This window comes from Dermacentor variabilis, chromosome 4 (assembly GCF_050947875.1).
Source record: "Dermacentor variabilis isolate Ectoservices chromosome 4, ASM5094787v1, whole genome shotgun sequence".
Taxonomy (NCBI): domain Eukaryota; kingdom Metazoa; phylum Arthropoda; class Arachnida; order Ixodida; family Ixodidae; genus Dermacentor; species Dermacentor variabilis.
In genome coordinates, this window is record NC_134571.1 from 32,113,402 (window position 1) to 32,256,708 (window position 143,307).

The window sequence follows — 143,307 nt, forward strand, 5'->3', positions numbered from 1 at the left end:
GTTTTCCTCTAGTTAAAGGCAAAGGTTGTTTAGAATTTCTCACTGCTGAGCTTGATGGTACCAGATTTTGTTACCACTCGTACAATGTTCAACAACTAAGCCGCCAGATTACTATACAACTTGAAGAATCATCTTAAGTACAATTTGTTGATGCCATAAGAACACCGCTCCTGAATCGCATGTTCCTTCTTTGCTGATCAAGTCATCTGTACAAGCAATTGAACGTTTAGGTGGGAACCTTATATCAGGAGCTCCTATCCAAATACATATCACAACGGAACAGTTTTTCTTGAACGAAAAAACCAGTCAAAAACACAAAGGACACAAGGAGAGGTTCACACCACGACTGGAACTGGTGGTTCACACCACACCAGTCGTTGTGGTGTGAACCTCTCCTCTTGTCCTTTGTGTTTTTTACTGTTTTTTTCATTCAAGTATTTATTTATTTATTTGTAAAATACCTTACAAGGCCCCTACATGGGTATTGAGTAAGGGGGGCATACAATCAAGTACATACAATAACAGTAGTAACAATCAAGTACATACAGTAACAATAAAAAAAAACAGCTACATAAAGCTGCATATGAGTACAATAAAAAGGAACTCTATAAGTTTGTTACAAACGTATAACAGTGCAAGAAAAAGGTAGAAAAAGTAACACGGAACAGTGAGTGTGATATTAATGGTTAATAAGGGTTAAGCGAGTTCAGTGAGTGCTTGAATTTTTCGCGGTCAGTTTCCGCAACTATGTTGTCGGGAAGGTTGTTCCAGAGCCGAATGGCACGTGGGATTGCCGACCAGCTAAAAGCCTCTGTTTTGCCATGGATGCGCGTGACGCTATGATGATTGTATAATCTGTGCGACGCGTGCGACGAAGTTTCTAGGTGTAGGTAACGTTTGTTAGTGTGGTGGGCGTATTTATGAAATAATGACAAAGGGGTCATTATTTCTGTACCAACTGTACCAACTGTATCTCTGTATCTGTATCTGTATTCTGTATCTGTACCAACTGGCTCAGATTTCAACCCTTCTGCAGTTTTTCTTGGCATTCACTGCACGGAATTTGATGAAGTTCACTGCATTTAAAAGAAAAATCCATATCTATTAACTGTATGAAGCATATTTTACCTACATATTGTTAAGGGCCCCGTGTTGCAAAAAAATCTGGTGTCGACGTACAGTGCCGTAGCTAGTGTTGGCGTCCCATGCACGAAAATTGCTGTATATATGCTCTACAGTACTAAAGTTCTTCTATCAATTTCCATATCAAAGGCTTCGCCATACGTTCCCAATGGGTGCCCTCGCACATAGGTATCATAGGCAATGAGATGGCAGACAGCCTCACCCATAGAGCGTTGTCTGGGAATCCATTGAGAAAAGTGCCTCAAGAGGACAACAGACTCTTCAGAGAAGTGGTGTAGTGCCACTTCAGTTCTTTGTGGAGCTCACCTCACAAGTCATGTGTAACCAAGAGCCTCAAAAGAAACCAAGCTACTTTACTGCTCCGCACTCGCACAGGCTCTGCTCATACCCCTACGTGGATGTATAAGACTGGCCTGGCATTGTCTCCATTATGTTCAACGTATGGTGTGTGCGGTGACATGGAACATTACCTTATGTGCTGTACTCTGTATAACGCGGAAAGGAGCGTGTTATTCGGGTCCCTCAAGAAGACAGGAGTTCCTCACAGTTCTCTTCAGGACACTGTCTTCCCATGCGGGAACCAGTTGTGTAGGAAGGAGGTTTCTCGCCTTCCTTTAAATTACCTGCAGGACACGGATTTGGCCTCCACATGGTGACCTTAGGAGTGACTATTTGTAAGTGTGAGGTCTTAAGTCTGATTTATGTTATTTATTTATTTCAAGTGCTACAGTGGAGCAATTGCTGGCAGCAAGTGCAAGGCTAATCCCACCAGTAGCCTACAACCACTCAACTCAACTTCTCCTATCACTAAACTTGCTCATACCTTGCCTTACATTCTTTACAAAGTTATTTCTCTGAATTTTGACAATGACAGCCCACAAAAAAATCTCATGAAACAAAACGCTGACAGCACATGCCTTTTATGCTTTTACGTACATAGCATTTGCTGTCAGCGTTTCTGGGTAAACATTATGGTTACATAAATGTGAGAAGCAGTCAGGGATCTTTGAATACTATTGTGTTCCACTCTTAAAGGCGAAGCTTAAGTATCCCCCAAATTTTTTATTTAGGCCATCATCTTTTAAAACAAAAATTGCTGAAACTCAGTTCTGTAAGCATGTAACTAAAGACACCACATTTTGTAAACAACACTTAAGATATCTAAAGCACACAAAATTGATGTGTTATACACCTCTCTCAAATATGCCAGTAATTTCTGAGTAGGGTTATTGCAACCCTCGTGAGCACTGCTACAATTTCTTCTACGCTGTAAACTCGTGTATCAAATTTGTTCTCTTTAGATGTTCTAACAAATGCAATTTACAAAACTGCGGTATCTGTGAAGTTACAGACTTGCAAACTTCATGTTGCAATATTTTTTTTTAGAACTTGCCAGTTTGTGGAAAGTTTCGCAAAAGATTTGACATGTTAAATATGTCTACTGGCTACAGATCCTAGAATTTGTCTATCAAATGCAACAAATTTAATTTCAATTGGTCCAGCAGTTGTCTCAATAGAGCATTTCTGCATTTTACATGTATTTGAATGGAGTTGGCCCAAGCTAAATCTTCCTCAAGATGCATTACGCAATTGCTGAGAGTTGCATAATGTGATTGAAAAAATTGACACCACGTTGCCATATGGCATGGCTGGCTTTTTTAGCAGTCAAAAGAGGCAAAGCATGTGCATGAGAGAGAGAGACAGAGAAAATGTGCATAGTTGAAAATTCAGTGGTGCACATTGTGTAGTGGTGTGTTCAAGCTGGGCATGTAATCTTTGCCACATCCAACATGTTAGAAGGTTCCCCAGCATAAATGTCGAATATGGCCATTGTAGATCACTTACAGACGTGTGGGCAAAGTTGAAAGCTTTGCACAGCCTACGTAGTGAAAAGAGAGATGTTCACTTCAGTCTACAAGTACCACAATATAACAGCTTCTTTTTATTGAAATTGGTGCTTTGTATGTAACCGACACTTCTACGTACGTGATTTTTAATTTAGCGGTACACATAATAAAAATTAACAATTTCAATTGAGCAAGGCTGAGACTTGCAAAATATGCAATTTCTATTGTAATTCGTTCCCAAGAGAGGAGGAACACAATATCAATCAATACGTCAACACAATGCATGTCGTGTTTTCCTGCGAAACTTATCAGCTTATTAACATTTGGCTCCTAGAACTGGCCTAGACTGATCTAACCAACATTAAACATCTCCCCTCGGAATGCAAGTCTTGACGTGAAAGGCTGTGATGGGCACGTGAGCATCAACCATCCATTTAACTCCTTTGCTGGCTTCTTAATGCAGTGCTCAGAATTTTCTGTTGCCACAGATGATTTCTTGCCAAATGCTTCTTGAAGAGTTTGCTGTAAGAGGCCTTCAGGTTGTGCAGCCACGTCACTAGAAGCGCTGCTTTCAGTCATATTTGTGTCGCCTATTATCACTTCCTCCTCTTCTCCCGGGGCAAGCCTAACTTCTTTTACTTCTGCTTTCCAGCCTGCTGTTACATTCATGCCAGCACTGGTACGTGTGTCAGGGCCGTCACTGCCGCTGCTGCTAAGGGTTGCTTCACTTGAGCTGTTTTGAACACGTTGTTCCTTTTTCTGCTCACTAAACTCTGATGCATTGGCATCATTTTTGTCACCATCAGATTTAGCAAAATCTACAACTGCACCATCACCTACTGTAGTTGAAGCCCAAGTCTCTGTCTGAACTGCTTCTTGAGACCCTTTGCCAACATCTTGTGATGTGGAAACATGTTTTGAAGAATTGAGTTCAGTAGGTTCCTCAGTAGGCTGAGCATCATCAGGTTCACTGTCATCGTCCTCTGCAGAAGGGTGGCGTGAAGTGTACTCATCAATTTCGTCATCAAACTCCTCCTCATCTAGAGCAACGTCGTCAATGCTTTCTTCTTCAGAGGGGTCAATGCTTGTCTCTGTTGAAATGGCTCCTTGTGACAGTTCTGGATGCAGTTCACTAGCATGACTTGTTTCAGCTGCATTATATTTTGTTGAATGCAGAGACCCTGCAGCTGCATCCTGTGTCAAGTTTCTTGCCTCACTATCAAGGTCACTTGGAGAACGATTCTCATTTGATGAGATTCCTGGCTCAGCAACTGGTGCTTCGCCATTGCTCTCTACAGCCCTGTTATGACCACCAGCACTCGATAAGTTGGGCTGATAGCTACCTCTAGCCTCACCTGTCTCTGAGTTTGCCACGTCATTATTAGTTTCTCCAACTTCACCTAGGAAACCAAACATGCGGGCATCATCATCGTTATCACTGGATCTGCCCTCTTGCACAGCTTCTTTAATATTGACTTCAACAGCGCCTTCCTCTGTATTTTCTTGTACAGCCTTCTCGGAAGAAATCAGATTGGTGAAAAATAATGCAGGATCCTGAGCTGGAAAGCTTGAAGGAGCCGAGGGGGCTGAGGACTCATTTTTGTCAGCACATTTGGGTTCATCAGAATCGTCAGTGTCATCTGTATCACCAATGTTTTCTATGACCCGCAAAGGCTTGATGAAGTCATCTCTAGACTCGTCTACGAGCAATTTGCTCAAATCAAATTCTTTTGCAAAATTTCGAAGTGCTTGGTCCTCTGAAGCCTTGTCTGCACTGCAACAATGTACTGCCGCCACGTCCACAGGGTGGGCCTCAGTGTTGAACACGTAAGCCCCTGTGTCTATGATGCACTCTCCGGACGATGTGTGTATGATGTCAGCAGAACTGCCATTGTTGTGGATGAAATGATCAGGAGTGAAGAGGAGGTAAAGATACTTGGTCGTTTCAGCTAAAAAGAAGGATTCCATCCGGTCTTCAAGGGTGTGGTCTCCAACCTTCTTTATCTAAAGAAAAGAAAATAGAGGAGATATTACTTCATCTTTATTGATACAATATTTGTCAGAAAGCACAATAAGATATATAAATGCTATGAATGACAAGCTATGAACACAGACAGATATCAGGTATAATGTCAAAACAACTAAAGCAGTTCGAAAACAATAGTATTATCTCGCAATTTTATAGTTGAGGAAGCTAGAATGAACAAATAAATAAATATAGTACACTAGTACATTTGAATGTGACACTAGAGACGAATACTTACCCAAACTATTGTTCTGGACACATTGCAATAATATATGTTTTACACCAAAGGATGGCTCTGCTGTGCAGAAAACTGCAACTGAAGGAGCTGCACTTTTCTTTTACAATTTATGTTGCAGAAAATGAACAGGATGATATATCTCACCATATTATTACCACCAAGTTGAGAAAGAGCTACACCATGTGTGGGAAATGGAGAAACTGCATCAGATAATGCATCAGGTGTGGTGACAAGAAAACTAAAGCTCTTTGCATAGAATTGATTGAAAGTACTTGCAATGGCATGTTCAAATATCTGGTACACACACTGCCAGCGCTCTTGTTCATCAAATGCCACTTAAAGTACATGCTGATGAATTTCAAAGCACAGATACCACACTTCAGTGAAGACTTCAAGTCTGCTGTGGACATGGTATTTTCACACCTTTTAGTATGCACTTAAAATAATGACAGCTGTAGCCTCCAAGATGTTGGATGACGTATCTGCATCTTTCTTTACCTAATTGCCTGCATTATCAAACATACAACACACAAGATGCTTCATACAAGATGACCTAGCGCAAACACTACATTGTTATTGCTAGTAAAGTTTTGCTTGGTCACACATCTCGGGGGCATATATGATGCAAAAGAGGCTTCACAAACCAGTACAAATGCTAAGCATAACTTGCTACTGTAAGTGAAATGCAGAAGTTGTGAATATCATGAAGTGTTAATATTTAGAGGTTCATCATGGTGGACTAGGTTGATGCTTTTGCAGCATAGGAGTCCTGCACTGCACCAGCAATCTCGAAGGTCATGCTTTGCCACCTGCTAAAAGCCAGATGGCCACGAAGGGAGTGCACCACGCGCTGATGCATATAGCATTGACAAAATTATGTAAAGAGGTTGCAGCAGTCAGTTAATTTGGAAAATAAATTTAACATTGGCTAAACAGTATCTCTGTCACATTGAAATGTAACATAAATTACATAATTGTTGCATATATTATCATAACTGCTGCCACAAATTATCAGTGTTTGACTACATCTACTAATTATGAACAGTTTTACGTTAATTATACATTATAGGAGGCTGCAAGTGTATTTTCCCAATTGCAACACCAATCCTGTTCTATGTTTGGGTCATGCTTGTGCTTATGAAGGCTGTGTTCCCTCAAGTCAAACATGCCAAATACCGTACGTTCCACACACTACTGAATTTGTTGTTCGCGTCCCAAGACTGAAGCCTTTCTTGCCAGACAAAATGTAGCCAATAGATGACTCTTTGCTCATGCAGTTTCAACTAAACTCCACACACACATAAAGGCCACAGTGGTCTGGATGCAAGAAAAAGCCACGAAAGAAACTCACTGTTGCATAGCCACATTCAGTCTTGGCACTGTGCCTGATTGATTCAAGGATGTCAACGCCTATCTCCAGAAAATGAGGATCCTTTGTGGCTTGATAGAGATAAACTAAGCTCTCGACAAGTTCTGGAAGGAACGCAAATAATTTGGAGAACATAAGACATAATTCAGGACACTGCACCCTAAGAAACAGCTAAAGCAACTTAAGGAAAATGAAATGCAACGTAACTTTTAACTGGCTCATGTTACATGAAGCTTCCCAGTGTTGTTGTATAGCTTGGCTATATTGTTTAGCTTCTGTATCATGTCACTCAGGACGGAAATGCTTGACTGGCTCCTGCTAGTTTAAATTACTTTATTAACCAGCTGGTGCAAGTTGGGAATAGGCCAAAAATACAACTGAGCTGGTAAGCCAAACTCTGGTCTCCGGTCTCTCAACCAACACACACTAACCTTTTGCCTTTCCCTTCTCTCTCAATAATCTGTTTCACAATACATTATGCCATTAAAAAAGCCAGTCATAATATAAATTAGTCACTTGCCAAAACATAATTTTGTGTAGAAAGTAAGTCCCACAGCTATTTTGTCACCATCGTCCGGACGCTGTGGACTGCTGTATGTGTGCACATACTTAATTACAGAAGGATATGGCAGCGCAATATGAAATAGTAGTATGATTAGAGCTCATACACATAGAAATTGTAAGATGTTATTTGGCATGACAACCATAAGGCCTCACAGTATTAGCACGTTTTATTACTTGCACATAAGAGCAGTAACTGTCTTCCACCCTCTATTTAGTACTACTACTGCTTATCTGAAAACAGCAATTTTATATGACACCAGACCAAAAATTCTTTACCATACAGCATTTAGCAATATCTGTATAAGACAGGCTTATGCAAGATTTCCGATATTTTGCAAGAAATATTGTCCTAAATCAAAACACCAAGGATGTTTTAGATTACAACTATAACAGCAACGTAGGGTCACATGGTCAAGAACCCATTAGACAATATTTTCAATTAAGGCAGTGCCAAATGTGACCGCATAAAAAGAATACCACCTAAAGAGGCTACATTAATATGCTCCTTTTTTTTTTTTTTTTTCAATTCAATCTGCAATGCAAGAGTTCAGGGCAGAGCACCAAGTCACGACTCACCTGGCCTAAGCGGGTAGCCATCTCGCTTTGGGTGAGCTCTTCCATGCACCACTTCATAAAATTCCGGGGTGAACCCATACTCTCTCCACACCTGGTGGTAGTTATATAACGACTTGCGTGCATTGTCCAGATCACCTATTAAAGTCTGCAATTGATACAGTAGGAAAGGAAAATCACCCAGAAGTCATAAATAAGCAAGCACTACATGGCTTTAAACACAACAGGGTTTAACATGTGGTGCTAGCCTCTATGTTGGTTTCTTTATTGGTGCTGCAGTGAGCATAGGGATTAGGAAGCATGTAAGCCAGCTTGGTTTCTCTGGTGGCTTATTGCATGACGCTATTACAGCTACACAAATGTCTCAATATGTTCCTTGAACGTACTATATATATTATACTTTCTGTACAAAATTTGCCACTAGAAATGATGCACGTACTGTAGACTGCCACCAGGTTGCAGGCTTGCAAGTTTTTTCACGCACCAAACTCTGCCTGCTCACTCAATACTGCTCATTATTGATGGCAGCTACACCACACCTGTATGCCCCCATTTCATGGAAGCATATAGTTTTAAAAATTAAATTGTGCGGAGTTAACACCACAAAATTGCACAGTAGGTTATGAGGAATGCCACAGAAGAGTGCTATGGATTCATTTCGACCACCTGTGGTTCTTTAATGCTATGTTAAAGCGATGTCGATTGCAATACTTTTTCTCGTGCAACACAATATACTGTGTTACTCAACTTACAAACTTTAGCGAACCAGAAAAATACCTACGCACTCCAAACTATTGATTTTGTGAGAGACAAGAATCAGAGAGCAGACAAAGCAGCGCTTATATAATTTGCTTTCATGTTATCTGCTCAATCAATCTTGCTTAGCATGCTATTCACAATATAAAATCTTGACAACTAGCTAAAGCTAACACCTTACTTGACATGCATAATAATTGAAGCAAACACAATGCAGAAATTTAAATTTAGCCAAAGCAGAAATGAAGTTTAATTATTGATGACCTACATGAATGATTAAAGAATAGAATAACGGATGTGTTACTAACCAACAAACCTGGCCAAAATGCTTCGAGGCTTTGGAATACTGGCATGGTAACTTTGCCAGATGAATTTTCCACCCAGAAGTACCAATCGTCACGCTTCATATACTTGGTTATTGTTTTCTCATACTCTGCAAGCAAACAACGAAACAACAAAATGTAAGAGGAAGAAGCAATATTATTCTGTGCATAAGTAACAAGCAAAATGACAGCCTGCATGTCAACTTCTTGCATTCAGGTCTACCACGAGACCCATTCTAAGGACTTCCAAGTTCTCAAGCAAAGCAAGAACACAGAAAAAGTCTAACAAAATGGCACTCAATAAAGAGAGAACACTTGCATAAGAAAATACAGAAGGATAAGCCTCACGCAGACATTCTTAGACTGCTATGCTGTGCAAAAAAAGGTTCAGAAGAGACATTTAAGACTGCTTATGTATGGGAATGTGAAAGCATTGTAGTCGCTTTGGAGAAATGTTTTCGCTTAGGTATTTATCCGTAAGTCGTTGAGCTCTTTCTAAACTTGTACGGCATTCCTTTTTGCGTTCCCTTGCTTCCATCTTCTGCAGCATGCTTTTGTGGGCGACCATGTTTCACAGATGTCGCTGAGGTAGATGCTTCGGAGTGCATCCCAGCAAACATACCACCGACAAAATCCGAAAAGCTAGTGATGTGTGCGAGGCAGCAACGTGACGTGTGAAATGACACAGGCACTAGGCACACCTCATTTTATACACTCGTGAATTGGCATCAAGAGTGTATCGCTGTAGACACAGTACTGAAGAAATCCAAAGAGCAAGTGACACGTGGGAGGCAGTTATGTGACATGTGCAATGACGAACGCACTAGGCACAACTTTAGTCAGCCGTAACCGTGGAGCCACCATAGCCTTAAGGAAGCATGCTTATCTAGCACCCCGAAGGCCCAGGTTTGATTCCCACCCAGACCGAAATGTACCAAATTTCATTTCAGTTCCATTAATTGACTTTGTTTAGAGAAACTTGCGTCACAAATTTGATGTCAATTCAAGCATTTCTGACGTGTTTTTATTTGTTATGCCGTGGGCCATTTTTGGTACCATCTTTCGGTCACGTTGCCGCCAACAACGCTGAATTTTTGCATAATGGGGCATATAATGTTTTCGCATTAAAAGAAGACTATGTCTGGTAATGATGTAGACAGAGAGAAAATGGCCTCCTGGTCATACACGAACATGACTAGTGAGCCCACTCACAACTTCAACAAGTCAGGACAGGTGCGGCTGAGGAACTCCAGTAATGTATGGAAGGCTTCAACAACCTTCCATTATCTGTTGTGTCACCTGGTGTTTGAATAAATCTTCAACGGTACATTCAGTGCTTCTTTTTCTTTCTTTTATGCTTGGTGTTCAACCATGCTGTACTACTTCCTTCCAAATGCAAGACCACTAACTTGCCCTGTGTTTTTTTCCTTCTGTCATAACTCAGAATTACCTGAGGAAGATAACATGCATGCACATGCAAACACAGAGATGATATAAGATACTTAAAACTCCAAGAGTGCAAAGGACTTTATGGGAGGGGGGAGTGGATTGAGGATTGTACCAGAAAACAGGTATGTGTAAGAAAAAACATGATAAACAAAATAAAAGTGAATGAATAGGATGAAAAACTGTGCACTGTATAAAATTCTAAAACAATAATTGATAATGGTTAAACATTCATAAAGCACAAGACATAATAATGAAGAAAATAGCAAAATTAAGAAGAAAATTAACTGTTATGACAGCATAAAGCAATTATATCGCACAAATGCACACACAATGAAATAAGACCAATGTGCACCCACCAGGTGGTGCTGCACTATTTACTACCATCTTTATGATGCCAGGGTGCATCAGCTAATTTTCCACATGGTGCATGCACAAGTTCACGAATACGTATAAGCTTATTCGTTTAGTTATGAATTTATATGTTTCTTACACCCTTTGTTGTGTTAGGCATTATGGCCATTGTGGCTACAATGAAATATACAGTACTGAAAAAAATGCATATAACACATGGTAGAGAACATTTCAATCCTTTAAAAGGAATGGAACGAAATTTCACATCCGGTCCTGTCTTTACAATGTGTAAGATGCTGGCCTAATGTGTTTCTCTACTGATGTTAAAATGCAACCTCACCATACTAAATAACTACTAAATTTAACCACAGCCATACCATAGCCATACTAAATTTAACTAAAAAAGTATGTGTGAAATACTCCAAAGGCATAGAAGCATTGCTCGCACCTTTAAACATGCGCATAAGTTCAGGCCTCTGGAGCATGATGGCCCCCTTCACCAGGTACTCGTAGTAGGAGTCCACACCAGCTCCTATGCCAGAATCTGTAGCTGTCCAGATGCCAAGCTGAACATCAATGTGGTTCCCTACCTGCAAGATGGCAGCAAGTATTGCATGCCCATTGTCATTATTGCAGTGTGAAATGCACATGTAACCACTTCCAAAGCCAATGAAACTTATACAGAGCAGAGTACTCAAGGGACTTGTATTGTAACTAAGCATGTCAAGATGACTCATACAGTGCGTACTGCCAGCACATACTAAAATACAAACATAAAAGCCATGGTTTTCATGAAATCTAGCAAAAAGCTATAAGTATGAAAATTTGTGGCCCACTCTGACATGTCATTAGCATTACTTGTGAAAAATCTGAGTGGGTCACTTGCAACATCTCAGAGTTGATCACAAATCCATCACCGAATTCTTTTTGATAGACTTCACATATACCTACTGCTCCGCTATTATTTCAATCAGTGTTGATAGCTACACAGGTAGAATTTCAGGCAAAATTTAGTTTAAAAGAAAGGCAGTTCTGACCCGTATGAACAATAAGCTTATACTCTTCTATGTATATATTTCATAGACTTCCTGTGATATTTATTTTAAAAAAGAACTACAAATGCCATTAATTCATTATCAACCTTACACACTTTAGCAACACTAGTATTAGTCTATTCAGCTCATGCACTTAATGCAAAGTGTCTATGAGTATACTGCAATCTTCTGAAGGTGTACAAGTTTCTTGTATGCACTGTGGCAACCCCACTACTAATCGCTCGTGGGAATGCGAGGCATGTGCAGAGAACTAGGCCAGCTCCAGAATGGTGCGACTGCAAACCAGGCACTGTCTTCTTCGTTCTCTCAGAGCTCATGCCCTACCTTGGAACCCTCGGATAAAAGGAGATGTTCCAATCAACCTGACTGTCTCCACAGCGTGAACTGTCAGAAGATTTGATAAAAGAAGCAAGATGTGAACCTTAATAAAGTGTATATCCTTTGAAGAAAAGGCTGTTTAGCAGAAATTCGCAAGGTTCACAACCAGCTGTTTTTCTTGTTTAAAGGAAGCAAAAATACTACTAAAGATTTAACAAGGTGGCAAAATATCTCAAGTATATAAAGGCCCTACCCAGAAGCCTCCTCTAAATATTTCTTGAAGGCATTTGCTTTTAACAAGGTTACCAAAAGTTACTGCCTATCAATGGATTTTCTATTGCTCTGTGATTGGAATATGTGGGGCTTTTTATCTTCAGGAAGATTGCAAACTAGTTGACACAGACACAGAAGCGAGAACAATGACACAAATTCTCTTTCTTAACTGGCGCTTTGCTACAAAGAAATGACGCTCATGCTTCCTCACTTTGTGGTGCACCATCATGCTGTTTCCATTCTTACTTTAGGCAGCTAACCTTGGCGCTGCCAAATTAAAGGCACACATGGATGCTCACTTACACCACAATGTGAGCCTAGGTGCAGCCTTAATTTGAGCTCAATGCAACAAACTGGCACTCCCAACTGATTGCTTTAGAGGGCACTGTATTCTGCTTATATTGATTGGCTAAAATTGAACATGGAGAAAACGGACTTGTTAGCCATCACACAGTGCATTAGTTGCGTAACATGTAACTATTGAATGTGTTGATATGGTAGGTGGCAAAAACATCAGGATGCCAATGTATGCTCCAATGCTACAGTGAAGCAATGAGCTGGATGATGTCATGTGAAGGCACCTCGAAAGTGAATGGTCAGCATTATCAATCAAGTGTCAACAAATAAGGACATGGACTGAAGGCACACATAAAGAGAAATGTGGGTGTGCACAGTACCAAGCCTATGGATGTCCGGGACCTCCAGAGTGCTTTCAAGGCTCGTAGGGCGACCTCCTCGAAGACCGGGTTGCCTGTCAGCCGGCTGAGGGTGGCAAACTCGACCAGAAAGGTGCCCACACCAGCGGTACATGTGATGCTGGTCTCTCCCAGCGGCACTCCATTGATTAGATTAACTGTGCCATATGGCATGCCTGTCTTGGTGTTGAAAGCTGCACACAGAAGCAACATTGTCTCAGTCTGTCGCACCAGGCTTGCAGCTTTCATTGCAGAGCTCCTTGATAATCAGAAAGCTCCTATAATGTTAATAAATTGTTAAAAAAATAGAAAAAAAGGGAAAGATAAATTGGCATGGATGAACTTAATCAGGTTATGCCAGCACATCCTAAAGGTATGAAATTGTGGCGTTTAATGCCCACAAGCTGCACAGTGGGTTATGAGGGATGCCTGAGCGGATGGCTCCAGATCATTTTTGACCAGCTGGGGTTTTTTAATGAGCACCTAAATCTGAGTACACAAGCATTTTTCTCATTTCATCCTCACTAAAATGCAGCTGCCATGCCCGGGAATCAAAATTATGACCTTGTGCTTAGCAGCATGCCATAGCTACTGAGCCATTGCGGCAGGTACCAGCACATTTCAGTGCCAGAAAAAGCATGCTAGATAGGTACTTGGACTATCAACAGCAACTTGGCACTTCCAAAGACAGATGTTGCTATGTGTCATGGTCACAAGTCCAAAGCTACAGTCAAAACGTGACATCAGCCCATGCATCAGAGGACAGTCAAGGTCACCTGTGTTCACTATGGTAGGTCTGTCACTTACACACTTTACTTCATATGCATATTTTTCAGGTGCATGCCCACAAGCTACAAACAATATATTTCTATTGCATTGTTTGCATTTTCCTAAGGACTAGTCAAATACTCTGCAATGCATAGGTATCAGCTGATCAAGTGTAAAGGAAGTTGAAAAATGAAATGGAATAGAATAGAAAAGAAGTAGAAAAGCAATGATCATGAGGTAAATTCAATACCTGGAAGCAATCGTGTGGCCACATCTTCAGCAAGGCGCAGGAGGGGTCCCGAGCAAGGCCAGCCAGGCTCAAGAGGCATTTGAGCTTTTCGAGACAGTAGATGTGCCGAAAGCAGACCACCAACCACTGCCACAGTGAAGCATAAGTGTGACAGAAGGCTGCGCTCAAATGCAACCATATGCAGCTATGCATCCACTGTTTGGTACTTTCTCTACTGCATCTACTTATTATTAATAGTTAAAGTTAATAGAGCACAAAGTTCACTGCACCAGACCTTCGCATCCTCTTCCCAATTGTTGGAAATCTCTCACATGCATAGCAACCAACGTACTGGCTGTGTCAAAGGTCAGTTTTGGAATACTTAATGATCAGAATGCAAACTACAAATTTGTAATGGGAGTTGTTAAATTCTCAAATGAAACCTCTCGTGCAGTCACTACAAAAGAAGGCAGGTGCAGTGCACAAACACTGTACAGCTCATGAGCAGTAAGGACATGCTAAGCAGGAAAATAGAATGTGCAGCTTACAAGCACCAATTCTAGACAAGTAGCATCAAGGAGGTATTACAGTACCACTGACAGATCATGGTACAGTACATTCATGTGGTGTTCAGTATTATTCTTAATATGATTAACCAGCTTGCTAACTTTTTAAGTGAGACACCTATATACAAGCATATGAAGGCATATTATGTTTTTCCAAGCCTTTGGACAAAGATGCAGTAAATGCTGAATTGCATTATGATCAATAATGGCTTCTCAGACAATCTAACTCAATGATATATCTGTTGCCCTGCTACGTTCACGTAAATGCAATACTTTCTAAGCTCACACAAGATTGGCTTCTTACATGTTCATTGTGGCATTTTTGAGCACATCCTACAGCGCACTAATTGACATCTTGGTTTATTGGTTTGGAATAAGTGATCAATAAGACATTGGAAAAGCAGCAGCCACATCAAGTAAACACAAGAGGTAACAGGGAACTGCCAATTTCATCTGCATAGAGCCCTCTATTAATTTCTAACAAGAGAGTGAGTGTATAGTTGAGACAAAACAACCTATATGTGCGTTGTACTCACCTCGTATGTTGGTCTCAAAGACCGAGACATTGATGTTGATGTTGAAATTGATGTTTTCTGCAATCATTGTTGCTACCTTTCTAAACTCAGTGTAGTTGCCCATAATGGCCAATGTGTCGAGTGCATCGATGAGCGTGAGTGAGAAGCTGCCCCAAGTGTCAACGCCATCACAGGAAAGTGGCCGCAGCTCATCATAAGGGTAAGCATACTTCATGTAGCCATCGTAAGCGTGCTGGAACATCTCCAACACTCGATTCCTGCAACAGGATCACAAGTAACGTGTCTACCTTTGGCAGGGAAACCGGGTAACCATAGTATGAGCAGACTAGTTGAGATGACGTAAAACATCACATGCATCTAAACTTGGTCCCTGACAGCATCGAAACAGAGCACAAGAAAGAAAACATAACAAGTCACATCAGGAATATTATAGGAACTTGAGCTTGAGATACACTGTATGAAAAGGCTTCAGCATTTACTTTGCTCCAGCTGACAATGATACTTACCACACTTTATATTGCAGAGGTTTAATACCAAGGATATTCATGCAGGGCTGTTTGACAATATTCATTAGCAGTACATAGTTATCATTGTCTGAACCATCAGTAACATTAACAAAAAGGCGATGTGAGCTATGGAAATACTGCTTTCATACGCTGTTCATGTGCTTTGTATACCTATACAGTAGGCCTGTACACCATGTATATGTTACGAGGTGTGCAGAAAAATAAATGCCATTTCTCTAGCAGTCTTTCTTAAAAGCAAATTCGGTTTAACATTGAGTAATAAGACAATCGTAGCACTAGACAAGCACAATGCTGCAAGAATGCTACTGTGATCACACTGTATAGCAGCAGTAAAATAAGTTTCTTTTAGCACTAAATACGACTGGAGGTCAGAATGTCAAGGTCAGCTGTGAAATGTGCTGTTCACGCAAGCGTTTTTCACACGATGCGATTATTTTGCAGTAAGATGATGAAGTTTCTAAGCGAGCACAAACAGTTTCAAAAATATGCCTTCTTATTTTTTTTTCATCCGTATTATACCAACTGTTATAGTTCTTTTTGTATATTTTATTCTTGTGTATGTGAGAGTGAGAGAACACCTTGTGAGAACTATACAGCGGCTTTGCATTAAGGATACACAGGTATCATATACCGGTACAAATTTAAGCTTGTACTCAATATCTTAAGAGCATATAATAATATTTGGGGTTTTACGTGCCAAAACCACTTTCTGATTATGAGGCACGCCGTAGTGGAGGACTCCGGAAATTTTGACCACCTGGGGTTCTTTAACGTGCACCTAAATCTAAGCACACGGGTGTTTTTGCATTTCGCCCCCATCGAAATGCGGCCGCCGTGGCCGGGATTCGATCCCGCGACCTCGTGCTCAGCAGCCCAACACCATAGCCACTGAGCAACCACGGCGGGTGTCTTAAGAGCACTCATATATCTTAAAGAACTGTCAATGACCTTGTAAATAATATTTTATAGGGAATTGTGCATTGTGGGGAGCTTCAGAGAAACAGATGAATCACACAGCGAACACGATGAGTGCATAACCATTGGCGAATGCAAGGAAGAACCCTGTTTGGCCATAAACGTTAGTAGCAGAAAAATATCTTTATTTCCTTAGCCCAGGAAAGTAAAGCTATTTATAGTAATAATGACATAAGCCCAGTGACAGCCAGTGGCATACAATACCACAATAACACTTCCTAAGGAGCCAACGTACGCGTCGTCCAACGTAAACAAATAACGGTATGCTACGTCAACTTCGACACCAGGATTAGGAAGGCAAGATAATCAAAGGTTATATGTACCTGTAGACTCCCAGTTTGTGGTCGTTGAATTTTTCGCACGAGATATGAGGAATGATTGCACAGGACAATAATATTACGTGTACTAAGGAGCCCATGACACGAACGCAGACGCTTTAGCACCGGCAACGCTCTCCTGTGGTACATGTGTGCGTTCTAAACTCGACGCGATCGGCTAGGGCGCCTTGTCTGTCTAGTAGCTTCTAGCAGTGTGCCATCACCCGTGGAACCATCCGGTCCGTCATTGAACGGCTAATTACTGACAGCGAAATTGCTTCCTTTCCATTAGCACAGTACATACAACTCATATTACGCGATCAGCGTCAGCGTCGCCAGCTTCCTGGCGGCGTCTGCGTTTACATACTTGTCACGTGACCACATGAACCACGTGCTTAGCATAGCCTCGAACTCAAAGCTGCATGAACCGGAATACGCGCTTGTGCGTTCCCTTCCTTTTCCGCTTAGCTTTCATGTCGGGCGCATTGTAGCCGATTGAAGGTAAGTTAAAAATCTGTTCAATCAGAATCTTACTGAAAATTATTCCATTTCAGAAACCGCGAATATCGTGCGGCATTGGCCATATGTTTGCTCGTTTGTATTATTTTAACGAAGTAAATGTCCCATTGCCCTTTATTGGGGTTCGATCCTACCGTCTTGCCTGATGAGCCGGCCTGCGGCGTTTACTTTGCGCTGAACGTGTGTCCATTGATTTGGATTTATCGCGCATTGGAAACAATCGATGGTTACTGATTTCTTGGTGTGATGTTTCTGTATTCCACAAGCTTATCCGCTTCTTTGTTGCCGTAGACATTCGGCTGCAGGTGGTGTGTGTGAGAGCGGATTGTCAATCGCTCCATTCTACCGTGCAGGTTCAACATGTTGATGCCCAAGAAGAATCGCGTGGCCATCTATGAATATCTGTTCAAGGTGAGCGTACAACTTTCTTCGTGCTACTAAACCATTTTATCGGCTTCTTTGTGGTGGTCTCGCGACTAATGCAAGATTATCGTATGACCGTGTAGAGAAGCCTACTACGGCGGGCGGGCATCTTCGGAGCCAAGCATGGTTACTAACTTCCGTAGTGTATTGGGATATCTTGCTGTTACCTGGACTGCAATCCGCCAAAAGCATCAGTAATCATCAGCAGCCAGTGCGTGCGCGTCCGCATATTTAACGCAACACTTCCAAAGCATAAAACTGGTGTAGATGTCCTAATATCTTACGTCCTAGGAACGTCTCGTCGCTGGAAACCACCATGGTTGGGGATACAAAGCGATATTGGAAGCGTTTACTGTTATGGCTTTTGTTAGCATGTTTCAAAGCTGCGAGGACAAGGAAGTAATGTGGCTCAGCAGCTCTGTCTTAACAGTTGGGCGGGAACTGTACAATGCATTTGCAGCGATGGGCAAGGTTGTGATTCGTTAAAAATTCTGTTAAACATGTTGTGCAAATAGGGAACACGTGCTCTCGGTTTTCTGCGTGCCGTGCGTGTTCTACAAGCAAGCATTTTGTTTTAGCAGTATATTGAGTGCAGTAATCCTGATTCACTGGTACGACTTTCATGCTGTAAGAGTTGTTCATATGCCACTGTTGATATCAACTGCATTGCGTTTATGCCCAGATTGTGAATATTACTTATATAGCGTCTCGTCTTGCCCATTTCATTGAGGTCAGGCATACTTCATTGCTCATGTCCGTTCTTGTAGGAGGGTGTCCTCGTGGCGAAAAAGGATTTTCACGCACCCAAGCACCCCGAACTTGAGGCCATCCCAAACCTCCAAGTGATCAAGGCGTTGCAGTCCCTCAAGTCACGTGGATATGTGAAGGAACAGTTTGCGTGGCGCCACTACTACTGGTACCTCACCAACGAGGGCATTCAGTATCTGCGAGACTTTCTGCACCTGCCACCAGAGATTGTGCCTGCCACCTTGAAGAAGCAGTCTCGCCAGGAGGCACCTAGCCGTAGGCCCAAGAGTGAGTAGTCGAATTCGTACACATTTTGCCATGTGGTGGAAGCAAGAGTCTGCGGAGAGGCTCTGATGTGCATTTAAGAAGCACTGGTCAAATTGACTCAGCATTATGGGGCAGCTCCTCAACAAGTGCATGTAAAGAACGGTAGGTGGTGAAAACTTAATTTAAGGCTTTGCAATGCGGCATAGTAGCCCTGGTGTTGCTTTGGGACATTGAACACATTCTATGAATCAATCCAGCATTAATAAATCTGTCAGTTCATGTTAAATAAACCATAAAGCCCTTATTGCATGAAGAAATAATGGTTGGGCTAGGTGTAGAGTTTTGACAATGCAACAAAAGCAGTTACAGGTGCATCATGTAGGGTGTTCCACGATGGTAGTATTAGAGAGTTTTAGTATATCGTAAAACGCTTGCGTTAGCGTTAGCGTGCGACGCAACGCTAACGCAAAGAAAGGCTGCACTGTGCGGCACAAAGTAGTGTTTTAGAATAGCGAAACGAAGAAAAGCGCTAACGTTAACGCAAGCAAATACAGCGCCATCTAGATGTAAAAACACAAAGTACTGGAAAGCCAAATCCACACGAAATGTCGAGCTTATCCAATGCCGAATCCGCAAGTGTGTCCCTAAGTCAAGCTTATCGAAAGCTACAGTCGCTGCATTAATTACGCATGTAGGTGTTTGGTTGGAGTGTTGTTTTGTCGAGAGTCGCGAAACACACCGATTATTCTTGGCATGCCGCGATCGAGTGTTCTGTGGGACCCATATTAAGTGTCCTTTTTAAGTTGGGATGACATAGACGCCCTCATGCTTCGGGAACGAGAGCGACCGCGCAGGTTCTACGTGTCCTCAAGATCCACTCAACATCGAAGCTATTCCGGAGGGGACGTTTCGCCGGCAATTTCGCTTCCAGAAAGCGGATTTCCCACTTCTTTCCACTTTTTTGCAACGGGCGCCCATCTTGACGTCCGCCCGAATGGGTTCAAGGCGAAAACTTCCGTCAGGAGGTTCATATCGTCGTCGTGGATAAAACGCACACGCATTGTGATCACAGCACCGACCGCACTACTGTGTTTTGCCACGGAAAACGTGACATGCATCGGCCTGACATGCGGCTTTACGCCAAGCGAACGAGCGAAACACACTTGGGCGCCATCTCGAGGCGGATACAGCAAACACATTTAGCAAACCCATAGAGTTGTTCTACTAACTCTATGAGCAAACCCTCTCGTTAAGCCTACTGCGCCGCTAATCGAGAACGTATATCGTAAACAACGCCCATTTGTCACCTGTGCGCCACTGTCGAAGCATCATCACACAAATCTAAAGCAATCACGAGCATTAGTGGGGAACGAATGAGCCTAGCAGTGCCGGCAGACGACTCGATAGATCCGAAGCGGGCTGCTCTCACTTCGACTGGCGCCGCCATCTTGCCGTACGTAAGGCTCCCCTTGCGTGCGTTAGCGTTCACCGCTAAATCTCGAAAATAGCGTACGTACGTAACAGCTCCAGCAGCGTTTACGTATAGCGCATGCGCAGTGTGGTGCACGCAACGCTAACGCTAACGCTAACTCTTTGCGTTTGCTGCTTTACGCTATACTAAAACTCTCTATTGTGTTCTGTGCACCATCTTGTGCCTTCGTTTCATAATCCCATCGTTGAATAGAATGCCACGACATGTGCGAGGCTGTTGACTTCTAATTACTGGCGACTCTGTTGCTGAAGACTTACCTAGATTCATACGTAGCAGACAACGCTGAAGCTACGAAAGTAGTATAGTCATACCGAATTTGCTCAAATCCAGGTCTGCCTCATTTACAGTCCGACCCCAGAAATTGGGACGGTGAGAAAAAAAAGAGCTTTCCTCTTATGCAAGTCGAACTAAAGAATGCTTGTTATCAATGTGGTTGCAGACAGACCAAAGGAAACAGGCACCTGAAAATGTTCCGAGCGATGGGTCGAACATTTGCAACCCACCTCATCTTCACTTGTATGATCTCAATTGTTATAGTTATTGTTGCTTTTTCTTTGTGTCTTGATAAAATAAACAAGTTCTTTTTTCACTTTGAGGCATTGGCCTGCCTGCGCTGCACTCAAAGCTGTGCTCAACGTAGTTGGTTTTTGTTTCTGCCATGTTGTAGCCACAAAGTGACATTAAGTGGTTGGCAGTTGAGGATGACGTGCATAATTGGAATATAGACCACCCCGACTCGCATAATTTCTTTTATAAAAAGCCATCAGCCTATATTTCTCTCTCTGTATATTTCTCAATGCAGTTGTTTTTGAGTTGTGGTGCTTTCTACAGAAATAAATATATTACAACCACATCCTGTGAAAATAAGGCAATCTTGAATAGTGCATTATTTTTCTGCTTCCAGCATTTTGCATTTTGGTCATGACTGCAAGTGGTGTGCTGTGGCTGCTTGTTATAAATATGCTGTGGTTGTGATGCCTTCCATTTAATAGTTCCATTATGTTTTGCGACATAAAATAAAAAGTATCGTACAATTTTACATATACAGGGGTGTCTACCAAGTTGACATCCCAAAGTCCCTGAGTTTTCCAGGTTTTCCATGAGTGCCTTTGCGAAATCTCCTGACACAGAACTTCGTCTTATGTCAAGACAGGTTGACACCATGTCGCCCGATGCTGTCACTCCCTAGTAAGCATGCTAAAAAAATAAAAAATGACGTAATCCAGTTTGAATAGTAAAGAGAAGTGTTTATTTTACTCAAAAAGAAAACAAGAGGGCAGAGTTAGTAAAATGCATAGCGAATAAAATATCTTCAAAAAAGAGGTAAGACCCATTGCAAACAGAGTCGAACATTGTCAAATACGAATAAAAAAGAGATTCATATAGACGCAAATATTTTTGAATGTGAGCTATTTCTATCAACTGATAGCTCATTGGTATGAGGCCTGAACTTCGTCACAAGTGAGATACTTTCAAGATTTAGTAAGTCAACCTTCACTGTCCCGACATACTCTCAGCCCACGCACAAAGCCTCATTGTTGCGTTTCACTACTTTAAAAGAGTTTATTTCGGTTTGGATGAGGGACACATGCATGTCAACGTCAACCAACACTTTGCTTTTTGAGCTCAAGCTCCTTCAAAGAAGCGGTGGCAAGCTTCCTTTCCCATTCACTCAATGTGCAAGTCGTTTCTATTGCCCTCGTTCTGTCGCATGTTCACCCCATGGACCATTTGAAGCATCCTCTTAGTCACTTGTACAGTCAACATCTGATTTTTTTTACTCCCTAGGGGCCGCGAAAACGTCAGAAAATTCGGGCAGTTCAAAAAAATGAATTCATGCCTTTTACTGCCCTTAAAGGCTCAAATCGCCACAGGCACATTCGAAAAAGCTCTGAAGACCGGCTGGTACACCTACTATTATGCCTATAGGTGCTCGTACTGTGACAGGAGATGGCGGGTGCATCTGTATATCGTTAAAGGAATACATACTTTGTTCAGTGACAATAGACCCTTCCCACGCTTGTTATGCTTCACTCCAATAGTTTTGCGTATGCTTAATTGCATAACACTGCCATACTGAGGCAAAGCTGACTTTCGAAAACCAGCATTATGCAACATGTTGTGCTTTGCAAGCCTCAAAGCCAATCGCGAGGACCACAAAGGTAGTCTGTACCATTCCTCACAGCGGCAAAGTCTTTCACTGAAAAACATGGAATAGAATGGCAAGAAGCTTAATAGCGAACATCGAAGCAGCTAGGCCTAGCGTTGCCGTGGTGGTGGCTACGGCTGCCAGCGGATCTGCGTGCGAGAGGGCCGGCTCAGGCTAGGCAGCAAGGTATCAAAATGGCGGCAGTGATGGCGGCTTTGATTAATGCCGTTACGAACCTGCGGTCGTGGCAAAAAGTCTGCGAAATCGGATGGTGAAGGGTTCTCGCGTCCAACATTAGAGACATTCTACGGTGACTATGGGGTATGTGGTAGTGCCGCGATGCCGTCCGAATTATGGGGTGTTTGGAAAGGCGGTCGTTGACAACTCCTCCAGTGGATGACGCGGCGTCAAAGAAGACTCGTTACGATTACTCTGTTATTCGAGCCAGCATTACAGCGACTTGTTCCCTGTCAACAAAATAACTGCTCATATTCCGTGATAGAAGCACAAATTCCCTGAGTTTTCCCCGAGTATTTCCAGACTATTCAAAACCCCTGAGATTTCCCGGTTGGTAGACACCCTGATATAGTTACATGGCTGATACCCATATCTATTTTTTCCTATGTGATGCACGCTTCGATTGTGATTGCAATTAGCTGCTCTCTCTCTAGTCCTCACAATGTTGCTTGCTATGTATGAAATGGAATGTCTAAGACAACCGAAACCTTTGCTACGCTTAACTATATTTCTTCTCTTGGCACCCACTCTGTTTTATTAAACGATCAGTTGACTATTCCATGCTTTCCATGATGAGTCGAGACCTACTTTTTCTTAATTTCAGCTGTACACAGCTGTAGTTGAAGGCTCCAATCTCCAGAGATGGTGGTAGAAACTGGAATGTGAATAGGCGTTCTCTTCGAGGGGAATGTTCTGCTGCATTCTTGACCTTATATATTCTAGCTGGTGGTGTAATAGCTGTGGCTATGTTACATCTCCACGTAGTGTGGTTGTCAGTGTTATAACTAAACATTGTGCTTTGCTGCTGTTGCAGTGACACAAGACATGCAGAGCAAGACGACAGATGACCGCAGCGACTACAGGAGAGCACCAGGTCTGGACAAGAAGGGCGACGTAGGACCAGGAACAGATACCAACTTTGATTTCGTAAGTTTTTGCCATATCAGAGCATTCTATCTTTAGAACTCTTGGTGTTTTTGTGCATGTAGGTAAGCATTTTTTCTAACTGGTTATATCAGGAGTTGCAGTGCATTGGTTTTAGTAGTATGGGTTGCCTAATTTAGTGCCTCTTTATGCTTGCTTGTGTAGGTCTGACAGTAGCACATTATGCAGATAGACACACCTCATAATGTGCTGTTCCTTAATTTGTGAGGTCTTTGTGCCACCCTTCTAGAGTTGTTACATTTTAGTAACTTAGAAATCATTTAGCTTGATTACATTTTGCCTGTAGTTGCCCTCCAAGCAATTGTTATTGTAAATTGTTTGGATTAAGTGTCGCTTTAATTCCGGTAGGCACTTCATTCAAACCAGTCAAAATATTAGGCTCTCAAAGTTTAATCTGCAGCTGACTGTTACGTCCTCAGTGCAGCTTAGGCACGTAGAAGTACATACCTGCCAACCTGTGAACATTAAACTTTGCAAGAATCTCACAACCACAACGCTGGAAAGGAATACAGTGCAGTCCACTTATAACGATATCGAGAAAGACGAAAAATATGATCGTTATAACCGATAATCGCTATATCTGGACTGCAGTTATCAAAAAAAAATTTTTTTTTAAACGCGGAACATACCTTTGCAGCTCCGAACTCCAATTCGCTACTTGCTCTAAAGAATATATGATGTAGACAGTAGGCCGTAAAAAACAAACTTTATTTCTAGCGCCAATGACCGTGTCAAGGGTTAGGCGCGCCGAAATAGTCCGAAATCTGCACTTGCTTTTGCGGCAGCTTCAGATTCACAACCGCGGTGTGCATGGATTCCAGCTGCTGCGCGAACACTGGCGGCAATCCTTTAGCATGCATAACATCAATTAAGGAGTCGATCGACGACAGTGCACTTTGCGTGGACATCGTGGTCAGGGTCAAGGAGCCACTGTCGATCTCGTTGTCACTGTCGCTGATGCCGTCGCCACCGTCACACAACTTTGCCGTCTGTCGAGACAGCACATCTTCGGCGATCGCCTCGTCGTTGACTTCATCGCAGAACGAGGCAGCACTGTCTGCAGTCAAAAACTCCTCCTTCGACACAACACCTGTGTCACCAGTAGGAACGAGCTCCCAGAGCTCGGTATGTCAGCGACTTCCACCTGGTTGGTCTCAGCGGGTTGGGGAAGTTCGTCCTTACGCACAAAGCCCGCCTTCTTGAAGCAATTGGTGATGAACCACTGCTAAAGCGCCTCTTCAACATCGGCGTACAAAGGTTTTCTAACCCTTTTCCGCTGATTGGCATGGCCGCTGATAGCTCCTGCCTTCACAATCGCGGTGCTCCCGGTTTTCAAGATGGTTGATATCGTTAACTGGACGAGCTCATACTTCTTCACGAGGGCGCTCGCCTTGAAGCCGCATCGAGAGTCCTGCAAAATATCCATCTTCGTGTCAAGCGACACAGCTTTGCGCTTTGTCGGCGCCATCTTCTAACTGGGTTGAACCATTTGAACCGTTGGTTGCACGCTGCTCCGGTGGCGTCAGCCTGCTATCGCGAGAGAGATGCGGGACGGGCGCCACCGCGCCGCTTTGCTTGTCGCTTTTTTTTTTCTTTCTCTCTCTTTCGGAGTGACTGTGGCCGACGCGCATGAAGCAGCTAGCGCCATCTTGTGGCGCGCTGCGCCTACTCAGCTATTCTCCGGTGCGCGGGTGGGGCAAGACTCGCTGCGCGGTAATGGCGGCAGATACGAACTTGCGGAGGTAAACATCGCCTCGTCTCGACATCGTTCGTTTCAGGGAACTAAGCAACGCAAGTGTTACGATTATTTGGCACGGAAAACGCCGTCCAGACTGCAAAATTTTGATCGTTATATCCGATATGCGGTGAATAACCTATCGTTATAAATGGTTTTTTTTCCCCATAGACCTAATGCATAAAATGACACTCTCATGTCGACCCATCGTTATAACCGATATATCGTTATATGTGGTATCGTTATAAGTGGACTGCACTGTAGCATGCATTTTTTTGTTGTCCCAAGCATACTTTTCGTGGGATACATGCAATTTATGATTTATAAATGCAATGATATATAAGTGATATATGCAATGATACATGATACATGCAATGATTTATCATTATACACAAGCAGCAGCATTGCTGTTGCCAATTACACCTGATTTTCAATTTGTTTACTTAAAGAAGCTGCTCCTTTGGTTTCCTTTCACAACTGAAAAGACATTTAAGAGAAACAATTTTTGCTAACAGCATTTACGTTTTTGTAAAACTACTAAACGTGTAAAATTGTGGGGCCACGAATTCGTAAAGCTTGCAAAAAAATTTGAAAGTTGGCAGGTAATTGCCTCTGTGGAATCAGCTTTTCTTAATTGTGCATTTTCTGTTCCTAACATTTTAGTTAGTTGTGAAGTTGTGCTTTTCACTTATCAGATTGGTATAAAGTTGTTTACTCAGTAGGCAGAGAAAGGCTGACAAATGTATATGGTTCTGGAGGGAAAGAAATAACGTATTTATTCGAATATAGGTCGACTGTTATTTTTTTTTTTTTCCCCAGAAATGTTACCCATAATTAGCTATCGACCTATGTTTGTGATCGAAGCTAGCAAAAGTGCTGAGCTATTGGAGTTCCAATCTGGAACAGAGCCAAGCCGCGAGGGCCAAGGCTACAAACCAAAACGCCCTGCCATGCATGTCAATACCATACATCGAAGCCGCAGTCGCGCAAATCACAAATGTCTTGTTTACTCTATTCTAACATGCACCGATTGTAATGCGCACCCGTACAGTACAGAACTACCCTAAAAACCGGAATATAGGTCGATCCCCCAACTAACGAATTCCAAAAATGAAAAAAAAAAAAAACTTTTTTATGGCAAAAGTACCGGAAGACATGACACCCTTACCTTGAAACAAATGCGACTCAGCCGGTTGCACAATGGTGACAGTATTTATTTAAACGATGCTCGCATGTGCAGCTGGCCAAGTTTTTAACAGTATCGCGTGACCATCGACCGCGTGCTTGTCAGCACCTTATTAACGGCGCTGAGTGGCGAAACAAACGAGATATGCGCATGTGTACACTTTCGCTATTTCGCCACTCCGTGCCGTGATAAGGTGCTGACAAACACGCGGGGCAATGGTTGTGCGACACTGTTAAAAATTGGCTGGGTGTACAGTACACAGAAGGGCATGAAGTGCGCAAGCGCTACTCTGAATCAGAGCAACGCCTTTGATCAGAGTCGTCTGAACTAGAGTCGGGTGACAAGTGCTTCTCGTTGCCCAGTTCATAGGCGCGCGCGATCTCTACCGCTTTCAAACGGATGCATTCGGCAGTCACAGGCAGCGATCTTGTATGCATCTTTCGGACTAACTCCGCAACCTTGCCTTCCAGTTCTGCAGTTCGCTGCGATCCGCCCACGAAAAGACGTTTTCTTTTGGCTGCTGCAAGTTGCAATGCGTTGCTTTTGCCTCCGCCACTACAGAATGCTCTTTTCGGATACTCCAAGTTCGCATTGGTGCCGCCAGGTTGCCATGGGCTCCCGCATACCCAATCTCCTTTTTCTTGAAGGCGACAGTGAATTGACGTCGGCTTCCGCTCATTTTGAAACAAAATGTGAAAACGCAGTCTTTAACCAATATAACTTTGTGACAATGGAAATGCAAAATGCCGGTGCCACAATGTGCGCTGCTGCTGATGGCGGTGGCGGCTGTTTACTTCACCCGCCCATTGTTGCAAGAATTCCGTAGTTTTTCCGCCAATGTCCGGTATATAAGACAAGGGTTGACTTTTCGCTGTGTTTTTGAAGAAAAGTTCGACCTATGTTCCAGTTTTTACGGTAAATTAACAAGCATGGTTTTATGTGTGCACAAGCAAACATGAGCACATCTCACTCGATGACCTCAGAAACTCGCTGTAAAAATGCTGGAGTGAGGAAGCGCGGCGGACTCTGTTCCCATAGAAGGTCACTTTCAATATAGGGCCAAGGCGATCGTCACAAATTCGCCCTGTTTCGGTGCAATGTGTTGCTTTGCTGGCGAAAACCACCTTCCGTTTAGAGTCCCGCACGAAAGTTTTGCACGCTCTAAACACCCATGATGCAGCCCGATTTCCATCTGTCTCCGCACATATCACTTTTAAATGCGGCATCAAGAACTTGGCACTTCATGCTGATAGAGAAAACGGAAAGACAGATGATGGACTAATGCTTAAGTACACATACTGCAGCACGTGGAGGAAGCTACAGAAGCTAGACTCGAAGCACGTATGAGGCGGCCATATTGAAATGCCAATGGCGATGTGAAAATGCAGATTTATGGTCGTACTCGATTCTACTGCGCCTATTCTAATGGGTCGACCTATATTAGAATAATTTTTTTAAATTTCTCTGAGAGCACAATATATAGGAGTTCACCTATATTTGTGCTTTGAGTAAATATGGTAATTGGTTGCTTCCTTGTATTATAATGTGTACAACAAAAATTTATCTCCATGCCAAATTGGGCATAAATGGAGCTTGACAATAAGTTTTGTTGTGTGGCGGGTTTTAAAACGAGTTTTCTTTCTTTTGCAGCGGGGAGGCTTCGGACGTGGCCGTGGAGCTCCTCAGTGAAACAGTTCCAACACTCGTCTAGAGGCATGTGAATAAACTTGCTGCAGACAAAAGTCTCTTTATTGTGCATTATCCCGGAAGAAAGTGATGTTCTTGTATGGGTACAGCTGCAAGACCAAAAGGAAACGGCATGCAAATTAGCATTTATGGCACTTGCTCACACGAGGTATACCAGCACTTGCATAATTTTTTGTTCAGAAGTGGTGATGCCACTTTCTTCAAACAAGCTACAGCACAGAGATTACACAAAGGTGTCCAGTCAACCTTGAGTAACTGGACATGTATTAGGAAGTTATGTATTCGAAATAACGCACCTAGGAGTCTTTGCGTATTCAACACCCAGCAGTTTGTGTCTGATAACTTTGGGTGGGCAAAACCTAAAACTCCGAATTACCGAAATTAGGGTAACTTCCTAGTACACGTCCGGTCCCCTGCTTCATGTCCAAAGCCACATTGCACTTGGCATGCATTTCTAAAGGTGGTGTACACAATTATTCAACATGCTATTGAGGAAATTAAGCTTTGTACAAAGCTATGAAAACTCAAGGTTTCTTAACTCGGACCTTTGGTATGCCCATGTGATTCAGTATTACGATTACAGTCGAACCCACTTATAACGGTACCAGTTTTAACAATGAGAAGCTTCTGCGCCATCAATTTTTGTACGTTTTCCATGGAGAATTAATCTGCTTACTAAAATGCCCCGATGCTGCATTATCGGTTATGACGAAGCTTGGCTGCCCGAGCCGACAGGTAGTGAAGTGAGAAATGTGAGCCACTGTCCCAACAGCCACCGCGCACTCATATTCTAGCCATCTCCTCGCACCTCTCACGTCGCCCGTCTGAACACGAATAGACTGCGCTGCTCGCATGTTGATCACTGGCTCCTCATTCATCGTTCTGCAAACAGCTTAATTGCTCGTATTGGTCTTCGTTGTTTGCGTTGAAATTGCTCCTGGCAACGCTGTTTCTCGCTACTGAAATGGAACATGGCTGATCCGCCTGCTGATCATTAGCAATGTACGATGTTGCCGGTGAAAATAAAGTGCACGGCTGCAGATTTGGAAATTAAGTGCTTCTAACCGATGAAGCAATCGTTACGTCCGTGCTTGCATGAGATAGCGATGGCAGTGATGATGCGGTGCCCGAGGAGGCGATCGTCGCAAATGTGCTTGCATCAGATAGTGATGGCGACAACGGCAGCAATGATGCAGTAGGGCAGGCTGCCTCAACGTTGTCCTCGCAGGAAGTCCGGCAGATGATTAAGTTGCTCTGGGGCTTAGTTTTCACGAGGAACCTTCCGCTCCACTACGTGGAGCACCTGGATGCCTTGGAGAAGGATGTCGGCAAGCTTCGCGCAAAGCAGCCAGGGCTGAGGGACGTAGGGTTTTCTCATGCAAGCCAGTGAGAAGTGCGTGTCGAGATGCTTGCATATTGTTTGCCACCCGTGACACCTCTTTGTAGTTGCTATAGCAGTGCCATTCTTTAACGCCGACAGCCGCAGCTTGTTACACGCAATCGGAGCGCCCAGGAAGCAGTTAAATGAGTGAACACAATGAGCAGCTGGATGGAGGAAGGTGGTAGGGAGTGGTACTGGCCTCCCCGCCATTATAGTTTTCTCACAACAGTTCTGCCATCCCTCTATTTTGATTTTTTTCGTGCAACCCGGTTATAACAATGGAATTTTCGTGGCACCTGAATATTGTTATAAGTGGGTTTGACTGTATACCTTAAAGGAATACTGAAAAAATTTGTCTTGTTTCTATTTCTTTCCATTGTGGAGCCTCTCCCCTGAGAGTACAAGTCATTATCTTGTGCTTCAGTGTGACCTGTTCAAAATGCATGCTGAGTGCAAAGTGGCTTTGGATGTGAAAACAGACTTTTCATCGAAACCTATTGTGGCGGTCTCGTGTTACCTGTACCACTGATGTGTACACACACTGCGGCTGTGTTGCAAGAAGCAGGGTCTGCACTTGATGGAACAGGAGGAGAAGGCGTGCCTCCTGCATTTCCAAAAGAAGCTAAGGGAGGGCCAATTTGGCAGCTTTCAGTGACATGGTTGTATGGCCTTCAATCACCACACCAGGCTGACTGGCACACTTTTAGGTTAGATTACATGACGTTTTGGCGTGACCACCATCCCCACTTTCTGTGATGTGATGTATAGAAGCCTTGCTTCTTTAGGTAATTAGCTTTGACTACATAGCTTTGTATCAAGCTTAATTTCCTCAAGAGCATGCCGAATGATTGTGTACACCACCTTTTGAGATGCATGCAAAGTGCAAATGTGGCTTTGGACACGAAGTGGGAGACCGGGCATACATTGGGAAGTTATTCGAAATAACACACCTAGACGTCTTTACATACCCAACACTCAGCAGTTTGCATTCCCTAACTTAGGTGTGCAATACCTAAAACTCCCCATTACTGAAATTGGAGTTGGTTTTAATGTGGTGTTGAAAACCATTTACCAGCCAGCATGGGGTGTCGGTGGCAAGCCCCACTATACCTTGGTTTTGCACTACCGAATTGGCCTTTCTATACCTTTTTGCCGCACTTCTCAGCAATTGACTTGGCATTAAGCTTTATACAAAACTATGAAGTCGAAAGCTAGTTGGCTACCTAAAGAAGCAATGCTTTTACGTCAGTAGTTCTTTAGAGGGGCACTAAAGCAAAAAAAATCAGTTTTGATGGATAAAGCATTCTTTGAAAACATTGTTGTCATTAAGTTCGAAATAATAGGTTGATTATTAGAAGAGAAAATGATGTTCGAAGTTTCAGTTTATGAATCTCGCGCCGAGTCCTCAACGCCGGCACGTCACTGTGACGTCGGGGATTCCAAAGTATTTTCTCATACTTGGGCCGTGTTGCCTAAACAGAAGTTACCCAAACTCGCCATATTCGATCGTTGGCTCCTTTAGGACACAATCTAGTCTATCTTTATCGCTGAAGAATTAACTAGGCCCTACAAAACACTAGAGAAATCCATGATGTCATAGAGAGGTGGTGCGGAAACTTCAAGGTGTTGCCACTCGGCTTTTATTATTGTGCTCTTTCTGGCTTACCAAGCGTCTTCTCATGGTGAGAGTGGTGTTTTTGATGTAGAAGAGCAATCTACTGATACAGAAGACAATTTTTCTCTTTAGTGCCCCTTTACATGCCAAGAGCAATGGGGTGCAAAGCCTTACCCTGCACACTGCTCTTCCCCTGACAAGGCCAAGTGGAACGGGGCCATATACGCGGGAATCTGTTGAGTTCTCCTTATTGTCACCTTCGAGCCAAACATGTCCTTTCGGTATCTGCAAAGAATAAAAAATGTCGCCTGATGTACTAAGTGTCCAAAGTATCGTTGAATGGGGCCATCAATTCCATTGTTTGAGATATAACAACTTAATTCCTTGGGATGGCTGCTGACATTATAGTACACTCATTTAGTACCAACAGACCAACTTGTTCAATGCAAAATCTTTAGTTCACATAGTAACGCAACATCAATAGTGGAGAATAGTGCAACATAGAAAGGTTTGAAGGTACTGCTTCCAACATCGGGACTTTCATCTGGGAATTTTTTGAGCCATTTGGGGACAAATGGAACTTTTCAAATGTTGGTTGACAAATTTTCTTGCAGCACATCAAGCTGAGTTTAGGCCTCTACACTGTATTTTTGGAACCTTCTGCCTAGTGCATACTTCGTGCCTTGAATGGCACAAAAATGGTCTTGCGTTAATCGGTGGCCATATCTAATACCATCACAGTCCAGAATTGAGAATTCTGAAGAACCACATATTGCTTACACCACTTCGAGTTGGCAGATCATGAGAAAAGCCTTCAATTTATTGCCAAAAGCTACAGTGGGAATTCTTTTATATTCCTGTATTTTGTCGTTCAGGTGCACTTAATTTAAAAATTTCTTTAGATACAAAAAATTTGGACTAGAAAAGGTTAGCTGCTCCAAATAAACTAAAGTTCTCATGTACTTGGTATCTAGAAATGCAGAGTTCTCTCAACTGTTCCATTTATAGCCTCATTTGCCTTTATCTGCACGAGGAGGGAAATGGCACAGAAAAAAATGCATTTGCTCTGCGCCACCTCCTTGACCATTTTGGTGTGACACCCTGAACTTAACCACAGCGGGACAAACGTATGTCAAAGATCCTAAATGACAGCTGTTGTCACAGCTGGCCTCGTATCTTGAAAAAAATTTTCTCGCCCACAATTTGACTATTCATTCACACTCACTCTGTTGGTTCTGCTGGACTTAAACTTTTTCTTCCAGTAAGGGTTCATTGCAGTTCTATAATAAGTCACCATTCATTTGTTGTATGCACTTTTGACTTTGTAATTTCAGCTACTAAAAGTTAACTTGCTTTCATTCTCTAATGCATGCTTCGTTTTTTGCCCTCAGTTTCCTAAGCAGCTAAGCGTCCCATGTTTTGGCTGCATACTGGAAGCGCACACTGCAGTAAATTTTTTTTTTTAAGAGTCTTATTGTGGCCAAACAGTAACTCCATACCTGAATAGGCCGACTAAGTTACATAAAGCTTTCAGACTACTACTGGCTTTGGCTTACTACCTATGTAAGCTCTTGTTGTCTTGCTAAAACGTGTTTGAGCCAATTTTCAAGCTTACCTTCAAGCTTGACCTCAGTGGGTGGTTCTCAACAATTTGTTGGTCAGCTCCTGTGTTGTGCAATAAGCCAATTTAGCTGACAAACTTGGTGTGGCATTCTTTGGTAGTTCTCAGTTGTTTCGAACCTTGCATTCTGAAAACTTGCAGATAAGCGTTGACAACCGAGATCTTGGTCAGGATTACTTTTCTACTTTTCCTTAAGACCAATCGTTGTGTATTTCTTGTATTTTCTAGCCCGTTTGAGTACCTATATCTACTTTAGTTCCTTATCAACTACGTATGCAGACATACTTGAAAGCAACCGAGTTCCTCCAGTAGCAACGCAACAGCCAAACCGGCCACGCATGAGTGGGGTTGTGGGCAACTGAAGCTGGCTACTAAGCTAGTCAATGTGTCATCTAGTTTATCGCGGGCTGACGGGCTGGGCCAAGTTTTGTCTTGGCGCTCAGCGAAGTGTAGGCCACGTTCAGGTTGAGCTTGTCCAAAAACTAGCGACTGCCATGCCGTTACCGCAACGCTCCACGTTTCACTTCAGACCTCCAGAAAATGAACAATTTCCGACTCATTCCAACCACGGAATGACAACTCCGCAACGTCAATGATGAAACAGCGCTAAAGCCACATCGTAACATCTTCTTTCTTCTCTTTACGTTCGTCTTTAGCGCTGTTTCGTTATGTTACCAAACCAGCTCATCTAGCTGTCCTTGGTTTTGCAATGCATTGGGCGAACTAACACCACTTCAAAAATAACGCCAACTATATTCACGCACGGACAAGTTCGCCGATGTTGTGACATAGCATACATTTTTATTATGCAGGCTAGAGTGTTCGCTCGGCGCACAAAAACGTTGCACATACCCTTTGCACGAAGAGTCCTGAAATCAACTGGTCTCCGTGAACACCAACGACTCTCTTGCAGATATACTGCTTCGGATTGCTGGGGCACTTCGCTATGACGATGTCGCCTCTGTAAAAAAGTGGTGTTGCTTTTCGCCCACCAACTTTTCCAATGCACGTCGACTGTGAATTTACCTCTGAATGCGGTTCGTGTGCACAGATATATGTTCAGTTAGAAGGATATCGTTTGAAGCAATAGTGGGCTCCATGGAAGACCCGCTGCACTGAAAAGGTTATGACGGTTACAACCTCTGATCATGCTCAAGCATTTGTGTTGATGACCTTAGTATGAATAAATATAAATGACAAGCTAAGCACTTACTATAACTAGGTCTCCACAGAACTCGACGACACAGTACGCAATGGCAACGCTCTGGGCAACGAATCCGGTAGCACGCAAACATCGCGACAAAACACGATGTACGAGCGTCATGTGATGAATTACAGCAAACAATACCTATATTAAACAATATATTTTCTTGCTTAGCATTGGAAGACAAGCATTTCCGTTAATTAATCTAAATGCATACGAAAAGTCTACAGCGGGCAACCGGCACGATCCGCACGGAACCGCACGCCCTGCTTTGCGTGGCGGATTGGATCGGCACTGAACCGTCGTAATGGCCGTACAAGGTTTATGGTTTCTGTTTCTGTTCCGTTCACTTTTTGCTCTCGCACGGCTGGACGATGGAAACGCACCGTAGTTTTGGCCCCTCTGACCAGGTCTTGGCGGCCATAATTTGTCGTCCAGTCCATGTAACGTGCCCATGGCCCAAGCAGTCCAGCCGAGCGTTGGTTCATATCTAGTTCAAATACAGCGCACGCACTTGCAACAAATTAAATGCAGTACATTAAACCCGTGCTCACACTTTGGCTTATAAATTTCGACTTGTGCATTTTATTTTCTGCATAACGCTTGCCGTACTCCTCATCTGTCCAACACAGACTGCTTCACGCAGATGCAAAATCGGAGAACGTGAGCTGAGCAGACAGTGGAACCACAGAACAGCTGGTGGAACTTTGTGGCCCAGAAATGGTACGTGACGGAGCAAGTATCCAACCGGTACGACGACCCTCATTGGACCCCTCGTTCATTTCGCTTGCCCAACATTTGACATTTGATGGAACGAAACTTTCACAAGCGGTTTGCGATGCACGAACGGCTAGAGGTTTTTCCTGTTGTGCGACACGTGCGTCGAATGTACGGATACTCACAAAAACTTCTTATTCATATGAATTAAGTTATGGCGTTTTACGTGCCAAAACCACTATCTGATTGAGACACGATGTAATCGGGGACTCCGGAATAATTTGGACCACCCGGGATTCTCTTGAGTGCACCTAAATCTATCTACACGGGTGTTTTCGTATTTCGCCTCCGTCAAAATGCGGTTAGCCTCCGTGGCCGGGATGCGATCCCGCGACTTCGTGCTTAGCAGCCCGACACCATGGCCATATATCAACAGTCACAGCAACGTTGCTGAAAAAGTCAGTGTTGTCTAAGAACAGTGTGTTGCTCATCCGGGCCGTGACAACAATTATGTTCTACAGAAACTTTGTTGCAACTGGTTTCTCCTGTTTCAGGAACTCGCTTAAATAAAGCTGCTTGATCGAAGCAAGCGCCCCACTGGATCCCTTTCACCATCTGAGGTCTTCCAAGGATTTGATCAGAGACAGACAAGTGAAACGTTTTTGCCAGCAAAATTTTACCTAAAGCTTAGCAAAAGGTTTGTAAAATTGTACGAGCCCAATTGATAAACTTTACAAAAATTAAGGAGTTGGCAGGTGCATATGATGCTGCCACTATTCAAAACTGGTTCTGTGAAACCACTCCTCCCCACGCTGTGTATACAGGGTGTTTCAGCGAACACTTTCAAAAAATCTTTAAAAGTTGCCTGTGGCAGATATCACAATTATAGTTCTTGAGCTGGTCTACTCGAAGTGGCGCACAATACCTGCACAAAAAAAATTGAGATGCAAAATAGACTAATTAATAAAAGTTTACTAATTAAGTTTTTAACTAATTACATTATGGCCCATGTTGCAATTTACAAATTTTAGCAGTAGACTTCACAAGGCAGATCCACTTGAAACAAACTCTCAGGATGACACCAGTTTCTAGATATAAGTTCCCTAACTTTGTGGAGAAATGCATTGGCGTTTCAGTTAATTTGTTAACAAAACGTTGTTTCATGCACTGAAGCACACAAGTAATTGGAACGCCGATGCATTTGTCCGCAAAGTTCGGGAACTTATATCTAGAAACTGGTGTCATCCTGAGAGTTCGATTCAAGTGGATCTGCCTTGCGAAGTCCACTGCTAGAATTTGTAAACTGCAATATGGGTCTAAGATAATTAGCTAAAAAGTTAATTAGTGAATTCTTGTTAATTAGTCGATTTTGCATATAACTTTTTTGTACAAGCAGTGTCTGTCACTTCGGGTAGATCGGCTCATAAACTAGAATTGAGCTACCTGCCACAGGCAACCTTTAAAAAATTTTGAAAGTGTTCGCTGAAACACCTTATATGTAGATCAAGACATTTCTGATACAAGTTTCCAATACTGCGCTTCCGCCATGTTGTGGGTCAAAATGACCCTGCCCCTGATTTTCTGCGCTGTTGAGGTTGTCACTGTTCCTATCTCAAATTTTACATACAAATCAAATCATTCTTTTGTTGCTCAACCTTCAACATGACAGTTACACCAAATAGCACAAAACTTACCGGATTAATCTATTTTTTATCCGCCACATTTTGCTGTGATGTAGAGGATCATCCTGTAGTTCACGTGTCTGTTTACAGAACCTTATGTGCTGTATGCGTGTCACATTGTGTCTGTACGCAGAACTAGAAGTACCGAAGCTAGTGATTAAGCTCTAAATGTAAGTCAAGGAACATTACAGTTTTATTGACTTGTATGACTCTGCCCCAAATAATTTCTGAATTGAAGGCTATATGCAATTACTTATAGCTTAGTGGACTTAAATTTGACTTAATATTCTGTTTGCTTTACCATTACCATTCACACTCAATAATAAAAAAAATTAATACATGCAGATTTTAATATGCCTGCTTACATCACTTTTAATTTAATGCCCACATACAGTGTACTGCAGGAAAACTCGCAAGGCTGAAAGAACCGAAACAGCAAAGAAAGCAGCTGCAAAGCAGGTCAGTGAACTTCGGCAGCCTCGGCAAAGCCAACACGTGCAGCACCATAGTCAAAGACAGTATAGTAGCGGCCTATGAAGACATCGCCAAAGATCCAAAGAGGTCCTTGTGGCGCTGGTATGTCAAGTCCGACGAACCCAGAAAGACACAGGCTGCGGCGAAACTGTGTAATCTGAAATTACACACAAGGTAAAGAGGATTGTTGCCTTCAAAAAATAAATAAACGTATAGGAGAAATATTGATTAGACAACGTGAAGTATTAATGAGCAATTACAAACTGGTTTGGACTAACTTACTCTGCATAGAACAGTGTTTCAGATTTCCTTATGATACTGTGTACCTTGTTTTCAATGACATGCAACTAACTTACTCTGTAAACACAGCCACGTTTCATATGGTGAGCACATTACAGCACCAATACTACATCATGCGCATTAAATGGGAAGAGTAATAATATTTAAAGGCACTGCAACAGAGATACTGTAATTACATGTTTGTTTTGGTAACATCAGTGAATGTCAAATAACATGCAATAGCTTATTAGTGAATCAATTAACCAAGTCTTTTTGATTAGCATTTCAATCTTGATTTAGGAAATTTGCAGGCATAGGATGAGTCACATGCCACACAGGTCCCGCAGTGGACAAAACTTAGGCTAATGATGATGACAACTTAAATCACATTCAGACTGTTGTTGTACTCACGCGATTGAAGCTGATAAGTGCTCAAGGCATGCACACTGAGCAATAGCTTGAGAAAAGCACCAGCTTCTAGCTATATCCTTCTCAATATTGCTGAGAAATGCATTAAATTAATTTCGATTACCATTTTCCTGGAAAGCCTCCCTTAAGCAATGTGGAAAAAAGCAAAGTGGAGCATGACTGTACTTTGAGACACACTTAAAGGTCAAATATCTTGAAAGTGGTGCTATTCTCAATATTCCTGTAAGCGGACATGCCTCAAGCACTACCCGACTTCAACCCAGTGACTGCGACAGATACCCTCAAGCACTGCAAGGCTTATACCCAAGTCACATGGGCACTTTCAGAGTTTTTTGAACCAAAAATCCTTTACTTCAAGAGAGGATGCGCACGCTGTCACACAGGCGCATCAGAGGAGGCCTAGTCGAAGGGACCTTTGAGTCAAGGGAGCCCACACCTGTTCTTTGAAATCTCAAGAGAATACTCTTGAGCCTAGAGGGCATATCTGACAGAAGAAAAAATTCTGTGTAAATACAGAAGTTCAATATTTAGCTGTTAAAAAGAAATCTTACTGTATTATCGAAGTTTCTAAGAACACTTTCATGACACATGCAATCGAAATTATGAATACGTTAGTACAGCAGTGCTGGCATGGCCTGTTGCCAGCAACAATGTCGTCACAACATGGGTGCCAAGTGTGATTTGGTTATCGGCTGCTACACATCAAAGTGTCCTTGCTTTTTTTTTTTTTTTCTGCTTATCATTACCTTTTTTCATAACTTGTCATTTTGCATTTTAGGGTCCATTGTGCTTTCTGTTAAAAGCTTTAGCAGAGACAATCCAGAGACCGTGTAGCACTGGCACATATCTCTTGTACTAATGTTCCTTTGAAAGCTCTATGCTCCTTAACTTCAAAAATCCTTTGGTATGTCCATGTGATTTGAGTATTAGAAGTATACCATAAACGAATATTGAATGAAAATTTTTTTTCTTGTTTCTGTTGCTTGTGTTGTTTCTTTCGCTTTCTATTGTGGAGCCTCTATTCCCTCAGAGCACAACAAATGCTGAATTATGTTGTAGCGCACTACTACGTGCCGCAGTGGTCCAAACATGGTCAACTGCGAACTGAACCTTAACTGAAATCAATTAGCAACAAATTTTTTATGCAGTGATATCACACAAAACAAACATAATTTGTTTCTTTACTTTCCAAAGATTTTGTTTGCCTGTTTTAATTTGTACCAAATCAGCGTTATGCTTTTTGTGGTTGTTTGCACTATATGTATATTTCTTTCCCTCTTTTTTGCAAACACATTCGATGTGTTTGTATTGCCCCCCTCCCTTCTCCTGAGTAATGTCTTCGGGCCTCCAAGATGATAATAAATTAACTTAGATTAATTTACTGACATTTGCCACTGCTAGTACTGCATTACTGAAAAAAGGCATGATTATCTTCTTTACAGGGTCTTTAAAACTTCTGACTCTTCACTTATTAAGGAGGTGGTACTATATGTCTTAAAATTCCAGAAATTCAGCTAGTTGGTTCTGCTACCTGTCCAAAGTAGTGCTGTTACATTTCAGATCAGATATTGTGCTCAGCAACACCACAGTTACTCTAGTAAAAAGCTGGAAGCAGTTGCTTTTAATAATGAAATGCCGCATTCACTGTAATTTCCCACCAGTAGCGTCCATGCACTTTCATAACAATCTGATACATATCAATGTTGCCAAAGGCACCTCACCTTTAAGACATAGTCATTCCCTGTCAAAGTGTATGTACGATTTCCTATCTGGAACTTGACGGCTGGAAGCTTAGGCACATCTTCACATTTCACTGTGTACTGGAGAAGGAAAATTTTAGCTTAACACAACAATTTATACAGCAAATGCAGTACAAGACAAAAGCAGTAACACATGGGCAACAGATTACACTGTTTAGGAGAGGTAAGTTCCTAGGACATAAAACAGCAGAAAACAAATGCTTAGAATAAAAATAAATATGCCTTTTGAATGCTTCGCTTCTGTTTATTGTAGACAGTGTATTAAGCTATAACCACCATCCAGGAGATCAAAAAGCTTACCGAATGCATTATATGTGCAACAGCCTGCCATATATCTGGTGCTTTCAATAAAGAAAATGCTATGGTAAACTGAACTACATGTGTTGCGGTGGCCAAAGATGTAGGCAGTAATTTCAACCCACTGGCTACCAAATACTATGCACGCCATGAGGCCCTCCATACTGATTATTTTTCCCACTTATGGGCACTATGGAAACTTTCACTAAGTACTGAATGTATAAGGAAATGTAACCTCTGCTGTCATTGACAAGCACTGCCATCTACCTGCAAAATTGTCAATCAATTATAGAGTATATTACTCATCATGCCATCTATAAATAAATTTTTTAACCAACCATGCCTCCAGCCCGGCGAATCGCTGGCTTTGGAAATATGACCCCTGTTGTTGGGCCTGCCAGTCTGCCAGCTTTGGTGGCCAATGGCTTAAAACAAGACTAGGAAGACATAGAGTTGTATACAATTAACACGCATAGCTGTCTCTGTGCGTCAGCTCTATGTGCCTTTGCCTGCCATCATAATATTGTGCCATTTTATTATTACTGCCTAATATGAAACAACTAGTTCAAACAAGAGTGAACAGTCATTAAATTTCAGCAGCTCAATAGCAGGTAGCTGTTCAATTGCATAAAGTCAAAAATGTCCTTACTTGACCATGCGAGTAAGGATAGGCACCAATAATTTTCTGAAGCTTCATGACTTCTAAGGAGGGTCCGGCCATTAGTGATGTGCCGGTGTCTGCTATAGCCTGACAGCCATTCACACAAAATCTCAGCGAGCTGTTTTCCACAGATATCCTGAAATATACGAAAAAAGTGGTGTGTTATGTAAGCACAGCCCACAAGTGACAGAGGGAAGCAATCTTGTACACTTACTCCAGCTACAGACATTTTCTGCTGGACAGCTACTCTAATGCTCTCAATCCTGCTAGCTCTGCTGCTAAATACTTTTTGTACAGTCAATGCTACACCAAACACAAGTGAAACAGGTTCGAGACCTGTGTTAAGAATAAATCAAGACAAGGGCAGTGGTTAGTACTGTTATTATAACTTGCTTTACAGCACGTAAGTGGGAATGGACATGAATGACACAAACAATTGCTGCCACCAGGTGCTTTGTTTGAAGATACACCTACTGTATTTGCAGAGATACAATTTTATCACAAATATAATGGATGTGGCAACTCAAGGTGAATACAAAAAATTTATGTGTGGTTCTGCTATCACAAACAAAAGAGACCAGTGGAGCTAGGATAAGGCCAGTAAAGTAGTGCCAAACTGCACAGAAGACACACGAGCGCCGGCAACGCCTCCCTAATGCGTCTAGTACGGCGTCCGCGATTCGTGTGGCCAACGCGGTAGTAGTAGACGCTGTGGTTGTCTCTACTCTGTACAGAGCTGCGGGCAAAGAGGACATCGAGGCACCCTAGCAGCCGCCAGAGGAGAATGCTCCCCCTCCCTTGCCTGACCCCCCTGTCTCGCGCGCCACAGGAGGAGGGGAGGAGGGGCGTGAGGCGAGGGAGGAGGAGATAGGCTGACCCCCCCCGCCTCGCTCACATGCCCGCCACACCCTCTCCCCTGCTAGGTTCCGCCCACCCTCGCCATGTCGCTATGCTGCGCGATGATATTTTTGTACTCTGCTTTCACTCTCTCTCAGCTCTCTCTTCCCCAGCTCAGCGAAGCTGCGAACGTCAAGAGAAACCTAGCGAGGTTCTAACAGCTCCACTGTAAAATATACGTGTTGTAGCAAAATAACAATGCATTATGCAACCATATCTGTGGGATTGGAACATATAGTACTGTTCAGCACAGAATGATAGCCAATTGGGTACTGTATGTGTATTTGTGCTGATCCGCCTACATAGGCATAACCTATCATAGCCTGTCATAACCTATTATAGGCATAACCTGCCACAGCCTGCTGAACTATGCTAAAACAATACAACAGGCATGCAATACATAAGACAGAGAGGCCAGATGCATGTGTGCTAGTCTGCTGCACTTGCACATTGATACCACATAGATGTTCACTGTTGAAGAATGCCCTTGGACCTAAAGATTACAAAAATGAATTCGTACAGTAGCCAAACTTTTTTTGTTGTAGGAACCATTATGCTGTGTTCTGCTGTCACTAATTGTAGACCTGCCTTCCAGACATCAGAATGTTGACTTTTCTACAGAGCTTACTTGCCTTGCAGCTGAGATCATTGCATTTTGTTACATTAAATTTAGGGAAAAACATATCATGCTTCATGTATGGTATCAAGTATGGCTTTGAATACAGCAGGATATGGCTTTTTCAGGCAGCTAATTTTGTAAAAATTCTTTAGGCAGTAATTGATAAGTCATGCAGATATTATTATTAATCATGTAAACATATACAAACACCACAAAGAAAAAGAAAAGCAGGCTAGGAATTGTCTCCTAAAAAGAACACCATGCCCACCCGCTTGAAGAGCAGAAAAAAGAAAGGAGAAAGAGAATAAAGGTAAAAGAAGAATAAAGAAAGAGGAGGGCACTCCACTAACACTTCACACACACACAAAGTATGAGCATTACAGACGAGAGTCTGGTCCCGTGGTCATGAAGAACTCAAGCACAGCTTAGTGAGCCTCATACTGAGTTAAAGTATGACCTTTTGAAAACAATATATTGTTAAGCGCAGTTCAAGCAAGATCAAAAACACCTGCACACCATCCACATGTCCTGCACATTCTTGTTTATCACTTATTGAACTTGAAATGACACTCGCCTTTGTGAAAGAGTGAACAAACAGAGTATAAGCACAGTGTTTGACATATAAGAATTACAGTTTTTTTTTCATACAAAGAAATAGATGAAGCATTTATGCATTCGGTGCTCAGCCTTAATGCCCTTGCTTCCCCAAAAGAACAGGCAAAATTGGATAACCGAAGCAGTGAAGATATCAGCATTGGTTATGAGTGCCAACACTACTACTTTGTCTGAAAAATGAACAGAAATTTTTAAATGCTACCTAGTATGTATGTGGGCCATCTGTCTGCTCTTAAGTGAATGCAAAAAAATTGGCTAGGCTGTATTAGGGATGCAGCTGCAGTGGGGTACGTGAAACATCTTGTGTATTCTGCAGATGGTGTATGGGCACTAGGGCACAGAAATGATGTAATTAAATGCAGAGGTTACATCTATTTACACATGAGAAAGCATACATGCCTGACTTATGTTACATCTAATTCGCATTTTACGGTTTGATTTTGCAATTGTGCTCGCTTCTTATGCGAAGTGGGCTTGTTTGTTTTGCAGAGGGTGTTCGGGCACTAGTACAGTAAATAAAGGGCCCCCTTACTGAGGGCACCCAAGACTGCCCCGTGCCTCGTGCACTCGCAGATGGTTGAGAATCCTACGCTTGCCTCAATCTCCTGTGCTTGCTCTCCGCACAGCGACAGACATGTTCCGTCACGGTCAGAGGGGTTCAATATCTCTTTGTCTTGCTGCTCAAGTTTTCTCACGCCATTTCTGAACCATTTCTTTCGAACGCAGGGGGGCCATAGCCAAGCAAGCACGAAATGTCTGCAATAATTCTACACTTGTAGGCCTAATAACTCCTGATGAGTACCAGTATGAGTTTGATAAATTATACCTACAATAGCATAGTGAGCTGGTTGACCTCCCTGCCTTTCCTCTCTTTGCTATCTCTCTCTCTCTCTCTCAAACACAACCATTCCTGTTCGGATGGACAAACATACTGCCGAGCTACACCTCTCTGAATGCTGCACGAGAGTCTAAATTTAGCTCCGACTGCGCACTGCGTAGCAGAAAAACTTTTGTGCACATAATGCATGCGTCATCAAGTGATGACTTTTTCATCTTCACAATGATACCAAAGTAATTAAGGCACATGGATAGCATGGTTACAAAGATATAAGTGATAATACTATAACATGTTTTGTTACAAGTGGTTTTAGTAAGCAACCTCCTTTGATAAATTTTAAGCACGTTTTAAGTCAAAATCATTTGAAGATGTCATGTAGCATGTGCATGTGTGGTGTCTATGGTCTATGTATAACATGCGTTGGTATTGAATAGGCCATATGTATTGAAAGATACATAGCAGGCTGTGAAAAAGCTGTGAAAATGTTGTGTAAACCAAGTTGACGAAACCTTGACTCATACCATAATTCAATTGATCTTCATGTTTAGAATGACCCTTATTATGATGTGAAAGAAAGTAAGGCTCTGTTTCTCATTACAAACACAAGCTCAGATTAAACAAAAAATTTCAGCAAACTTTTTAAAGCTTACCCATCCATTGCAAACTGCCAGTAGCCTTTCTTTGTGAGAGGTACATAATCAATGGAGCCCTTATAGAAGCGCTTGTCCACACCGCCAAATGTAATTTCACCACCAGTTGAAGAATTGTTGTTTCTAAAAGGAACAGACAAGAAGGAACAGAAGTGTTAAGTAATAAAAAGAAAACAAGATGGCCATAACATTCTTCGCAAAAGTAACTGGCCTTTTCCTTTATTCGAAAATGTGCCGCTGACTTCTTGATGCGCCAGTAATACAAAGACTGTGCAAAAAGCCAAGCAAGACTGTACATCTTTAAAGCATAAAACCAACCAAAAAAATACACTTTATTTCAAGGAACACCATACTGAACTAATAGAAAACAGAGTTGTGCAACCGATTTTTCAGCTGGGGCAGAACTTGAAGCCAGAACAAAATATGAATTCACTTGCCTGTAGTCATGACTTGTTCTGAAATACTTGCCGTTGGTTGGCTGCTTTGATGGCATATAAGACTTCAATAAAAGAAATTTTAAATTTGTGCAGGATTACTCTCATGATTTGTATTTATTTATTATTTCACCATACTACAGGCCAGATTTTCTAAAGCAGGAGTGGACTATGATAAAAAAAACTTGTATGAAATGTGGGTGCCAGATACACAGCATTAACAAACAAAAAATTTATAAATATGAGTATTCACACTAACAGATGAACAGGATTATATTTCTGCACCCATAAAAAAATTAATTCAGACAAAAAGCATACTAATGTAACATTTGTTCAAGCTGCCTGCAAAAATAAGTGGCCTCAAAAAAGTTTTAGGACGAGTGTTCCAGGCAGAAATCGTCTTGGGGAAAAACCTGTTTAAATGCATTTGTTTTCACAAATATTCAGTGCATGATCATGTGTGTGTCAAGTCCTTTGGGTACTTAATGGCTGGGCATATGAAGGTATAGACATTCGTAACTCACATTTTAAAATATTACGTACATACACTATGCGAGCATATTTTCTATGCATTTTTAATGTTGGAATGTCATTTCTACGCATAAGCTTAATAGGGGATTCATTCCTTTTATATTTCCCCAATATAAATCTGACAGCTTCCCTTTACAACACCTCTAGCTTATATCCTGTTTAATTTGGGGATCCCAAGTCATGTAAGCATATTCTATTTTAGACCTGACGTACATATTGTGTACCAATGATTGAAGCTTTGCTGGAGCTTTTCATAATTTCCTCCTGAAAAAACAACTCCCTAAAGATTTATGCACAAATGTCAGAAATGTGAGCTGGCCAGGGAAGCTTTGAAGTGAGTGTAATTCCTAAATATTTGTGTGTTTAGTTACCTGTACTATTTCTTGATTTTAAGGTGTATAAACATAAAAACTAGGCTGCACTTCACTTGTGTTTCTTAACAAGACGTTTTTTGAAGGTTAACTTCTATGTCCCATATTTGACACCACTGCCCCACCTTCCAACATCTGGTCTTGTATAACAGCACGGTCAATTCCACACAATATTTCTTCATATATAATACAGTCATCAGCAAAAAGTCTTATACACAGAGTCAGACACTAATTCAGTTAAGTCATTTAAATGCACTAAACGTAAGAACAGCAAAGGACCCAGTGCACTGCCTTGCGGCACACCAGAAGAGACAGTAAGGTTATTGAAAGCCTTATCATCCACCACAGCAAACTGATTTCTATTTTGCAAATACGCTTTCATCCACTTCACTAAATAACAAGAAAGATAAATGAATTACAGTATATGCAACAGTTTCCCATGTGATACTTTGTCGAATTCTTTGTTGAAGTCTATAAAAATGCATCTATTTGCCCTGAGTGACCTAATGGCATTAAAAATATCATGTACAGTGGTAAGAAGCTGAGTCATGCATTATCCCTTTGTGAAACCGTGTTAAAATGGGGACAGAATTTTTTTGTTAGACAACAAGGACCTAATATAACTAGCTATGATGCACTTCCATAAGTTTCAATCAAATAGAAGTAACTGACACCTACAACTCATCAATATTAGCTTATCACCATTCTTATGTATTGGCACAACGCCTGCTGTTTTTCAGTCTGCTGGAAGTTAAATTGTATTTAATGAAAACTGAAAAAATTTTGACATATATTCTGCAATTTGTGCTGCAAAGCGTTTCAAGAATACGTCTGCTATTCCATCTGTGCCTTGAGTTGTTATCAGTGGTATAACTAACTTAGAAAATTTCTTCTTCGTGGCATAGCTGTCCTTCAAAGAAAAATCACTATGATAGCACAGGTTAAATGTGTTATATCAGCTGCATTATTTATAAGCTGATCGTTTATTGTAATTATTTCAACACTTCACTGTGCCCGAGATAATGCCAGAATTTCGACGGGTCCATTCTTAGGAATTCGGGAAGCATAGAACTGAAATAATGACGCTTAGCCTGTTTCACTTTAGTTACAAAATTATTTTTGAATTCTATGACAGTATTCAGGCACATGTTTCCTTCCTCCCTGTTCATTTTAATTTACATTTAATGTATACTATTTCACGACTAACCCAAGGGTTATTGCGATTTTTGGTAACCCTTTTCACAGGTACACATTTTTCAACACAGGAAGAGACCACTTTCTTAAAATGAAACCATAAGCTATGAACATTTTTGGAACTAATATTGATATCAAGTGTATCAGCTCCAAGCAGTCAACGATTGATTTCTAACTGAGTGCATTGTGCACCACAGTTCTATGATCAAGAGAAAGTCAATGATGGAATATCCATCTAAGTAAATAGCCAAATGCTTCTCAAAAGCTATTCACATTATTAAAGGAATGATGCACTTGACAGAGTATATTTATTGCAGTGAGGATATTTAAATAGTGTTGGTAGTTTCGTTGCATAATTCCATAGAGAACAAAGCCATTAACGAACACATATTCGGTGGTAGTATAGGTGGACAGCATGTGCATCTCAAAGAGCTTTAATAGTTGGCATTGGGTGAGGAACATGCCCCGAAATTCGGTTGCACGAGAGCAAGTGCCGTACGCATTGTCGGTTTTTTATCAGCAGTGAAAGTCCAACCTCCAACCATGAAAACTGGTGAAAGAGTGAAAGAAAGCTAAAGAAAACTAAACAAGGCAGATCCTCTTTGTTCAGTGTTCTGCATATCTTTTTGCAATTGCTTTAAGCATAATGTTTTGATGAAGTAGGAGGGCAGGTAGTCTTGATTAAATAAGAGCTTCAATTAAATTATGCAGCTTTTAATTAAAGTGCATCGAACTTCCTTTAGATTACATTTAGTAATTAAAGTTCTGAATGAATTCTACATCACAGTCATATAAACTGACAGTACGCTTTGAGTGTTAGAATGATAGAAAGAAGGGCTCATGGTTTGAAAAGTTAGGTGCAGAAAATACAGACAAAAGAGGAATTTGAAAGCTGGTTCATACTAGTAGACATTTGTGCTGACCCTTTCGTTACTCTTAGCACACATTTTCTAATGCCTAACATTTTTAACCATCAATGCTTTGAGTGTGGCCAAGTGGATAAGGCAACAGACAAGAAACATGAATGTATAACATGATAGGAGACAGAATTAGCTCACCGATTTAGAAAGAAAGAAAAAACAGGTTGTGGTAAAAGGCCCTGCAAGACCATGTTGTCAAACACTGTGTTTGCACCGGATGCAGCAATGTTTTTAAAGCCCAGACCTAAGATACCATCAAACTTGGCTGCCACAAAAGTCAAACCTGGCTCAGTGACTGCTTCAGCAAAAGTCTGGTTCTGAACCTGCAACAATCAGACGAAGGTGCATTACTCCACATGAAACACAACGATGCTCATTCAAAATAAACAGCTTTTAGCAGATGCCCTTTATCAAAGCGACAAAAATGAGCAACATGAAGAATCTGGCTGTAAGTGTGAAAGTATTAGTATATCTTTACATTGAGCCTCTGATTCAATTTTCTAATTAGTCTGTCACAATGTATTATACCTGGTAGTTCACTTTGGGCAAGCATTTATAAGTAATACTACAATAGAGCAGAAATGTAGCTGGCAAATAGTGATAAATTTCAGCTGAACAGCAAGTGTGTCATCTTCATAGTAAGCATGGTGAATGACAGAAAGCTATTACATTTCAAAGGGCCAAGAAAGTTGTGTTCATTGCAGAGTGCTTGTGAACTTAGAATGTCCCTTCAATATAATGCATTCAACTTTGACGTAAAAACGTGTGTGAAAAGTTCATCCGTTCAAGCATAATGCAGCAGTCCTTGGTGGAACAGACAAACCATCTGATATTTGTAACAAGCTGGCACACCAATACCTTTCAGTCAATCTAAAATCGTGCTACAGTGACCTCTTTTGTCTCCTTGCTCTTGTGTTCTTTGTTAGGTGCTGTTTCTCCAAATGATGTATCACAAACTGTCTCCCTTTTTAAAAAAAGTGAGGATTATGACCAATATGCTGTGATTAACAAAGCTTTCAAGAAATGCTTCAAATCCCATGCGAAATCTTTGTTCACAAAAATAGAACAAGGCTTCATTCAGGAAGCTGAAATGCCTTTTTAGAGCTGTGTTAATTGCATCGGTCTGGCTAAGGTGCAACTTCTTTTAACATGAATTCACAGTCTGACAAGAGAATATGTAATCAAATCATCGATTTCATTCTTTTCAATCTAGCTCAGCAATATTCCTTAGTTAATCTACTGTCTTGCTGCAGCACAGTGTCGGTCATCTTCTTGTGTTTGTGTTCGATGCAGTTTCCACAGTGTGCGTAACAAATCAGCCCAGCAACCCTGCTTATTGGGATAGAAATGCCCAGGCCAAACTCACTCACATCAATCCCTGCAAGTGAAACTGTGTCAACACTCAGGAAGCCAGTCATGCTTCCTGTGCCATAGCGCAATGAAATGGCTGTGCCATTCTTACGGTACGTCCTTGATTTTGCATGGTCATACTTCTTGTGGAGCACTGTAACAAGAAAGTCAAGAAGAACAATGATATTTGTGTAGCTCGTGAATAAGATACCAGTTCCACTTGAATGTTTTCATTTAGACAAGTTGAACAGGCACTGCAGCTCCCAAAGGGGCAACTGTAGCTAAAATGCTGCTTTCGTAAAAGCAACTTTTGCCTACTGTAAAAGAACAGTGTCGAAAGAAGGTGTGCTTCATGTTCTGAAATAAATATAGAATAAGAAGTATCATAAATTGAGGTTAATTCTGTCTAAACATGAAGAGATGATTAGATTTCTTGCATATGGGACATCATCAGCAGGAGTGACATATCTTGTTTCATGCACGGTAACTGGCAATATGTACGATATATATTGCAGTGGCCACTCATGTTATCAGCAAAGCTATGCCCATGCATTGCAAAAACCAAGCGTTCATTATCAACTGGATGTTTTTTTCTTCTAGGCAGAAAATTTGTTGGTGGTATTCTTGACAATCGAGTAAGTAACCAATTGAGTAACCATTTCCATTCTCTAGGCATGCATCCAGCTACATGTACAACCAGTAACTTTGGAAAGAAAACTAGTGCAAAGTCTCTCAAAGTGCATAAATTCAACATTTATACATGTATAGTCTACTGCTTGTAGTCTCGAGGATAAAGTATGCTGTTCTCTCAAATCAATGCAGAAGTTGTTGAGGAAATAAAAGGTACCCATGCAGTGTGAATCACTATTTCCTAATACACGAGAGAATTATTATTATGAATTGCAACATTTTATTATGTTATTATGTTATTAGTATTATGTTTTATTATGTTATTATGTTTATTATGATATACAGAAGCTTACGGCAGGCAATGTTGGTCCATTTGCAGCGTCTTGAAGGAACCCACAGGTTAGATGAGCCAGTGTCAAAAACCACGCGGAAAGGTTGCGGAGGTACTCCTATGCTGATTGGTCCGTAATATTGAGCCTGAAAAAAGGTGTATTAACCAGGAACATATCAAGGCATTCATTTCTACAGACTTGTCTTCACTTATTAAATTGAATTCCAGTGACCATCGCAGAGGTTCTACAATAAAGAACAGATAGTATAGCAGATGAATACAAATGGTAGGCACTCCCAAATAACAAACAGCAGGGAAATGCAGTCAGGTGTGGAAAAGAATTATGTGCTTATGAAAATAGAAAATTTGCAAGCACAGGATGTAGCTGGTTGATACAAAATGGGCAGTTAGAAATAACTGGGAGAAGATTTCAACCTGTGGTGAACAACAGACAGGTGATGAGTTTTTGGAATACCAATGCAGAGCATGCTAACAAAGATAGTGGCTATAACTCTGACCTTACTTTTTTGTCTTGCCTTATGTGGCCTTCTCATGCACTCATTAAAGATCGGTAACCATGAAAACAATGGGGCCAGTACAGTCAAAGTATGTAACAAGAGGGCAAGGATAGTATGTTTACAAAATTGTTGAACAGATTAATCAGTCTAGGTGTATGCACTTAATTAATTGGGAACCCACTTACAATACTAATATAAGAAATAATACGCTGGTTTGTACTATTGCGAAATGCCTAGCACTTCAACCCAAATTAAGTCTGATTCAGATGTATACTTGCAATAAACAAATATGTACTACTGGGAAGGAGATGCAGGTCTCACTTAGTTACAACACATGGCTTCGATAACTTTCCTAACATGTCAAACTTTTTAACAAGAAGTCTTCCCATAAATGAACAGCCTGTGATGGAGTGCTACTATGTGCTTGTGTAGTGCATGTGGAGTCACCATACAGAGAATGTGATTAACATGCTGAACTGAATGTGGAACTGTGCCAGCATGTTTGTTTCACATGATATTGCTACACGAGCATGTTACACCTGTGAAAACATCTTTGAGTTGGTCTCGTGTAGAAAAATGCTATTCATATCAGTTTGGAAATGTACAGCATTCATTTCCACAAAACTAGAAACCGTAAAAAACACCATTATTTTATTTTGATATCTGGTGGAAAGTGCTTGCAGTTATTTTTCGCACTGTAAGCTCTAAAGCACCTTTCTAAAAGCTATAGGAACATCGGACAAGCTGCCTGCACTATTCAGTTTTATTTTCTTTTACATTTTTGTTCATTGTTCTTCCTGTGCGCCTTTCTTATATGACTTTATTTCAGATTTTTGTGTTACGACAAGCTATTAACACCAGTGCATGTTTCATACTTGTGTCCTAATTGCACTGCATAATATTCTGAATGAATAAATGAATGAATGAATGAATGAATGAATGAATGAATGAATGAATGAATGAATGAATGAATGAATGAATGAGCTTGAGATTCTGAAAATCAGGCACATTGTTTCTTTCTTTATAATTAAGCATTCAACAAGAAATAATTATGTCTGTGTCACTGACACAGGGCAACAGAACAGTAAGGTTGCTTAGCTACTGAAAAGAAAACATAGAAAGTGAGCAAGATGAATGAGAAGGTAAATTAATATGTGTACCCACATTTCATGTCACCTGGAAAGACTAGAAAGAAAACGTGTGGGCATGCGAATTAGAAAATAGAAAAATAAATATGCTAGACATGGCACCAATAACAGGTTAGAATGTCCCTGAAAAGATAATGACATAGGAGGCTAAATAATTGAACAAACCTTTGAATACTTCACTGCTTGTCAGTACTGTTAAATTCATTGCTATTCAATCTTTTGCATCTATTCACACTTCCATATATTGCAAGACTCGCATGCAATGTCTCTGAGGCATAGTGTAGTCTGAGGCCTTCAACGTAAAAAATAACACAGTGTCACTGTGCCAACTCCCCAAATGAGCACTCAGACTATTGTTTTGGCGAGAAAACCTCCATGCAGGTAAACTGGGACGTTGTACAGGAACATGCTGATCACTCACATCAAGGTAGTTTGATAGTGGTTCTGGAATTGGCAGTTGTCCACCTTCTTCACTGTAGTATTTTGGCTGGGCCACAGTTAGTTCAGTGTCTACCTCGCCCAAAGTTCGCCTCACAGACTTGAATCGGTGTAAGGGAATGCTGGAAGTAAGAGAAGAAAGCAAGGATCAAACTTAGTGCAGAGGGTTCTGTCACACACCCCACAGGTTCACATTAACTGAGAAATATTCTATGAGTGGGTAGGGAGAGCAAACAGGGAAAGAAAAGAAGAAGTAAAAAAAAACTGCTTCTATACAAGTACTCCTGGCCAAGTTTGGAATAGACATCCGATTCAAGTCACTGTGCTGTATCCTGGGACAAAGTATCTGCTTGGATAATGGCATTAAGAAAAGGCTCAATATTCTATACAATCATATTTGCATTCTCAGTAAGGAACTATAAGAGTGATGGCAATGGCTCGTACAGGTACAGGTACTCTTGCTAAACCTCAGTGCACCTCAGGTCATTCTGACTAGTGTATATGTCTGATGGCTGTCGCAGGTTTTTCCATCAAGCATCCCATCCACTGCAGGCGATACAGCAAATAAAATTAACAAATGGGAAGAATTGGCATACACTTGTAGTAGCGTAAAGGCTCAGAAACGAAGAATTTCTAAAAAAAAAACATTTATCTGGTTTGTTGCCCCAGACAATAAAAAGGAAAGAAAAAAAGAAATTGATATTATTGATATTAATATTTCAAGCCTACAGATCGAATAATTTCATGGGGCAAATATATTTTATCATGGCAACTACAGCATCGAGTGAGGAACAATGCACCTCAAAACAGTAAACTCAAACATTGTTGCGGTTCAGAGATGTGCATCTTTGCAGCTATTGCACGGTGCAAACTTATATCTTGCGTCTACACATGTATGTCTAGGTAAACATGCCCTTCCGGAGGACCACTAAAGTTAGACAATATATTAAATACACAAAGCTAGGAATGATTAAAAAATTTATTTTTCAATGTCTTGATTTTGCTTGTGTTGGTAAATAGCTCAGTACGCTAATAAATCTTACTGTGAAATGATGTGGTGGCATATGAACAACATATTACTTTCTCACGCATTCGAGCTTCTTATCATATCCTTAACAGGTGCACTGTTCAGAAACACCTGCCTCTGAGGTTGTTCTCTGCACATCCGGAATGACAGTATTTCAGCAAATGAGATGCTCAAAATTTCGAAACATTTACTTAGGTACTTTTCAATGACCACTCACAATAATGGCTGAATATGAACATAGCAGGCTACATATTAAACTAGACTTTTTTTTGGGGGGGGGAGGGGGGTGCACTATATCGGACCTCGGGGACACGTGCAGGTGTGCCACCCTGTGGCTGCGCCACTGGTGTGGAGATCGATCTCAACGGCGATTTCCCAGCAAGAGCGCAAGTCAGAAAAAAAATAAATAAATAAAATAAATAAGCGACGCGCTCCAGCGCGCGTCGCGATCTGTTCACCTGATGAGGGTTGTCGTCGAGGCGACCAGGGCCAGGAGAGTGAAAACGCGGAGCGACTCGCACATATCCTCCGCGCCCTGGGACTCGACAAAAGAATGCGACGCCTCGACGCGCGCGCGGCGATGCCGTCGCCCCGTAGCCGCACGCGCGCGGCTCTGCAGGCCGAGGCGCGATGGCGGCCGGCCTGAGCAGCAGCATTCAGGTTCCGTCTCGAACTTGACCTCCCCGGAGCATCGTTGGCGCTCCCTCTTATCGACGCGGCCTGGTTCCGTTTACGTGGCTCACTGGTCCCTGAACATCATGCGCGAGGGCATTCACACGGCAGCATGCGCCGGCGTCCCCTCCCTCCGCGCGCTCCATCCAGCAGAGCGCGTGCCTCGACGACACCACGGAAAGATCGAGGCGGTCAGTTCTGCAGCGGTTTGCATTCGGCAATGAGAAAGGAACCGCCTATGCTACTTTCTCACATTCCTTTATTATTTTTTTTTCTGAGCAGTCTTTGTCGTTCGTGGTATTGACGAGGCCCAAGCGGCGACTCATTAGGAATCGAGCTTTGGAAGTAACGCGCTGAAGCGTCATAAACCCGAAAAGCCAAACCTCGCTTGGGTTCTTTCGTGTTTTCTTTCGCGTGCGCCCATCTAACCGCGTGGCCTTTGTTGGAGTCACGAACTACGCTAGTAAAAATATACATTACGTTTCCATGCCTTTTCAAAAGAATTTGCATTGGAATTTCAAGGGAACAGACTGGTGGGTTAGTTGGTACTGCATAACATGTGGCAAAGCGCAGAAAACAACTACGAAAAAGAACGAGAACAGCAGAAGGAAACGAAGACACAGCGCTATGTTTTCATTCGCTTCTGCTGTCCTTGTGTTTTTTGGCGCTTTGCCTCAAGTTTTGCATTGGAAGTCAACGAAATTTCAACAGCATCAATTAGGATGCCACAAGTCTGTATACCAATGTGTGCTTTTAATTTTTCAGATTTTTTTGGCGAATTATTTTTTTGCCATTCACATTTAAAAATTTGCTTACCAAGAACATTACAAACACCCAAACTAATCTTTCTAAACATCTCTTATTTATTTTTATACAAAAGTGACAGACACAATAAGGATCCATGCACATGTCTCGCCTAAATAATAAAAATATATGCATTTGAAAGGGGAAACAAAGAAAGTGATGTAATAAACCTTTTTTATTGTATTCATATATCAAGAACATTTTTGTACACACATATATAATGGGTAATTTCATGCACTGGATATTGTAATCATGATGTCTAGGTCTTTTGTAGGTATGTATCACGTGGTAAGTTTTTTAAGCATGTTTTGAATTGGCTTCTTCAGCAGTGTCCTGTTCACACTGACAACTTTCACAACGCTGTCCAAACAAGCAGGTGACATCTGTGTGGGAAGGTGAAATAAATGAAAAAGTGATCATGGACATCCTGTAGCTCCAGGATGTCACATAATACATCTTTAAAGAAACAAGAAAGCTGTGTGGCGAAAACAATAAAACCAAGGAGGAGGTTACCTGTGAGCCATAAAAGCTGACAAAATCCATAAGCAGCTTTGAAAACTTGCTGTCAGTACTCCTTTCGTCCTTGACAGAAGTAAGCCAGTTGACTAAATCTGCGGACATACTTTCTAGAGGACCCTGCAAAAAAATTGTGTTAGTTTTTTTGGACATGCATCTTAGCCATGAGGCAGTACAGTCCTTACCCGTTTGAGGACTGCTGTGTGCACAAAGATAACAAGTGAGTCGATGCAGGCCCTTGATTCTTGCAGCATTCTCCTGTAAAGTGGTGTTTGTGTCACATAGTGCACCAAGAGATGAATCAAAGACCACATTATCTTTTTGCAGTAATGACACCTGCAGTTGAAATGCTTCAATGTAAACAACAAGCTGATGGGGAAGGGCAAACAAGACTGTAAGTGAAATAATTGAATTTGTCAATTCTGAGCATTCTAACACTGTCCTTACTTCACCGCTAGCAGCAGCAGTCCTACAGCTAGATTTGGTGCTTCAGAATGTTGGATTGCATCAGGCTTTGAGCAAAGCAAGGGTGGGTTGATATTCACACAATATATTTTCAAGCAATGGTGCATTCAATAGAGGTGAAAATTTCCTTTTAATTTAACAAGCAACATCATAACACATTTCTGACATCACAAAGTTATGCACAATCAGCATAAGTTGAAAGAGGAAATAACTGATCAGAACACCTGTTACACGCATTTACGTGGAAGTGCGACATATAATCATTCTGTAACCAGTTTCTAAACAGAGTAATTCCAAGTGTAAGTATCTGAGCGTGAATTAGGCCACCGTTACAAATGTAGGTAAATTTGGAAGTGGAACGACGTATCAGAGTAGTTTCGGAATTGTTCACGTTTGAGTTTAAGCTGATGGTAAAAAACTAAAAAATAAAAGAGACAGGAGTCACTAACGTGCAATTGTACATGCTATAATGCCTTATCTGTATGGCTATGGCCTATTATTAGCCCCTTCAATGACTAACTTCATTACATTTTGGTAAGTTGTCTATTCCTATGTCTGCAATAAAAAGGCTGTAATTGCACCAAAATTTAAAACATACGCATATGCAACAGTCAGTGGTGTAGCCAGAAAAAATTTTTTTTTCTTGAGGGGGGAAAGTGGGGGGGGGGCACCCACTTCGCCAGGGACGGAAAGGGGGAGGGGAGTTGGGAAGGCTGTGTACTAACCACTCCCTGGTTATGCCACTCGCAACAATGACAACATGCACTGTACCATCTACTTTCACTGGGTTCTTTGGATTCAAAGCAGTGAAATTCCTTGCCAAACACTTTCCATGCTAAGTTTTGCGCAGCACCAATATTTTGGCCAACAAATAAATGGATAATAGGTACCTCAAGCAGACAGCAGCATAGTCTTTTGGTATCCCCTCCTTGATGAGCGTCTGCACAAGTTCAGTTTGTGTCTTGCCTATGTGAAATCATAAAAAAGTCAGGAGGAGCATTCATGTTAAGCACCGATAACACAAGTTCCAGGGTTACTACAGAGAGGTGTACGTACATATGTAAAATGTTCATAGACTAACCCATGCTCTCAGCAGAAACCAATGGGACTAGAAGGCCTTCAACTGTCACATGTGGCATATCCTTTGCGAAGGCTATGATTGAATCTATAAGTGAGCGAGCTGTGGTGCCTTCTTCCAAGCTAGAAACCTGAGAAAGAAACAGGTATATCACTTCGTAAGTTCCTAATATTGAACTTCTTAGCCATTGAAATTACAAACTAGGACTTGATACTTCTTGATATAGTAAGTGCAAATCATCTTGAGAGGAAAATAAATGACTTACATGAATGCTATAAATGATTGCTTAAACATGGTTTTGTGGTAAGGGCGACATAGCGCTACTCTTTTAGGAAATGAGTAGAGTTGTTCGAACAGTGAAATTTCCGAATAGAATAAAATATTTGAGAAAGTGATCTCCAAATATCAAACTGAATATTTTTTAATTTCTAGACAAAGTGAAATATAGGCTTCGCATGGAATCGATCTGGTAAAACAACAGAAGAGAGAGGCTTATTTGCATTATTTTACACATGCATGTGCTGCCGTGCATAACAGGATTACCTGTCAAGTGAAAAGCTTGTAAATTGAAAACAAATTTCAGTCATCTGTATTTCAATGACAGTAATGAAGCCTGGGAACACACGTTACCATGATGCACGTATAGTGCTGTGTTCGATAACTGAGAGAACTGCGATATTGCAGCACAGCACATTTCTTTAAAGGGATCCAAAGATGGTGAGACTGACCAGATAATAACTTGCTTTGCTTAAATACATGCAACAAATTCGTATATAGGCTGCCTAAAAGAGGCATTCTTATTGAATGAGCGGAAATTATTGAGAAGTTATCTACCCGTGCGTTTTTTGAAGAGAAGCAATTATTCAAGTTTCGGAAAGAAAATTCTCGAATTGAATAACAAAGACTATTCGATTTGTATCCAATATTTCGAATTTGCGCACCTCTAGTGTTAGTGAAGGGGCACGTAAAATGACCTATGTTTGCAATAGGACGCCAAGAATACTAAGCGTTGCTCTGTCACTACTAAGCGTTGCTCTAGCTGAAAACAAGACAGCGCTTTACCTTAGGCAAAAGAGCAGACTTGACGAAAACGACACCGTTGATGAGACTAATCTCTGATTTCAGTTCTGCAAACGAACGCAGCAGCAGTTGCATCTTTGAATCCGCGATAGTGTCCGTCTCGAGTTCATCACAAACCGCTGCGACCTGAAATCATTAAACGTCACTGCGTTAAAAACACTGTCCACACTACGTCATAATACGACACTGCCAAATATGAATGCCCCTGCCATAGGCTATGCTCTTGCGTACCGTCTCTGGTCTTGCAGAAACCATGAAGGACAGGTCAGCTGTCCTAACAACCGTTTCATCGCAAGAGTGTAGGACCTCCTTAATCTTTGAAATGTTCACCTGCAGTATCGAACAATGATCAACCGTCGACATCCTCGCATGAAAATGGCCAAGATCAATACAGTCAAAAAGTCGGACAGCGTAAAACTTTGTTACCTGTATTTCCTCTGGAAGTTCAGTCAAATCGTCTGGAGCACCACACACTTCAAGTTCATCCCTATCTGGTCTGTAGGTTACACGGGTATTGCTAGGCACGATTTCTTCATGGTCTTCTTCAGCTTCTGACATTTCCATGTCTAGAAAGTCACCAAATGGCTCCGGTTCAGCTTCCCGGGGAAAGAAGTGAAACAGCGGTTCGCAACGTTCTTCAAGGCATAGGAGTTGCGAATCGGGTCGTTCATTCTTCTTCTTAGCTTTTAACTCTTCCAGCAACTCTAATACCAAATTGCGATTGCAGTCCGCGTAGACGCGGCCGTATAGCGGGAACATATTTTGTCTGTAGCACCAACAACTTCGCGATACTACAGGATTTCGATCAAAGAAAGCGCGCTTGTAAACACGCCCTTGCTACTTCGGCTTGCTTCGACTCTTTCGTGTACTATAAATGGCTAATTACATGTTTCATCAATTTGGTTTCGGTTTCGTTTATTCGTTTTTGCAGGGGCTTCCTGTGAGTGCAGGTTGATTACCGAAGTTAGACCACGGTAATGAAGGAAACATCTAAAACATAAGGTGTAGCAAAGTAAACGTGTTCCAACACAGTGCAATTGACGATGACAATATCGGCGCTCTTGTTGACCTGTTGGACATCGCTGATGCAGCGCAACCGCGCGCGCGCAGATAACACACAACGTGGAAGTGACGGTGCTGTTTTATACAGGAGGACAATTTTTTTTTACCTGCACAAGTTGGTTCTTCATTCTATGCCGTGTAGACAAGTGTGATGTCGGGCATTGGTCGGGCAGAGGCTATGATCGACGTTGTGTGCTTCACTTGGCTCGCTGGGCTGTAGCCAATGAGAGTTAACAGCGCGACCATTAGGGTTACAGAATAATGGGTACCAAGAGAAGGGAAACGCAGTCAAGGACGGCAGAAGATTATAGGTGGAGCGATGAAATTAGGAAATTCGCGGGCGCTAGTTGGAACCGGTTGGCGCAGGACAGGGGTAATTGGAGATCGCAGGGAGAGGCCTTCGTCCTGCAGTGGACATAAAAGAGGTTGATCATGATGATGATCGTTCGGTTCTACATAGATACGGATGAGAGTAAGTGTGAGAAACAGGGAGTGTGACGTCAAAAAGTGATAGAGTTTATTCAGACAACCTATTGTAAAGGAGTTTTGCATGCCTATGTTGTGGTCTATGTTTTAAAACGAGGATGACATTTGTACTCAGCCAAAGAAATGCTAGAACGTGATCAACCTGAGTCGATCATGACTGTGGTACGACACAGTCAGGGCAGTACCCAGTAATTTTTTCGAATTGGGGGTGGGGGGGGGGGGTTGTGTCAAGACAATGCTTCCTTTACTAAGTGCCTGCCGCGTCGCTAATTTTCCCATTCGAGCGGAGGTTCCTGTAGTTCAGGGTAGTCGCGGAGAGATGGTGCTCGCTGCCGACCCTACTTCCTGTTGCGGAAGAAGTGACGATTTCTAAGCTGGCGTGCGCTCGACCAATGGCTTGACGAGAGACCGCGGGTCCTGTCTCCGGGATTGCAACAGATGCCGCTAAAATCTCGGAGGCAGGGGCACGTATTTCAAGTTTGGAGCAGCCGCCGCAACGAGCGCTCGCAACCGACCCTGGTGGAGAGGAAAATAGAGGAGAGGGGCCGGAACACGGAGAAAGGAAATAATAGGAGTACAGAGGTTAGAAAGGTATACGCGTAGTGCGTGCCGATGGACGCGCCACTGGTGGCGGCCTTGCGCAGAACACGCGGGATAGGAGCCAGGCGCGTGCCATAGTTTGTTGTGTCGTTGATGATGCTTCTCTGTCTTATTCACGTTTTGAGAGCAAAATAGGCAACACCCTTCGCATGTGTGAGGTGGCCAGAGCTTCAAGGAATGTCCCAGAAGAAATGTTGCAGGGTGGAGGGCTCAAATTGGCGGCGAGGAGTTACGGAGTCTCCATCTGTCGGAAGCGCCTCCCTTGCGTAGTATGAGGGATCACGCGGCGCGCTCCACGTAGGTTTCGCTTACGGCGCTCAATAAAAACACCCCGCGGCAGCCCTCCTGGACATTTCTGTAGGTACTCTCAAAACGAGGGAAGTGTTTGGCTGTCGATATAATAATCTTGGGCAAACTGAAAGCACAGAATCGTTTACAGCTAGACGCTATCTCTTTACCGGATACGTACAGTGAACGCCACTATAACCGCGGTCGCCGCGATGGAGTCTCCCGAACCGGCTTCTTGCGTGAAAGGTAGCCAAACGCTGAGCGTAAACTATGCGATATATCTTCTTATAGAGAGTGGTCTGTATAACCTAATGGCGTATAACAGAACGAAGCCTCAATGCGTGCAGCCATCGCACCGGTTCACGGCAACCGACTGCCAATCTGCATGCATGTCCGCGCACAATGTTTTGCTTTCGCTGTGAGCGCATTTTCGCACCGCGCCATGAGCTTTAGGCCGCAGCAAGGACAGCAACTCGGCGCATCTGCAGGATGCGCCACAGATGCACGGGGTATGTCTCGCTTTTGAATGAATGCGTTTCACGCCAAGGATTTAGCGAGCGGCGCCAAGGATGCACTGGGTATGTGCCGCGCTTCAATGACCGTCTTGCCAGCTTGGGTCACTGAACATGTGCCACTGAGAGTGCGGCAAGCGAGGGAGCGATTCTCAGCGTTCGCAGGCACTTGCGCGCCACGCTTCTCGTCTCGAAGGCCACATGCGGACTTCTCGGCAGCGCCACTAGATGGCGCAGCGTGTCCATAAAGAAATTTGCTCACGCTTTATGTTAAGGCTATAGAAAGACGACTGGAAAACAGCCAATTAGGGTTTGATTTATTCCACATGCGTAATGGACAAATGGTGCAGCAGAAGCTCCCTGGACTGGAATGTGACAATGCTACTAGCAGGCAATAAAAGAGATTTACAGACACATGCGAATATCTGTGCCAATGCAGCGACAAATATAGGCCTCAAGTTTAGCACCGAGAAATCGGGAATTATGATTTTTAATAAAGAGACGAGTAATTACGTGGTGTCAATTCAACAGCAAATCATACCCATAATCAAGCAATATAAATATCTCGGCGTATGCATAAACGAAGGAAAGACTTACTCAAGCACCCACCACAAAGGAGAAGCAGAATGCTGCAATAATAAAACCAGAACACTGTGGGGCCACAATATGTATGAGGTGGTGCGTGGAATCTGGAAAGGAGAAATGGTGCCAGCGCTGACGTTCGAAAGTAACATCCTGTGCTTAAATTAGGATATCTTATTGGGATTGGAAGTTAACCAAGAATCCGTAGGCCGGTAGGCCTTGGGAGCCCACGGTAAAACCACAAATGACACAGTGCAGGGCGACATGGGTTGGGCCTCTTTTGAAGTCGGAGAAGCACAGAGCAAAATTAGTTTTGAAGGAAAACTAAGGAACATGGAACAAACTAAATGGGCAGCTAAATTGGACAAGTGTCTGTACTTGGAAAGCGTGGACACACAATGGAAGGAGAGGTAAAGAAAGTTGGCACCCAAGTACAGGGTAATTGTAACGGTAAATAGACAACCAGGAATCATGAGAAAGAAAGTGAGAGAAACAAGGAGATTTAATTGGATGCAAAGAATGGAAACAAAATGCACAATGGATATTTACAAAAATGTGAAGAAAGAAATTAGAAGGGAAAATCTGTAAGATAGCACAAAGGGCAGTGCCTTGCTATTTTATGATCGAGCCGGTTGCCTCAAGTCAAAAACATACCGGAAGAAATATTCGGAAGTAGGTGAAGCATGTATATGCCGCAGCAGAAATCCGGAGACCACTCAGCACATCTTAATGGAATGCGAAGGGATTCACCCAGTGAAAACCGTAGGTAACGTACACCTAGCTTCCAGAACTGCATGGGCCTAAAGTTGACGGAAGCGTCAACCGGTCGGTAGTCGACGTAAGCAAGAGACGTTTAGAGTATTGCTGAAAGAAAGCAGGGAAGAGATTGATACGACCGGATCTTTTACAGTCATAGCTAGCGGAACAAGGTAGATTTCGAAGAAAAAAAAAGATTAAGGAGATGTATACAAATAAGCGCGATAAAAAACATGTATAGCATACCTGATAAAATCAGGCAGGCTAGGTGACTATTTGTCACCACCTCGTTTCAAAGGGGATGCCATAAAATCATCCTCATCCTCATCATCATCATCATCATCATCATCATCATCATCAAAAGCGCGAGAAAGGAACCCAGTTGTTGCATGACGCGTTTCTCAGCGTTCACACGCACCGCTGCGCCATACACTTCGGAAACCACGCGCAGGCTTCGCGGTGGCGGCGCTAGATGGCGCCGGGTGTTCTTAGGGAAGCGCGAAAGAGAAGCGTCGTTGCAGTACACTCCTCATACGTAACTCGTTTCGACGGTGACAATAGGTTGTGCGGTTATATTAATTCAATACTAACGCATTACCGTCGACAGCCTTCGTAAGATGGGTGCTGCCGCATCGTTTTTGTTCTCCATGTGTGAAGTGGTGCTTCCAACGCGGAATTGTCCGAATCTGAAGGCGGAAAATTCAAAAGCAAACAACACCAGTGCTGAAGATCTTAACAGAAGCTGACTTTCAAGGGTTTTCCCAGCATTGGAAGAAGAGGTGGAACCAATTTATTTTGACTAATTGGGAGTGCTTTGAAGCGACCACATTGGTTGATATGGAAGCTTGTGAAACGATATTTTTAAACGTACATACACGAGCAATTGAACGCAATGTGAACCAAGACGCGGAAGATTACTGCGATTTGGTTTCAAAGGCCACAGTGCGCAGTGCCTCGAAAACACATTTAATTCCATCTAGTTGCACATGTAAGCTGCCTTATAATTACACCTGCGTGTACCTCGCCCGTTGAGGTTGAGGCACCAGTGAGGGATTAGTACATTAAGATTCGGCCTGTGTGACAGCAGTTGCCCTTACAAAGAACGTTCTGTTCGGTACAGCCTGCAACCAAGTTGTAACGACGCACCCATGCAAGTTCCGTTATTTCTGTGGCGACGAGCGACCACGTAGACCGGCAAAGTCTCGGACTCTCGCAGGAGAGGAAGAACGGACACTCCATCTCTTAGCGTAGCATTCTTTTTAATAATCTCCTTCGGAACGCTAGCCCGTGCCGGAGCGTGCCAGCCGCTCGTGCCTCGTGTAGACGCGAGCGGCTACGTCATCTCTCGTGCGACGCCGATGCTGCTGCCGCTACAGAGGGCTCCCCCCCCTAGAGAGAAGGAAAGTTCGACGAACGATGGAAAGTCCACGTGACGCGGCGTGTCGGCGTTGGTCTTGGGTGTCACGTGCGCAGCTGGCGGCGATGGATGTAACAGGGTCGCGTCGCATACTGGTGGAGCCACTTTGACATTCACAACAAACGTCGGCGGACGACGCTCTAGAACACAATATGGCCCGGAGTAGTGTGGTTGCAAAGGCTTCCGCACGGCGCAGTTACGCACGAAAACGTGGGTAGCAGAGGTGAGTGCGGGAGAAACGTACGGGGACCTTGCTTCTTGTGAACGTGTAGGCACGGGGCGTATCTGGCTGAAGAAGGCTTGCAGTTCGGCAACGTATTCGGCAGGTGATGGCATAGGCGTTTTGGGGGTGGCGACAAAGAAATCGCACGGAAGGCGTAGGTGAGTGCCGTAAACTAGCTCAGCAAAGGAGCAACCTAGGTCGCTATTGAGTGCGGCTCTGATGCCAAGTAAGGCGAGGGGCAAATGCAGGACCCACTTCTCCGGCGATTCATGTGCCATAAGGGAGGCCTTGAGATGCCGGTGAAAACGTTCAACTAGTCCATTGGACTGCGGGTGGTAAGCAGTTGTGCGAAGACGTGTCGTTCCGAGTAGTTTGAGTAGCTCGTTGAAGAGTGCTGAGTCAAACTGCCGACCGCGATCTGTGATTATTGTGGATGGGCAGCCGAACCTTGCGATCCACGTAGACACGAAAGCTGCTGAAACAGTGGGCGCTGAGATGTCAGATATAGGTGTAGCTTCTGGCCACCGTCGATGCATGTCAGTATGTAGCAGTAGCCTTTCGAAGGTGGGAGAGGGCCGACGAGGTCCAGGTGTACGGTGTCAAAACGAGCATCCGGTGGAAGAAAAGACTTGCCAGGCGGAATGGGGTGACGCTGGATCTTCGAACGTTAACACGACAAACAGCAGCGAACCCAATCGCGAACTTGCGTGTTTAGCCGAGGCCAAACAAAACGACTGGAAAGAAGCTTCTGTGTCGCGCGTATGCCAGGGTGCGACAGGTTGTGCACGGTTTCGAATGGACGTCTGCGAAGGTATGCTGGAACGTATGGTCTAGGTGTGTCGTTAGAAGTGTCGCAGCCGACGGACGTACCATATGGGGTCACAACGACGTCTTCCAATTTCAGGGACGTTGACGAATTCCGGAGTGTACGAAGTTCAGTGTCGTCACTCTGTTGACTGGCGAGTAAGTCGGCCTCGATGATGAAAGGTTCCGATGTCAAAGTGGAAACGACATTGACACGACTCAGAACGTCAGCTGGAACGTTGTCGGTGCCTTTGATGTGGCGGAACGTTGTTGTAAACTCGGAGATGTAGGAAAGGTGTCGAATCTCGCGGGGCGAGTAACAGGACGCCGAACGATTCGTTGCGTGTACAAGGGGCTTGTGGTCAGTCAAGACAGTGGACGCACGGCCTTCGAGGAAATGGCGAAAATACTTGATAGCCAGGTAAACAGCGAGTAATTCACGGCCGAACACGCTGTAGCGGGACTGCGCAGGCTTCAGTTTCTTAGAGAAAAAAGCGAGTGGATGCCACGCATTGTCGATGAATTGCTGCAGAACGGCACCAACGGCGGTGTTTGAAGCGTCGGTCATGATGGCAGTGGGTGCGTCTGGCTTTGGGTGTCTAAGCAGCGTGGCGTCGGCGAGGGCGGACTTGACTCTTGTGAAAGCGTCGGTGGCCTCTTCAGTCCACTGAAGCACTTGTTTGCGTTTGTTTACCAGGAGAGCGTCTAGCGGAGCCATAAGCGTGCGCACTCGGGAATGAATCGGCGGTAGAAATTGACGAATCCGAGAAATTGGCGAAGCTTGGTGAGTGTAGTCGGTTGGGGAAGGTTTTCGATGACGCGAATCTTGCGGCAGTGTTCGAATGCCGTTAGCGTCGACGATATGACCGAGGAACTCGAGTTCAGGTTGACCGAATTCACTCTTGGCGGCGTTGATGACAATTCCTTTACTGGGAAGGCGTGAAAACAACAACCGCAAGTGGTGAAGATGTCCTTCTGCCGAAGAGCTTGCGACGAGAAGGTCGTCAATGTATGCAAAAACGAAAGGCAAACCTCGGGTGACGGAATCGATGAAACGCTGAAAGGATTGGCCCGCGTTCCGTAAACCGAAAGGCATGCGGAGAAATTCGAAAAGACCGAAGGGTGTGGTGATAGAGGTCTTGGGAATGTCTTCTTCAGCGACCGGTAGCTGATGGTAGGCGCGAACGAGATCTATCTTAGAAAAGATCGTCGCACCGTGCAACGCTACCGTGAAGTCCTGAATGTTCGGTAGAGGGTAGCGATCAGGAACTGTGACGTTGTTTAGTGCCCGGTAATCGCCGCATGGGCGCCAGTCTCCCGTCTTCTTAGGCACCATGTGAAGTGGTGAGGCCCAGTTACTGTAGGAAGGGCGGATGATGCCAAGTTGCAGCACGTGTTCGAACTTTGCGCGAGCGATCTTGAGTTTCTCCGGTGACAAACGCCAGGGTCGGAAATAGACCGGTGGGCCGGAGGTGACGATGTGATGGCACACGTCATGTTGCAGCGGTTGCGTCCAGTCCAGCAGGCGCGTCAAAGTGGGAAACTCGCGTAGGAGCGCGGCGAAAGGTTCGTCCAACATGGCAGAAATAGGCGCTATGGGCGATGTGCCTGATTATGGGACGCCGGGAACGGATAGCTGGGTCACGGAGTCGATGAGACGGCGTCGTTGGATGTCCACAAGGAGTCCGAAGTTATGCAAGAAGTCTGCTCCAATGACTGCACGACACACGTCTGCAACCAGGAAAATCCAGCGGAACGCTCGTCGAAGGCCAAGGTTTAGCATGACGGAGCGTGACGAGAAAACTGGAATCCTGGTGCCGTTGACGGCTTGCAAAAACGAGACAGGTGTCGCTTTTCGATCGGAGTGCTTTGCGGGAAGAATGCTGACGTCAGCACCTGTGTCGACTAAGAATCGTTGTCCCGTAACTCTGTCCGTCACGTAGAAAAGGCGACTTGTGTGCTGGGCCAGACCACTCGTCGCCGTTAGAGGTCGGCCGGCCTGTTTCTCTGCCAAGCGCAGGGACGCCGACAGTGACGAGCGTCGTTTCCAAAACGGCGGTGGTAGTAGCAAACGCCAGGTGTTGTAGTTGAGGTTTCATTGCGGGTGCCCGTGCGTCTTGATCTGCTGGAACTACGGCTGCGTGGGCGACGAGATGTGTGGCGATGTTCCGCTCCACAGATGGTGCGTTCCAGGCGCTCACACAAGGAGTCGAGCGGAGATTGCACTGCGGAAGAGCAGGGAAGAGTTTGCAGAGCGGTTGTATTATCACCCGCAGACGGTGACGTGGCTGCGATGTTTGCGGTGGCTACTTCCATGACTTTGTCGGCCAAAACGGCAAGTCCGGTAAGGTCCATGGCAGAGGCTGTCGCCAGGACCATGTGCACGTTAGCGGGGAGTCGTTGCAAAAACAATTCGCGCAACAGCGTGTCGTCGATGGATCTCGCGTTGTTTCCGAGCAGCTGGCTCCGTCGGCGAAGAAGTTGACTAGGGCGTCGGTCGCCGAGTTCTTCAGCGGATCGTCATAGGCGGCGGCAGACAATGGGGAGTTCAACAAATCTGCTACCTCGTCAATGGCGGCGGGCGAGAGCGCTGCGACGGCGTAATGGAACTTCGAGGCTTGAGAGCGGATACCAGCGACTTGAAATTGCGCTTCGGCCTGAAGAGACCACGCCGAAGGATGCTTGTCCCAGTACTGCGGGAGGCGGACAGCGATGGCGGAACAGGAGGGTCCACCGCGTTCTTCGGAAGGGTTCTGGCCTTGAGCTCTCGTAGCGTTGGTCTGGTCCATGGTCGTCTCTACCACTGGAGCGTATGGCAGTATCACGTCCGGGTCACCAAACTGTGGCGACGAGCGACCACGTAGACCGGTAAAGTCTCGGACTCTCGCAGGAGTCCGAGACTTTACCATTGGAAGAGCTGGCCAACCCAGACGACGCACCGACAGAACCACTGAACTACACTGAAACTCTACAATATTACAGAGACACCAGGAGACACTTCCCTCCACCACATAATTCCCTTAATCGAGAAAATGCCGTCGCGTGGTGACAGCTTCAACCTAATTCATTTCCCTGCCTCTTTTATCTTCACCTCTTCCACCCCACCCACTATCCCTCATACTGTCCCTATTGTAGAGCAAAACCCACAGTATATCATTGCACCTGGGAGTGCCCACACCCTCCGGGATACTCCCCTATTCCTTCACCTTCACCTTCCTCCTGGGAGACTGCGCTGACCAGCTCAGACCCGCAAGAGCAGCGACGGCTGATCCGGCGGGCACGCGGAGTGGCGCGAGCCAATGGGGCCCTGAACTAAGGGCTCCACCCTGCGAGGAAGTCGCCCAAACTGATGATAAATAAATGTTTTCTCTCTCTCTCTCTCTCTCGCAGGAGAGGAAGAACCGACACTCGATCTCTTAGCGTAGCATTCTTTTAAGAATCTCCTTCGGAACGCTAGTCCATGCCGGAGCGTGCCAGCCGCTCGTGCCTCGTGTAGACGCGAGCGTCTACGTCATCTCTCGTGCGACGCCGATGCTGCTGCCGCAACATTTCAAAGGGCTGATACTTGGAAGGTAACGTGTTTTTTTCGTGTTTGAATTAACGCGCCTTTTACATTACGAGATTTTACGCAATATTTTAGCTTGCTGTATAGACCGTTTTTTCGTAGGCGCCGCCATTTTGTGAACGCAGTGGCGCCGCCTATGAGCAGCGCCATACTGGCTTGGGTGAAAGCGATGTTTTGCTTGGCGGGTATACGCTCGGCGGTAGGTTCTGGCGTTTGTTTTCGCGGTCGTGGGGCCTGTTTTGTATGACGCGAGTTTTCTAAGTGGTAAACGGTTCTGTGAGACGTGCTGAAGTGGTTTAAGGCGTCATGGCCGCAATTTCTGCTGGCGTTGAGGTGGACGGAACACGCAGCGCGACGTGTGCGCGCATAGTTGAGCCTACAATCGGCCTCGGAGCTCAGTTGTGTATTTCTGAATGTTCCAATCACTAATGTGACCTTATTGCAGTATTATAATAATATTTGGGGTTTTACGTGCCAAAACCACTTTCTGATTATGAGGCACGCCGTAGTGGAGGACTCCGGAAATTTTGACCACCTGGGGTTCTTTAACGTGCACCTAAATCTAAGCACACGGGTGTTTTCGCATTTCGCCCCCATCGAAATGCGGCCGCCGTGGCCGGGATTCGATCCCGCGACCTCGTGCTCAGCAGCCCAACACCATAGCCACTGAGCAACCACGGCGGGTATATTGCAGTATTATCCTCTATTTCTAAGATGCGGTTTAGGAGCCATGAAACGTAAGCGACGATCGTAACAGCGTGGGTACCGTTCTGCTACGATAGGAGTTGTGCTGTTATACTTTGACAAGCGTTCAAACTGTTCGCTGCAGGTTACATTGCGTGACTATACTTGGTTCGATGGATGAGGTTTCCGCCCCAGAATAAAATAGTTTTGGCAAGTAATAGCAGCATACCTTACAGTCTGAATTAAGCTTGTCCAGCAAAGGGACTGTTTACGAACTGCGCGAGCGTCCTAAGCAGTGGTATGTGCTGGATTACATATATCTTTGTTCTATATACCGCATGGTTCAAGTATATGGCATCAGCGGTTGTATATTTATAAACGTTGTGCGGCGTGACTATGCGAGGTCCTACTGCGGCGTTAGCCCGTTTTATCTTGCTTTTTCGAGAAAGAGGATGACAACCGAATTTTTTTTTTCGGTTGCGTTCGTTCCGTTCTCTACGACGCACTCACACGTATTACGGAAATTTTGTCCTCAACAAGAGGCATCGCATTCTTTTTATGCGATCCCTCTCATATATTATGGCTGTATGCAGGCCAAAAAGGCAATGCCGAAGCGGACAGCTTACTTATGTATCGTGTTGGTTCACCGAACGCAGTAATCGCTGTGTTGAGCAGCGCCATCGGCCTCATGCAGGAAGGCTAGCGTAGACATATGGTAATTTGAAGCCTACTAGCCTTGAAATGCGCGAGAACGATGCCGGTGCATCAGAAATCTTTGATAGCGCCTGCCGCTTAGATGTTTCTTAGTTGCCTTAGGTTGGGGGCCGTTCACGAGCATGCGCTCTTATGCTTTATGTTTTACTCCCTATACGCCAAGCGATCAGATAGTGAGCAGATTTACCATTTCATGCTGCTAATACAGAGACACCACTTTCCTTTGTTGAATTAAAACCGATACAAGCAAAATAATTCACAACACATACACACACCGCGACTGATAATGTGCGTACACCGCGGCTGATAAAACGCGTCACATTTTTGCGCCCCCAAGTGATATTTCCGCCTACTGTAGTTACCGATGCACCGAAAGGCTTCCCTGACGACCTTATATGAACGGACATGGCGTAAATTTCACAAAGTACCATCTAAAACAACTCGAAATCGTTCCGCAGCACGCGACAGCAAGCAGCGCCGCGCCAGATCGCCCAAGCCAGAGAGGAGGAAAGGCTCTCCGCGCGCCCTATCCTCCTCGCCCGATGAAACGGTCTATAGCTGATGCAGATAAATTGTTTTATGTTTATGGTGCACTGCACCAAAAAATCAGCCACCGAGGTTTACGTACCTTCTGGCTTAGTTGTCTTTTCGCAGTTATATCAACCAAACCGATGGCCTGGTATCACTCCGTACCTATGCCAATTAGAGCAGCCTTACGCCACACTGAAAACGAGTTCTAAATATGTAAAAAAAATTCACTCCTTTTACGTATGTATCGGTCTGTAGATCCAATGGAGGGCCTTCCTCCCCTCCTTCTTTCACCGTCATTGTCACATGAAGCATTGTCGCGTCACACGTGATGCCAAGCAGCACCGGAAAATAACTCCACATGTTTCAACGCTATGCTTTTCTCGTGAGTAGTTGGATTTCAACTGTCGATCAGCCGACTGCGTACAGCTGAGGTCTCTGCTGAAGCAAGACGCGCAAGCACAGTTCCGAACCTGGTTCGGTTCCTAGATGACGGAAAAGTAACGGTTTGGCTCAGCCGCGCTCCGGTTCGACACACTGGCTTGCAGTGTCTACGGTGGATCGTGGAGTGGCTTTCGCGATGACGCTACCTGCGTGGCAAAGTCGCAACTAAACGCTCTTTCAAACTTTCAGGCTTCCTGTCTGGCCTTATCAGCAAATGAGTCTGGTAGTCCCATATGCCGCCAACTTCACAATGGGTGGGTGTTCTTTCAAGCGTTTGGAACTTCCGTAGTGGCCGAGCACCAAGCCGGGAGCGAGTTTGTACCTATTTTACCGGTAGGTATACCCGGCGGTAGCACCCGTCTGCCTTCCACAGCAGCGGCGGATGCTCCACTATTTCACCAAAGATGTGGCAAGGACAAGGGGCGGCCAGAGACACTCGCAAATCTCTCTAGGCTCTCCTTTCGAGAACCCATATAAACAACCGTGCGCAAGGTCGTGGTACACCTCTTCCCATTATAAAAACCGGCGGGCTTTCGGCGGCACCAGGATTCGAGCCCAGTACCTACGGCATATGAGGCGGAGGATCTACCATTTCCCCACCGCTGTGGTACAAATGGGCGAAATGGCGAGACACGACGAAATTTTTTAACTGGGTTACGGACTGCTTAACAATAACTTGCAGGGGTACGAGATGACATTGACAAACCTTCCATTGTCGTTTTTGCGGAAATCAGAAGATGGCGTACGTACGTAACTTTTGCGCAAGCTTGTGAGCATGGACTGTGTGCCAGCACTGCGTCATAAACAGGCGCGGCGCCTGATCATGTGTCTTCAGGAAGAGGGGTGGGAAATATGAAGCAAAGCATGACTTTCATTGTCTTTGGGGTGTAGGATATGGCACTTTATAACTCAGTGCTCCATAGTGCATCCGCCGGTGGTCCTATAAACGAGACGTTGATACTGCTCTTCGCCGTTTGTCGCTTTTAGCAACAATATTTACGAACTCGATGTTATAAACTTGCGCAGTGGCACCTGCCCAACGGCCGAATGCAGGGTCACATACCCAGTGGTACATAGCTACGCCCGCTATGCCTGTCTAAATTTTTCCCCAGCACGGATTTAAGCGGGGCCGCATCTCCATGACGTCATGCTCTCCAGCTTCCAAAGGATACGTAGCTCTGCCGATGTAATATAAGCAGGGCCGTACTCAAGAATTATTTTCGAAGCGGTGGGATTGGGTGAGGGTTGGTGGTACAGTGGCGGCCATTTTAAGATTTTCACTTATTTTTGTGTGTGAGTCTACCAGATCGCTGAGATGTAATAGTATAGACAATGTGTGTTTTGACGTATAGTTGTTCTAAACGCTATATCGCCGCAGCGATAATAAAGGGCGGGGGATAGGGGAGGTGTCAGAATCCCCTAGTTCTCCCCTTGCTTACGTCCCTGAATGTGAGGATTCCTTTCTCTCGATGCTATTCCTTTATTGTCACCCCCTGTTCACGACTGGCCGATCCTGGTGATGACGCGGGCAGTGCGCCACTCTGACCACTGCGCAAAGCGCCAAAAGGAATGGCATTGGAATGTAATTCCTACATAATCTCGGCCGTCCATTGTACACTTTGCTGAGTCTTGGACGGCCGTTTTCTGCTAACTCTGTAGGCCTCGCCTTTCAAACGGGCCTGATGGTCAATTTATTGAGTGGGAGGAGGAACCTGTGCGATCATTTACTTTGGCAACGTGGCGCAATCCAGCACGTGCGTGGCCTTGTGCACCCCAATGGCGTCCACCGTCTTGCGTGCGGTGCGCATGAGTGTGTAGTTGCCGAACTTGTTCCAGCTTGTGCAAGTGTTGGACCAGTCGTCGAACTCTGCGTCAAACACGGCCAGCCCGATGGGCCGGGCCTCCTTCAGGGCGTTTCGCGCCTTGCACACCTGCATGTATACATAACTTGTCAGCAGGCCTGAAAAATGCGGTTTTCGGAAGTATACGAGAGCGAGCACTGTTAACATCGCGAGCTCTTTAGAATTTTACGACAGCTGTGCTGTTTGACGCTCTTAGCTGAAAGGTGGGTCATATATGGCGCTATACTGCACTTCGGCACCGAGTACTTTGCACTGACAAGTGCAGTTCCACAATTGCGCAGTTTCATAATTATGGTGATGGTGTTTCTTAGTATGGTGTTTTCCATTGGGGAAAGAAAGTTTAGGTTGTTTTGGCGCTACATGATGAGATGCCAATATTATTTATCACTGCCACTTTCTTTTTCTTTTTGCTGGCCAGCTTAATAATCGCAGTGATCCCGTGCGTTCCGCCATGACGTAATATTTGAAGCAATCGTATATCATATTTTCGAATCGAACTCTTCGATTCGAAGTGTAAGCATATATTCGATTCGTGTTAAAAATCTCAAAGGACAAATGTTCTGGGCATCGTTTCGTTTCAACCGTTTAGCGGACATCCTCGAATAAGATGGTCTGCTCTGAAAAGGCAGGACGCGCTGTCGGAAACCTGGGTGCACTGCCAGTAAACAAGATGCATTCTCGTACATACATGTGAGAATATTATAACATGCACGACCGCCATCACTCCCATAACATATTTGATGATGTGATTCCTGCCTCGATCCTTTGCTTCACGGTCATAAGGGCCAGGAAGTATATAAATGCAGTGGACGAGATGGAAACAGCGGAAACGTGAACGGAACGAACACTCGCCTTCGCGTACAGCGTCAGCTCGCTATCGAACACGAAGGCCAGCCCTGCGCTCCCCTCGTAGGTGCTCATCACCTCACGCCGCTCCTCCCTCGCCACGTGGGCCGCGTAGTGCTGCTCGGTGCAAGCCTGCGTGAAGACAGCGGCGTACTTTCGAAACCTTCGCATCTGTAAAGCTTCTCTCGTAGACCTTTAGAGGTTGTTCGATCCGGCCATGTAATAGAACTAACTGCCTCTGGGATCACGTGCACGCACATGCAAAGGAACAGGCACTGCGGTCATAGACAGGCGGATATATGCTTCAAGTAAAGGGTAACGCGTGCACGCTTTTCTATGCACTTCCACACTAACGTACGGAAGCGCGACTGGCCACATACGGTAATACGGTAATCCGCTGAGTTCCACCCAGTGCATTAGGATTAGCTGTACACTAAACTGGTTTATTGGAACAACTGTGCGCAAAAAACATTAAAACACCCAACAAAACTCACTACGGGATTGAAGAGAACATGCAATAAAGGTCAGTCACAGTTGCGCTACACATCGCGCTACAAAGGCTTGATTATTACTTGCGCGATATACCCAAGGAAATAATGCAACTTGGGGTTTACGAGTACATGTGTGTCGTGCCAGGATACACCTGTGCATAAGCCTGTAGATTATTTTATCGATCACTTGCCTTCTTATCTACACGGGTGCAGCGTCACGTTAAAATGCGAGAGTTGCGCGACGAAACGTGTTGCTCTTACAGTGACGCGGGAGCCGAGTTCTTCCAGGCCGGTACCAAACTCGAAAGGCTTGCATTTTGCTCCGATGGCATATGCGTCCTTGTGGTTGCCTCCCTTCAGGGACGTGTACCACCGACCGGCCAGCGACACCGACACGAGCAGCCTCGCGGACTCGCCAAAGGACGACCTCCGTTGCCGTAAGTACTGCAACGTGCTTTCCTATACAAGACCAGTGCAAACATTGTTATGAGAGTTACAAAGGACAATAGTCACAAAAGACAAAGAAAGACGTGCAAGCGTATCGCGGTGACATGTTGCGTTGGCTATTGCGATTCGTTACACCGTCCTACTATACAATAATCCTGCCGGTTACATAACTCGTATACATAGCCGATATACCTGCGCATGTGGCGCACCCACGCCGGTATCGCCTTACAACATGCGCGGTCCTGTGTTGAAAACTGAACATAAAGTTTTCATGCGGCTTGACTAGCGCCTTTACGCCTGAGCGGCTTTGGGAATTAAGAATGTAAAGGGTCCGCTTGCCATGCTCGGGTGGTGTTCGGCGACGGGCTTGCCCCAGACCGTGGATCCCGTAATAAGGCACTCTCCCCGGATAGCCTCGTCTCTGTTTCCGAGGTGCATGCGCAGGATGACCAGCTGTATTGCCCCCTTGCTGCGAACGTCAATGAGAGCAGTGCGCTTCGCATGAACGGCGCGAAGACGCAGACAGACGCAGGCTTGAACCTGTGCTGCCGCACGTTGTGCAGAGCGTAGAAGTATCAGTACACCTTTGGTGGCACAATAGACGCGCCGAGTACTGCTGCTTGTTGCAAACAGAAGTTCAAGCCTCGATTCGAGAGGCAAAGTGCAAACCCCTTTCCTGCGGCAGTGGATACACTCCGCGCGAGAAGGTATATCAATCGTGCTTCTGCGAACCATTGTTACAGTTATAATTCCGCACTCAAGATTTTCAGTTGCTGTGTAACCGGCACCATGCAGCGTCATTCCTTCCTTAGCTATCCGGGACTCCGCGTTGGGCGACACTGTGAAGTAGTCCCAGGTCCGAACACCGGCTAGCTCGTCCCGACCATTTCTGAGCATTCCTTCAACCTCAGCAGAACTGATAATTGCGCGAGTTGCTACGAAATCATTGTGAAATATTTTGCTCGCACAATTGACAAGGACACAGTGAAGGGGGACACCCGAGCGCTCGTGTGTACCCCTTCACTGTGTCCTTGTCAATTGTGCGCGCAAAATATTTCACTATGAATTCCTTCAACCTCTTTATTGGCCGTGATGTTCCTGTACAGCGGGTCGGCGGAACGGGAGTTCTCATGGTTATCCTATTCAGAGATAAATGTATTTGTATTTAAGTTATACGTAATTTTTGGACTACATATGTGGTAAACGTTATATCAAAACAACGCTTCTGGGGTGTAACGACTGTCGATTTGGCATGTTATCGCTCCTTGTGCAGAGGTAACTTTCAATCAGTAGCACCACATTGAGGAGTGATAAAGACATTTGTCAGACAACTCGCGTGACACCCATCTTAGTGAAGGTATGGCGATATTTGATTCATGCTGTGCATGAGGTGAACGGTGTGGAAGAAAATGGCGTGCATTAGTGATTTTGTATTTTGATCTTTCGGAATTCATTTGGTATAAACACTTCCGTTTATGGGCAACATTTCTAGTTGAACACTTCAGTCGTGAGCACCGAGACAACAATTCATGTAAAAACTTGTTTGTACTGATGTGGACGTTTCTACGAATATGAGATGCTTATACTGCTATCTGGGATCACAGTGAAGGTAATTCTATGCATTTAGGCATGCACGTGCTGTTTGGAATGTAGTAATAAGTGCGCCTATGTAGTGTCAACGGTCATACACGATGCACTGCATCCGAAAGGAACACAAGGCGTGGTGATCGTACCTTGCAGCCCTCTCGATGGCTGTGTATACTTTGTTGTCGGCATGCTTCACGTAGGTTACGCCCACAGCGAAGTACGGCTTGAAGTCCCTGCCTTTGGGAACGTGACTGTCATGCATCTTCCTGAGCTTCTACATGCACCAAATGGGACAAACGAGGGTAATAATAAAATCAGGCTGAGTAAATTTTTATAGGCGCGTCTCTCTGCAATAGAGAAGAGAGCTTATAGTACCGCAACATACCGCAAAGAGATGAAGCACAGTCTGCACATATCGTTCCTCGGTTAAGTTTGTCGGGTGGAAGTCAAGAACGCCATAATGGCGCACGCCAAATTCCCGCAGTCGGCGAAACGTCGCATTTCCTTTTGTCGTTGAGGCGTCGTTTCTTGCTTTTTCAACGTTCCTAAAATAACAAAGGAAAAAAAAAGAGCAACAGCTGTTTCACCTGACGTGATAATCAATTAGACAACAAGGATTGCAGTGTCTCGCGCTGTAACGGGATACGCAATGCTCCGCCTACAATGAATACAACTTGGCTTGTTGGACTTTGTTTTGTTTCTAACTCGAATTAATTTTGAGCTCTTCAGCTGACCGTTTTCTCGCTAAAATAGTTCAGTATTGTGAAATAGAACGGGTTGCAGTAAAACTTGAGGGAGAGCTCGTGATAACGAACGACTGTGCATATACAGATCAGTCACTATGCGTATATTCAGCTGAAAAATGGATCAACTCTTATATATATATATATATATATATATATATATATATATATATATATATATATATATATATATATATATATATATATATATAAGAAATTCGAACACGGTAGAGCTCCACGGGATGTTAGAGAGAGAAAACATTTATTTGTTGTGATACTTTGTCCGCATCACTGTTCAATACGCAACCGGTTATGGTGATGCTGGTGGTGAATTGCGTGACGTACGTCGAACGCCGAATTTGTGTGTAAAAGAATATGCGAAACCATGCGAGTCAAGAGTGCTGGCTGAGTGTCTCGACTTGAAGCCATCAGAAGTGATTTGCAACGGCTACTTAAACGAGGAAAATTTTTTGTGACCTTTTCTTCTTGGTAGAACCTGCGCCACAAACTTTTCAATGCATTGCACTATACAGTCGGCTTCAACAGGAATCATCGTGGCAAGAGCAATACCAAGCAGCGGCTGGACTCAGAGCAGGTGAAGAGACTGGAGCTGCTGATGCAGCTCAATAGTCAGCGGTCTTCGTGACATCGTTGGTGTTGGCACGAGAGGTATATGCATATTTCGAGAGAAACGCTTGCGAACGTGCACTAACCAATAATAATAATAACAATAATAAACGAGCGATTGGGCCTAACGGCTAGAGCAGTGGGCAGCTGTGCATGGAATCAGAGGTTTGACCTCGCCGTCGGACACTCGAATTGTTTTTTTTTTAATGAAGAGAGCTCAAAACGAGGTGAGACAGGACGTATACCTACAACAAATAGCCTGGGAATAGCCAAATAATGCTATGCACATTACAATTTCGTGTTACTGAACCAGTGAAGCCTTGAGGCCAGGTATAACGAGGGACTGACAGTGCCCAGTTTGTACTTATGAGACAGGGAGGTGATGAGAGACGGGTAAATATGTTAAAAACGCAGTGCCCCGTTGTATATACCCTACGCAGGCAAATGAGTTGTAGGAGAACATCGAGATCGCTGCTTCTCACTGCCATCTACATACCCTTTCCACCCAATTCCCATTCCTAAATTCCCTTAGCTCCCCAACACATTATAGGCCAAGCCGCCAGTCTTTTCACTAAAGAGGTCATTCATTCATTCATTCATTCATTCATTCTAAATTGAGCCTAGCAGCCTGTTACAGCTTGACTGGTGCAACCATTGCCCGCTTCCCCGCACATTTTCTTACCCCAGCATATAATTGCAAGATTATTAACACTTTCAGTTTAAGCCTCACATTGACGTTACAGCGATGCCGGGCTCGGTGACATTGTACGCCTTGACGGCGGACAGCCATCGCTGCAGATCGGCCGTGAAGTTGTCACCAGCCTGGAACGTGTTGCCTCGGTGTACGTAGAGCGAGTCGTAGAAGACCAGGTCGCAGAGGCCATCCTCCGGGAAGTGCATCTTCCAGTCGGTGCGGTTGCCAAACACGCACACAAGAGGGCTCACAGTCATCTGTTTCCCTGGGCGGCGGATAGCAAAGCAGGTAATTGTGCACGCAGCCTCCCTCCAAAGTTTGGCAAAATGATTAGAACTTGCTCAGACTGACTCGAAAAAAAGAAAGAAAAGAAAAGCGTGACTTGTTCAGACTCGCCGAAATAAAACACAGCTAGGCTGTACCGGACTCTCACCATGATCAGATTGAATTCGCCAAAAATGAGACAACCAGGCTCACGCGTACACAGACAGGTCAAATCCGGCAGAGGCAGGTTCACCCACACTTTTGAGCTCGCAGGTTCACCCTCATTTGGGGTCACTTATATTCCCAGAGCCACCAACTTACTAATGAAATACTGTTGGGTTTGTGCGCCAACAAGCCCAGCATCAAGTGTTGTAAGCACGTAAGTGCACGTGCAGTGTGAACCTTAGACGTAGAGAACTCTCTCAGTGCCAACCAGTATAGAATTTCCATGGAGACCTATGATAAAATTAATATATCGCATAAGATAGGCCTGCACAGTTTAATGTGAAACCTGGCACTTTACACCTGTAACAATGATGCAGCTGACATGTTTATTCACATCTTCGTCACTCAGGCTTACTGCTTCTAACGGACTCTGGTCGTGAATATAGCGTGTTACGTTTCGCCTACGACGCGCGGTTTAGCCGGCGCGGCTGCAACGGACGCCGGGGCTTCGTTCAAAGCGGCAGACATTTTGGCCCGTTCGGCGCCGCCGCTACGCCTCCCCGCCAAGCGCGTCCAGGCCTGTTCTAATGCCACGTGTCTTCATGTGCGTGTGTGTGTGTATGTGCATGTTGGTGCCCACGCTTGTCGAAGCGCGGCAGCCGGGGAGAGGAGCTCCCCCAACTGTGAAGCGAGGGGTCTGACCGGCGCCGACACGACGTATGCGCCACCTTCTCTTCCCATTGTGCCCGAACGGCGCCGGCACGACGGCTGCTCCACCTTCTCATCCCATTGTGCCCGAGCGGCACAGTCACGTGCTCGTCTATAGAGGGGTTCCTTCTTGCCCTCAACTGCGAGAGAATAAAAGCAGCTGCCCCCGGACGCCAAGAGAGGCTCCGATTTCTTCTGTTGAGTAACGTGCACTCCCGTCTCTCTACTTCGGTCAACCTGACCGCCAACTCTTTGCGATGTTAGAATAAACAAGTTGTTTTGTTGTTACCAGTCGACTCATGCTTTGCCGGGACCTTCGGATGCTTCCAGTTGTACCCCAGGCCGCCAGGCCAACGCTACCCTTGGGGCTTGCGACCCAGGTGCAACAACGGGCGTCAGCGCCGAGTTCCCAACAACTGTCTGCCAGCGGTGAGATCGCGACAACGGAGGCCAGCAGCGAAGATATGCAGTTGACTGTATACTGAGCAGCTCAACGACCATCCGGGAGCAATGCAACGAGCCCTGTGTGATGACTGGTTGCCTGCAGCGGAACGACTGCGCTGAATTCTTGGCTGCGAGGTTTGGTGAGTGCGGGACTTTCTTCTTCTGAGCTTTGCCAGGCTTTTGTTAGTGTCAGAAACAGAGCTGGTAATTGTGGTTGTCGTTGCTGCCGGGTTAGTTTGCGGCAAGACAATATTAGGCAGTAGAGAAAGCAGCATTCAGAGCAGCCATGGATTTGAAGTCGTTGCGCAAACCGAAATTGCTGGAGCTTGCAAGAGAGTTGGGTCTGGATGTCTCGGACAAACTCAGAAAACCAGAACTGCTAAGGGCTATTCTTGAGTTAGAAGCTGAGGATGACGAGCTGTCGGAATGCCTTGAGACCATTGAGGAAAGGGAGACTGCAAAAAGTCAGGAGCGCGAACTTAAAGAACAAAAAGAGAAAGAAAAAGAAGAGCGCGACCGTCAACACGCTTTGGAAATGAAGCGTCTCGAGGTAGAGATGGAACGCGCTCGTAATGGAAGTCAGGCACACGGTGCAGGAGAACGCGTATTGTTCAAAATGACTGACCTGATGCGGCCGTTTAAGCTTGGAGAGGACATTGGTTTGTTCCTGGTTAACTTTGAGCGAACGTGCGAGAAGCAGGGGTTCTCTCGGGAAACGTGGCCACAGCGCTTGCTCACTTTGTTACCCGGCGAGGCGGCCGACGTAGTCGCTCGCTTGAATAGAGAGGAGGCAGAGGATTTCGACAAAGTGAAATCGAGTCTGCTAAAGAAGTACAGGCTGTCAGCGGAGGCGTTCCGTCGGAAGTTTCGGGAAAATGAGAAAGGCAAAAGTGAGTCATATACAGAGTTTGCGTACAGGCTTATGTCAAACATGCAGGAGTGGCTCAAAGAAGAGAAAGCGTTTGGTGACCACGAGAAAGTTCTGCAGTGTTTCGGGCTAGAACAGTTTTATAGTCGGTTACCAGAGAACGTGCGGTACTGGGTCTTGGATAGGCCAGACGTTAGTACAGTGGCTAAAGCCGCCGAGCTAGCCGAGGAGTTTGTGACGCGTCGGGCTCGCGGAGCTAAGGACGGTCAAAAGGGTTAATTTGGCTCCAAGTTTGAGAGGCCAAAGTTCACACCCATGAGAGCCAAGGGGAACACACGTAGTGCGGATGCGAGTGAAAGCAGTGCGATGCTAGTGAGCGAGGCATGGGCGTTGTACTGTGCCAACGGGAAAATGGAGAAGTAGAACACCCCGTCCTGTATGCTAGTCGTAAGCTGACCAGTCGTGAGCAGGCGTACAGCGCCACCGAGAAAGAGTGTGCGTGTCTCGTGTGGGCCGTTCAGAAATTGTCATGCTATCTAGCCGGCTCGAGGTTTATCATTGAGACGGATCACTGCCCTCTCCAATGGCTGCAGACCATCTCTCCCAAAAATGGCCGCCTCCTGCGCTGGAGCCTCGCTTTGCAACAATATTCCTTTGAGGTGCGTTACAAAAAGGGGAGTCTCAACGGTAACGCCGATGGCTTAAGTCGAAGCCCCTAACGTAGGAATCAGCCTCAAAATTGTTTGTTACTGATGTTTTTTCTTCCTGAGGCAGGATTTTTAACATATTGCTTTTGTGTAGTGTTTCAAAGTGATGATGTTCTTTCTAGTGCAATTTTCCAATTTGTGGACGCGTTCTGAGTGCTGCTAGACTACTGTAAGGAACTAGGCAGTGGTATAGAAGAGGAAACAGCCTGGCAGGGCTTAGTGAGGGTTGTGCCGTGCTTGCTGACTGAGCGGTTGAGTTTCAGCGTAGTTCTAACGCTTGCCGGGAACGAGAACACAAATGTGAACTCTCCCGAACTCACTTTGCAGTGTCCTGTGCGAACCTGAACGAGAGAACGAGGCCTTCTCTGTGCGCTGCGCTCAAGAAACGTCGAGGGACGCCCGACTTCGGTTATGAGCATCATCGAGCGACATCCCTCCGGACAGCGGATGCAGTCCCCTGACCATCGGGATCTCCTTCCCCCGGCGGGGCGGTCTGTTACGTTTCGCCTACGACGCGCGGTTTAGCCTGCGCGGCTGCAACGGACGCCGGGGCTTCGTTCAAAGCGGCAGACATTTTGGCCCGTTCGGCGCCGCCGCTACGCCTCCCCGCCAAGCGCGTCCAGGCCTGTTCTAATGCCACGTGTCTTCATGTGCGTGTGTGTGTGTATGTGCATGTTGGTGCCCACGCTTGTTGAAGCGCGGCAGCCGGGGAGAGGAGCTCCCCCAACTGTGAAGCGAGGGGGTCTGACCGGCGCCGACACGACGTATGCGCCACCTTCTCTTCCCATTGTGCCCGAACGGTGCCGGCACGACGGCTGCTCCACCTTCTCATCCCATTGTGCCCGAGCGGCACAGTCACGTGCTCGTCTATAGAGGGGTTCCTTCTTGCCCTCAACTGCGAGAGAATAAAAGCAGCTGCCCCCGGACGCCAAGAGAGGCTCCGATTTCTTCTGTTGAGTAACGTGCACTCCCGTCTCTCTACTTCGGTCAACCTGACCGCCAACTCTTTGCGATGTTAGAATAAACAAGTTGTTTTGTTGTTACCAGTCGACTCATGCTTTGCCGGGACCTTCGGATGCTTCCAGTTGTACCCCAGGCCGCCAGGCCAACGCTACCCTTGGGGCTTGCGACCCAGGTGCAACAACGGGCGTCAGCGCCGAGTTCCCAACAAGCGAGTCAGGTTCAGTATATATATATATGAATCATGCGAACTCTGCCTCGCATGTGGTCTCGTCGACTCGAGAAATAATTGAAATCACGAGCCATTAAGACTTGCTTGAATTCACTCGAGCTCACACAAGTTTCAATTCACAAAAGCTAACTGCAACTTTGACCTGACTTCACTTGCCTCGGGCCATCCTGGCCACCTTGGGCAAACTTACTCACTTAGACTCTATTTCACCCAATCTATATATGAGTGAACTTATTCAGGCTCAATTAGACTGAAACTCACACTCGTTCGGGCTCACTCATACTCAGACTCACAGGTCACTTCAGTCTAAGCGAGTCGACTCATGTGCTAGTTCGCCGACCTGTGCCTCACATTTCTGTGTTCAGGAAAAGCAGCAACTTCAGAACGCGCGGTGGACGAGGAAACCCCTATCTTGTTTCGTAATAGGCGCGGCTTCTAGACCCGCTCGGACGTATTACGGAGCTGCAAACTTGAAGGTGTGTTTGGATTTCACTTGCAAGGAGTGGGCGAGCTAGTGCTCTTCACCGACGACGCGCTTCTCGCCAACTAACCTTACAGTATATGCCGAACATTCTTTCTGTCGAAAGTTCAGGAACCGATTCACGATCATGACCACCCGCTGCCGGACCGTGTGCCAGGATGCCACGCCTTATAGCGAAACCGCGCAATTCTTAATTTCTTTCTGCTTTCAAATAAATACGGCTGCTTACTCGCCCCTTCATTTGATTATCCGCGCGGTCGCGGGATCGAATCCCGGCCATGGTGGCCGCATTTCGATGGGGGCGAAATGCGAAAACACCCGTGTGCTTAGATTTAGGTGCACGTTAAAGAACCCCAGGTGGTCGAAATTTCCGGAGTCCTCCACTATGGCGTGCCTCATAATCAGAAAGTGGTTTTGGCACGTAAAACCCCATAATTTTTTTTATTATCCGCGCAACCGGCGTTCGCGAAATTCACCTTCATTCACGAGGCGCATGCGGTGCTAAAACCTACAGTCTGCGCCAGTGTATAGCTCTTGCAGCCGATGACGTAAGGAGCGCTCCTATTTCAGGGCGCGCGTTAGCGCAGCCACTCTGGGTGCCCAGAATACTTTGCTTTGAAAACGGGCGATCGTCAGAGCGAGTAAATATCTGTTCCATTGCATCACGTGCCGCAGATGACAAAGAAGTACTGAGTAGGGGCTCTATTCTAGTCATTCCGCCATTTTCTTCGAGACGTGACGTTGGCGCGACGCATACAAAATGGCGCTGATGGCCCCGTTTTGCTTTCGTAACGTGGCGCAAACGACGTTTTTCCTAAGAAACTGAAATGAAGGCATCGAACCTAACGTTCTTCGTAAAGCAAAACAGTTTTCTTCCTGAGTAAAAAAAATACTAGCTCAAAGCCTACGATTACTCCGTCGAAAGCGCGTCTCGCTTCCGTCGTCTGCTGTGTGCAAGCCGTCGTCTGCTTCATTAGTGAGGATGCGTGTGCCCTAAAAACGGAATGAGTCATCGTACGTTGGCGCCAACGCGCTTGTTTTCTACCTTGAGACAACATACGTGGCCTGCCAGTGGTGATGATCGCACGTTCTAGGCCACGTTATCGCTATCTCGGGAAATGCAAGTCACTCAGACCGACTCGGCTAGCTGAGAAACGGCCGAATATCACCGACAGCGTTGCGCGCACCAGAGGTATCCGCTTGCGCGACGCAAGCTCCGTATGGCTCCGTGTTCACTTCGCTGGTTACTCGCACCGCGTGAGGAAACTTGAAGTCGCCGCATTACGTATAGTGCATCTCTCTTTATAAATTAAAGCGACGCCGTTGTCGTAACTTCTGATTGTGTGAAAAGGCATTAATCTTGATTACAATACAAACGCGGCAGTGAAACGTGAATAACGTTGCAGGAAGTTTATGTTCAACCAATATTATTTCATATAAACGTATTCTTTTAAAAAATGATGGCCCAAAACACAAATGCCGACACCGCTCGAGAGCAATGCAAATACTATGAGCACGCGTTATGAACAAAAAATTTTTATGGCACCAAACGACGGGGAAAATGTGGCGATACGCATTCCCCTCGGCCGCCATTGCGTATGGCTGCTCATTAGCATAATTCGCGCGGCTCGCCACCCCCCAAATTATGGCGGAAAATCTCTGCAATGGCGGCCCGGCGCAACGTCACCAACGTCAAATCGACGTTTACGAAACGGCACTTCCTGTGACGCTCCCCACGGCATATTCCTTCAGCCAATCAGCAAGCTGGCATGACGCCTATCCTGGATCGCCACCACATATTCGCGAAATTCTAGATGCATTGCACTGGCTTCTGTACGCTACCGCTCACTTTCTTTTCAAAGCGCTAACGTCGCAATATAGCTACCAAGGACCAGAAAAATGTATCAGTCGATAGAATTTGCAGCTTCACGTCACGTTTCGTTATCTTGATGAAAACGCAAAATTGCATTTTGCAGCACTTCCGCTTCTCGGCACAAATATTAAAACACGTGACCTCTTGACAGCCAATGAGAGAGTCAACATGGCGGATAATGGCGGCCCTGCAGCCGCAATGCTTGTCGAGAATAGAGCCTTAGATTTAACCCAACCAGAAGATTTATTATTATTGATTTATTTTTTCTTTATTTAGAAACATCCCGCAGGCCTACGAAGAGGCATAGGGTAAAGGGAGCGTATGGTACAATTTATCATAAAATACATTCGGTAAAAAAAAATACCGATGCACACAAAGATTCAAATATTGACTCAAAACGAAGAAATTTTGCATATTACAGAAACCAGAAAGATGTAAAAAAAAGGGAAAAAGAAATAACAGATAATCATTGCATAAAAACAGCAAGAACAGCATTAACAGCAAGGATTGCACAAAAGCAGCAAGTTAGTTTGCGTTGGCGTAGTGATAAAAAAAAAAAAAAACGTGGCACAACGCGTGACAATGCATTTGAAACGTAAACGTTCTGGGATTGATAAGTATCCATGTACTAACTCAACCCTACGAGCAGTCAGGAGGAAAATGTTTGGCCAAATTACTGCAAAATGCGTCATGATTTCTGAGCGAAGCAATGCTATCCAGAAGGCTTCATATATATATATATATATATATATATATATATATATATATATATATATATATAATCATCGTTATATGCTGTCTTATGTTGATCATAATTTTTGCATTAAAGGGAGACAAAACGAAATCACTTAAGACTGATAAATTGTTATTTCAACATTCTATTTTTGTTCATTTGGCGGAAAAAAGGTTGACCATTACTGGCGAGAATGAACCTCAAACTTTCAATTTCTACAGTTTCGCGAAGAAACCTCAAAGCCGATCAGTGTGACGTCGCGGGTTTTAAAGTATTCTCTATAGTATTTGCGCCGTTCTTGAGCAGAAAGACTGTTCTCGAAACTTACTAGGTCGAGTATTTGGTTCCTTTGGAACACAGTGGAAATTGTTCAGCGGCAGAGAATTAAATTTAACCGAGGGGTCGCTGCCAAAAATTTATGACCTCACGGTGAACTGATGTGATAATTCTGGATCGGCCTCGCAAGACTGAATCGCCACCCGACTTTTTTTCGTACTTTCTGGGTTAGCAGGCTTCCTGCCGCGTCAAAAGTATAGCTGTTTTAATGTTGCAGAAGCGTAATCTACTGATACAGGCTAACCTCAACGTTCCTCTTTCGTTGTCGTCGGCGTCGGCACACGCATCATCATCATCATCATCATCATCATCATCATCATCATCATCATCATCATCATCATCATCATCATCATCATCATCATCATCATCATCATCATCATCATCATCATCATCATCATCATCATCATCATCATCATCATCATCATCAGCATCATCATCATCATCATCATCATCATCATCATCACACCATCATCATTATCATTATAATCGTTATCATTATCATCGTTATCATTATAATCGTTATCATTATCATCGTTATCATTATCATTATCATTATCATTATCATTATCATCATTAATATCATCATTATCGGCAGCGGCAGCAGCAGCATCGTAATCGTAATCGTAATCATGATTTATATTTACTGCAGGACGAAGGCTATTTCCAGATCTGAGCTTACCTCTATCTTACGTCAACCAACTGCATCCCATTCCTGCAAATTTCCTACTCGCATGGCACCACCTAACTCTCTGCTTCCATCGACTGCGTTTCCTGATCTTCTGTCACATTATTTTACTATATCAAAGCACGAGTTGTGTGTTCTACGCATTACATGACTTGCCCAACTGCAGTTCTTTCTCCTAATGTTAACTACAGTATCAGCTTAACCAGTTTGCACTCTAGTCCGGACAGTGGCGCCTTCCTGTCTCTTAACGTTGCGTTACCTCTGCATTGTTCCTCGATTAATGTAGTGCTGCGCACTATGTGGCGACTCTTACGTTCAGGAGGACTTGGCGTTGTCGAGGGCGACTTCCAGCTGACTGCGTTGCCGCACCCTTCGGCGTGGGCGGCGGTGGACATGTCGCCTTTTTTGACACTACTGTCACGCTCCGTCGCGTTATCGAGGCGGGCGCGTTCGGCAGGCTTGTCAGTGGTGCCGGTACCGGCGGCGTCGCCGGTGCTGTCGCCAACGGCGCGTTTCGCGCCCCGCTTCTTGACGTCGACCTGGCCACCTCCCGCAGACTTCGTTTTGTGGTCGCTCGTGGTGACGGCACTGCTACCATCAGTGCCTTTGAGGGCGCCTGAGGACTTGACGGCTTTGGTGCCTGCACGCGATACCGCGATGTCGGTAGAGGGACGCCCGTTTTATTTACCCAACGGGAAAGTACAAACACGCCAAAGCAAGAACCACCTGTCTATCAAATGAACCCCCTATGCTATAACGCCACGTGATCATGTGAGTTTTATACGGAATTCCGCGCGGTGCGTGTTGAATCGTTCGATATGGGGAACATGGGGCATGAGGAATTCGGCCTCGTTTTCCGGTGAAATGTTGGGTACGCTAGCCACGAAAGCAAGTTTACAACAGTCTCGAAGCCTTCCAGTGGTCTCTTCGTAAGCCTATCTGGATTTTAGTGTTATACATTGTCCGCACGACGGGAGTTTAAAGGTCGATTCACACGACGGACGAAAGCTCAGTTTCCGGGCCCCGGTGGTCCACCACGACTCGACCCGGCGTTGTGGGAGTGGTGCGCGGTCGGCGCAGTCGATTACTGGGAAGCATGTACAGCACTGTGCACTGTTAATTAGAACAGCTAATATAGACTTAGGGGAATAGAACTTCATTTCTTCAACATTTCCGTGAAAATGATTAATTGGTTGATGTGAAGCATTATGCAAACATCTATCAATTAAACAATATTTTTCACCCTTTCGTGCAAAACGTTAGCGTCTGTATACAGTGACCACTTTAAACGTCGGGTATATTTTACTTTTCAGCTGTCGCATTCTGCGCCGTTTTCTTGTGGATCAGCTTGCTCGTCGTCTGCTCTCAGTCCGAACCACACTCGGCTCGGGCTCGGGTGGGCCTCTTACATATCGCGGTTGTGAGAGGCCTGAGGCTGTGAAAGTCAGTGCCGAACACGCACGCTTTATCATCTACTGCTGCTGCTGTGGCTTGCAATAGGAATGCGCAGTGCAGTCACAGATATGCCATTGATGCACTCGTAGTCACGCGACCTTTTCTTTTCCTCCCATACGCTCCGCGTCCATGTTTTAGATTGGTCTTAAGCATTCATATATATAGGCTGAAGGCCCCGATACAGAAAAACGAAGCTATAAGCTTGAGTGCACATCCCTACCCATTCCGGTGAGAAAGAAGAGGACGCCCACTGCGACCAAGGCCAGAACCACTCCGGTGCCCACCATGAGAGCGCTCCACTTGCTATCGGTCGGCTCTGGCTGTTCGGGCTTAGAGCTGCGAGGTGACCGAAATTGCGCTTAGGTAACGCCCGATTGATGATCTCTGAGCTGTCGCTGCATAATTTGACTTCTGACGTCTATAAGAAGGCATTGAAGTGGAAAAAAAGATATATTAAGCAGCTCCTCGTCGCAGGAAACGCTGAGGCGTTCTACTTGAAACAGAGTTTGAGCAATATAGTCCAGCATAAATGAGAATTAAAACAAACCAAACAACTCAATTAACTTTCTCACACCTAAAAGCGCACGTATTTGCCGTCGCAAACATTATGCCAATTGGCTCCAATATTACCAACCACTTACTTCTTAAAATGCGCTTTCTTAAGTTAACAATTGTAAGGAGATGTTTTCTACAGTTAGTTAAAACTGGTTTACGAATGTACATGTTCTACTTCGACTACGCATATGTTATTGGTTATTCAAGGGCGTTCCGCAAGCAACAGACGGGTTTATGAATCCTTAACGTTCCCAAAAGGTGACTGACCCGTTTTAAAAACGTCAGTGCGTAACAGCAATTTTATTGTGAAGGAATACCACGTATCCTCTGGACGCGCAAAAGTTTATCTAGTCATTTCCGTAATCTAGTCATTCTTGAGACGATGAATCTTATTTTGGTATGTAAGGTAAGTGAATTATTATTTATTTTTGCCCGATTTCGCACTCACTTTTGTCTTGGTATGCAGTGATTATAAAGAGTAAAGCTTGGGGGGATGCGCGACTCTCGCGCGTCCCCTGATGTTTTTCCCGCATAGCGCGTCTCCTGTACTCCCGCTTCGCCGCGTGGCCTGCGTGACGCCTGCGCCGACCGATGTGGTTGAAGCGCAGTGCGAGAGATGGCGCGAGTGTTGCGTTGCTAACGCCGCCTCACGGCAGGGTTACTTGGGGGCGCAGGGGAGGACGTGCCGTCTCTTCCCCGGCGGGTCGGCGCGCGGCGGGGACGTCCCGCGCGCGCGCGCGGCGACCCATGCTTCTGCGAGACCGCCTCGCGTGGCCGCCTTCGAACGCGCCACGATTCGCGTGACTGTACGCGCGAACGACCAGGCGTTGGGATCCAGCATGGGGCGAACATATTCGCTCGCTTCCGGTCGCGGTGAGTCAGACTACTAGATTTGTCGCGCGCCCATCGGCATGTTTCTGGATAGCAACTCGGCTAGCAGGCATTGATCTATGAAAGGTGCAATAAATGCCCTTGTGATTGTTTGCACTACTGTGTTGTCGTTCCTTTGTCCCAAGAGCACGGTGTGAGAGACCCCACATCTGGCTGCCCAACGTGGACCTCTTGGGGCATCGGACGATAGTTTTAACAGTTTTGCTTCGTTCGAGACCTTTGTTTGAACCGAAGCGTAGGCCTAGCGTGAATTTGATCGCTAGCGTCGGCGGCGTGCTTTCTTGAGCGAGGTGATGGTGGCTGTAGTGTGTTTGAACATATCAACGTGCTAAGCTTTTTTGCAAGTGTTTTTTTAAATGACATTCGTCAGTACGAGAGCCACGTGGTCTGCATCCTGGGAGAGCGAGGCTGAGCGCCCGCGGAGCAGTGGCAAGCCTGAAGCGAGTGAGTACGGAAGCCTCGTGGGTGGTCCGAATTTCTTATGTAAATAGCTTCTTCTATCTCTTTGACTCGGATGAAGTCGCGGCTCTGGGAGGCGGGTGGCCGCGGGCCACGGGTGCCACTACGGGCTGACTGGTATTGCGGCCTGGCACCGGGCGCTCCGACACCGTCTGGTACGGTGGGCGCCGTCAACTCGGATGCTGGGTGCACCGAGCGGAGTAGGACCACCTCACAGAGCTGACGTCTCCTCGCGGCTGCCTGTTTTGCGCCCATTTTGGGTGTTGTTTTTGGATGCCGGTTGTTGTCAGGGTAGCGACACTTTAGGCCTAAGGCTTTACGAAGCTGCCTGTCGCACGTGGAGGGACACAACCTGGTGGACCGTGGCGTTGAGGTGTTGCGATTCGCTTCCCTCATTCTATTTAGCCTCGCACGAATTGAAATTATTCGTTCGACTCAATAAAGCGAGCTTCGTTCACGTGAACTTAGCATCTGAGTAGCTGCCCGATCTTTTGCTAGCCGAGTTGAACATCGTACCACGTGGGCGATGCGCATGCATAATTCCTCTCCCTTGCACTACTTTAGTGTTTGCCGAGTGTGTTGAGTTTACGCAGCGTGATTGGAGTCACCCCTGGTTTGCCGTCACCTGCACATCGTCTGCGCTGCTGCCCCGGACTACGATCGAGCCACCCCTGGCGATGGTGATGCTGTGGCCAGTTCGGCGCGGCGACTTCGGCGGCCTCCGGTATCCAGCTCACAACCCTCGGCGGCGGACAAAAGAGCCGGCGGTCACCGACAGCTACGGCGGCTCTTCCCAGCAGGGCGCGTAGGCGCGAGCGACGCTTGCTCGTACCGACTACTGTGTCGTCGCCTCCGGAGTCCTGGCCTGGAATCGTGCTGTCGAGTCGCAAAGCTGCTGCTGTGACCGGCGGACGCCAGCGGTGTACCCAGGGACAATGTCGGCTCGCATGCTATGGACAGCGTGTGGACATTTCTTCGGCGCGGCCATTGTTACATGTACTACCTTGTCGCGAAGCACGCGTTGATGTGAGACCGAGTGACATGTTTCGTCGGAATATGTAGTGATTTAAGGTTGGGGGGATGTGGGGATGCGCGACTCTCGCGCGTCCCCTGATGTTTTTCCCGCATAGCGCGGCTCCTGTACTCCCGCTTCGCCGCGTGGCCTGCGTGACGCCTGCGCCGACCGATGTGGTTGAAGCGCAGTGCGAGAGATGGCGCGAGTGTTGCGTTGCTAACGCCGCCTCACGGCAGGGTTACTTGGGGGCGCAGGGGAGGACGGGCTGTCTCTTCCCCGGCGGGTCGGCGCGCGGCGGGGACGTCCCGCGCGCGCGCGCGGCGACCCATGCTTCTGCGAGACCGCCTCGCGTGGCCGCCTTCGAACGCGCCACGATTCGCGTGACTGTACGCGCGAACGACCAGGCGTTGGGATCCAGCATGGGGCGAACATATTCGCTCGCTTCCGGTCGCGGTGAGTCAGACTGCTAGATTTGTCGCGCGCCCATCGGCATGTTTTGTGGATAGCAACTCGGCTAGCAGGCATTGATTTATGAAAGGTGCAATAAATGCCCTTGTGATTGTTTGCACTACTGTGTTGTCGTTCCTTTGTCCCAAGAGCACGGTGTGAGAGACCCCACAAGCTGTTGCATCATACCAGTGTCTAAAGTCCGCTTCCAACTTCGAGCATGCTCGGGTACCTTTTTACGGGTGGGTAACTTATCAACTTGCCACCAGGGAGCGACAAGGTGAAACCTGTCGTCACCAATCACCTGTCCGAAGTGGCCAGTTTGACTGACAAAAGAAGTGCTGATTAAAATTATTGGTAGTTTGACTTTCGTTGCAGTTTTTGTAGAGATATACTGTTGTGGTAAAAAAGAAACTGTTGTCCATAGGCCGATAGGCCCAATCAGCAGGCCCACCACGCTGTTCGAAACACTGTGTCTGTGGTTACGGTTCTGGACACTGTCAATTCCGCCATATTGTCGAATTCGCTATTTTTTGTCACCTCTGACTGGCTCGCAGGGCTTCTGCGGCCACTTAATACGTCAACATAGTGGGAAAAGACAACAAGGAGGAATTTGACAATGTCCTGAGTATAGCCCCCCTATTTTGAACCATAGTGTCTGCGGGGACTTTCGCAAACATGATTCAAGGGCTCTGCCAATAACATAGCAGAGGGATCAGCACGATGGTTTTACTTCAGAAGCATTTCGAATCGGCCATTTACCCAAAAAAGCATCGACAAGGATTTTAACTGCTGATGCGCATGTGTATAGGCCAGATATTTTACTAACAAGTACTGATATTTTACCGCGGAAAGTCCTAGGGTTGCCTGATATTCTTTCGCACTTACCGTTTAAGTATCGAAACCAGATCTGTGAGAAAAAAAAAAGCGGGGAAGAGAACGCTAAAGCAGCGGTATAGCGCAAATACAATTTCGCTACCATTGTCACGATTTGAAGTCAGCGACAAAATCAAGTTTCGTGTGCTTTTACAATATATAGCGCAGTGAGGTCGTCTCGCAACAGAGAAGCCAATAAAGTTGGCAGCCCATAGCCTAGGCTAAAGAGGATGAAGGCGAAAACCTGCGCAGTCACGAGTCATTCATTAAATTACTTGACATTCTCATTCGAATGCGTTGTTAGTTCCAATTACTTCTTTTCTCCCACCAAAGGTAATGAGTTCGAGTGCTTAGTTAACTGTACCTTAATTAGCTGGGCGTTAGTTACATTCGAATTAACACCAAAGTTCGTGGGTTCCACTCCCAACAATGGTCGTAGGTTCAACCATCAATGATGGCACCATCAATTTTGATGCGATTAACTTACGGTCCCACCAAAGGTCGAAGATTCGACTCCCACCAAAGGGCTCGAGTGCCTTAATTAAGTATATCTTAATTACATCTGCCTTAATTAACTTTGCCTTAATTAACACCAGAGATCGTGGGTTCGACGCCTATCAATTTTGCCATAACGCCGGACGGTCAATTTTTCGATAACGCCGGACATGGGATTTTTTGACCCATGAGCCACTTAAGGCTTTCGCCTTAATAGTATGGTATATTTACAAGCTGGCCTACAATAAGGCTGACCACTTTTTGTTTGCTTGTTTGCTCTTATTATCCCCAACAATTGAGAAAAATCTGTAATCAGTTCCTGGTTGTCTTTTTTCTCTTTACAGTAGGGTGCTGCGGTTGCAACATGGAGGAAGGCAGTAAACTAGCGGGAGAATTAAGTCACGTAGCCTGCAGTCTTGGCAGGTCGAATTTTCCTTAGAGCCATGTCCTTTGCTTTCTCCCCCGCAGCATCAGCCCAACACGTGACCTCTGAGACTCAGCGAACTGCCGGGGAATGTTTGGTGACCCGCAGTATTTAATTTATGCGCACTTGTTCGTTAGAACAGGGAGTCGTAAAAGCTACCACGCGCTCTGACCTTACGATGACGTGTTGGGCCGGTACGCCTGGCTTTCAATAGCGTTGCGCAATGCTCTCTCCTCCATGGTGTGCAAGCAAGGAGCGGCGGATGCAATCTTAGAACGCCCAGTGCAGGCGGATTAGGTGCACCGAGATAAGAAAAAATAGATTACAGAGGTAAAGAAACAAGACGAGAAGACGTGCAGGCAAAGGAGTGCTTACTTAGGGAGTCATTGGAGGTGCCTTCGTCTGAAAGGCGTAAAGGGCGACTAAATAAGCACCAGTTTGAAATCTACCAAAAATTAACATCGCTACATAAATGGCAGTGAATTGTTTAGGCATTGTCACTACCACGACATGCGCTAACAGGGAGTGCATGTCCCGGTAGATTGTGAAATCCAGCTTGGCTTTATCTTTAGTTAATTGAAGCACGTTCTTGTCACCATTCGCGTAAATTGCGGAACAGAACTTACCAGACGTATCGTCTTCCTCCGCTGCAAGAAAAGAAAAAAAAAAAGAACCAAACTAAGCTTTAGTTTAACACGACGCTAGATATGATCACAGGTAACAACTATCAATATTGTAACATGGCCATGTCATCCGGCAGTTAAGAGTGACCCGATTTATGCTAGTCGACCGGCTGAGCTATATACTGGAGTCGACGCTCCGTTAGACCACCCTGCAGGGAAGGTATATAGGTCGGCCTTGTCGTTAAAAAAATGGTGTAGAGTTTCGCATAAAAATAATTTGAGAGAACTCTGCCGCTGCGATCCTCCAGTTACTGAAGGCGCTAGAGAAGTCCACAGGAAAGGCACTGCTTTTCCTTAGAGGCTGCCTTTCCGCATTGCACTAGCACTCCCCTTTACCCAAAATGTCGAAACAACTATAAGCCATCAATTTATTGCCCTGAAAATTCATTTTTCTTGTTTTTCATCCGTTATCGATCTCTCTAGAAGAGAACGGCAGAGCAGATGCAGTGGCCGCGATGCCAGGCTTGTCATCCACTGTGAAAGGAAAAGACGCAACAGGCGTCCTTCCTTCTTCTGCACCCCCTCGCCCCCTTTTTTTTTCTGTTTATGTTGTCAATAAGGTTGTTGACGGTTCTGCCAGTGCCAGAAGTTTACCAGTCTGCACGTGCAAAAATTTTTTTGTTTATTCCTACCACGTCGCGATTTACAGCAAGAAAGGTGGAGTAGTTGCAAGGTACTTTCAATGATTAAACTAAACCGGAACTAGAATCACGCCATAAACGACACCGCCTTTATGTTTGTGACTATTCAACAGAAGACAAAAGAAAAGAATGTGTAAACCGAGCTGTCAGGCATTATAAAAAAAAAGAAATGCGGTTTGTTGACAGTTATTCAGTAGAAGGAAAAGTCAAGAGATGTGGTCGTCCCCGACCGAGTGAAGTCGAGACTCGGTACATTTACTAAAATATCGGGACTGCACCCCGAAATTATGGTCGGTTGGAACTTCCAGTAGCGACCCCAGATGACGGCGTACACGAATCGAAAAAAAGTTCCGCGAGGTCACTTAAAGACATGGGGCGGAATTCGCAAAGCTTTTCGTTCGTAAGTGCTGTTTTCCATTGGTTGCATGGCTGCCGCTGCTAATCAGATGCCCGACATCATGATCGGGCTTGGACTGCTGAGCACGAGGTCGCGGGATCAAATCTCGGCTACGGCGGGTGCATTTTGATGGGGCGAAATGCGAAAACACCCATGTACTTAGATTTAGGTGCACTTCAAGGAACCCCAGGTGGTCGAAATAATTACGGAGTCCCTCACTCATATCAAATCAAGTTCATAATCAAATCATGGTTTCGGCAGGTAAAACCCCATAAGTTAATTTTTTTTTTTCAATCACGGTCGGGCCATCCAGCGAGCCGAAGAAGCTGCCAAGGGCCAACAACCTTTGGCTGAAACCTTGGCGGGGTCCAGGCCCACCTCACCAAATCGCAGGGCACTGAATAAAGTTATTTGAATGAATGAACGATCGAGTGGAATCTTCCCTTACGAACAATTTTAGAGCAAGTGCTTCTTGTGAGTACGAGCCTAGCAGCTTCCATTCAGTCCCTACATAAACCTTGAGCACGAATAGATCACCGCACGTATCTTGAAGATGCCCAGAGCGAACACGTGCTCAAATAAGTGTTTCGTACTGTACTATAAGAGCATGCAGCGTTTTAATTACCGCGTTTGAAACATATGATGTAACCAATGTTAGTGATGGCCAAACTCCAGTGGAATGTTTTCACATGATGCTATTGAAACGGGGGCACTGCTTTGCTTCAATTTTCTGCCGTTGTCAATGCAATGCGCAGCGTAATGTAATGTATATTTAGTGTACAGGTTGCCTTGTCGCATTTAGAGTACATTTCGCTTGCTAAAGCAAATCCAGATTTTGTCTTTTCTTTCAGGATAACGTATGGTAATTAGTGCACAGAGCGTATTGTTGCCTTTCACTTGCAGGTATGTCCGTACTTATTATTGTATTTTGTTTATTTCTCCGTTTTTTTGTGCGGTATGCAACTTGCCTTTACGAAAGTAAAGATGATGCGTTCGATGCAGACTATTGTGATCACACTGCCTTTGTGATCTCCTGTATATTAATGCGTTACCATTTGGGAGGTAAGTGAAAGAAAAAGTGTATGAGTGTGACCTAAGGAAAGATGGTCACGCTGTAGAGGCAGTTCCTCTCTCTCTCTCTCTCTCTCTCTCTCTCTCTCTCTCTCTATATATATATATATATATATATATATATATATATATATATATATATATATATATATATATATATATATAATGTGGTTTTCCCTATGCTGCCCTCAGAGTAATATCGTGGTTTTGGCGAGTAAAACTGCAGAATTTAATTTTTAACAGGCTGAGCGTTAGCACGATTGTTCTTTTGTTTAGTAAAGCAATGAAGGGGCTAGTTGGTGAACGTTCATGGTTATATTGCGCTATCGTGTTTGTAAAACTGAGCGCAATATAACCATGAATGTTCTTTTGTTCTTTCCGCCAGTTCCTTCTGTCCCCACTAAAGGAGGGCTTCCGCCTAGGATCGCCGCAGATTCTGTTGTGCAACCTAAAAGAGAAGTCTAAGAAAATACATAGCCTCCTACCGGAAGTCTGTACGGTGAAATTCTGGATATGTAGTTTAATATGCCCAGTCCGCTGCTATGTGGCTCAAGGCGACCCCTCTAATCTGAGGTGCTACAACCCCGCTCTACGACCCCTCTCAACTGAGACACTATAGGTATACGTTTACACGAACTGGACGAAAACGGGTCCAGCCTTCAGCAAAACCGACGAAGGTTGAGTCCGTAATGAGTTATACATCAATATTTGTTTGCAAAAGTTGTGCGTTAGAAACGAAATACATTAAACGTACCCATTCTCCTAATCCCGAGTTGTGAGACTCGCCTTCGATGTTCTCCGGGTTCTTCTTCTACATCTTTCGTTGGGATTTTCATAAACCTTTATTGTTATTGGCCTAGTCTATCGCTCCATATTATTTTTTTTCCTTTGATACGAGCCTACCTCTACTTAATTTGTGTTTCATTATGCTTTGCATCTAAATATACTCCCATTTCTTGCTGTAATGCTACCCGACCCTTGGTCCATCCCGCGCAGTTTGCTTTCTAGGTTGTTCCTTCACTTGTGGCGCTTACCCACTACGGGGGATTGGCCAAGAAGCTGGCGTTTAAATGTCAAAGAGAAAGGGGAGGGAGAAAAACTTAAACGAAGAAGTAAATCAGGGTGCGGTAGCACTTTAATAATAATTAGAATATACGGTTACTTGGCACATACAGAAATAAAATTAACTGCAATTAAATATAAACTGCAAATGTTGTGGTATTTGTGTTGGTATTAGCTTAATTTAGAACACACGATCAGTGATTTATTGAGATATGCGATTATTGATTCCGAGAATTAACATGGTACCCTTCTTGTTTCACAGACATAACCGAAAACGGGCATACAAGTGTTCCTTTGGCTAAAGCTCAATGAAGAAACTCCGAGGGAGAAGATATTATGAGAAAAATTCATTCCTAATTTTCGGAATGAAGAGGCGATTTCTTCCTGTGATTTTTAAATGGACGGGATGTTAGTAGAAAATTATCAATGCTTTCATGTTTTTGGCAGGTAGGACACAGAGGGGATGGTGCCAGACCGGACCTGGACAAGTAAATATTGAATGGTGGGATGCGGCAGCGTAATTCTTTTATGGAGATTTCTAAGTTACGTTTGGGACACCACTTATTGCCCACAAAGAAAAGCAAATGAGCAAATTCTGACGTTGGGATTTCCAGTTTTGTAGAATCTTGGAATATAGAAAATTTTCTAGACCTAACCACAGTGACAATAGCCGAAGTAGGCATAACGGACATAACTGGTCCATGAAGACAGTTCCACGCAAGTATGTCAGCCATTTCATTTATGGATATCTCACAATAACCTGGAACCCACACCAAACGTACCAGACTTACGTTTGGAGGGATTAGCGATTTAAATGTATTGACTACAGTAGGTGTCTGAAGATGAAGTGAGTGACGTGCATACTGATAGTGAATCAGTCGATATAACCATTGTTGAATGATTTAAAGGAAGTTTTCGAAGACCTAAGGTAATGGCTGAAAGTTAGCCAGAAATATGGGTGTAAAATGCATGTGACCAGGACATCGACTCGGAGAAAATACCCGCACCCTCTTACTCCTCATTCATTGATGCATCAGTGGCGATCACATTGTCTATTCCCAATTGCGTTAAATGATCTTGTAACATTCCATTTAAATATGTAGCGTTTAAATATACAGGGGTTTGGTATTGGATGGAAATAATCGAATTCAATCTTTATATTAGGCAAGGCTTTGTTTGGGCAAATGATCTCACGTGCAACAACCTTTAATGGCCCTAGCTCAGCTAGTACAAACAAAACCGGAGGTCTATGTAAGCGGGACCAATGCTCATCGGAAAATGCCCTCGTTTCATTAATCAATACAAACTGTGGTCCTCTCAATGAAGATTTGTAAATGTTTAAGTATGTTTTTACTGTTACAATGCAGAACCTGCAAGGAAGAATAGACAGTCGCGCTTGTTGATATTAAACATTGCTAGAAACAAATTTTGGCAACCCAAGACAATTATGTATAGCCTCCCGCGCTAGAAGAACGAAGGGGCTAATCTTGTATGCTTGTCCACCAGAGAATAGCATGCACCCGAATTCCAGTATCGGTCGAAACGTACATTACGAGACTGTCCCTGCGTAGCCCACAGCGACATTCGCCAAGTTTGCTTATCATGCCAACAGCACGTGTTGCCCTAGACTCAACACGATCAAAGTGATTTTGCCAGCTCAGTTTTGCATCGTATGTTACACCCCGACATTTGATAAAGTCAACTTGCGGAATTATTTTCTGCTAGTATTGGAGAGAGATATTAACCGGTACATTCAAAGGAAAAACAATCGACCCACTTTTGTTAAAGGGACTGACAACCAATTTTTGAGGACCCATTTCTTATGGCGCAACGAAAAGCCTCACCCTCGGTAGTGTTTACACCTGCAGCGGTTACTTCCAAAAGCGCGTGGATATTTTGTAAGCAGAATTTTGTTAGTCTCAGGAGCCTCTAAAGAAGAGTCTCTCTCCTCCAGCAACGGTGAGAAGTAAGAGCGATGCCGACAGCCCGCCTCGCAAATTGTGAACAGCCATCCACCGCTCTGCTTTCACAGGAGTGAGTGGAACTGTGGTTAGCCACATATTCTGATCTTCTCAACCACTTTCGAAAATAAAAAGCTGCTACAATAAGTTTGCGTTGTTGTACAGACATTTCCTATATTTGTGCTGCGTTTTCCCCCAAGTACACGCCTACGTCATGGCTCGCCACCGGCGTCATATTCTGTCGATGGACGAGCCAAGCCTACTCATCAAAAACGAAGTTCAAGGCAGCGCCACTTTTCCACTCACTGCAAACGAAGGCATATCTGCGCATTGTAAGTGAGACAAAAAACTTAAATAAAAAAAAAAGTGTACTGCATTTCAATACTAATGAAAATACCTGGAATCACGTACTCTAGTAGAAGGTCACGTGATATGTCGCTTACGCGTCTTCATGTTCTTGCCGCGTGGGGCGCCAAAGGCTACTTTTCGTGACTTTTAGTGAAGAATCAAAAATGAAAACCCACGTTTAATGAAAAAGCAAGGAACGGGGCACGATTTAACCAATACGACAGGCAATCTTTCCATCAGCAGGGTTACCTTGATTCATGTTCCTAGCGGTGGTCGGTCCCTTTCACATTAAGCTACATTCGAATATCCACAAACTAAGCTTCAAGCGTTTCTATGACTGCAGTGTTCTTCGCAATAAGTGAATATCACTCGCAGACGCAAAGAATGTTATGTTGTATGCATATACATTCACTTGTACGTTGTCGCACAGTGGAACTGAGCTTAAAGGAACACTAAAGTGAAACATGATTTCTTCTGCATCAGTAAATTACCGTTCTACAACACGAAGAACACCACTCTTACACCGATAAGACGTTTGGTAAGCCAGAAAAAGCGCAAGAACGAAATACGGTTGGCGACGCCTACTTAAGTTCCCGCACCTGGGGGCTGTGACGTCTTGGATTTTGATGACATCTTCTAGGGCCTACTAATTATGTATAGCGGTACAGACTGACTAGATTGTGTTCTAAAGGAACCAAATATTAAACATGGCAAGTTTCGGGAACCTTTATTCAGCCAAAGCGGCCCAAATGCAAAAACATACTTTGGAATCCCTGACGTCACGCTGACGTACCGGCGCTCGATTTTCGGCGCGAAATTCAAATACTGATACTTGGTCCTTCATTTTCTCATCTAATACTCAAGCTATTTTTTTGAAATGACTGCCTGCAGGGTTCTCAAACAATGCTTCAATAGTCTAAACTGATTTATTGTTTCGCTTTAGTGTCCCTTTAATAATACATTATACAAAATAGGAAAAAGGACAGAACTCTGGGGAACTCCTTTTGATTGCTTATATTTTGGCGTCAAAAAGCCACGGCTGGGAGCAATTTCCTATCTTTTAAAAATTTATATAAACAATTTCTAATATACCAAGAAAAACTCATGCTATTTAAAACGTTAATGAGTATGACATGCACTACACTGTCTTATGCTTTAGCCAAATCAAGGGTCACTAAAGCTGCATATTGCCGCCTGTGTCGAGCGAGCTTAACGCGTCCCTCTAAATCGACATCTGCGCACCATATCGAGCGTCCGGGTCTAAATTCAGTTTTACATGGGCTCAATAATGTATTATCCGTTGAAAATTTCATGATACGAATGTGCAATACTCTTTCTATTAATTTCATAACATTCGAAGTTAGTGAGATTGGCCTTATATTACCTATGTGCATTCCCGCTTCTTGTTTTTTGAGCAAGGGGGATTATTTTCCAGTCAGGAGGAATCCATGCGTTCATAAGGGAGTAGTTAACTATATTAGAGAGGCCTTTTGCGGAGAGGTCAAACAATATTTTCAACATGCCTGATGTAGTGCCACCTGGACCCGTAGCTGCGCCGAGAGCAGCCGAACAACGTGCGCAAGCTCTTCCATTGTCGCCTCTATAAGATCATCCCCAGACAGAGCACCTAACTTTACCTGCAGCTGAATTTTAAAGCTCTTTTCTAAACCTTTAGCAGTTTTATCTAATGATTCTAAGAATGCTTTTGGTGACAGAACAACTGAGTCAATATTTATGGGTGCTGGTATAATCTTGCGAGTGAAGAATCATAACAGGGCTTTTATGACGTAATAGTTCTGCGGACACCCGCAAGGTGTGGAGAGGTAATTAATAAATGGATAATGAGACGTCTCCCACCTTGCGGGTTTCCGCAGAACTATTGCATCGAACTCTTGCCTTCGCTTCGAGTTGTTGAGAAGTTCGACTTCACCCTGCCATCTGCTAGCCGCCTCGTTAGCTCAGACGGTAGAGCGGCTGCCCCGGATAGTCGGTGGTCCCGGGTTCGAGTCCCGGACCAGGACGAATTTTTCCGCAACTGCGAGGCTTTTCTTTCGAGGAAACCGTACGGGTTTCCTTTGTAGCAATCGCTACAATTAGGTGGACGTCTCATTTTCCTTTTATTAGGGCTTTTTATTATAACTTTTCAAAGAGTTTTTCATCACAATTATCCATCGATAAGGAAACTTCTCTTTGAAACATAGGAGCAGCATAATTATGGTTAATCAAATTATTAGGGCACTGGTTAAAAATTTCGCCGACAATTACGATACTCCCAGTGTGACATTCGAGCGCAGCTCTATACGCGTTTTCATTTCGCGTTATATTGGCGGGCGGGGCAATCTGTCTCGTGTGGCACGTTGCAAACGGAGCGAAGTGTGATGCGACTGCCTCGCTAATCTGGAGATTGCGACAGCCAGCGCGTGGGTCACACGTGGGCGTGATTCACACTAGCCGCCGCGCCGACAGACCTCCCTGACGACGCATACTACTCTCGCACCATCTCGCAGCCATCGTCCCTGTACTGCGCTTTTCTTCTCACCCTTTCGCCATACCCTCCCCCTCCGCTTTCCTGTTCGCGTCTTTCTTCCGCCGCTGCGCTCCTCGTCCGCCCAGTTACGCCGACGGCGAAGTTCCTTCCGTGTAGCTTTTCGGCGTCTATACTTTCGCCCGCAATCACTATTCCGCCATGGACAATCAGTACCCCCTTTTGTTGATGATACTACAAACTCTGACTTTTTTAATGGTACGTTTCAAATCTGCCCAAAGGCTCATCGCTTTAATACTCTTTGCGTACCTGCCATAGATGAGAAAGTCGGCTGTAAACGACTTTCAAATTTTGAATAGTCCACAATATCTTCGCATGATTATTGGGAGGTTGTTAATATTATTACGATATCATCGAGCGATGCTCAAGGGACGAGCCGCCGCGAGAACGATGGCGAAGTGGGTCTGTGCCCTTGGCGCGGGCGAGTGTCGGCCTGGTGGTCTGGCTCCAGTGTAAATATCCTGTATATAACCTCTTTCATCTGTGTTTTTCGACACATAACATTCTGGTGGAGGTCCGCGATCCCCGTCCTCACCACGGAACTCCGGAGTGGTCGGCACATCGATCTTGTCACCATGCGTCACGGTGACAAGACAGCCTCTGCAACGGCTTCGGCTTGTCCGACTGCTCCAATCATCACGGTTGCCCAACATCGCGATCCTGGTGTTTTCTGTGGCCTGGAGGGAGATGACTTTGACGAATGGATCAAGCTCTATGAACACGCCAGTGCTAATAACAGGTGGGACCCAACGATCATGCTCGCCGATGTCATCTTTTATCTCGGCGGCACCCCACGCGTGTGGCACCAAACGCATGACGACGAGATAAACGGTTGGGACAGCTTCAAAGAAAAGCTCAGGGAACTGTTCGGCGACTCCATTGGGCGCAAGGCTGCCGCGAGAAAGGCTCTTGCGTCTCGTGTTCAGACATCAACAGAGCCGTACGCTTCATACATCCTCGACGTCTTGGCTCTCTGCCGCAAAGCTGACAATACGATGTCTGAAGCAGATAAGGTGTCGCATGTGCTAAAAGGCATCGCCGACGATGCTTTCAATTTGCTTGTTTTCGGTCACGTCTCGACTATCAACGCCATCTTTAAAGAATGCCGTCGCCTTGAACAAGCTAATAGCCGCCGTATCACGCATCACATCACGTGGCTGCCCAACACTGCTGCTACGTCGACATATGAGGGTCGACCGCGTCAGACCACCTCCTGTGACGATGTAACCCGTATTGTTCGCCGCGAGCTCGAGGCCGCCTGTTTGCCAGCTTTCGCCGCGACGCCTCCCGATCCACCAGCAACCACGATTGCGCTGATTCAGGCCGTCGTCAGACAGGAATTTGAGAACATGGGTCTCAACTTCGTGTGTTCATCGTCTCCACCCTTGGTTCCCCAGTTCTCTAGCAGCCCTCCTCGTCCCCGGCAGTCCTTTTCTGCCACATCTCACCGCAAACCGTCCGAATGGTGTACCCCTGTGACAGGCCGATCTGCTTCCACTGCTGTCGCATCGGCCACGTCGCTCGTCACTGCCGCAACCGATGGCCACCACCTCCTCGGATATACACCGCCACTCATTCCCGCCCCTCTGGACCTTCTGTTCCCTATGCCACCCGTCATGAACCTATTGCCGCTGATGCTCCTGCCCCGAACCTTAGCTACAGCCGCTCTCCCTCACCTCGACGCGACCAGTCTTGTTCTCCCCAACCCCGTCGCTTCTCTCCGTCGCCTATCACCTCGCGGGTCCAGCCGGAAAACTAGGTACTGCAGCTTCTGGAGGTGAAGCTGCGTTGTCCACCCTGCCCTCAAATCCTCTGCTCACGTTACACACGAACCAAAACCTTCCTTACGTTGACGTTGATGGCTATCCTGTCACGACACTCATCGATACAGTTGCGCATCTTTCTATTATGAGCGCTGCCTTCCGGCGACGACTGAACAAGCTCCTCACCCCAGCGTTGGCACGCGTCGTCCGCGTTGCGGATGGCGGTACTGTGCCTATCATCGGCATGTGTACGGCACCTGTCAGCATCGCCGGCCGCCACACTCCTGTCCTCTTCACCGTGATTGCTCATTGCCCCACGACCTCATTCTCGGCCTCGATTTTCTCTCCGCGCATTCCGCTCTTATTGACTGCTCTTCCAGTACCGTTCACCTTGAGTTGCCGATTCTCACAGAACCTTCTGACACACACCAGGGCCGCCTGCACCCCACCGGCTTTATTTGCCTGCCGCCAAAATCAATAGCCTATATTGAACTCTTGTCTTCCCCACCAGTCCCTGATGGCGAGTACCTCGTCACTCCTCTGCCCGACATTCTACTACAGTATGATGTTACCGTGCCTCACAGTATACTTACTATTACTGCGAACCGCACTTTCGTGTCTATCTTTAACTTTGGATTGGCAAAGCAAATTCTACCGCAAGGTATTTGCCTTGCCAACGTTGATTGTCTCGGCGACCATCACGTGGCAACTTTATCGACTGATGCTTCTTGCGAGCTTAGCAGGCCCATTGTGCCAGCCTCGGCCGCCGATACCAAGACACAAAAAATGGTTGCGACGGACTTATCTTCGGCGCAGGCTGAAGACCTTTACCAAGTGTGATCGTCCTACAGAGATATTTTCGACTTCGACGATCGCTCTTTAGGCCAGACGCTCGTGGTCAAGCATCGGATTCGTACTGACGATGCTACTCCTATTCACCGACGACCGTATTGAGTTTCTGCGTCGGAACGCCGAGTGATTCAAAGTGAAGTCAACAAAATGCTAGACAAAAACATCATTGAGCCTTCTTCGAGTCCCTGGGCGTCACGTGTAGTGTTGGTTCAGAAGAAGGATGGCACGTGGCGCTTCTGTGTAGACTACCGCCATCTGAACAACATTACTAAGAAGGACGTCTACCCGCTCCCACGTATAGACGACGCCCTTGACTGCCTCCACGGTTCCAGCTATTTCTCTTCTATTGATCTTCGTTCTGGATACTGGCAAATTGCTGTTAGCGATATGGACAGAGAAAAAACCGCATTCATCACACCTGATGGCCTATACCAATTTAAGGTAATGCCGTTTGGATTATGCAACGCCCCTGCCACCTTTGAGCGTATGATGGACTCCTTGCTCCGTGGTTTCAAATGGTCCACATGTCTCTGCTACCTCGACGACCGTCATCGTCTTCTCGCCCACGTTCGACACTCACCTTGAGCGTCTAACAGCTATACTTGATGTATTTCGAAAGGCGAAGCTGCAACTTAACTCGTCGAAATGTCGTTTCGGCCGCGGCCAAATTACTGTTCTGGGCAACCTCGTTGACGCTTCCGGAGTACAGCCTGATCCCGACAAAACTCGCGCTTTCCGAGACTTTCCGGTTCCCAGCACAGCCGCAGACGTTCGAAGTTTTGTCGGGCTATGCTCGTACTTTCGTCGTTTTGTTCAAAGTTTTGCGGCAATTGCTAGACCCCTCACTAATCTTTTGAAGAAAGGCGTACAATTCTCGTGGGGTACTGCAGAAGCCGCCGCCTTCTCTCGTCTCGTCACTCTTCTCTCGTCACCACCCATTCTCGCCCACTTCGACCCTGATGCCCCTACAGAATTGCGTACAGATGCCAGCGGTCATGGCGTAGGTGCCGTCTTAGCCCAGCGTCAGTGTGGCCAGGATCGCGTTATTGCTTATGCGAGCTGCCTCCTCACACCATCGGAGCGCAACTATTCCATTACGGAACGAGAATGTCTTGCTGTAGTCTGGGTGGTTGCGAAGTTCCGTCCTTACCTCTACGGTCGCCCTTTTTCCGCAGTCACTGACCATCATGCTCTCTGCTGGCTCTCATCCCTAAAAGATCCTGCAGGCCGGCTTGGTCGATGGGCTTTGAGACTACTAGAATTTTCGTATTCCGTGGTCTACAAGTCTGGCCGCCTGCGCCAAGACGCTGACAGCTTGTCGCGTTACCCTGTTGACGACCCTGACTCCTCCAATTTTACCAGTGCTGCTTGTGTATTCTCTGTGTCGCAGCTGCTTCATTTCGGCGACGAGCAGTTGGACGGTGGTCACTACTAGTCGTGGCATCGACCACAGCCCAAGAAGAGATGGAAACGCCTGAGCTAGCAAATGTCAAATCTAGGACAGATCGCGACTCAGAACGCACGAAAGTGGCAACTTTAGCATTTAAACATGTGAAATTATTAACATTCGTCCAATCCTATGAACGATTTCCAAGTGAGTCAGTGCGGAAACCCCATGACACATGATGCGAATCGAGGTCACCCGCAAACAAAATGTTATTTTTGCGATAGGCCACTGTGACATCAAGTAAATGTATGTCTTGTACTCCAGTTGGAAAGTACGAGATCATTATAGAAAGCGGGTCGCAACTTGAAATAGTTTTTTTAATATCAACATTTCAAATTCGGAAGATTGAGTTTGATGTGAAATTTTTTGCTTTGTGACAGAATCCCGCGTGGTTAATACGTGCAACAGGCACATGCATGAGTGTCTGCCCAGCTCAATTTGACTATGGTGGAAAGAGCTTCAAAAGGACTAATTTCAAAGCATGCTCACTGTATTAAAGTGGGAGAAAATGACCAACACAAGATTCTCAGAACTTCTGAGAAGCTTCTCAGAAGAGGAACATGGTAGTCGTAACGTTGAGGAGTAGTCGAAAAAGCGTTATGGGTTAGAAACGAAACACAGGTAGACGAGCTCCAGATGAGATAAGGAAGTAGATTGAGGCGGTTTTTGTAAAAGAACGTCAGGTAATAGGGATTGTGTTAGAGTAACCGAACTGATGGCCCTCGTTGTTGTCAAATTAATAGGCATTGTTTCGAGTAATGTAAGCTTCTTATGCAATTAGAATTCTTTGTGAACTTCACCCAGATTTTTTTGTTGTGCTGGGCGCAATCAAACCCATGTCAAATGTACTCAGATAAACCTTGTCTGAATATATACTTTGAAGCCGTGCGTAGACATGCATGCACCGTGCGCAAGCTTTGCGACACAGCCGCTAGACGGCGCAGCGTGTCCAGAGGGAAGCACGAGAGCGGAGCCCGGTTGCAGTACATGCCTCATACATGACGCGCTTCGCTAGCGGTAAAACAAGGTGGATCGTTACATTGCCTCCATGCTGATCGCCTTAAAGTCCACAGTCATTTTGAGATGGTTCCTGCTGGATTTCTTTCATTGTCTTTATCATCGCCATCTTAAATTTCTCCATTTGATTCCCTTCCCCCTATCCCAACACTAAGTAGCAGGTTAGAACATAGGTCGGCCTCACAGCTTTTGTCTCATAATAAATCTCTATCGCTTGTCCACTCCAGACGTGACATAAGAGATAAGGTTAAAGAATTGTGATATCGCGAAGTTTTCATTGCGGAGTTGCAGTTGCAAAATGTATGTTAACTTCCCAAAAATTTCAATTTACCTCATTTTTCGCTTGAAAGAAGACATATGAAAGAGTTCTACTCTTCAAACATTCATTAGACTTTGACACTCTCATTAGTTTGGAACGTATATTACAACGAATTTTATTCAAATCTGTCCGGTGGTGACCACGGGCTGTAACGTAAAACTATTCCAATATGTTTGTATTCCAATACCCTGACATCAAAATCATGTAACCGCCGACGCAAGCACCGGGCGGTGAACCGGAGCTTTGTTTCAACAGCCCCATGAAATGCTTTCCTCGTTTATAGGAGGTCACTTTTATTTGCTTCCATAGCAAATAGCATTGCCTACCTTGACAGGTTCTTTTTATGTAATTGGCCGAGAATCAATCAATCAATCAATCAATCAATCAATCAATCAATCAATCAATCAATCAATCAATCAATCAATCAATCAATCAATCAATCAATCTGGCCTATTTCACAAACAGACAGAGGAGAGGCGGATAAAAGCTGCCAATCAGCAGCTCGATGAGCCCGCTGCCCCCATTACAGAGGTTCACAGCAGCACAGACAATTATATATCACATCTAAATAAACCTAATTAGAAATTTCATCGTTAAGTTATAAAATGAAATAAGCTTCTCGTGTTTACGCCTTTCAAGCTCGACTTGATTTACGGACGAGAAAGTAATTCAAAATTAATAGATTCATAATTATAGAGTAGACATGACAACATATAGCACAAGCGTTGCATTCCGGAGTTTAAATGCGTGGTTGGTGCCATCCATATTTCGCCTCTCCTTGTCTCAACCATGTTCTTTCTTTTCCAAACACGAAATCGCTGTCAAATACTTCAGTTCTTTTTTTATTTTTCAAATTTAACTCGCACACTTGATCTATAGTGGTACAACTGGAGTACTCTAATGACATGAACACTGATAAATAAATCAGCTGCTGGTATCCCAAAAGGGGTATTATAGGCATACCAAATGAACCGTTCTTATATCAAATTTATTTTTGCAGGTTAGAAAGCCTCGTGGTACCCCAAAGAGTACGCAGTAGGTCAAGTGAGAGTAGAACTAGAAATTAAAGATAAGTTGTTTCACCTGTGTAGAGACAAGGTGTTTGAGGCGACCAATTATCCTTGTTATGCGAGTAATCTTTTCTATTAGAAGCTTTACGTGGCTATCCCAGAACATATTCACAGAAAACACCACGCCTAGGCACTTAAAATCATCAAGTTTAATGCTACGACAGTTTAAAATAATATGTACATGTGGAGGGATCTCTTTGTTCTTTGGCCTAAAAATAATCGCCTTTGTTTTGCTCTCATTAATTTTCACACCATTTGATAATAACCGTACTGCTGTTAATTTTTGTACCGTGTCATTACCGATGTCCACAAGTTTATTTTATTACCACGGTAGGAAATATCGAGCGCCGGCCAGTCGTTCAAAAAAAAAAAAAGAAAAAAAAAGACCTCTCGGTTTAGACTCCCCTTGTGGGGCCGAAACGTCTTTTTTTTTTCCTTTTTGTTTTGGAGGACTGGTCGGCACTCGATATTTCCCGCCACGAATTTTCCCGACCAGACGGGTGTCCGTCGAACCCTGGATTTCTTATTTTATTACCAAAAAAGAAAATGGTGTCATTGGCATACCTAATAAACATTGCACAATTAATACGTACCTCATCACTAAATAAACGATAGAGGACCTAATACACTCTCTTGCGGAACACCGCAAAGTACCTTCATATTATCTGACCTCGATTTATTTATTTCGACGATTTGTTGCCGATGGCGTAAGTAAGGTTTTAGTAGCTCCAGTGTGCAACCCAGTAAGCCATAATGACTAAGCTTATTATTGAAAGTTCGTGGTTAAATAAACCAAATGCCTTAGTATAATCAATGAACAGTCTAACCATTACAAATTTATTTTAAAACTCTGTTAGAATGCATTCTTTTTGTTGTAGTAATGCTAGTTCCGATTTGTATTTTGCGAAAACCGATTTTGAAACTCTCTTAGCAGTTTGCATTTCCAACAAAACTTGATATCGTTATTTCTGTTACGTTCTCGAAGGCTTTAAAAAATATGACAGGGCAGATACATGTCTCTAATTTAATTCATTGCGATCGCCCTTTTTATACAACATTACTACTTTCGCGATCTGCATTTTACAAGAGGCGAGGAACAGCCGGAAGTGGAGGCGATTTTGGTAGGGCCGAGCTAGAGCAGTGAAAATAATGAGATCAGCATTCCGGGCAAGTTACTCAAGCTTTATTGCAAACAAAAAAGACACGGACGTCAGAGAAGAAGACACACCAAGCACAAATTTTCAGCTAAGTTTATTGTACCAATGAATCGGTTTATACATGGGAAGCATTATAGACTGCGCATGCGCTTACATGAAAACGAACTGCGCATTCGTGTGACATAGTTATGAGCCATGTGATGCCGCCTGCAAGAAACTCCAAAAAACGGCGCTAAAACGAATGCTCAGATAAAACAAAAGGTGGAAGAGTGATGTAGAGTTCAAAGGGCTCGAAAATATAATAGTGCCACGCAAAATTTTTTATTATGCGCAAATAAATCCATTCTCCTCGGCAGGCCCGAGTAGCCAGTGCCAGAGTGACTGGCAGGCAGTGCCCGTCTATTCCTTTCGGAAGGGGGAAATTTTCGGTTATTCCGAAAAAAAAAAGCTGTTTTGTTCGGCATAACAATGGATCTTTAATGTGTGCATGTCGCTCCTACGTGGTGAGTTTTCACGGCTTTGTTACGTCGCGTGACAGACAGGCAAAGTGGGCGCAGTCCGAAAACTTTTAACCAATAGCGGTAGGCTAATGGTGAAAAAGGCGTAGAACGAGACTTTTCCTTTTGTCACTGTGTACACGTTATAGCTGATAGGGAAGTTTCGCAGTTTTTGTCACGTTGCTCGACAGACAGGTGAAATGGGGGTGGCCCGAAGAACTTACAAATCGTTGAGGGCTGATTGCAGAAATGGAATAGAAACATTTAGAATAGCTTTACGTTACAGGGCCTCACGTTTGCGTTTAACACGCATTTTAATGCGGGTAGGGCCCGATGTTCTCGTATTCACACAGAGCGTTTTCATGAAACCGACAGCAGCGGGTCGAGTCGGCTTGTCGGGCTAGAATCTGGTTGTCGAGTTCATGCAAACACCATCTGGTCCCGTTGAGCGAGCGTCGAATCGGGTTGCCTCAGCCCGAGTACGTGGGTAAGGTTGACCCAACCCGACCCGTTCGCAGAGCGCACGCAAACGCGGATGGGTCAGGCCTGCCAACGCTGAGGGACCAATGAGACGCGAGATGCACCGACAGCGGGAATGGTGTCAGGACAAGGTAAAGGCAAGCGCTGTGCGGTGCAGCCTCAGCGTAACGATAACAGCAATGAAACAGAGCTGTTGCAGACGGCCGGGGGGAACCGGAATAAAGTCCTGTTCAAACGCTTTGATGGCTTGGCGTCGACGTTGCGTGCCGCAATGCCCAGACAACTCCGAAGCAAATTCATGTAAACGCAGTCATGCCGCAGTCGGTCAGACTTTGACATGACTTGCTCGCATCGTGTTCATGTAAACGTAGCCACATACGGGCCTTGACTCGAGGCTTGAAACGTGGTGGTGACTAGTGTTGCAACGCTCGCTGCATTGACCTTTCTGCTCATTCTACTCTCAGCCCCTTAAATACGTTGTTAAGAAAAGAAGCTTCAGCTCGGGGCCTGTTAGCTCCGATCTCTATTCAAATGGAAGTAAAACGCTAAAAACGCTGTTATTAAGCAACCGATGGACCGACTCGTATGAAATCTATTGCATTTGAGATGAAATGTTAAATTATAGCGACTGTAGGAAGCGGAACATTGATGTACGACTCCTAGTTATAGCACGAAGTTTGCGAAATATGCACAAAAATAACTCTGCACAAAAATAAGGTCGTCGCTCTGTAAACTGCACCTGTTAGAGCACATCAAGCAGACAAATTTGACATATGAATTTACCGTTCACGTGAAATTGTTGCAATGTTTTAGCGGGTTTTGAAGAAGTCCTACTCTCAAGTTAGTTTTAGATTTCAGAGCCATCAATAGGACAATTTTGTCCGCTTTAGATGCATCATTACGTATAATTTATAGAATTGGGAGATTGTTTTTTTGTCGTTGGTTCACAAAGTTCATAAACCACGTAAACAAGTTGGTCAACTTCATTTTTTGTTTTCTGGAATGTTGCAATTCTAATTTTTTCTAAAAATAATTGATGACATAAAATGAAAATTGTCTTCCTACTGTTACTAGGTTTTTATAACAGTTATTTTTTTTCAAATGCTACAAATCTCATCGAACTTCTCATCGAAATCTCAGCTCAGAGGTTGCCGAGAAAAACGATTTCCCCGTTTCAATGCATTAAGTTGTTTAACAAGCAATCGAAGCTAGTCTCGTGAGTTGCTTAGTCATCGTCAGTTATCGTTAGTTACCTTTCTCGTAATTGGGCGGACTGATTCATTCCATATCTTGTCTTCTTTTCCATCTTTCCCCCAGTTTAAATTTAATTACATTCCGGGGTTTCACGTGCCAACGTTACAATCTGGTTATGTGGTATACGCCGTAGCGAGGAATTCCGGATTAGTTTTGACCGCTTGGGGCTTCTTGCATCTAAGTCTAAGTAAACAAGCGTTTTTGCATTTCGCCCCCATCGGAAATGCACCGGAATCAAACCCGCGACCTGGAGATCAGGAGCACAGCACAGTAGCCACTGGGCAACCGCGGCGGGCAAAGGCGTAGCAAAGGAGTTCGGGGTGGCGTTGGAGAGGGGGAGGGAAACCGGGGCACGTTGATACGCAGGTTATGTTGCAAGTATTGCAGGTTATATTGCAGGCGTACTCAGGGCGTGACACGTAATCTGCTCCATGCTCTTTAGAGCTGGCAGCGCCGGCGTGTATTAATATGTCGCTCACTTGGCAGACCGACATTATCTACACATTGTTTTCGCTGATTGGCTCACGCGTTCCGCAGCTTACGCTGCACTGCACTGCAATAGTGTACAGCTGCCCGAGTTTGGTGACCGATCGACACTGTCTTCCTGCAACGCTTAACGTTACTCGTATCAATCACTGCGCTTCATCTACTGAAGATCAAGCGATGAAACACAATTGCGTTTGGCAAAGCTTGGGAGTGGAGGTTCGGGTTCGCCTCTGTATAAAAGGTACATCATGATAATGCATATTGTTTGTTAGTGCAGTGTGTATGTTCTCCTTTATATATTGTCCCATTTTCTATATAGAGTTGTATCTGTAGGCTTACCAGGGGCATTAGACCCGGCTTCTGTTTTCAAGGCCTCCCGGGAATTCGCATGCGGGCATCTTGGCGCGTACGGATATCCCGAGATGCGTAAGCTGCTGCAGCCGCTTAGCTACGCGCGTACACAGCGCTCAATGTGGGTCGACCTTTATGTAATGCACAAGACGGAGCGAATAGTCGTGGACTCCAAATCATGAATACCAAATGGGTGCTATTAGTGCGGCTGGCTGCCGTATTATACGAACACGCTGGGAGTATAGGTGACGACTTTCCGAGGTAATTTTTTTTTTGTCCGAGCACGATCAGGAAAGCGGACAGGTTCAGCACGGCTGCGTGGGCGACCATTCCTGGCCGAGCTCGAGGTACTCGTTGAAGGTTTCGCGAATGGCGCGTACACGGTCGAAGCTTCTCGGAGCGCCGTTGCACGTGCCGTCGTAGTCTGCGAGGTCCACGTCGAAGACGGCCCAGCCGTGCACGAGCTCGGGGAACATGTTGCGGAGCGCGCACATCTGCGGCGGAGAGACGGCGCGAGTGTGAAACGGACAAATTCGCTCACGTCGAGTAAGCAGTTGCACCTTAATGCGTTTTATTTTCGAGTACGATACCGCGGCATCGATAAAAGCCGACGCGGTCCTGGCACGGCTGTTGTGCGGCGGCATGACGAGATCTTACCAACCATAAAGCGCCAAAAAATGTTCAAAGAACACAGCCGGAGACAAATAATCTAGACCGCAGATTAAAGCCGAGCGCTGCGGGTACCGGGTCTTACCTTGAAGCGAAAACTCTCTTTCGTGTCGAACAGGTAAAGGCGCTTCTTCGTCGCAGAGGGGAACCGAGCGATTACTGTGCCATTTCCGTACTTGATATCTCGCGGGTAGTTCGGATGCCTGCACATCTATCAGAAAGAGAGGAGAGAAAAATAGCACTTTGCTTCAGAATGCGAAGCAAATTGACAACTCGAGGAAGGCAGCTGCTTCCTCCTTTGCCCTTTCCTCTTTCTAAAGACATTTGCCGGATGCCTGTAAGTGTCCACTCTGTGGACATGTCTGCTTCGCCTGCTGCTGAAGTGCTGATTGGCTGGTGGCGCCTGTGTCCTTCTCACGCGTACCCCTGTGCAACCAATTAAAACTCTTCATCAGCGGGTAAAATTGACATATCCACTAAGTGGAAACTTGCAAGATAACCCCCCACCGCTCCCGCCCACCTACCCACCTACTTCGAGTGCGACGCAAGTACCGAAATGTGGGGCACCGTTGCAAGTGACGCGTGCACAAACCTCTCTTATGGGCACTCGCGCGGGTCCTTTGTCGCAGAACGCTCCAATGCGGGTTTTCCAGGGCACATCGTAGGCCAGCACCGCCATAGTGAGCGTAAAGCAAACAGTGGTGGTTGGGCTCAGGTACTCGGCCTCGGATAGGTGATGCGCCACGTCCAACTGCGTTGACAGATGCGATGCGGCTGTAGTTAACTGGAGCTCATCCAGTTATAAAGGGAGGCAACGGCACTGCGTCCGATGCGGCGTGCGGTGCGTCGGAAACACGTGCCACGTTTACGTGAATACGACGCTAGCGTATCACATTTCCTAGCGCGTCATCATAATGAGATGCACCAGCATTAACACGTTTGATAATCAATCAATCAATCAATCAATCAATCAATCAATCAATCAATCAATCAATCAATCAATCAATCAATCAATCAATCAATCAATCAATCAATCAATCAATCAATCAATCAATCAATCAATTTGGCATTCATTACAGCATCTGCACATAAGGAACGCGAGCACAAGAACAAAAAGCTGCTAAGTAGCAGCTTGACATGATTCTTGGCGCTATCCTTGGCAGCGAAAAACAACGGTGACCGAAACGCGTTCGCGAGTCTGTTTTTATCCAGCGGACTTCGCCTTTATGTGGAAGCTAACGAGGTGAGCGAAATTCAGATGTCACGCGTTGACTCTCTCTGCACTTCACGGCATTTTCTACCCGGTTACATGAATTAGCCTCCAAGTGACTTCATCCACCCAAGCTTCCCTCGACCGGCGCATCATGCCCGTTTATGTGAATCATCATCATCATCATCATCATCATCATCATCATCATCATCATCATCAGCAGCAGCAGCAGCAGCAGCAGCAGCAGCAGCAGCAGCAGCAGCAGCAGCAGCAGCAGCAGCAGCAGCAGCAGCTTGGTTACGTCAACTGCAGGGCAAAGGCCTCTCCCATACTTCTCCAACTACCCCGGTCATGTACTAATTGCGACCACGTTGTCCCTGCAAACTTCCTAATCTCATCCGCCCACCTAACTTTCTGCCGCGCCCTTCTACGCTTCCCTTCCCTTGGAATCAAGTCCGTAACCCTTAATGACCATCGGTTATCTTCCCTCTTCATTACATGTCCTGCCCATGCCCATTTATTTTCTTTGATTTCAACTAAGATGTCACTAACTCGCGTTGGTTCCCTCACCCAATCTGCTCTTTTCTTATCCCTTAAGGTTACAGCCATTATTCTTCTTTCCATAGCTCGTTGCGTCGTCCTCAATTTAAATAGAACCCTTTTCGTAAGCCTCCAGGTTTCTGCCCCGTACGTGAGTACTGGTAAGACACAGCTGTTACACACTTTTCTCTTGATGGATAATGGCAACCTGCTGTTCATGATCTGAGAATGCCTGCCAAACGCACCCCAGCCCATTAATATTCTTCTGATTATTTCAGTCTCATGATCCGCATCCGCGGTCTCTACCTGTCCTAAGTAGATGTATTTCCTTACCACTTCCAGTGCGTTTATGTGAATGCGATGCGCTGCTGCCGGATTCTTACAAATGCGGCTGTGGTTACACCAAACAATTTAACTTGTTGGGCACTGTTGTTTGTGTGACTAAGTCGTACGCTGGATAACAACGCGCAATCAAGGCATGTGCGTCAAAACACTTCGATCCGTAGTATGACTCGCCGGATATTGTTACTGTGCATATTTCACACCATATGACACGGTGTCGGAAAGATCGTTGCTCGGAGTGGACAGCCGGAACCCGTTGGAAACACACTGGCTGCTGTGGTTCGTGATACGCGTCGGATCGCACGCAGAATTGTGCCACGTTTTTCCTGCTTAACAAAGCGTAGTCATGGCGCGGAGCGATGTGGGCCCACCAACGCCCGGGTGACGTTACGGCGAAAATTAATCGAAAATGCGTTCCATGCGCCCCCTCTTAGAATGACACTTACAATGGCCGGCGGGTGGCGTCCTTCCGGAGATCTGAGGGCAGTGGGGGGAACGACTACTCTGCCGCTGTCCTCGGACGCCATCAAGTGAGTGGTGAGGATCAAGACGTCCACGGGGAGGAGACTGCACACGATAGGGTCAGCGAATGACCATCGTGAGCAACGGTGATCCCCCTTTATAGGGCGTAAGGCTAGTGCTACTGCGTGATTCGAGCCCATAAGCGCATGCTGAGGAATAATGTATAGAATGTTAGGAATAGTTCACTTAAAGAACCGTGCGCGTGCTAAGTAGGAAGGCTGGCTAAAATTGCTTCATGCTTCAGCGAGTCCTTGCGGACATGAGTCCGGATACCTCCCAGTGAATCGGACCTTGCGTGAATGTGGGAATTGGGGAAAGCTTGAATGAAACGTGATTAGAAATTTTCTTCTCACTCCACGAGATTGCATGCAACGTTGTGTCAACTTGGTTTCTACTGAATGTGAAATGTGTGTGCATGAGTGGGTTCCGTTGAAAGCAGTAAGCACGAGTGAGGGTATGTGAATCAAGGACTTGAGTCGCCTAAATGAACTTTTGCATATTTGTCAGAAAATTGCTGATACACAATTTTGTGAAATGTCCATTTTAGAAGTTGTCACCACACCCGCCATTGTTGCTCAGTAGCTATGGTGTTGGGCTGCTGAGCACGAGGTCGCGGGTTCGAATCCCGGCCACGGCGGCAACCCGTGGCCTTGTACTTAGATTTTAGGTGCACGTTAAAGAACCCCAGGTAGTCGAAATTTCCGGAGTCCTCCACTACGGCGTCCCTCATAATAAGAAATTGGTTTTCGCACGTAAAACCTCATAATTTTTTTTAGAAGTTGTCACCATGCAACATTTACACTGTTTAGCATTGAGTACACACTCTGTGCCTACAGCATCGAGTGTTCGCTGAAGCGTAGTTTTCGGGCACATAGCACTTACGCGTTGTAATTCACATGAAATAATAAAAAAAGAACATGCCACTCGTGCCATTTGGTGCATTGCGGACGACCTTACTAGCCCAGCAGTATTTCATGAGCGAATCGGTGATTTCGTAGAACTGAGCGAGACCGGGTGAAGGCAGCACCGCGAGCCCGTCGTACTATGAATGAGCCTGGCTGTGCCTAACTTGAAGAGCCTGAACCCGACCGAGTTCGGTAAGGTCTGCATGTCTAGTGAGTAATGCTTTTGGTTAGTCTAACTGTTATTGAATACTAGGCTAACGACATACTATTTGCGAGGGAGCCTTTGTGTGAGTTCAGTTAATTTTGCCGGCCAGGGGCGATTGAATCCCTTTTTAGCTCCGCATTAATTTTATGCGGGTGCAAACATTTCTTTCAGGGAACAATGTGGTAACTTCTGCACGTTTACACCACTCTTGATGATAATTTCTTTTTCAGCTCTTCCGCAACGCCTTGACTTTAAGATGACTGAGCTCCAATAAGAGGCTCCATGTATGTGGTCGAGAAGGCAAAAGAAGAAAAAGGAAACGTTACCATAGGCATCACGGCACAGCTACAGAATCACTACTTCTCTAAATTACGAATAATAAGGCTGAATAAAATAGTACAGAGTGAAACCCCGAAACAATAAGACCATGTCGAAATGCAAAAAGAAAAGGAAAAGAAAAAATTGAGATCGTGACTTTTTGTTATAGTCGCCATGCTTAAGTGTTTCAAGCAAACCATTGTTTTCTCACCTTAATTCATCGGTGAGACTTTTATGCAGTAAACTATCCTCGTACAGTATCGTCGAACAGCCGAGGAAGATGTTCGCCGGGTTGAGGCTACCGTTTTTCATATGTGCGTGCTGTAGAAACTTGAATGCCTGTGGGTTAAAAGATTAAAAATCCAAATTGCGGTAATTGTCGAACATGCTCAAGCTAAGGGTAACAGAAGAGGAACAGGCTTGATAGAGTGTATTGAAATTAGGGTTGAAGCCATGACATGTTTCTTTCTTTTCTTTTTGCAACCAGAAGCATTGCTTTGTCTAAGTTATGGTTTTCTTTTAGGCGATTTAGAGAAATATAGAGAGAGAGATCAAAAATTTATAAGAAGAAATGAATTGGAATCTGCCCCTAAAGTCTGAGGGCTTCACAAAGGGAACCGATGACGCCACAGGCCATTAGATGTGTTGGCGGGTAAATGCGGCCCTTGAATCAGGTCCTGTGTGTGATTATATTACCAGTGCAGTCCTTCATCTCTGTGTAGTACCACGGGGACTTTTCGATGTCTGGCTTGGCTTTGGTCTGTGCTTCGGTAAAAGAAGGGTGTAACATTTAGGTTGTGCATAGTTAAAATTTATTCTGTTTAGAACACCCTTTACTTCCTAACATTACAATCCCTGAGGAGGAGATACAATACTGCAACCACCCTAGATACAAGCGCCCGCTTTCCTTATAGTTCGTAGAAAGAACTGTGCCACAACGATATCAGCAATGTCAGCGAGGTAGACACTTGGGTGAACACTTACTGAAAACTAACAGTTTGTAGCGCTCACGTTGTGCTTTTCATCGCATTTGTCTGCGTCGAATTGCGCTCCCCTACTTCACCATGGAGTAATACCAGCGTTTCAAGCCATTTCTGCCGAAAACCAGGGTTCACAGCTGACACGACTCACCTTGAGCAACGCGAAGGACGAGCGCACGCCCCCGACGCCGCTGGACCGGCTTTCGTGCACGTCCAAGACGGCGTGGTGACGGATTCCGCAGTTCCAGTAGGCGATGAACTCTCGTACGCCCACCTCGGTGCCCAGCTGTCTCAGTGCGTCCCTCGATTTTCTGCGGCCGCGCGTGACAACGGTCGTTACCAAAACGGGGGCCCGTGCACACATTGTTGCGCTAATAAGAGCAACCTGCGATCGGCCTTTTCAACTGAACAGCTGGCTTGCTTGTTTTAACTCAAATTTCGCGCGGACGTAGCGTTTAGCGGTGTGTGAAAACGTGAGACGAGGTGTAGTTCCGATCTATTTTGGCCGAAACGAAGAAGTAGTGTATCAAAAATTATATGTAGTATACGTAGTAGTGTTAAACATTATATGTCCTGCGAAATCGTACCTCCAAGCAAAATTTGAGCGCGGACGCTCCAGTGGTTATTCGAGAAGAACCGTGCGTACCAGGTTTTCTATAATTCAATCATTGAGTACCTTGAATTTTCAATTATGGAGCCATGTTGTTCACTTTGGCTTTAACTTTGTTCGCTTTGATCTTCATGCTTTCAATCAATCGATCGATCGATCGATCGATCGATCGATCGATCGATCAATCAATCACTCAATCAATCAATCAATCAATCAATCAATCAATCAATCAATCAATCAATCAATCAATCAATCAATCAATCAATCAAAACAAGCAAAACGCACGAAAGGATGTCCCTACATGACGCGTTCACGCGCGTGTGGCGAGCTGCGTGGTGGCTCGAAGTTTGAGAAACGCTCATCCAGGCCATAATCCAGATTTTGACATCGTGCTTCATTAAAAACAATGTCAATTATATTGCGTCGCGGACAGGAAGTCGGATCAAAGGTAGAACTGTGATGCGAGTCGATCCTTGCGAGAGCTTACTGCGGTGACGAGCGTAATAACCTGTGCGTGACAGCCACGCCGTAGGCCATCTTTTGAGCCGCCTTGGCGAATGCCAGGAAGGTGCGGAAGGCGCGCGTGTAGTTGCGTCCGTTCCACAGGTCGACTTGGCCCTCGGCGTCGCGCACGAAGGTCGAGTGGAAGATGACGTAGTCGCAGAGGCCGTCTTCGCGCAACAGGCCCGTGTGATTGAAGAAGTCCAAGGACAGGCCGACCGTGCACACGAATGGTGTCTGCGGCAACTGTGGCCCTTCTGTTACGTAGGAACAGAATTTGGCGGGCATAAACGAGACGGAGCATTCTCTTAACGTAGATATTTCGGTGGCAACGTAAGAATGAACTGTCAAGTACGCCATCGTCCAACTAAAATATAATTTGTACAGGTGCGCCAGCCAGTTAAACTCGCTCATTTCCCTGACGTCACGGCGGTTGCAAATTTATTTCACTATCAACTCACGAGAATAAAGGAAACAGAGGGGCTCGGTTTTTGTTAATCGCAACCATATGAAGCCAACAGCTAATGAAGCAAGGGAAAGCATTGGGGTAATTAACTGTGATTGAAATTGAAATGTAGAAAATAATGAAGGAAAAGAAAATGAAAGTGGTCGAAAACCCGTAATAAAACCTCCGCGTAATGCGAAGGTTGTGGATTCGGTCACCACAGGTGACAAGTTATCCTTTCGCCCACTTTCATTTCTCCTTGATTATTTACTACATTTCAGTTTCAACCACAGCTAATTACCCCAATGCTTTCCTTGGCTCCATTGCCTGTTGCCTTTGTATATGGTTGTGTTTCACCCTCGACGTCATTCGGAAGCTGCTGTTTTGGCGCGCAGTGGCACCGACGACGGATGAATGTTCAGGTTCTCGCGGATTATAATCGCCACCAGTACCACCATTACCCACCGCTACATTTCTTAAACTGTACTTGGGGACTGACCTTGTGCGAGACTCGAAATATGTGCTATATATAACACGTTTCGCCATTAATTTCTGCGTTTGCTGCACTGATCACAGTGTCTGCATTTATCGCTATGCCTGTATGTTCATGCGCAGCTAGAGGAAAGACTCCCGAAGCCTTCATCGAGTGACACTCCCTCCGTCTCTTTTTGTCTCGGTGAGCTGTGATGAAATGAAGAGATATCCATAAATCATTAAAGGTTTCAGTGAAGTTTACCTTTGCTTCTGTGAGTATTCGCTTTTCAGGTAATACTCTAGCTTGAAATGCTCTAGCAGACGCGAGAATATTTGTCAGAGAGATGTCAAGAAGGCTCGGATAGCTTGGCATGCGCGACCGAGAAACCTCACCTTCGGAGTCGTTTGTGAGGGCGCTGGCGAAGTTCGCCATGAGATGCATGGCCGAGGCTGCGGAAGGCTCAGTATCGTCCACCGCCTCCATGTTCTTCGTATCTGTCGGAGAAGTGGCGACAAGAGAATTATCTGGCTCGGCTCCTTGCACGGCAAATTGGCGGAGGAAGCAGGTGCAAGACCGCAAAACTGCGCTGTATTAAGGGGAAGCGGAACTGAAGGGAAGCAAAATTTTCTCGCTTAGCTTCCTTATCTGTATATCCTTGATTTTTAGCGGGTATTAGCAATTGTTTTTTCCAATTTGTATGTTTATGGTTCACGTACGTGTAGCGAATTATTGATTAAATCGATTCATCTTTTTTTTCTTAGCACAATCTGTTTCTTTCGTCGCGTTCTGCTTGTGCCAGTGTAACCATCTACCGGGATCAGGGCTTTCGTTGCCCACGCAACTTCTTTCTTTATGTCTTTTGGTGTGTTCAAGGTCATGGAAAAGCGAACACTCCCACGTCGTCGTGGTAACTGTCAAAGAGATTTATCCAAATCTTTCTGGCTCGCCTCGTCTAGCGTTAACCACTCTAACCTTACTACTGCGAGTTTCAAAGTCTAATCTCGCCATCTGGTGCACCTTCAACATCGATCTCATTTCTTACCTATTTCTTCACTGTAATCTACCACGGCTTTGTTTTGCAGTGATAAAACTTATTGTGCGTTACGATCACAAAATGACCACACGAGCATTGCTGTTCTCGTGTAAGTCTCCCCTTATTCCGGTATATGCTGGCAAGTGCGTACGTTGCGCTAAATGTCTCCGATTTTACCGCTTGTATTGAAGCGGCAGCGCACCTTTCGAACAATTATTAAAAAAAGAAAGAACGGGTTCTGCGCCGAAAACGCTGTACGTTAGGCTTGTGTTCTTGAAACAGGTGCTGACTTAAGCGAAATGTGGCAAGGCTGCTCCAATTGTTTAAACATGACCTAAGCAGCACCGTCTTACTCGAAACATCTGCCACAAGCTTTCTCTAAAATCATGTGAGGGACACAATAACACTGAATAGTTAAAATGAGGTAGACAGACATGGCCCCTTCGGAGATACGTTATGACGCAAGTGAACTCTTCAAAGGTTGAGCAACTGTGTGTGTGTTTGTGTGTGTGCGTGCGTGTGTGTGCGTGTGTGTGCGTGTGTGTGCGTGCGTGTGCGTGCGTGCGTGTGCGCGTGCGTGCGTGTGCGTGCGTGCGTGCGTGTGCGTGTGTGTGTGTGTGTGTGTGTATGTGTGTGTGTGTGCGCGATATTCTGCGCAGATAACTCCTTTGAATAAACGGGATTGTTTACCGTCACTTTGCTTCAGTATCATGAATACGCCACCGAAGATAAGGATGACACCGAAGAAGAGCACTGCAGCGTACGACATGAGACCGCTCCACGCGTTCTTTGCACTGAAAAGAAAAGTACAAAAAAGGAAGCAAAATGGAATGTGGCTCGATGCGAATCACGTCTCGCGACCAGCATTTCACGATAGAGTGTACACAGCGCATTACTGTTTAAAACGTAGGAGTGTCCGAACAAACGTTCGAGAAAGAATACTTCCGTATGGTGTCGAATATTTTCGTCATTTCTAAATAAAGTGAAATATGCAGTGCACGCGCAGTCCGTCTCGTTAAAAAAATGAGGCGCATCCACAATTTTCGTTGCGTGAATGTAATGCCGTTCGTAACTGAAAGATCAATGGTAGAGCTTGTAAATCAGAAACCGTCTGGTTTTAATTGCGCCGTGCAACGGCACTGATAGAGCAAAGGGAACAGCACGCGATTTTGATGCACATAAAGTGTTGCGTTCATTGAAGCAAATAAATGTGATGCTAGAGCACCGCACGTCGTTTAAGAAAGGGGGCAAATGGGGCGTTACTAGCCAAATAGCCCTTTTCGCCTAAGTCTAGGTAGGACATTCGTATGTAGGCTGTCTAAAAGTAAGGCATTCTTAAGTGACTGAAAATTACTGAGCAGGAGTTATCTGCTCCGTGCACTTCAACAGGAACTGGTGCCCATGCGCAACAACTGCGGTTCTCCTGCAGCCAAATAATTTCCGAACAGTCCTCACTTGCACCGGTGTCTCTCCCTCGAGACTACAATATGCGTTGTTGTCCTTGAAATTAGAAGAGAAGCGAATATTCGACAATTTCGAATGGGGAATTATCAAATCAAATAGGAATGGAACAGCAAGAACGGTTCGATTCGCATACTCTACCCCTACTAGAGAGCGTTGTAGTCAAAGCGGTAGCCATAGTCACGTTGTAAATTTAACGCGGTTAATTCTTGATTCTGGTCTCGCTTTAGTTTTTTTCTTTCTTTTTCTCTTTCTTTTTTTCTTTCTTTCTTTCTTTGCTTCTTTCTTTGCTTCTTTCTTTCTTTCTTTTTGAGTCACGGCCAAATCAATTCCGGTGGCGGCGCTGCGTATGCCGCGCCACACGGACCCTGCTTTGAAAGAGATCTGCGATGGGGACAGAGTGCATGGAGTCCCGATACCTTAGTATGGTGGCTAGCATACCTTAGTGTGCGCTGTATCCTCGCCGCTTAATTCGCGTTGAAGCGGGAGGCGACACGACGGTCCATTCGCTCGCTGCGGCCGCCTCGCTTCCTCAAGCCAGTATTTTTGACAACGGGTTTCCGTCGTCATCGATTGAGATGCGGTCGGGTTTGCTTGTTCGCGCGTGACACCTTGCTTGTTAATTTAGTTAGTGAGTGAACATTTACAAGTTTACGCAGCCGATAAAACTACAATCGTTACTTCGTGTGGCTGTCTAATAATGTGCTGTCGCAATCGATGCTGCGCCTTTCAGGAAAACTGCGACTTTTTTTTGTTCTTGTTCTTGTCCTGTTACACTGACGCACAGTGAGAACAAAGGGAGTGATGGGCACTCCTTCTGAGGTAATGGGCCCGGTGTTTGTATTATATTATGAATAGGTGTATTATTGGTGTATAGGTGCGTTACTGTATTATTATGAATGGGTATATTATATTTAACTCAACTTATCAGATTCTTTGTAAGCATCAGTGGAGATCATGTTGAGGTGCACGTTCTGGAGCACTTAGGTTGGATTGGAGCAGAAGCATTGTAAACGCGTACTCTATCGACGAGTACGGGAACTAAAAAAAAACAACAGAAATATGGAAGAAACAGTCGTACACGCGTTTCCAGCACTTTGATTGCTTTAGAATGCAGTATCTGCGAACGTTATAAATGTCTGTCGAAACCGGAAATAGTTTCAGATGTTTGTGTTTCATAAAGCAGCTCCTACGTTTCACTTAATCTTCAGACTGTTGTGGTCGGTATTTCGGAAATGAATTCAAACACATGTGCCCCTTCCGACACTTTTGCGCCTGCGATGTCGAGGATACAGTCCCCTTGGCGTCCTCCTCAAGTTGTTAAGTTTGCGTTTTGATCGAGTGGTAACAAACACGTGTACAATTATACAGCTCTTTATCCGCCACTTCGCCATCCTTTCTGTGCACTTCCGCTTTCAAAAGTTTCTTTATTTGATGGGTATTATTAAAAATAAAAAGAACGAGACCAGGACATTGCACCGCTAATTCTCTGTAGAGGTATGCGAGACTGAACTGACGTCTCGAAAGCCGTGCGCATGTTCCGTAGGTGACCTTGCGTGTTCCGATTTATCAAAGTGACGTCCCATACCTCGTACCTCCTTTACGATTTTAGGCACACTGCGACACGATCACGTACGCTCAACGCCAGTCGAGTTTTCTGTTAAATACCTCCAAAGGAGTGAAGTCTGGCTACAATGGTACAAAACAAATGCCCGACCGACGGTTGGAACGAACCACTCCTTCCAGCACAGCTGCTCAATGCTCTACCGCCATTAGGCCACGGTCGCACGCGTGCTTCTCTCGTGCCAAAGTCATTCTTTGAAACGTCTGCCGCGTGCAACACGTGTCCATTTCTCGCATTCTTCCTTCATGACAGCTAGCGCTTTGAGACGCTGTGTTAGACCGATCAGCCCACATTTTTCAGACTAGACTGCTTCCGGGAACGGCCCACGTTTTCAGGCCGGACGATGATAACTACAAAGTCTGGAGTCCGCTTATAATGCTACTGCATTAAAATTGAGCATTTATCCAATGTAAGTGGTGGTACCCTACCCATGTAGAATTTACACGTTCTTTTTTTAAGAATCATACAGAAGGCATACAAAAGTACTGGAGTGCATACGGAAACGTTTTTATAGGAATACATATATGCTAAGTGCGTGACACATGCTTCGTGTTGACTTCTATATACCACTATATATTTTTACCAGAAAAATAAAGATTCAACCATGTCCTTGCGAGTAAGTTATGAGGACTACTGTTAGCATAATTTCACGTGGTGCGTAATGCGTTACCGAGCCGCATTGAACTCAACATAGTGCGCTCGATCGTCATGCAGTCAGTATACTTACTTTCTTGCTGTTGACGAAAAACGACGATGCAGGGAAGAGAGAAGATGAATGAGGGAAAATTTTGACGTGAAGCTCTAGCGGTACTTCAAGACAATGGGCATGAAACGCTCCAAATCGCCACAGCTGCTAAGCGCAGTTGCGTAATGTCCTTAAAAAGTTGTTTTACGTGCCAAAACCACCTTCTGATTATGAGGCACGCCGTAGTGGGGGACTCCGGAAATTTCGACCACCTGGGGTTCTTTAACGTGCCCTTAAATCTAAGTACACGGTTGTTTTCGCATTTCGCCCTCATCTAAATGCGGGCGCCGTGGCTAGGATTCGATGCCGCGACCTCATGCTCAGCAGCCCAACACTATAGCCGCTGAGCAACCCCTCCGGGTGCTTAATTTTCTTAACGTGGCGCTCATGAGAAACCCGAAATATTTCACTTTGCATTCGCGAAGTTTGAAATTAAAATGCGCATCGGTGGAGTCGCACGTATGCAGTGTTTACAAGGACCATGAAGAATTTTAATCGAATGACAAACGGACGGAAAGAGAAAGGCCACGGGTCCATTCTAGCTGAACGTAGTGAAACTCAAAGGAGCAGTGTGGAATTAGTTGCGAAGTTAACGGATCTTGCTTCAATATGCACCGCAACGTTCACGTATGTAATCGCATTTGCGGGCTTCGCAACAATATTCTTTGCCGGTGAAAGGTAAACGGAGCGAAAAAAAGAACGCTTAAGTAAATTACGAGATTCAAGGCCCTGCATACTACTTCTCTTCGAGCCTTAAAATAAGGGACCGAATTTGAACATCGCTCTCTCGAAGAGTGTTGCGAATGCTGCGTTGTCTACGCAGGAGAGTTCGAACTTTAGAATGTAAGTTTAGACGCGTCTTCCGCAGCCGTTCACATATACGGTGCTTTTCTGCCTACAGCAATGTCTACCGTGTACGACAATATGGTGAATTGTCATACAAAACATACCGGATGTACGAGGTATTTGAGGATATAGTGACAACTCTTCAAAAAGCAAGAATGGTTAAGACAACAGAATCCACATATTTGTTACAAATTTTTTATATTGCTTCTTTTACCACTGTTTTGTGAGAGTATTGAATAAAACAATCTCCACTCTGAATTATCGACTGAATGCAGCTTCTATGACGGCTCCATGTTAAGATCACCTAGTGTGTGTGCTGATGTTGGGCTGTGCTTCCTCAACAGCAGCCTTTAGTGAGTTTTAGACATATTTCGGCTGTCTGTCAGCGTCGCTTCCCATACATAGCAGTGAATATGGTAAACTTATTTGGGAACAAGGACGCCATATTCAGGGTGACGTGGTCGCGGAAGTTCCCAACTTAGTGGCTGTTGCCTAAACATATCGTGTACAACAAGCTAGGCTGCTTAAAGGCCAACTGCAACGAAACTCTGGACACCATAAAAGAGTCTACAGTTTAGGATAATGTAGATATAGAGGAGCCTCCATGCAATATTTGACTTTGAAATACTAGTGGAAACGAACGAAGAACTCGCAAAAATAGTTGTCTTTTACACTGAAAGTGAAAAAAAAAGAAAGAAACACACCGCCATTACCGCTCGCCTGTAGTGACGCGTGACACAAAGCGCGGCTCTTCGGCATGGCCTCCGAGATTGCAACGGTGCATCCCAACGATCTCGGAGGAAACATGCTGTGTAATGTGGATAACGCGGCCGTCGAGATGTTCGGACTACCACGTGCTCTCATACGTCGCCGGGTGTTTTCCATGGCGTGGCGGCGAGAGCGAACTCGAGCGCCCGGCGCCTGCGGCTGCCCGCGGCGCGCTGGGACTTGCGTCATAGAGACAACCACTAAATGCCTGCGTCATCTGCTTAGATGCTGTTTAAATGCTGCTAACAAGAAGACTATACATTCACCAGCCCTGCGGCCTTTGCAAGATTGGTTCAGTGGTATGTAATATTCATTTATAACAAATTCCGCCGAAGTGTAAGTTCGTTGCAGTTCGCGTTTAATCTGCCATTTGATGCTCCTGCGCAAGGGCCATAACTGCCTTTTCAGGGTTTTCGCTCGGCTTCATCTGCTGCAGAACCTCAACCACCCGAGTAGTGCCTGACCACTGGCACCACTTAGTTCTTTTTGTTACACATGATAACTAGCTATAGGCTGTCTAAAAATAAATGAAAAGGAAACGAAAAGATTTGGTGTCATTTAAGAAGGTGGTGATGTCCAAGTCGTTGTGGCCTGCGCTTAAGGTGACTAGCACAACGTGAGGTTTCATATCCTGCGGCAGACTCACCAGAAGGCCTCTGGAATAAACGCGCTGGATAAGTGATACAAATGTAGGTCAATAAAGCGCGCATTATAAGCATTCTTTTTTTTAGCCAAGCCGCTTGCAAATAAGGTATCGTGGTCGTGACACTTTGTCGCCTTAATGGCACGACCGCATTTGGATTAAGAATGGAGGGACTTGCGATTCAGTCAAAAGAAAGAGTTCTGGTGCTCGAATTGTAGGAAAACGTGATCCTGTGGCGCCATTGAATAATTTTAAGAAAATATAATTTATTGATTGATTGATTGGTTGGTTGGTTGATTGATTGATTGATTGATTGATTGATTGATTGATTGACGGGGTTTAACTTCGCAAGCAACTCCGGGGCTATGAAAATATTCTTTAGTGGATGGGTCCGGTTTAATCTCGACTACCTGAGGCTCTTTGACGCACACCGAAATCAAAGTACACGAGCGTGTTTGCATGTCGCCCCTTCTCTAAACGTGGCCGCTGAAATCGGGAATCGAACCGACGACTTCTAACTCTGCAGCAGAAATGGGAGGGCAAGACGCAATGCGAAAATGAAGGACAATTCGTGGCGACGCGAGCAAAACTAGCGCCGGTATGTTCCCTGACGCTCTTGACCCTGACGCCACCCGAGAGTTTCCTTTTTTTTTTTTTTTTGGTGCGTGAAGACGATCCATGCTTGTAGCCATGATATTCCCCGTAACCTGCGTATGCGAAAGTGGTGGCCAGTGATTTATTTTACCCGAGACAGTCACGCCCCTTATTCTAAAGCTCTCCTCACTTACGGTGAGTCAGACAGAAATGTGAAATGTGAGACAGACTGCGTTATGCTCGTCCGCTATGTTATAGGTGACTCGAAGTGATACAGTTTCCTCTTTTTAACTAAGACGAAAACAAGCTGAAAGGGCGCATACGCAACAGACGGGAACTACACAGTTGACTTTAGTTTATTAGTTGTTAATGTCTTAGATAATCATGTACCAACTTGCCATCGCTTAGCATTGGTTCCTTGTTTGGAATGGTCCGGCATATTTACTTTTGCGAGGCTTGATTCTTTACGAAGCGATTCACATGTGCTAACCTTTTGATGATTCTTCCACGGAAGCTTCTGAATCTGAAATATATAAAGAAAAAAAAAAGAATGGTATGCACGAAGGAACAAAAGATAACGAATAACATTAAAACAGCTGCGCAAGAGGGAATAATCGGAATTACATGAGCCGGTTTTCCCAAAAGTTTATGTCGCTGAAACTCATGGTTCCGTGCAGAAATGCACCGAATTGCGGCGAGCTTGAAAGGGTTACGAGAAAGGTTGCCGTGGCTCCCGCGTTCACGTTTTATTTTAACTTATGGCGCGACAAGCGTTACATTCTGTGGGTAAGACGCAGTGTGTGAGGAAGCGCACTAGCATAATTTTGCATATCTCCTGTTACTTTCACCCCTTCCGCCTCAGCAGACAAGAAGAAATCCTGCATATCGACAGAGTTTCTCATGAATACAAGTGAAGCGTCACGATAATGCTTAGCTCAGCTGAGAAATTCTGTCTGATCTCATATCAACTTAGGAACGCATATCAAGTTGATAGCTCATTTTCAGCTACTTCTAAAAAATAAAAAGAAATACGCATGTCCGCGATTTTCATATCGCACCATCCTATATGAGCTTATGCGATGCTTTTCAAAATCCATTACATTTCAGTAAAGAAACGATATACTGTGGAATATAGTGGTTATGGGGCACGCTATATGGGTTATAGGGGAAATGAGCATGCTCATAGCATGCTGACGTTGCGACTTGTTTTAGAGGCACAGAAAAATAAAGCCGCGTGAAGAAGAATTGGTTCACACGCAGACACTGTACCTCACGGTCCTGTAGCGTTACCATTAACTATCTGATGGGCGTCGATGGACGACAGGTACTTGCCCACTGGAGTATACTTACCGGAAATGATGGCGATTTCTGAGCGCTCCACTAATATTAAACAAAAAAAAAAGATATTGTACGCTTCGCGCGAAAAACATTAATGCAAGAAAAAGCATTAGGATGCAAGCGGAGTTTCTCAAGGTGCACAATGACACCTAACGTTCATTTTAATAGACCGAGGAAAAAAAAAAGTTCTACCGTGACATCATTTGCATATTTTAACATCTATTGAATGTCTTGGATAAAAATAAAAGGTGTCACGACACGCTTTCGAATTTACAGGTAATTTCTGAAGAACGAACGAACAAAAATAAAGAAACACGGGCATTGAGATGTCTGGCGTCTATTGAAAGAAAATAAATAGAGTATAAGTGTCATGTTCATCCCACAGAACCTATCAATTCTCTAGTGGCAATTACTTTCGACTGTTTCTTAAACAAGTGATGTACAACCAATGTGAGAATGACCGGTGGCATGCGAACGCGAAAGGATCACAGAGAGTCGTACACTTGAAGTGATCCACACTTGGCGTGCAAGCAAATTCCTCAGCTGGGAACAAATGTTTCGAAAAGTATTTGAAGCGTCGACCCCTGGCTGGGGTATTTGTTGTTGTCCCGCTTTTGACCGGCGTCATTCAAAAACTCTGTCACACAGGCCACGACGCAGCGGCTGCGCAGGTCATCAAGAAAGATGTCCGGAGCGGTCGAGCGGTGTGCCGCACAGAGCAAGATATTTAATATTGTCGTTGTGTATTGACGTTAAAGAAGCAGAAAACACTACCATACAAATAAAACGATGAATTCGACACGTTACTGGGTCGAACTTGGTCCCGTAATGAAAAGCAACACTCAAATGGTAAGGAGAGATGAGCATGATCATCAGTCGTAGAGGGAAATGCCCGGCAAACTGCCAAGCCATAACGAAACGGCCGGCAACTCCACCCCCTCCCCCCGCCGGAAGACTGGCGGAAGGATTCCTCACCAAAAATAATACAAGTCATGGTTGAGCTTCTCAGAAAGCTAGACCTGGCTTAATGAAAAGACAGTGAACCTGGATAAAAAGTTCTTCTAAAAAATGGCTTAATATTTCTCTCTAGCAGGTCGTGTTAGCGGTGCATGCGTCATTGTACATTCCAGATAAATATCTAGCGCTCACATGGGATCGAGAATTTACTGCGTTGTTTGCGTCACACTTGACGCCCGATTCAAAACGTCTTCTGACCATAGAATTTGCGACAACGTTTACGAAGCTTCGGATACAGAATGCTCGTCACAAACTAAAGCAGTAACCTAAGAACAGCGACAGAAAGCGGTCATCGGCAAAAGTGAATCGACAACGCTTGCCAATATTTTGGCCTTATATGTACATATTAGATAGATGAGATAGCAGTTCTGTGCAAACGTAAGAAAACGCCATACCTTGGCTCCTTATATGAGCACGGGAACGCAAGAGTCATCAGTCTAGTGTTTTTCAACCATCGCTACGCTTCTCTCGCTTCGCAGCGCGCAGGTCAGCGCTCTACGCAGTGTGCACGTATTAATCATTCTCGGTTTCGCTCAACCTCTAAAGAAGTCGTTATGGAGGATCTGCTGTTCTTCTATTAAATTTTTGTTGCCGTCTATGTACTACATTCGGTTGAGTTGCAATGGAATATCAAAGTGTAAATTTTGCCAGGGAGGGGATGGGTGGGTTACTAGCACAACATTGCTGTTTCGCGGTATAGAAATTACTTCAGGAATGCATACGGTTCCCGTTGTAAACTTACTGATTCTTCAGTGGGTTTCTCCACGAGCGTTCGGGCTTCGACCGAATACAGCTTACAGACTCTTCGTTTTCCGCGTCGTCGACAAAGATTAGGAGCACAAGCATTCTTTCCTTTTTTTTTTAAGTCTCCTGCACTGGACGATGAAAGTGAAGATCTAGAAAAATAAACGTTGCACTTATTATTTTGAAGTTTTGTTCCAGTAACTAGGTATGCCTTTAAATTTTCTGCTTATTAGACTGTTTTAGGATAGGGGCCACAAATACACACAGGGGGCCCCTAAAGATTAGCGTCTCGCTACAACGTATGCGCCGAACCCAAACCGTGTGCTTGGATTTTAGTTGTCGCCACGAACATTTTAAAAACGCGTCGACACCCCCTCATTGAAATTATTAAACTTTCAGGTATACTTTTCATCCTGTGAAATAATAAGGATTGCATTATTTCATGTTTTTCTTTCTTCCCTGAAATTTTGTTTTCATTTTCCTTTCGCGTGCAGGAAGGGCGCTGCAATCGCGTGAGGCTAACGCAAGCCGAGAACCCTATTCTAAAGAGCACGTCCACTTTGGGATTCAGCCACAGGGATGCTTGCTTCGCTGTCCAAACATTCCTCACAGAATCTCAACGAATGCCCTGCTAAATTCTTTTTTTTTACTTTTAAATTAATTATTACTCATTCAGTATGACGTTCCTGATTTTATTTTAACAGGTAATTCTACGCTATTCAATGCTAATTCCATAGATATTAGGAAACTTATGCTCCATATAAATTTGGAATAATCCACTCATTTCTTGGCCAATCCTCCATCGTGGGTAGGAGCCACACGTGTGACAGGCTACAACAAAAACAACACGTTCCCGGCGCGGCAAACCACGAACCGATAGGGGTTGCTTGTTGGGGCAGGCTAAGGTCTAGACTCGTATAATAAACTGCCCTATTCTTTTCTATCATTTGAGACAACTTTAGTGCCGCTATCCCCGCGGTAATTTTCGGAAATAACTGCATTCTTCTCAAATCTAAGAAAAAAGTATGTGGTTGTACACGCTGGAAACCCGATCTGATTGTGCGACACGCCGAAGTGGGGAACTGCGGATTACATTTAACCACCTGGGTTAAATGTAATCCGCAGGCGCCCGATGCACAGTAGGCTTGAGTTCTCGTATCCCGCTCCCATCGGAATGCGGCCGCCGCTGCAGGCATCGAACACGCGAACTCGAGCTCAGCAGTGCGACATCACACCCACTCTACCAGTGGCGTAGCCAGAAATTTCGTTCGGGGGAGGCTCACATTGCAGATTGGCCTCCTCCTTAAGAGGAAGCTTTAGCTCGGGTGCTCCTATCCAAATACATGTAGAAGGTGAATTCGTTTTTCTCGGCAACTACTGCACCAAATTTGACGAGGTTTGTTGCATTCAAAAGAAAAACTTAAATTCTACTGACTTCTGGTTTCGAATTTTTCAGTTATTTCTTTATTTAAAATTGGCCACATCGCAAATTTTCAGAAAACGAAACTATTACGTTTAGAACTATGTAACTCAACAATGAAAAATAATATCACATTTCTGTGAATTGCATCTAATAGTACATCTACAGCGGACGAAATTGATATGTTACAAATGAATCTCAAAAAGTTTAGTATTATCGAGATACGGCTTTTCCAGAACCCTTGTACATCACGTAACCAATTCACGTAAGATACAAATTGACGTATTGTGTTCATAGCGCATTGTGTTGTCGTCTCCCTTCCGTCCTTGTTTGCTGGCGCTAAATATGCTTTCAATTTACCAACTCGCCCAACAAATGGCAATGCTACAAATTTGTCCGCTTTGACTCTTATAATAGATGCCGTTTGAAGAACCACGATATCTGTTCTTGATGCATAGCTATTAGTTTGTAAACGTCGTGCTTCTATTTTTTCGCACATTCGATTTTTTCAAAATATTTAAACAAAATTCAGACTCGCCGTGGTTGCTCAGTGGCTATGGTGATAGGCTGCTGAGCACGAGGTCGCGGGATCAAATCCCGGCCACGGCGGCCGCATTTCTATGAGGTCGAAATGCGAAACCACCCGTGTGCTTAGATTTAGCTGCACGTTAAGAACCCCAGGTGGTCGAAATTTCCGGAGTCCTCCACTACGGCGTGCCTCATAATCCGAAAATGGTTCTGGCACGTAAAACACAATAATGTTTTTTAAACAAAATTCAGGCCCTAAATCGAAATTCCGGTTCCATCAGATACTAGAATTTAACTTTCTCTCTCAAATGCAACAAATTTCATTAAAAGCGATCCAGGGGTTATCTCAGAAAAGCGTTTCTGCGTTTTACATGTATTTCAATAGGCCGCGTCGGAGTTGGTCCCGAGCTAAAGCTTCCTCTTAAACAATTTGTCCAGGGATCAAATACATGAATAATAACTGCATTGTCATTGCCAAAAATGCTGCAAACGAATTCTTGAACGCTACGCACTGTCAAAACAAGTAATATATGCATTTTTTCATAAAAAGATATACTCGTATGTGCCAAAAATTGTGCCCAATATAACTGATATCAATGCTTCCATGTTTTTGTCTATTTAAAAAGTAAAGAAAATATCATACGATCTTGAGAACTATATCAGTTCGAAACCAGCAAAGCAGTTCATGCCACTGATATGAAAAATGTAAAGGCCATGAAATGAACAAGTTGAGAACAAATATGTTAATGAAACTTTATCATTCAAGAAGCTTGTTTACATTTTTGTACATATGCAACGGCCAGGGAAAAATCTCTATGACGCTGTGATTTATTCCAATGTATTACACAGGAGCAGCTTTCACCGGTCGTGTATCATGAGTAATTGCACCGAAATTATTGTCCCAACAGAGAGCACGCATATAAAAACGTTCTGCAACATACACGAGGGCGAGTCAAATGAAAGTGAGCCAATGCGAATATATCACAAACGGTGTACCTTAATTAAACGTAGTCTCCATGAGCATTTAGACATTTGCCCCATTCACTAACGAGTCGGGTGATTCCCGTCTCATAAAACTGGGTTGCTGCTTCAAAAAATCTGCGACTGACTCTTTCCCGTCATCGTCCGACGCGAATCTGTTTCCCTTGAGCTGCTTTCATTTGTCCCAAAATGTGGAAGTCGCAAGGCGACATGTCTCAGCTGTATGGGGAATGTTGCAGCGTTTCCCACTTGAACTTTGCGTGTTTTGTATTAACCACATCAGCGACGTGGGGGCGGGCATTGTCATGAAACAATTAAAAATTAATCATGGGGTTTTACGGGCCAAACCACTTTCTGATTATGAGGCATGCCGTAGTGGAGGACTCCGGAAATTTCGACCACCTGGGGTTCTTTAACGTGCACCTAAATCTAAGTACACGGGTGTTTTCGCCTTTCAGCCCCATCGAAATGCGCCCGCCGTGGCCGGCATTTGACTCCGCGACCTCGTGCTCAACAGCCCAACACCATAGCCAGGTCGTGGAACAAGATGACCCCATTCGTCACTTTTCCATGTCGTTTGTTCTCCATTGCGACACGCAGAATATACAGCGTTTCACAATATCGGAAACGATTAATAGACTCTTCGGCTTTAGCAAATTCTATCAGTAATGGCCCCTGACGATCGAAAAAAAAAGAGTCACCAACACCTTCCCGGCGGAAATGACGGTTTTACTTTCTTTGGGGGTGGTGAATTCGAATATTTCCACTGTAAGCTTTGCCGTCGTGTTTCAGGCTCGTAGTAGTGGCACCGTGGTTCGTCCCCGATCACAATTGCAGACAAGAAGTCGTCACCCTCATTGTGATACCGGATCAGATGAGTCAAGGCAGCGCAGAACCTTCTTCTGGCGGTAGTTCGAAATCTTGGGCATCCATTGCGCACACAAGAGCCGATAACTGAGATGTTCATGAATTATGGTGTGAACAGAAGCGTGGCTGATGTTCACATGCTCTGCCAGTTCATCGATGCTTATCCTCAGTTTTTGCCTAATCAGCTCATCAACCTTTGCAATTGTGTTGGGGGTGATTGCACGGTGACTTTGGCCCGGTCTTGGATCGTCTTTGCAACTTTCACGTCCTTCTTTGAACCGTTTGTTCCAACGCTTCACAGTGGCCAATGAAATGAAATGTTCAACGTACACGGCAGCCCTACGGCAATTAATTTCTTTTAAGGAAACACCTTCAGCTGTCAAAAACCTCACAACACCACGCTGCTCAACTTCTGCAGCGTCCAGTACGTCACGCAACCATGTTCAACTCACTGTATGAGAGCATTAAAGGACATTTATCCTCACACCTACTTCAACTGCAGGCCGTCAGCTGCGGCTTTGGAAGTCGTCGACACACAGGGCCTCACGACCATAACAGGTGGCACTAGAGGAACTGATCGGACGGCCACCTCACGCACCCTGGAAGCCCATTAATGTCAACCAAATCCTTTCTGTTGACGAAATAAGGTTGTTACCACCATCCTCACAGCTGCATGTCCCTTTTGTAAATGGAAGATGCTCGTGTGCTACGCGCATGCCTCCCAGATAATGAACCGAACCATTATTGCGCGGGGTGGGTTGGCTCATTTTCATTTGACTCGCTATCGTACATTAGAAATGCGAAGATGCAATGGAATATATACAAATGCGAAGATACAGCTTTATAAAGGGCAAGAAAGTGTCACTGGAAACAAAGCTCGCTTCACGTATACACAAAACCTCGCAACAAGATATTTAAGTATACGTATAAGTCTCAAATAAATATACGTATCTAAGCAAAAGGCCACTGTTATAATGTGTCAAACAAGGCAAATAAACATGTTGCGCAATCACAGATTCACAGATCACAGAATCCTAAGGCCCGCCCACCCTCTTTCCACTTCCCCCGATGTATAGCGCGACGGAAGGCGGCGCGCTTGCTCCCCGCTTTTCTACTTGGCGCACACAAGACTGAGCCACCATCGTCGGCTCACCCATTCCAACCCCCTCCCCCCCTTCGCTTTCCCTCGCACATACACCATGCGGCGCGATGTCAGGATGTTATCACCCTTGGACTTTATCCGAAACATGAGGGCGACGGCGACGGCAGGAATGCGCCTGGAGTGTCCATATAATTGATAGCGCAATAATATAATAAAGGTATCCGGCAACTGAAGCGTCCCGTGGCCCATTACTTTCCGCAAAAGAAGTAACAAAATCGAATTTTCACCATGCGACAATTTGTTGCGCCGCAACAAAGTTTTTTTCTTCCCTTTGAGGGGCGGGGCCACCGAAATGAACAAACGCATAGTATGTTGGCCACAATCGAATGCCTACTTTGTGCATCTAATGGGGCTACCTTAGGAATATCGAAGAAAAGGTGAGACGCTTGGTCCACCGAGAGCCCACACGCATACTTCTCGGTATCCTACACCTTCGAGACAGACTTTCCGGAGAGATTGTGCTCAAGCGAACGCGGTGCAATCCGTCGAGTCCCCACAGTGATGGCGGCGAGCTACCATTGTTTCTTTTTCTAGTCTGCTAGCCAGAAAGCGTCCAAAACTCTGGAAGGCCAAAATCCACTCGGTCAGAGAAAACCGAATGCGCACCGAAGTGCGCCGCGCGGTGGTCGAGGCAACACCAGAAAAATGCATGCGCTCTGGCTGGCTCTGGCAGCCCGCGGGTAGGGCAGCGAGAACAAAAAAAAGAAAAGGCTCAATGTGTCCTCGCAAATGAAAGTCAAAGTAGAAGAAATAAATAAGAACGTAGTTACCTTGGCTGGCTTTAGTGTCTTCACATGGTTGCTTTGGCGTAGGGAAAAAAGAAGATTTTTTATTATGTGAAATGATGGCACAAATGAACAACCACAACATTTCGTCTCGTCGGACCTCGCTGCGTGCTTTGTCAACTTGTATGATAGGGGGCTGATTTGGCTTGTCTCGTTGCATGTTCCGATGTAAGATTTTAGAAAAGTCAATGAACCTTTGGTGTCAAATGTTTATAACAGCATTAAACCCACAAAGTTCCGCAATTGAAAATCTAAAGCCCAACTTTGGAAATGTCAATGCACCTTTCACATCAAAAGTTTATGAGAACTTTATACCCATGAAGTTTCAGAATCGACATCCATGCGCTCCATAGATTCCGCGGCCTCCGCGATATGCCGCGACGAGCCCGCTCGCCATCAAAACGCCCTTGAAACTTTGTGCTCGGATGGGAATCCTTGCGTTATGTAACTCCAGGTGCATGGGCGTTGCCGCGAAATCCAGCCCGAGTTCGCAATGTTCGCGGTGAAATGTCTTTGCGAGCGTGAAAAAGACATTTTAGACAAAATCCAGAATGATTTCCGGCGCCGGGGGTTACTTTGGTCGGTGGTGCATGGACCGCCCTAAAGAATTTCGGGGGGGGGGGGGGGGGGCTGAAACTCCATAAGGCCCCCCCCCCTGGATACGCCCCTGCACTCTACCGCGGCAGGCATTAAAACTCGTTACTGTATTCTAAATAGGTCTGTAACTTCGAAATTTACTGTTCTTGCACACACCGTATGCATTCTATTGATGTCGGACGGCTAAGAATAAGTATGTTTTAATGTTATTCGTACTATTTTCCCCCTTTTGCTGGTCTTTCTCTTTTGGGCTTCAGTATACCGCAGAAACCTTCCGTCACCTACACGCATTTCCAGCGGAATCTGCGCATGAGCAACTTTTTAAATGTTGTGTCTTTGTGTAAGCTTCAACCGCGTGCGAGTACCGCCGAATTTATTGCCACGGCTTCTCTCTGTACTATGGCCTGGTGAGACGTCTGCTGGAAGGCTGCTGGCTCGGTGTTCGAAATCAGACTCATAACATTAGCGTGAGACTGACTGCATTCGATCCGCAAGAAAAATATGGTAATGATAACACGAGAAATGATTGTCCTGCCTCATTACCGTGACTGTTCGACTGTTGTGGCGTCTATAACTGGTATATAACGGAGCAGTTAAAGCAGTTGCGTTTGCTATCATTGAAAAATAGTTTTTGTTAAAATGACAAGATAAAACTGAAGAGGCTCTCCACTCCTGAAGCGGAGCCAGCATTCTTAAATTTAAAGACGTGCTTGCTTACATCTTAAATGAAGGCGATCGTTGGGATTCCCACAGAAGAAGTGCGTGCGTGAGTGCTTCAGGTTGTCGGAACGGAATGTTTTTCGTTCTGGTTTCAATTTCGTTCCACTGAAAAAAAAAAGTACCATTCCGGTCCTGCTCCGTAACGAAAAAAAAAAAATGTAACAGTTCATAACGGTTTTGTTTGGCATGCAAGAATTTTCGAAGCAAAGTAGCGATAAAAACACAGTATTTATTTTTTTCAATAAGTCAACTATGAATATTAAAATTATCTTCAGCGCCTTGAGTCAAGGCACTGAGCATGTACTCGGAGGCAGCAGGCCGTCGAGTGTACTCGCCGAAATGCGACGCCGTTGTTCCGATAAAACAAACTCAAGCGAACATAAACGAATGATAAAGCTTCGATAACAAAGCGTTGTAGCCGTAGAAGAAAGAACGATACCCTGTTCAGCGCGCAAGCTCTGGGTTTTGCTATGATGCCTATCTGCTAGTGCATCGAACGGCAGGCTTAGATTAGTAGAGCACTCGACCGGCTGGCGCTCACACTATCCTTGCCCGAGATATGCGCTTGTGCGGTCCCCAGAGATGCGCCCTAGTGCTGACGTTGCGTGAGGTTGGTTGTTTGGGATCGACGACTTTCCTTTGGAACCAACATCAGACAAATATATCGGTTTCATTCTGAAACAAAATTGTAAATAACGTTTCGGTCGAAAATAATGTTTTTTAGTTTTTCGTTTGTTTTCGTTTCGGTCCGACACACTGGCTGTGATGTTAAGATTTATGGCATATGCGTGACGGAACGATCGGGAACAATGTGAAAAGTACATAAAATGTCAAATATATTACGTAAGGCTATGTGTGATGCGTAAAAGTCACAGATTCTTCCAGATAAGCACAAAAACAATAACTTTATTCAGTACCCTCTCCCCTTCTACGCTCCCCACCTCACATTTAAGCCTACCTACAGTAGTTCTCGAGATGCGAAATTCTACTAGCAGCTTATTTATCCGGCTATCATGGTAGGTCGCTTGCCCTTCCGAGCCGAATTCAGTAGTCGAGTAAGGGGTCAAAGCACTGCACTGCACTCAGCTTGGTAAGAAGGGGTTTAGGCTTTTTCCCAGTGTCCGTATTACGCAAACTTGAAATGTTTGCTGGTCTATAGCCATGAATCTTAGAAGTACTTTCGCCTCAATATTCATTGTTATTTGCACTTTTGTATCTATAGTTTTACGTAATCTACCTTTACCATTATGAATGGAGTAGTAGCCCTCTTATATTGTTCCGAGTGAAATATGGAATGGACACCTTAGAGGGACGACGCTCCACTATCGCAATGACTGTTCGCTGACGGTGAAGACACTGAGCAAAGAGCAAAGAGGAACACGCGATCGTGCGGGCAACGCCACGGGCTTCCAGAGTGCGTTTACTGGCCAGCGCTGATTCACATTGGCAACGTAGCGCAGTCCAGCGTGCGCGTAGCGTTCTGCGCGCCCATGGCGTCGATCGCCTTGCGCGCGGTGCGCATGAGTGTGTAGTTGCCGAACTTGTTCCAGCTCGTGCACATGTTGGACCAGTCGTCGAACTCGGCGTCAAACACGGCCAACCCGATGGGCAGAACTCCCGTTAGGATATTTCGCGCCTTGCACACCTGCATGAGAATGAATGAATGAATTATTGATTAATTATTGAGGTTTAACGTCCGTAAGAGATACTGGGGGCTATGACAGATGCAGTATAGTGGTGGCCTGTGGAATTATCTGGACCATCTGGAGTTCGTTAACACGCTCTTAAAAGTTAGTAGGCGAATGTTTCTATATTCTGTTCCCGTCGGAATGCGCCCGCCGCGGCTGGAAGTCAAGCGCGCAATGTCGTGCTCAGCCGGACAACGCCATAGACGCCAAACAACCGAGTGTGCACGAAGATGACGACAGGCCTGTAAATACTGAGGCTACGTGTGGTCGCGAGCAACGAGGCTATACAGTAGACCTGAGCAATGGGCCCGAATACGTTTTTGCAGTACGGCGGTGCCGGGCTGTAAGGCCAACCTGCGAAGCAGTTGAACAGTGGAACAGGTGGATTGCGCAGCGCGTACACGTAAGGCCTTTGGCGAGGTGCTGAATTTGTGCCTCTGAGGGGACACATAGTGACTCCCAGGATCTCGTTATATCCACTGAACGATAATCTAGGAGTTCGACTTGAAAAAGAAGGCTTTGTTCCCGTGGAACCTGTGAACCTTGTAATTTCGTCGAAAAGATGGACAGAGGTACAACAGGTTGTAAGCTTTAAATCAGGCACATACATGGTATAGAGAGGCGACATTCGTACCTTGCTCACCAGGGTGCGTGTTGGTCTAGTGGATTCAGGATCGAGTAAGCATAACTAGTGCTGAAATAGGACGGAAATCACAGTGGACAACACTAGTGCCAACCAACAACTGAATAAGTTATAGTATATATCTGCCTGATAAGTAAGGGTTTTTAACTATTACCGTGAGATAGCCAAGGTTTATTTATCCGGCCCTTAGTAATGAGGCCATTTTGTCTCAATAACATCTTTACATATTTGTTGAAGGTTGCGACTTCCAGAACATCAAGCGCGTTCCTGGTGCAGTTGCATATGTATGACACGTGCCCATTGTTTCGCACGGTATAGACAACGCCATGCTAGAGAGCTTAAAGAGTCGACAATTTTTTATCCGGGTTAAACGAGTGTAAGTGGGAGGGCAATGTTGGCTAAAAGCTCATTGGTCTTCGTGCATACACCTGAGCAACTGTAAGGAGATAGCATTGTGACATCCTGTCGTTCGATGATTGTCATTAGTGGGATCTTCATGAGGGATAGTTGGTTTATATTTAGAACTGAGGTTAAACGGCGCCAATGAGACAAGGTGAGGACACAGTGCTTATCTGTGTATTTGTTTGCTTGTGTCCTTACCTTATTCGCGCTGTTTAACCTCAATTCTAACGATGATTAAAGGAAGTCCCCCCCCCCCCCCCCCACGCCCACCCGTCATCCGTGATGTAGTACGACCTTAGAGACCTACCAAACGCCCACAACCGTATGACCTTCTGATTATGTCTACTTTTGATGCATTATCTACACATGCATCAGAAACAATGGTTATTACGCACGACTGTCAGTAGTTCACTAGTAACACATCAGCACAATGAGATCAAATAATCACTATACTTATCTTTTCATTCTTCATACACACATTCCGAACTGATATCAGGATCGGCCTGCCAATTCGTATGATTATATTGCATCTGGTAATAAAACGAAGAAAGCTTCGCTTGAACTGTTTCCTTCTGAACGCTTTGCGCGACGCACACTTTCCATTCGGTCGCCTTCTACGCGTCTCTAGCTTAATGGGAGGCTTGCGTATATATGCGGTTAGACGACGAACGAACAACGAAAGAAACGAACAACCATGTGCACGAACTCACGTGAAAGAGCCAAAGAGAGCTATCGCTTTACTAGCGTGGGTCCTATACAAGGTGGCCTAGAGTACGAGTGATGGGATGGCGTATAACTGACGACAGCGCGAGAAGCGTGAGCGATGCGGTCGCACTCGCCTTGGCGTACAGCGTCCGCTCGCTCTCGAACACAAAGGCCAGCCCGGTGCTCTCTTCGTACGTGCTCATCACCTCGCGATGCTCGTCCCTCGTCACGTGGGCCGCGTAGTGCTGCTCGGTGCACGCCTGCATAACAAAGCAGCCACACATAGTAGAGGCAGGCATAGCTACTAAGAGGGCCTTTCCTACTGGAGTCCCTGTATGTGCTCCCCTGGGTACACTATTTCCTGCTAAGCATTGGTGCCTGTTAAGTAAAGTAATGGTGGTACCACTTGTTACCTCCCCGAAAGGAAATCATACGCTGACGACGCGCTGTATTTCTTGTAAGAAGGTTGCTGTTGAGGTCGTCACGGTAACCAGAAAGGCATCTCTGCCACTGCAAAAAAGCTAACTGCTCAAGTATATCCTAACTTGAAAGCTAAAGCGCAACACAACATCACGTAAGCCTAGCAAGGTTATTCAAATTCTTATTTTCATGGATAATATGAAGGCGGAACCTTTGTTTTCTGAAGAAAAGAGTCGGGCTAGTTGGTACAGTTGCTTTTGCTGCGACATAAGTTCTCGCACGAAACAAAAAAAATAACAGAAACAGGGAAGGGAAAGGACAGAGGGCTAGTTCTTCCCGCCGAAAAATTAAAGAAAAGAAGGGTACTGTAACGCATCTGTCGCCCCACTTTATTTTGCCACTTATATACTTTCTGGTACCTGCAAATGTGGTGAAATAAATCACTTGACACTCCCACCGCAGTCCCTGCACGTCACTGTGACGACATGTCTTTTGAATTAGTTTCTTATACTCGGACCGTTTACCCCACAAAATATCTTCGAGAGTTCCTAAGGTTGAGTCTTTGGTTCCATTAGGTTTAAGTATAGTCCTTTCCTATGGCTTAACGACTAGCTAAATAAAAAAAACTAAAAAAAAGTTCATCGAAGCTCTCTTGATCTTACAGTTACACGTGAGTCGAGTTCGTGCATGCCCGTGGCGAACTCGAAGGGCTTGCACTTGGCACCGACCGCGTAGGCACTCTTGTTTTTGCCTCCCGCCAGGGACGCGTACCACCGACCAGCCAGTGACACCGACAGCAAAATTCGCGTGGACTCGCTGAAGGAAGACCCTCGTTGCCGCACGTAGTCAAGCGCTTGTTCCTGCGAGTCCAAAGAGGAGCTGCCGAATTACGGGAACGGCAGCGCAACACAAAGGATGACTAAAAAAAGAACTGGAACGGGTGCGTCTTTCTTTCTTTCTTTCTTCCTTCCTTTCTTTCTTTCTTTCTTTCTTTCTTTCTTTCTTTCTTTCTTTCTTTCTTTCTTTCTTTCTCTCTCTCGCTTTCTTTCTTTTCCTCGTCCTTGTCGGCGTTGTGCTGGCGCTCGGTAATAGCAACTAGCTCGGCTATAAGTTCGCTTGAACTATACCGAACGTAGTCTTGCTAAAGAAGTGTGGCATAAATTTCTTTTTCGGGTAATTAGACCCTTTTGTTTTTTTGCTCAATGGAGGTAGAAAGGAAGGAATGAAGGGAGGGAGGGAGGCACAGGAAGAAGCCTTTGCAGTCTCTTCCGTATTCACCGCATGTACGACTCATTGGCGGCGACAACAGTGCGTCCGCTAAGGTCCGGATTTGCACGAAAAACTAAATCGCCAATTCAGTCGATAGTATTTTTTTTAGCGCCCCGAGAACAGTTGGTCTACGAGGTACCAGTACCTATCAAGAGAACGCTTTTCTCGCTTGCTTCGTCCTGCAAACTTCAAGAGAGTGGTCTAAATTGGGTGCTCCTATCTAAATACATGTAAAAGGAGAATTAGTTTTTCTCGGCAACCACTGCAACAAATTTGACGAGGTTTGTTGCATGTAAAAAAAAAACTTTAAATATAGTGACTGGTGGCTTCGAATTTTTGATTTAGGTTGTAAATTTTTTTTATTAAAGATTGGCAAAAATTGAAAATTTTCAGGGAACGAAACTATCTAGTTACAACTCTGGGTGACTCAGCAACTAAAATTGACAATACAATTTTGTGAATTGCATCTAATAGTACACCTAAAACGGACAAAATTGATATGTTATACATGAATCTCAAAAAATTTAATAATATGGAAATACAGCTTTTTCAGAACCCCTGTAAACAACGTAACAAATTCATGTAAGGTATAGAATGA

At 45.0% G+C, this 143,307-nt stretch overlaps 7 protein-coding genes and 1 long non-coding RNA gene across 9 annotated transcripts; 3 read left to right on the plus strand and 5 right to left on the minus strand.

Moving 5' to 3' along the window:
• Positions 1-3,062: 3,062 nt before the first annotated feature.
• On the minus strand, positions 3,063-17,236 carry LOC142578883 (ER degradation-enhancing alpha-mannosidase-like protein 2). 2 transcript variants are annotated; one of them, XM_075688554.1, is made up of 9 exons: positions 16,905-17,236; positions 15,080-15,336; positions 13,999-14,124; positions 12,963-13,174; positions 11,088-11,229; positions 8,825-8,949; positions 7,764-7,908; positions 6,606-6,727; positions 3,063-4,994 (listed from the first exon to the last, which is right to left on the minus strand). In XM_075688554.1, the coding sequence occupies exons 1-9, from the start codon at positions 16,997-16,999 to the stop codon at positions 3,342-3,344; spliced, it is 2,877 nt and encodes a 958-aa protein (XP_075544669.1). In that variant the 5' UTR covers positions 17,000-17,236; the 3' UTR covers positions 3,063-3,341. The 2 variants fall into 2 exon arrangements, with proteins under 2 accessions (XP_075544669.1, XP_075544670.1); XM_075688555.1 differs by lacking the exon at positions 16,905-17,236 and adding an exon at positions 15,586-15,761.
• Positions 17,237-17,301: 65 nt separating this feature from the next.
• LOC142578886 (small ribosomal subunit protein eS10-like) lies at positions 17,302-28,340 on the plus strand. The gene is made up of 5 exons (XM_075688557.1): positions 17,302-17,399; positions 17,771-17,828; positions 18,608-18,875; positions 23,547-23,659; positions 28,249-28,340. The coding sequence occupies exons 2-5, from the start codon at positions 17,778-17,780 to the stop codon at positions 28,285-28,287; spliced, it is 471 nt and encodes a 156-aa protein (XP_075544672.1). The 5' UTR covers positions 17,302-17,399; positions 17,771-17,777; the 3' UTR covers positions 28,288-28,340.
• On the minus strand, positions 28,307-34,386 carry LOC142578887 (mitochondrial inner membrane protease subunit 1). The gene is made up of 5 exons (XM_075688558.1): positions 34,136-34,386; positions 33,949-34,037; positions 33,775-33,883; positions 31,476-31,586; positions 28,307-28,394 (listed from the first exon to the last, which is right to left on the minus strand). Exons 1-5 carry the CDS (start codon positions 34,244-34,246, stop codon positions 28,347-28,349), a joined length of 468 nt encoding a protein of 155 aa, XP_075544673.1. The 5' UTR covers positions 34,247-34,386; the 3' UTR covers positions 28,307-28,346.
• Positions 34,387-34,474: 88 nt separating this feature from the next.
• On the plus strand, positions 34,475-38,378 carry LOC142578889 (uncharacterized). Its single transcript, XR_012827330.1, has 3 exons — positions 34,475-34,849; positions 35,398-35,540; positions 36,920-38,378. It is a non-coding gene; the product is annotated as an uncharacterized LOC142578889 (long non-coding RNA).
• LOC142578884 (lysosomal aspartic protease-like) lies at positions 36,849-53,816 on the minus strand. Its single transcript, XM_075688556.1, has 9 exons — positions 53,395-53,816; positions 51,893-52,031; positions 49,828-49,951; positions 48,865-48,998; positions 47,633-47,817; positions 44,045-44,167; positions 40,414-40,561; positions 39,429-39,527; positions 36,849-37,156 (listed from the first exon to the last, which is right to left on the minus strand). The coding sequence occupies exons 1-9, from the start codon at positions 53,457-53,459 to the stop codon at positions 36,986-36,988; spliced, it is 1,188 nt and encodes a 395-aa protein (XP_075544671.1). The 5' UTR covers positions 53,460-53,816; the 3' UTR covers positions 36,849-36,985.
• A 753-nt stretch (positions 53,817-54,569) lies between these two features.
• LOC142578890 (Fanconi anemia group E protein-like) lies at positions 54,570-58,400 on the minus strand. Its single transcript, XM_075688561.1, has 8 exons — positions 57,978-58,400; positions 57,783-57,881; positions 57,534-57,677; positions 56,475-56,601; positions 56,284-56,359; positions 55,114-55,186; positions 54,926-55,048; positions 54,570-54,795 (listed from the first exon to the last, which is right to left on the minus strand). Exons 1-8 carry the CDS (start codon positions 58,308-58,310, stop codon positions 54,694-54,696), a joined length of 1,077 nt encoding a protein of 358 aa, XP_075544676.1. The 5' UTR covers positions 58,311-58,400; the 3' UTR covers positions 54,570-54,693.
• LOC142578891 (uncharacterized) lies at positions 55,182-73,944 on the plus strand. The gene is made up of 3 exons (XM_075688562.1): positions 55,182-55,322; positions 55,387-55,457; positions 73,679-73,944. The coding sequence occupies exons 1-3, from the start codon at positions 55,225-55,227 to the stop codon at positions 73,903-73,905; spliced, it is 396 nt and encodes a 131-aa protein (XP_075544677.1). The 5' UTR covers positions 55,182-55,224; the 3' UTR covers positions 73,906-73,944.
• Positions 73,945-77,545: 3,601 nt separating this feature from the next.
• Positions 77,546-92,825, minus strand: LOC142578174 (uncharacterized). Its single transcript, XM_075687576.1, has 4 exons — positions 92,764-92,825; positions 87,645-87,760; positions 86,283-86,609; positions 77,546-77,778 (listed from the first exon to the last, which is right to left on the minus strand). The coding sequence occupies exons 1-4, from the start codon at positions 92,823-92,825 to the stop codon at positions 77,546-77,548; spliced, it is 738 nt and encodes a 245-aa protein (XP_075543691.1).
• Between the last annotated feature and the right edge of the window lie 50,482 nt (positions 92,826-143,307).

Excerpts from the sequence above, each read along its gene's own strand:
- LOC142578883 (XM_075688554.1), bottom strand. The coding sequence starts at position 16,999 with ATGGGCTCCTTAGTACACGTAATATTATTGTCCTGTGCAATCATTCCT. Across the intron at positions 13,175-13,998 it reads GGCCACACGATTGCTTCCAG|CTTTCAACACCAAGACAGGC; the intron begins GTATTGAATTTA and ends TTCTGTGTGCAG. Across the intron at positions 4,995-6,605 it reads CTGAATGTGGCTATGCAACA|ATAAAGAAGGTTGGAGACCA; the intron begins GTGAGTTTCTTT and ends TCTTTTCTTTAG.
- LOC142578886 (XM_075688557.1), top strand. The coding sequence starts at position 17,778 with ATGTTGATGCCCAAGAAGAATCGCGTGGCCATCTATGAATATCTGTTC. Across the intron at positions 17,829-18,607 it reads TCTATGAATATCTGTTCAAG|GAGGGTGTCCTCGTGGCGAA; the intron begins GTGAGCGTACAA and ends CCGTTCTTGTAG. Across the intron at positions 18,876-23,546 it reads ACCTAGCCGTAGGCCCAAGA|TGACACAAGACATGCAGAGC; the intron begins GTGAGTAGTCGA and ends CTGCTGTTGCAG.
- LOC142578887 (XM_075688558.1), bottom strand. The coding sequence starts at position 34,246 with ATGACGCTCGTACATCGTGTTTTGTCGCGATGTTTGCGTGCTACCGGA. Across the intron at positions 34,038-34,135 it reads TCTGTGGAGACCTAGTTATA|TGCAGCGGGTCTTCCATGGA; the intron begins GTAAGTGCTTAG and ends TAACCTTTTCAG. Across the intron at positions 33,884-33,948 it reads CACACGAACCGCATTCAGAG|AGGCGACATCGTCATAGCGA; the intron begins GTAAATTCACAG and ends ACTTTTTTACAG.
- LOC142578884 (XM_075688556.1), bottom strand. The coding sequence starts at position 53,459 with ATGTGCGAGTCGCTCCGCGTTTTCACTCTCCTGGCCCTGGTCGCCTCG. Across the intron at positions 39,528-40,413 it reads ATCCTTACTCGCATGGTCAA|TACACAGTGAAATGTGAAGA; the intron begins GTAAGGACATTT and ends TTCCTTCTCCAG. Across the intron at positions 37,157-39,428 it reads GGAATGACTATGTCTTAAAG|ATTACACAGTTTCGCCGCAG; the intron begins GTGAGGTGCCTT and ends GTGTAATTTCAG.
- LOC142578891 (XM_075688562.1), top strand. The coding sequence starts at position 55,225 with ATGAATCAAAGACCACATTATCTTTTTGCAGTAATGACACCTGCAGTT. Across the intron at positions 55,323-55,386 it reads GGGGAAGGGCAAACAAGACT|CAGCAGCAGTCCTACAGCTA; the intron begins GTAAGTGAAATA and ends CTTCACCGCTAG. Across the intron at positions 55,458-73,678 it reads AGGCTTTGAGCAAAGCAAGG|TGACGCGGGAGCCGAGTTCT; the intron begins GTGGGTTGATAT and ends TTGCTCTTACAG.
- LOC142578890 (XM_075688561.1), bottom strand. The coding sequence starts at position 58,310 with ATGTTCCCGCTATACGGCCGCGTCTACGCGGACTGCAATCGCAATTTG. Across the intron at positions 56,602-57,533 it reads AGTCTGCTCTTTTGCCTAAG|GTTTCTAGCTTGGAAGAAGG; the intron begins GTAAAGCGCTGT and ends TTTCTTTCTCAG. Across the intron at positions 56,360-56,474 it reads GGTTTCTGCTGAGAGCATGG|GCAAGACACAAACTGAACTT; the intron begins GTTAGTCTATGA and ends GATTTCACATAG.
- LOC142578174 (XM_075687576.1), bottom strand. The coding sequence starts at position 92,825 with ATGGAGGAGAGAGCATTGCGCAACGCTATTGAAAGCCAGGCGTACCGG. Across the intron at positions 87,761-92,763 it reads TACCGGCCCAACACGTCATC|CTCTAAGCCCGAACAGCCAG; the intron begins GTAAGGTCAGAG and ends GTCACCTCGCAG. Across the intron at positions 86,610-87,644 it reads CTTCTTTCTCACCGGAATGG|GCACCAAAGCCGTCAAGTCC; the intron begins GTAGGGATGTGC and ends TATCGCGTGCAG.